Source organism: Capra hircus, chromosome 11 (genome assembly GCF_001704415.2).
Source record: "Capra hircus breed San Clemente chromosome 11, ASM170441v1, whole genome shotgun sequence".
Lineage (NCBI taxonomy): Eukaryota > Metazoa > Chordata > Mammalia > Artiodactyla > Bovidae > Capra > Capra hircus.
In genome coordinates, this window is record NC_030818.1 from 17,451,607 (window position 1) to 17,595,785 (window position 144,179).

Consider the following 144,179-nt stretch of genomic DNA (forward strand, 5'->3'; position numbering starts at 1 on the left):
ATTTAAGCCAACAAATCAGTCAGCAGTTTTCGGTCACCTCATAAAGCAGTTAAGTATTACATCCAGTCCATGTATTTGATATTTCACATGCCTTTGTAATAGAGCCATCAATTTTCTGATTTGCAAGCCAGCTGACAGAGTTAATACCCCAAAGGGCTATTGCAGTGTTAAGCTCCTAAAATTGTTTTAGACTCACCCGTAAATTAGACTATAGCCCAATCATGTATGATTTTATCCTTGTGCTCCTTGAAAAAGCATGAGCTCAATGTTTCAGAAACAACACTCTTTAGAAAAATAAACTATTGGATCCATTGTCTTTTATTAACTTTTGATACTGACTAAATATTCAGGTTCATCACAGCATGCTATAAGTTACATAAGCATCAATAAGATACTACTTGACCTATTATTTTTGAAGTTGATGCTTTAAGTTATTGGCAGAGCCTGACATAGTCCAAGACAAATATGACATATTCAAAATGTGAGTTGAAGGCTGAACAACTGATCTGTCTGTGATCGTTTGCACTGCTTGGCTAGAATAAGGCCTAACTTTACAAAGAGATAAAGCTAAATTTTCATACACTGTGATTAAATCACATAATGATTTTGACTGAAAATAATCCCTCCTAAAGAAAGGAAATCCCAGAAAAAAAAATATAAACTATGACAGAGTAAGTTTTTACGTTTTCATGACTCACTTACCAGCTCATGTTATACAATATATTTTTTGTGGTTTGTTAATAATCATCTCTGTGCCTGACAAGAAGTTTGTTCTTGAATCAGCACGTATGAGTAAAGTAAGGTTATGGATATTAGTGATACAAAAAACAAAGGAGCATACACACATTTTCTACCACTGTTTGTGCTCATTGTGGTCAGCTGCTAAGTCGTGTCCACTTCGTTGTGCCTCCATGGACTATAGCCCACCAGTCTTCTCTGTCCAAGGACTTCCTAGGCAAGAATGTTAGAGTGGGTTGCCATTTACTCCTCCAAGGGATTTTCTCAGCCCAGGAATCAACTCAGATCTCCTGAGTCTCCTGTATCTGTAGGTAGCTTCTTTACAACTGTGGTACCTGAGAAGCCCTTATATCACTGTTTCTAGATTAAATAAAAATCTGTCCCAGAATAATTTCAGTAGGTCTCCTAAGGAAACTTTTCTTTGACTTAAAAAATTTGAGTTGAAGAATATGAAAATATGTATGGAACTATCTGTCTATACTCGTGTGCACACAAAGTTATACTAGAAAGAATGGTACAGTGTAATCCAGCTCACTTCTCCCCTATCCTTCCTCCAGTTAACTGGAATAGCTATTCACCAACTGGAATAGCTTCTCTAAGCTATTTACCAGCTGCATCCTAGTTACCAATCTTAAAGATAGATTTTAGCCCTTTATCTACTTGATGAATCTTCAGTGCTTGATTTTATTGACTGGTCCCACTCTCACCCATACAACTCCTTTTTGAACAGAGCACAATTCATGTCTTCCTGTAACACTCTGGTTTTCCTACTCTTCTCTGTCTGTCCTACCAGGAGATTTTCTTCTCATGAGACTCTCACTTCACCTTAGTTCAGTCACTCAGTCATGTCTAACTGTTTGCAACTCTTTGGACCACAGTACGCCAGGCTCCCTGTCCATCACCAACTCGCAGAGTTTACTCAAACTCACCTCCTTGGAGTCAGTGATGCCATCCAACCACCTCATCATCTGTCATCCCCTTCTCTTCCTCCCTTCAATCTTTCCTAACTTCAGGGTCTTTTCAATGAGTCAGCTCTTCACATCAGGTGGCCAAGTATTAGAGTTTGGTCCAAAGTATGGTCATCTGAGTTAAATTCACCCATTCCAGTCCGTTTTAGTTCGCTGATTCCTAGAATGTTGATGTTCACTTTTGCCCTCTTCTGTTTGACCACTTTCAATTTACCTTGATTCATGGACCTAACATTTCAGGTTCCTATGCAATATTGCTCTTTACAACATAAGACCTTGCTTCTATCACCAGTCACATCCACAACTGGATGTTTTGTTTTGTTTTGTTTTTGCTTTGGCTCCATCTCTGAATTCTTTCTGGAGTTATTTCTCCACTGATCTCCAGTAGCATATTGGGCACCTACCGACCTGGGGGGTTCATCTTCCTGTGTCCTATCTTTTTTGCCTTTTCATACTGTTCATGGGGTTCTCAAGGCAAGAATACTGAAGTGATTTGCATTCTTTCTCCAGTGGACCACATTTTGTCAGAACTCTCCACCAAGACCCTTCCGTCTTGGGTTGCCCTACATGGCATGGCTTAGTTTCATTGAGTGAGACAAGGCTGTGGTCCATGTGATTAAACTGGTTAGTTTTCTGTGATTGCGGTTTCAGTCTGTCTGCTCTCTGATGCCCTCTCTTAGCACTTATGTTCTTACTGCAGTTTCTCTTAGTATGGACATGGGGTATCTCTTCACGGTTGCTCCAGCAAAGTGCAGCCACTGCTCCTTACTCTGGATGTGGGGTATCTCCTCATGGCCACCACTACTGACCTTGGACATAGGGTATCTCATCTTGTTTCCTCACTGCTCTGGAACCATGCAGCCATGGCTCGCGTGAGACTATAGTCCTGATTCTGTATTGATTTCTCATAGAAATAGATCTTCCCTTCTCTTTCTTCAAGTTAACTCACTTCTCATTTCCCCTGTTTTCCATCTCCTCTTTTAAGGTACATTTTCTAAAAACGTTGTCATCACTGATGTCAATAGTTTTGACTGGTGTAACTATATGCAGACTATAATCTTAGAGGGAGTCCAATAACCAGTGCCCTTCTTCTCTATCTGGATTCTGATCACATAGAGAAAGAAGATAGAGACTTAGGTGGGTAGAAATGAAAACATCATATTTACATTTTTGAAATGACCAGTGTCTTTGAAAGTGAGCTATATATTTGGGAATGTTGAATGTCAGAAAATAACATAATAAAAGGAGGAGTTACCCACTCATTCATTGGCAATAATGGATGATTGTGGTATGCTTTGTGGAAATATTATTTGTCTTCAAAGCACATCACATGACAAGGAATATTCAAGAGCACATGCTTTCTATAGATAGCATGACCCCCCAAGATAAAGGAGAATGAAAGATGCTGAGTTTCTCATATTTGGTTTGTCCTTTCAGATAATCAGATGTAAATAAGATAGATTGAGGAAAGATTATTCCAGAAGCTTTCTCCCAAAACTGAGAAAAAAACACTTTCTCTCACTAAATTTAATGATAACTCTCAAATTCATATTTCTGATGTTATTTTCATTTGAGTATATATATTCCACAAACTGAAGGATATATTTGACTCACGTCTCCTACAGAATCTTTAAATGCAACATGTTCAAAATTGAATTTACCATATTCTGCCATTAACATACTCATTTTGTATCTCATCTCAATGAATAAAATATTCAGTTTTCCAAATATAGAAATATGAGTCCTTTGCTTCATTTCCCATATCTACCTGGTCAATAAAATTTATCAGATCTACCTATCATCACTTGATTTGATCCAGTTTCTTCAATGCATTTTATCATTGACTTACTTTATCTTAATTTCTTATTTGTATATACTAAGGACATTTAAAAATTGTTTTCATCTCTGTCTGCATGCTAAGTTGCTTCACTTGTATCTAATTCTTTACAACCCTAAGGACTGTAGCCCACTAGGATCCTCTGCCCATGAGTTTCTCCAGGCACAAATACTGGAGTGGGTTGCCATGCCCTTCTCCAGGGTATCTTTTTGACCCAAGGATTGAACCCACATCTCTTATGTCTCCTACATTGGCAAGCCAGTTCTTTACCACTTGTGCCACCTGGGAAGCCTATCCCTGTCAAGCTATTCTAAAAAGCTTTCTCCAAACTGTACTCAAAGTGACATTTCCAAAATAAAACTATAATGCTTATTACTGGTATTGATAATGATAGCTTCCTTTCACTCTGTAATTACAATGTGTCTGACATAATCTAATATAGATTATCTTATTGATTACACACACACACATGCACACACACACACACATTCAGTGGTATAGGTAACAGTATTATCCCTACTTTAAAGGTGAAAAAGTTGCCATTTGCCCAAGGCTATATTCTATGTTGTAGAAATAGATGTCTTATTTAAGAAACTAGGCACTTAACCATTATGCTATGCTGCCTTATTTCAAAAGAACAAGTAATCACTCTCTTGAATAATTGCAAAGTGTTTCCCCTTTGCCTTTAAAATAACATCAAAACACTTGGCTCAAAAGACTTAGTGATCTTACTAATACTATCCATAAACATCTCACAGTTCACTTTCATTATGGAACTGTGTTAAATGGCCTTCCCAGGTGGCACTAGTGGTAAAGAACCCAGTAGGAGAAGACATAGAGGTATGGGTTTGATCCCTGGGTCAGGAAGATCCCCTGGAAGAGGGCATGGCAACCCACTCCAGTTTTCATAGAGAATCCCTTGGACAGAGGAGTGTGGTGGGCTACAGCCTACAGGGTCTCAAAGAGTCAGACACGACTAAAGCAACTTAGCACATATGCACCATGTTAAATATTGCTTCTACAGTTTTACTCATCCTATTCTCTCCACTTTGAAAATCCTTATGCGACCCTATATGACTTCTCTGATTGAATAATATAGAGGATTCTTGAAATTCTTTGTAGCTAACTCTAATTTCCTTCACCTCTAACCAGGGGAAATGATTTATTTCCCATTCTATGATGTGCATGCACCACATGTAGTAATGGATTGGATCACTATTGACTTTGAAACATATTGGAAGGTGATGCTTAGGTGCTACCACCCAACTCCCATCTCAAGCAGGCTCACATACTCAGTCACTCTCTGGTATTCTCTTTTGTATCCTCCCTATGCCTTGTGACTTGTATAATAAAGTTTTAGCAGCACTTCTCTGGTGGCTCAGACAGTAAAGGTTCTGTTTACAATGTGGGAGACCTGAGTTCTATCCCTGGATCTGGAAGATTCCCTGGAGAAGGAAATGGCAATCCACTCCAGTACTATTGCCTGGAAAACCCCATGGACAGAGGAGCCTGGTAGGTTACAGTCCATGGGGTCTCAAAGAGTCGGATAAAATGGAGCGGCTTCACTTTCACTTTCAACATACCTACCTGATTCCCCCTCTTATTCTCTAAATTCTTTGCTTAAGTTTGGGTTCATGTGTTTCTATCACCAGTCTTTAAAACTGATAAGAGAACTATTTTGAATGCAGAAGACCAAAATTTGAATCATGGCTTTGCAGTTTAGTCATCAAAAAGAGCCATGTTGCCGTCATGGGGTCTCAAAGGGTGAGTGTGTTCAGTCACACGACTGGGTGACTGAACAACAATCAAAGATTGGCATAGCTTGGCGATATCGCTGGTTTGGTTCCAGACCACCCCAATAAAGCAAATATCGCAATAAAAGCAAGTCACTCAATGTTTTTGGTTTCCCAGTGTATATAAAAATTATGTCTTTATTATACTGTATTCTGTAAAATGAACAATAGCATTATGTCTAAAAATGTATATACATAATTAAAAAATACTTTATTGTTAAAATACACTAACCATCACCTGAGCCTTCAGTGCATTATGGAAGTAACATACAAAGATCACTGATCACAGATCACCATAACAATTATAATAATCATGAGAACATTTGAAATATTGTGAGAATTATCAAAATATCAGGTACATAAAGTGAGCACATTTAAAAAAATTTTTTTTGTTCTTTCTTTTTTTCTTTTTTTAAGTCACTCAGTCATGCCCAACTCTTTGCAACCCCAAAGACTGTAGCCCACCAGGCACCTCTGTCCATGGGATTTTCCAGGCAACAATACTGGAGTGCATTGTCATTTCCTTCTCCAGGGGATCTTCCTGACCCAGGGATTGAACTCATGTCTCCCATATGGGCCGAAGGAGTCTTTACCAATGAGCCATCAGGGAAGCCCTGAAGAGAGCATATACCATTGGACAAATGATGCTGATGAACGTTGTTGACTCAGGGTTGCTATGAAATACCTGTGAACTGTAATAAAGTGAACTATGATAAAATGAGGTATGCCTGTAGAAGTACAAGTCATCTAGTTTCCATACCTTCAGTTTTCTCATTACAGAATGTTCACAGGAAATAATTCTACCCTCCATAGTTATTCTGAAAATTAACTCATGAAGTATATCCAAAAGGAAACAACATATACTAGACCTACAAAATGATGCAATATATGCAAATTACAAGTAAATATGTAAAATATAAACAAGAGTAGCAAATCACCCCAAAATAATTCAAACTGATTTAGTGAGTTACTGAAATAATTAAGAAATTCTCAGTCAAGTTCAGTTTGGCTACATATTCCATCATTTTTGTTCTCAAGATATTGGAAATCTAATTGTGATAATGCCCTTTATGTGATGGAGTAATACTCTAAATGACTTTGACAGGACAGTGATACTTCATAAATGGTGACATAATTCTTAACAATAATCTTTCTCAAAAACTGGTTTGCAGCCTTATCATTGGTTTCTGTAGACAGATATATTTGCAGAAGAGACAAAAAAAGGAAATAAGAATTTGTATTTAGGCCAGCCTTTCTAAAGCATGGGACTATTGAACTTTGGGTACAGATTTTTTTTTATGTTTTAGGGGTTAACCTATGAATTTTAGAATATTTACCAACTTCCCTCGACTCTACTAAGAGATCCCAGTAAGAGTCAACTCTTTTACTGTCAGTGTGACAAGCAAAAATGTCTCCAGATATTGCCAGATATTTGGCTGACAACCATTGATTTAGATTAGTAAAAAGTAACTAATAGGTGGCCCTCATAAAGGACTTTGTGGCACTCACAATAAATGCCAGAGTACTGCTGACTTTGAGGTCACGTTACGAGTGTCATAACTATGTCATCATTAATACTCTCCAGAATGACTTGCTGTTTTATATTTCTTTTTTTTTTAATCACGTAGCCTCACAATAGCTGTGTCCCTGATACTCCAATAAATGCATATAAGTTTTTCTGTGCTATGAGTAGCTTATTCTTAAGCTTAGCTTAAATGGATAATGTTGAAAGAGTAGAGATACCTTTTCTATTTGAAGTCACTCAGTTATTAGCTCTGGAAGGTCCATGAGTGGAACACCTCTATTCCAGTTGGTAGGATTTTCACAAGGCCACTCATGGCAAAACATCAATGAAAATAAGTAGGCTATATGCAACTGAAAGACAAAGACCTTTTCAAATAAGCACTTGACACTCCTTTTGTTTTCTCTGTCTCTTTTCCCCCATCTGAAAATTGTCACATGAATTCAGCATTGGGCATAGAACAGGACAAGTTTTAATAATTAACCATCTACACGGACACTGCACTGGCTAATTTTACTGACACATCAACCCAGGTTCTCATAGCCATTTGTGGAGGGGGGAACAAAAAAGCTGCTTTAGAATAGACCTATTCTCTATGTTTTCCCATGAAGGTAGTACAGTGTGTGCAAATCAACATAGGTGTTAAACATTGCCTTTCTCTTTCTCTGTTTTCTTCCTTCTTACCTGACCATGATTTCTCTTTAATTTCTTACTTGACTGATTTTTCTTGTAGCTGCTTGAAAAACGAATGCAATTGCAGGCTACATTGATAGATACATTGATATAAAGTTGGGTCTATGAGGAAGAGCATATCTACTACTTGGGGCCATTCAGCAAGCAGCTGTGTCGGGGCATTCTTAAACAGTAATGATTAATGCATTTCACAGTTACAACGAGCTCTTCTCTTAGTGCCAGGTTTTCTCTTTATAATGTCTGCCTTTATATTCTTCAGGATAAGTAATATTTCAGCTCTCTTTCTTATCATTTTAGGTAATGTTAAGGCTCTAATTTTAAGGATTCTCTACTAAATTGAATCATCCCGTGATAACCTTCATTCCATTATTTCTCAGATTTTTAAACATTTTAATTACTAGGTAGGATTTGTATGGACTTCCCTGGTGGCTCAGATGGTTAAGATCTGTCTACAATGCAGGAGACCCAGGTACAGAAAAGGGAATGGCACCCCACTCCAGTACTCTTGCCTGGAAATCTCATGGATAGAGGAGCCTGGTAGGCTGCAGTCCATGGGGTCGTGAGGAGTCGGATACGACTGAGTGACTTCACCTTCACTTTTCACTTTCATGCATTGGAGAAGGAAATGGCAACCCACTCCAGCGTTCTTGCCTGGAGAATCCCAGGGGTGGGGGAGCCTGGTGGGCTGACATCTATGGGGTTGCACAAAGTTGGACATGACTGGAGTGACTTAGCAGCAGCAGGATTTGTATACTTTTATTAATTTTCATCTACATACCTTGAAAATTTGTGAGAACTCAAGACAAATCCAGTTTTCATATTTCTAGCAAAGAAAAGAACAAATATTATTTGTCTCTTATGATGGGGATTCAGTACTACTTCTTGTCTTGTCAATATAATGTATGTGTGTTCAGTTGCTCAGTTGTGTCTGACTCCTTGCGACCTCATGGGCTGTAGACCAATAGGCTCCTTGGCCCATGGAATTTTCAAGGCAAGAATAATGGAGTCGATTGACATTTCAATGCAACTTACAGAATGACTTAAGAAGACTTGTAAGAATCTGACCTCTATCTGTGGCAATACTCAACAGTCAAATCTTCTTCTGATAGTAATATCATCTTCATCCCTGATTTCAAAACTGATTATCTTTCTATTTTCTATCAGAGTAGACTCCAAATAATCAGTATTAATAAATGAGTAGAGAAACAATGGTTAGGTGTTCATTTTATTAAAATTTAGGGTAAATCTTTTACAGTCTTTTCTTAGAAAATGTTATTTTTTGTATAAATTTATCATCTTTTTTATATCACATAGTATAACCTTCATTAAAGTTTGTCCATCTATGGAAAAGTCTTATGGAAATGTTGTCTGCAATACTTGGCAGCCTAGAGAGTTGTTCTTACCTTGATGTGTTGTGATTATAATAAGTGTGATAAGATATGACTTGTTATTGATATAATTTTATTATATTGAGTGTCTATTTTTAACTGTATTTTTTCCATTGAGATCTCCTTAGAAAAAGAAAACAAAAAAGTTGAGGTTGAAAGACAAAGGTTCAGTTCAGTTCAGTTAGTCACTCAGTCATATCTGACTCTTTGCAACCCCATGAATCACAGCATGCCAGGCCTCCCTGTCCATCACCAACTCCCGGAGTTCACTCAGACTCACATCCATCGAGTCAGTGATGCCATCAAGCCATCTTATCCTCTGTCGTCCCCTTCTCCTCCTGCCCCCAATCCCTCTCAGCATCAGAGTCTTTTCCAATGAATCAACTCTTCACATGAGGTGGCCAAAGTACTGGAGTTTCAGCTTTAGCATCAGTCCTTCCAAAGACCATCCAGGACTGATCTCCTTTAGAATGGACTGGTTGGATCTCCTTGCAGTCCAAGGGACTCTCAAGAGTCTTCCCCAACACCACAGTTCAAAAGCATCAATCCTTAAGTGCTCAGCTTTCTTCACAGTCCATCTCTCACATCCATACATGACCACTGGAAAAACCATAGCCTTGACTAGATGGACCATCTTTGGCAAAGTAATGTCTCTGCTTTTGAATATACTATCTAGGTTGGTCATGACTTTCCTTCCAAGGAATAAGCATCTTTTAATTTGTAGTCACCATCTGCAGTGATTTTGGAGCCCAAAAAAATAAAGTCTGACACTGTTTCCCCATCTAGCTCCCATGAAGTGATGACACCGCATGCCATGATCTTAGTTTTCTGGAATGTTGAGCTTTAAGCCAACGTTTTCACTCTCCTCTTTCATTTTTATCAAGAGGCTTTTTAGTTCCTCTTCACTTTCTGCCATAAGGGTGATGTCATCTGCATATCTGAAGTTATTGATATTTCTCCCAGCAATCTTGATTCCACCTTGTGCTTCTTCCAGCCCAGCTTTTCTCATGATGTACTCTGCATATACAGCCTTGACATACTCCTTTTCCTCTTTGGAACCAGTCTGTTCTTCCATGTCCAGTTCTAACTGCTGCTTCCTGACCTGCATACAGGTTTCTCAAGAGGCAGGTCAAGTGGTCTGGTATTCCCATCTTTTGAAGAATTTTCCACAGTTTATTGTCATCCACACAGTCAAAGGCTTTGGCATGGTCAATAAAGCAGAAATAGATGCTTTTCTGGAACTCTCTTGCTTTTTTGATGATCCAGCACACATTGGCAATTTGATCTTTGGCTCCTCTGCCTTTTCATCTTGAGCATCTGGAAATTCACAGTTCATATATTGGTGAAGCCTGGCTTGGAGAATTTTGAGCATTACTTTACTAACGTATGAGATGAGTGCATTTTGTAGTAGTTTGAACATTCTTTGGCATTGCCTTTCTTTGGGATTGGAATGAAAACTGCCTTTTTCCAGCCCTGTGGCCACTGCTGAGTTTTCCAATTTGCTGACATATTGAGTGCAGCACTTTTGCAGCATCATCTTTCAGGATTTGAAAGAGTTCAACTGGAATTCCATCTCCTCCACTAGCTTTCTTCATAGTGATGCTTTCTAAGGCCCACTTGACTTCACATTCCAGAATGTCTGGCTCTAGGTGAGTGATCACACCATCGACATTATCTGGTTTGTGAAGATTTTTATACAGTTCTGTGTATTCTTGCCACCTCTTCTTAATATCTTCTGCTTCTGTTAGGTCCAGACCATTTCTGTCCTCTATCGAGCTCATCTTTGCATGAAATGTTCCTTGGTATCTCTAATTTTCTTGAAGAGATCTCTAGTGTTTCCCATTCTGTTCTTTTCCTCTATTTTTTTGCATTGACCTCTGAGGAAAGCTTTCCTGTCTTTCCTTGCTATTCTTTGGAACTCTGTATTCAGATGCTTATATCTTTCCTTTTCTCCTTTGCTTTTCACTTCTCTTTTCACAGCTATTTGTAAGGTCTCCCCAGACAGCCATTTTGCTTTATTGCATTTGTTTTCCATGAGGATGGTCTTGATCCCTGTCTCCTGTACAATGTCACTAACCTCTTTCCATAGTTCATCAGGCACTCTGTCTGTCAGATCTAGTCACTTCAATCTATTTCTCACTTCCACTGTATAATCATAAAGAATTTGATTTAGGTCATACCTTAATGGTCTAGTGGTTTTCCCTACTTTCTTCAATTTAAGTCTGAATTTGGCAATAATAAGTTCATGATCTAGCATTAGAATGCAATTAATTATACTTCTGAACATATAATTTTGTGATTTAAAATTATAAATAAGTAATATAAAATTAAAGCATTGAATTTGGGAAACAATTTTAAATATTATTTATAATAAATGCTCTAATCAAAGTGTGCATTCCTTGTGGCTCATCTGGTAAAGAATCTGCCTGCAATGTGGGAGACCTGGGTTCAATCTCTGGGCTGGGAAGATCTCCTGGAGAAAGGAAAGGCTAACCACTCCAGTATTCTGGCCTGGAGAATTCCATGGACTCTATAGTCCATGGGGTCACAAACAGTCAGACACAAAAAGTCAGACACGACTGAGAGACTTTCCCTTTCACTAGTCAAAGCATTTGAAAATACATTAAATATATAAAATATTTATTTCAATGTTATTTAATATGGTAACACATATAAAGACTATATGTTTATACACAAAAGCACATATTAAAATATATATTTATTTCTCCATTTGTAGGGTATTTGATTCAAAGATATTTTAAAGATGGTGAAAAATCCTGCTCCCTTTAGTGATCTACTATATATCGCAACATACAGAACTCGGGGGATTTACTATGTCTCAAGGCAGATAGTTTCTTCATTCGATGAAGATGACAGTGACCAGTATCTTCCTTAAATGGGCTGGGAGCCATGTCTTTCTAAATCACATATTAATGGTGATTTTGCCCTCAACAGTGACAAAGAATAACTTTATGCTCTTTCTCTGTCCCTTGACAGCGCTTCAGATATTTGAAGACAGTTGTCATGTGTCTTCACTAAGACCTCTTTTCTCTGGGTAGAAACTTTCTAGGCTTCTTCCTCTTTTTATTTTCTTTTTTTTCTTCTCTCTCACTTTCTCTCTTTTTCTTTTATTTTTTCTCCCACTGTGCTTCATGCACTTCCACAGCTCACCATTCTAGATGCCCTTCACTGTATTCTGTCTTATTTTTCAATTCCTCTTTTAAAAAGTGACACTCAGAATTCAACACAATACTAATTCATGTGGTTTGAATGGTATGCAACACGAGTTTAATAGTTTTATGTTCTATTCTCTAAAATCTATTAATGCAATCTAGTAGGAGTACACAAGTGATTTTAATACTACATTACACCATAGGTTTATTTTAAGGTTGTGTTTAAGATATTAGAATGATAATGATAGCCAAAGGTTGAGAATACTGGACAAGATGAAGCAAGAAGGAGTCATTATCATTTAGGCCAGCACCAAGGTGAAAGCTGGACTAAATGGCCTATCACAAAAATCACAGGGGTAGAGAAGATTGTCAGTGGCAGGAGCTAGACAAGGGATACCAATAAAAAATGACAAATACTGAACAGGGCTATTCCACTGGAAACCAAACATTTTGGCAAAGAGTAATCAAGAAATCTTGAGGTACTAAAGAATCAGAGTACTTTTAAAACACCTGGGGAAAAGGAACCTTTTTTGTAGTAATCTGATAATCCCAGTATTATTAGCATTCAAGCTTTAATTTGTAGTGTGAATTTCAATACTTTTACTTGGATCCATATTATTAAGGAGATAATTTATTAATTTGAGATAAATTAACATAATAATTGATGATGGGTTTTTAATTTGTACAACCATTTTTGGCAGCAGCTTAGTGATTGCTACTAAAGTTGAAGATGTAAAATTTGAGACCAGTAGTTTTCAGTGTCTATCCAAAATTTCTCTCATATATGTAAACAAAGAGATGTATACAAGCACCCTCAATACTATCTATAATGACAAAAAGGTGAAATTTTTTCTAATAGGGGAATAAACAACAAATTATGAGGTTGAGGTGAAGGTGAAGTCGCTCAGTAGTGTCCTACTCTTTGTGACCCCATGGCCTGTAGCCTACAAGTCTCCTCTGTCCACGGAATTTTCCAGGCAAGAGTACTGGAGTGGGTTGCCATTTCCTTCTCCAGAGGATCTTCCCAACCCAGGGATCGAACCCAGGTCTCCCACATTGTAGGCAGACGCTTTACCGTCTGAGTCACCAGGGAAGCCTAAAATGACTATATTAGATCTTTATCATGGCATCAGTCCCATCACTTCAAGGCAAGTAGATGGGTAAAAGATGGAAACAGTGACAGATTCTATTTTATTGGGCTAGAAAATCACTGCGGACTGTGACTGGAACCATGAAATTAAAAGACACATGCTCCTTGGAAGAAAAGCTATGACCAACCTAGAAAGCATATTAAGAAGCAAAGACATCAGAATATTGGAGCTTTAGCATCAGTCCTTCCTGAATATTCAGGATAGATTTCCTTCAGAATAGACTGGTTTGATCACTTTGCTGTCCAAGGGACTCTCAAAAGTCTTCTACAGCACCACAGTTCAAAAGCATCAATTCTTCAGTGCTCAATTTTCTTTATAGTCCAGTTCTCACATCCATACGTGACTACTGGGAAAATCATAGCTTTGAATAAACGGACCTTTGTTGGCAAAGTAATGTCTCTGCTTTTCAATATGCTATCTAGGTTGATCATAACTTTCCTTTCCAGTAGTCAGGAAGGACTGATGCTAAAGCTCCAATACTCTGGCCACCTTATGAGAAGCACTGACTCATTTGGAAAGACCTTGATGGGAAAGATTGAAGGCAGGAGGAGAAGGGGACGACAGATGAGATGGTTGGATGGCATCACTGGCTCAATGGACATGAGTCTGAGCAAACTCCAGGATATTGTGAAGAAGAGGGAAGCCTGGCATGCTGCAGTCCTTGGGGTCATAAAGGGTTAGACGACACAACTTAGCAACTGAACAATGAACAACAATGCTAATTAGAAAATATTTATAACTGAACAATGTGCAGAACATATTAGGGTTAGTGGCTAGAAAGACTCAATATCATACAATGGTCCATTGTTAACCTCACTAACATTTAACTTCAGTGTAAATACTAAATACCTTTTCTTAAAGTTTTACAAATTCATGTAGAAAACAAAGGACAGAATTACCTATACAATTTTCCAGATATGTAAGGGTATACTTGCCCTCCACATATCAAAACCTGATATAAAGCTAAATTAATTAAGATGGTGGAGTGCTGGTAAAGAAATAATAAAGGTAAAAGGAAAAATGCTCAAAAACAGCTCATTGTGAAAACTGGAAATTTGCCTGTGATGGAGGAGTCATTGCTTTTCACCATTTACAGATGAAGAAACAGACACTGAGTTTTAGAAACTTAGTCTAGATTCTATAGCGAGCAAGTAGCTCAGTCTACTCTGTCCAAGATTTTTCAGTGTGAGGATTTGATATCTCAACCTCTATGCTGCTGGGAGAGAAACGGAAATGTGTGCTATAAAGAATCATGTGATAGTGATTGGTGTTGATCATCCAACATTTCTGGTGCTCTGTCATTCGGTGCACATGATAAGCTGCACTTCTCAATTTATTTTGGAGATAGGCATGATAATAAGAATTGCTTTGAACAACAAAATGGGAGATTGCATAGGGTATCTCACTGCCATGCAGAGGGTGAAAAGTCACTGTATGATTTAGATTCTGTTTCTCTCCCAATGCTGTTTTGATTGGATCTCTGACTGAATTTGCTAACTATGTTGTTTATGTAATTTGAGCAAAAATCACAACTTTGTTATTTGAATCCACTGATAATTGGCAGCATAATCTAGCCCTACCTAACAAAATACAATAATTATGAGGGGGAAAAAAAGGACAGTTAGACTGAAAGACATATCACTCAATCGTTGTACCTAAGTTAAATCATGAAATTAATTTTTACTTCTTTCAAGGCCACACTTTAACTCACACAGACTCTGACTCAAAGTTAATCCAGTCAAAGAATTGTTTAATTTAAAATGCAAAGAAGTAATAAATTAATCCCCTGGATTCAAAATGTCACAGAGATAGATTGGGCTAATGGCTAAAGCTCTATATGGTTAAACTTGTGTTTTAATCTCCTATAAGAGAGATCTTGATATTTAAGAGCCAAATCGAAAAGGAATCAAATAATGTTGGTACAATTCTTTTCAACTGGTCTAAAAAGCCATACAGTAGAGTAATGGTGACTTACCACATTCAGATGATCTCCTGGGAAGAGGATAAATGAAGTATTTAACTCCTGCATATGATTCAAAACCCGGAAGCCAAATCCCAACTGGTGTTTTGAGAGTCAACCATCAGGGTAATTTCTGGCAAGAGCCCTTCTATTCTGTTAAGACAGAAAAATGTATGAATGATTCAGATTAGCTTCCTGGCTTGATGCAAATCGCAGGAAGTTGCTTAAATTTCTACTATTCCTCTTCTACAGAGAAACTGCTTGTGAGCAATTTGCATTTTTTATTCATAGAACATAGAATATTAGGTTAGTAAATTTTATTATTATCAAACGCCATAGCTTTGTCAGATATGTGAAGTGTCAACTACCATTTATAAGTATCTAAGTGAAAGGAACGAAATATTTTAGGGCTGTACATGGAAACACATAAAACTACAAACCAATTTGAGCACTAAAAGAAAAATCTTATAAATAAAAGTTTTATTTTCTCAAGTTAAGAAATAGGAATCTTCCTATTTAATGATTAGAAAACTATTTATTCATTCATCCATTTTAAAAATAGTTTTTCAGTCTTGTTGAAGTTCAATTTCAAGAAGGAAACGGCAGCCCACTCCAGTATTCTTTCCTAGAGAATCCCATGGACAGAGGAGCCTGGTGGGCTGCTGTCCATAGGGTTGCACAGAGTCAGACACGACTGAGGCGACTTAGCATGCATGCATGCATGCATTGGAGAATGGAATGGCAACCCAACCAGTAGTCTTGCCTGAAGAATCCTAGGGACAGTGTATCCTGGTGGGCTGCTGTTCATAGTGTCGCACAGAGTCAGACATGAGTGAAGTGAATTAGCAGCAGCAGCAGAGGTTCAGTTGCTAAGTCATGTCCAACTCTTTGTGACCTCATGAACTGCAGCACTCCAGGCATCCTTGTCGTTCTCCATCTCCCAGAGTTCACCCAAACCCACGTCCATTGGTTGGATGATGCCACCCAACCATCTCGTCCTCTTTCATGCCCTTTTCCTTCTGCCCTCTTCCTTCTGCTCTCAATCTTTCCCTGCATCAGGATCTTTCCCAAGAGTCCCAACACAAAAAATCAAGAACAGCACTCTTAAATTTTCTGAAATCTTTATTTTCATTTTGCTACATTTACCATAATTTTAGCTATTAACTCATTTCCTATTTCAGTTTATTTTGACAGAAAGAGTATAGAATTTGAACTCAGAACTAGGTTTGAACGTTAAATCTAATAGCGATCCTCTTGGCTTAATTTCATAAACTCACAAAGTCTTAGTTTTCTGATCTAAAAACTAGAATAATATTTACTCCATAGGTTTTGTTCTAATTTTGGAAAATTTGTAGAAAACTTCTGAAGTGCCTAGAGTACTGTTGTTATAGCTCAGTTGCTCAATAGTGTCTGACTCCTTTCTACCCCACAGACTGTAGCATGCCAGGCCTTCCTGTCCTTCAACATCTTCTGGAGATTGCTCAAACTCAACTCCATTGAGTCAGTGATGCCATCCAACCATCTCACCCCCTGCCATCCCCTTCTCCTGCCTTTAAGCTTTCCCAGCATCAGGGTCTTTTCTAATGAGTAAGTTCTTCACATCAGTTGGTTAAAATATTGGGGAGCTTCAACTTCAGCAGCATTCCCTCCAATGAGTATTCAGGACTGATTTCCTTTAAGATTGACTGGTTGGATCTCCTTGCAGTCCAAGGGACTCTCAAAAGTATTCTCCAACACCACAGTTCAAAAGAATCAATTCTTCAGTGCTAAGCTTTCCTTATGGCCCAATGCTCACATCCATACATGGCTACTGGAAAAACCATAGCTTTGACTAGACAGACTTTTGTCGGCAAAGTGATGTCTCTGCTTTTTAATATGCTATCTATGTCAGTCATAGATTTTCTTTCAAGGAACAGCATCTTTTAATTTCATGGCTGAAGTCCCCATCTGTAGTGATTTGGGAGCCCCCCAAAATAAAGTCTCTCACTGTTTCCATTGTTTCCCCATCTATTTGCCATGAAGTGATGGGACCAGTTGCCATGATCTTAGTTTTTTGAATGTTGAGTTTTAAGCCAACTTTTTCACTCCCTTCTTTCACTTTCATCAAGAGGCTTTTCAGTTCTTCTTCACTTTCTCCCATAAGGGTGGTGTCATCTGCATATCTGAGGTTATTTATATTTTTACCAGCAGCCTTGATTCCAGCTTGTGCTTCATATAGCCTGGCATTTCATATGATGTAATCTGCATATAAGTTAAATTAGCAGGATGACAATATACAGCCTTGATGTACTCTTTCCCAATTTGGAACCAGTCTGTTGTTCCATGTACAGTTCTAACTGTTGCTTCTTGACCTGCACACAGATTTCTAGGAGCAGGCTCGTTGGTCTGGTATTTCCATCTCTTTAAAATTTTTCTCAGTTTGTTGTAATCCACATAGTCAAAGGCTTTAGCATAGTCAATAAAGCAGAAGTAGAGGTTTTTGGGAATTATCTTGCTTTTTCTATGATCCAACAGATGTTGGCAATTTGATCTTTTAATCTTCTGCCTTTTCTAAATCTATCTAAAACATTTAGAAGTTCTCAGTTCACATACTGTTGAAGCCTAACTTGGAGAATTTTGAGCGTTAATTTTCTTGCATGTGAAATTAGAGCAATGTAGTAGTTAAACATTCTTTGGCAATACCTTTCTTTGGGATTGGAATGAAAACTGACAGTTTCCAGTCCTGTGACCACTGCTGAGTTTTCCAAATTTGCTGGCTTATTGAGTGCAGTACTTTTATAGCATCGTCTTTTAGGATTCGAAATAGATCAGTTGGAATCCTATCACCTCCACTAGCTTTATTCATAGTGATGCTTCCTAAGGTTCCCTTGACTTCACACTCCAAGATGTCTGGCTCTAGGTGAGTGATCATACCCTTATGCCTACAGCATATGAAGTGCTCAGTGTATGTTGGTCCCCTTAGATAAGCCAATTTCTTTAAAATTGAGAAAATAAATGAAAAATAATGAGAAGTCAGTTTAATGCAGGAGTCTATAAAAACATAGTGACGAGATAGTAGTAAATATTAGACAAAAGATATTATTTGAGATTAATACAGATTCAGTTCAGTTCAGTTCAGTTCAGTTCACTCGCTCAGTGGTGTCTGATTCTTTGTGACCCCATGAATCGCAGCATGCCAGGCCTCCCTGTCCATTACCAACTCCCAGAGTTCACTTAGACTCACTTCCATCGAGTCAGTGATGCCATCCAGCCATCTCATCCTCCGTCATCCCCTTCTTCTCCTGCCCCCAATCCCTCCCAGCATCAAAGTCTTTTCCAATGACTCAACTCTTCGCATGAGGTGGCCAAAGTATTGGAGTGTCAGCATTAGCATCATTCCTTCCAAAGAAATCCCAGGGTTGATCTCCTTCAGAATGGACTGGTTGGATGTCCTGGCAGTCCAAGGGACTCTCAAGAGTCTTCCCCAACACCACAGTTCAAAAGCATCAATTCTTCAGTGCTCAGCCTTCTTCACAGTCCAACTCTCACATCTATACATGATCACAGGAAAGTGATAGCCTTGACTAGACGGACCTCAGTAGGCAAAGTAACATCTCTGCTTTTGAATATGTTCTCTAGGTTGGTCATACCTTTTCTTCCAAGGAGTAAGCGTCTTTTAATTTCATGGCTGCAGTCACCATCCGCAGTGATTTTGGAGCCCCCAAAAATAAAGTCTGACACTGTTTCCACTGTTTCCCCATCTATTTCCCATGAAGTGATCGGACCGGATGCCATGATCTTCGTTTTCTGAATGTTGAACTATAAGCCAACATTTTCACTCTCCTCTTTCACTTTCATCAAGAGGCTTTTTAGTTCCTCTGCCATAAGGGTATCATCTGCATATCTGAGGCTATTGATATTTCTCCCAGCAATCTTGATTCCAGCTTGTGTTTTTTCAGTCCAGCATTTCTCATGATGTACACTGCATAGAAGTTAAATAAGGAGGGTGACAATATACAGCCTTGATGTACTCCTTTTCCTATTTGGAACTAGTCTGTTGTTCCATGTCCAGTTCTAACTGTTGCTTCCTGACCTGCATACAGATTTCTCAAGAGGCAGGTCAGGTGGTCTGGTATTCCCATCTCTTGAAGAATTTTCCACAGTTTATTGTCATCCACACAGTCAAAGGCTTTGGCATAGTCAATAAAGCAGAAATACATGCTTTTCTGGAACTCTCTTGCTTTTTTGATGATCCAGCGCATGTTGGCAATTAGATCTCTGGTTCCTCTGCCTTTTCTGAAACCAGCTTGAACATCAGGAAGTTCACGGTTCATGTATTGCTGAAGCCTGGCTTGGAGAATTTTGAGCATTACTTTACTAGTATGTGAGATGAGTGCAATTGTGCAGTAGTTTGAGCATTCTTTGGCATTGCCTTTCTTTGGGATTGGAATGAAAACTGTCCTTTTCCAGTCCTCTGGCCACTGCTGAGTTTTCCAAATTTGCTGGCATATTGAGTACAGCACTTTCACAGAATTATGTTTCAGGATTTGAAATAGCTCAACTGGAATTCATCACCTCCACTAGGTTTTTCGTAGTGATGCTTTCTAAGGCCTAGTTGACTTCACATTCCAGAATGTCTGGCTCTGGGTGAGTGATCACACCATCGTGATTATCTGGGTTGTGAAGATCTTTTTTGTATAGTTCTTCTGTGTATTCTTGCCACCTCTTCTTAATATCTTCTGCTTCTGTTAGGTCCAAACCATTTCTGTCCTCTATCGAGCCCATCTTTGCATGAAATGTTCCCTTGGTATCTCTAATTTTCTTGAAGAGATCTCTAGTCTTTCCCATTCTGTTCTTTTCCTCTATTTCTTTGCATTGATCGCTGAAGAAGTCTTTCTTATCTCTTCTTGCTATTCTTTGGAACTCTGCACTCAGATGCTTATATCTTTCCTTTTCTCCTTTGCTTTTTGCTTCTCTTCTTTTCACAGCTATTTGTAAGGCCTCCCCTGACAGCCATTTTGCTTTTTTGCATTTCTTTTTCATGGGGATGATCTTGATACTTGTCTCCTGAGTAGAAGACAATAAAAGATTGAGAGTATCTTCTTTAAAGTGTTTATATCTATGCATCCCTCATAGTCTAACTGAGGTGAATTTGACTTCTTTCATCCTTTTGCCTGATTTTCTTTTCTTAAAAGGGCAAAGCATTATGACTGAAGAGGATGGAAATTTCAAGTTAGAGAGTGAAACATAAGGCAAAAAAGTTGAATGATTTGGGGCAGGCCTTGGCTACATAGTATTGAGAGTGTACATGGTGGAAAAATGGGTTTGAAGAGGTGAGGATGAAGTTCTTAAAAAAAAAAAAACAGAGTAAATTACCATGAATACAATTCTGTTTTCAAAATTTTATATTTGTTCATCATAGGCAGAGGTGATATCTCCATTTATATCATTCTCATATATTTTTATGTCACTGATCTCTGTATATAGAATTTGCATTAGTAAAATCTGACTGGCGAAGTATTATTTATTACATTGATTATATGGTAAAATTTACTCTAATTTCTAGACAATCAACTTATGAATGAATTTTTAAAACTGCCTTTATTGACTGTCCATATACTTGGTAGACAGAAACTAGAGTATGTAGATATAGTTATAAATCCATGCCATATTATGTAACAGAGACATTTCTTCAACAATAACAAAAAAAATAATTAAAGAAATGATGACATGTAACATGAGAGTGTGAAGAAGTTATATTTTTTATTGTCTCAACTATTTAACTTAGAAAGTATCACAAAATATGCTATATAACTGAGATCTCAAGTGACTATAGAATATGCCTATTTCAGAGGACTGTTAGTGACTGTGGAATACTTATACACCTTGATGACATCCAGTATTTAATTTTATTCAGAGAAAAAATGTTAGAATAAATAAGCTATAGAATTTAAGGAAAAATTCACTACATGCCTTCATGTAGAAACACATAGTTTCTAATTTCTCTTCTAGTAACTGGAAGTGTTTTGCAAGTCATCAGTTTGGAAGTATAAAGAAAGTCAGGAAAAGGAAAGAGTGGATCTCAGTTTTTCTCATCTACAAATTTCTTGTTCAAAAGGAATGCCTATTAAGACAGAAAATCACAAAGATAGATCAAAGTTATCTAACTGCCTTTACTCTTTTCCTTTTAGATAACTCAGCATTATTTCAAACTGGACTGCATCCTGTGCTCATCCTTTCAAAGAAAACCTAGAAAAGCTTAAGTCATGAGCCACCTTTAATGTGATTTAACACAAAAACTACCTATTTAATAGAATGTTTAAGACCTGTTCGAAACAATTGATTACGTCATTTGCCCTGGCAAGGCAGAAAACAATAGCTTGCTCTTTGGGACATAGGTTTAATAAGATGAGGGAAAATGATTAGGGGCCTTCAAAACGTCAAAATAGTTTAGGGAAGCTGGCCTGTGCATGTGCTATTTCAAAGACTAATGGTAATAATTATGGTATAAACTCACACTTAATAAAGTGCAGCAATAGACTTTATGATAAAGTAAAAGAGAAATCGATTATCTTCCTGCTGAATGGGACACTGTAAACTAGGAAATAGTTCAATCATTTCTTGAGGGTTGCTATTCACTGGGAACATATCCATTGTTTTCAGTCTCCTTGAGTTAGATTAATATGTGTGATATCTTACACCAGAAGGCTTTTTGATTGTCATGGGGAGAGAGTCATTAGAACACAACCTTAATTCAGTGGTGACTAGTGACATTATTTTAGTCATTGATACCAACTTTTATTGACAGAATAGCAACCTATTCTTATTCACAATCTGTCAACTTCTTCCGAAGTCATTAAACTTAAGCTCTGTATGACATAACTTAATATTAGAGGTATTGACCTTGAGCAATTTTGTGTGAACATAGTTGACAATTATAATGGTCACAGGAAGTTCAGACAATTAGATTGAAAAATGAGTTTCACTATATAACAGTATACTCCACCCCCAGGTTTTATTGTTGATGAGTTAGATACACATCATGTAAATTTTTAAAGGTATTTTGCCATCTTGAAATATTCTAGACATACTTATCCAAAATCCCTCAATGACTGGAGAATGACTTCCTATGTTTATTATACTTCTTAAAGACTATTAACAGCAGAGGACTCAAGGAAAAAAAAAAATGAAGTGACAATTGCATAAGTCTACAAACAGCTTTTTACTTCTCAGAGGTAAGTACTCTGTAAGTATACAGTTGTGAGAATTTTGCAATATCATTGTCATAGCTATAGAAATGAAAACACAACAACCCAAAACCTGTGGGATGCTATAAAAGCAGTGCTAAGGGGAAAGTTCATAGCAATACAGGCATACCTCAAGAAACAAGAAAAAAGTCAAATAAATAACCTAACTCTACACCTAAAGCAACTAGAAAAGGAAGAAATGGAGAACCCTAGGGTTAGTAGAACAAAATAAATCTTAAAAATTAGGGCAGAAATAAATGCAAAAGAAACAAAAGAGACCATAGCAAAAATCAACAAAGCCAAAAGCTGGTTTTTGGAAAGGATAAATAAAATTGACAAACCATTAGCCAGACTCATCAAGAAATGGAGAAAAATCAACTCAACAAAATTAGAAATGAAAATGGAGAGATCACAACAGACAACACAGAAATACAAAGGATCATAAGAGACTACTATCAGCAATTGTATGCCAATAAAATGGACAACGTGGAAGAAACAGACAAATTCTTAGAAAAGTACAACTTTCCAAAACTGAACCAGGAAGAAATAGAAAATCTTAACAGACCCATCACAAGCACGGAAATTGAAACTGTAATCAGAAATCTTCCAGCAAACAAAAGCCCAGGTCCAGACGGCTTCACATCTGAATTCTACCAAAATTTAAAGAAGAGCTAACACCTATCCTACTCAAACTCTTCCACAAAATTGCAGAGGAAAGTAGACTTCCAAACTCATTTTATGAGGCCACCATCACCCTAATACCAAAACCTGAAAAAGATGCCACAAAAAAAGAAAACTACAGCCAATATCACTGATGAACATAGATTCAAAAATCCTCAACAAAATTCTAGCAATCAGAATCCAACAACACAGTAAAAAGATCACACACCATGACCAAGTGGGCTTTATCCCAGGAATGCAAGGATTCTTCAATATTTGCAAATCAATCAGTGTAATTCACCACATTAACAAATTGAAACATAAAAGCCATATGATTATATCAATAGATGCAGAGAAGGCCTTTGACAAAATTCAACATCCATTTATGATAAAAACTCTCCAGAAAGCAGGAATAGAAGGAACATACCTCAACATAATAAAAGCTATATATGAGAAACCCACAGCAAACATTATCCTCAATGTGAGAGGGTAACAGGCAGGAAGGCCAGGGGTCTCCAACTGGAGGAAATAGCGTGCAAGTGTCAGACATTTTATCTCTCTTAAGCGGCAAGAGGAAACAAACTAGCAATATTTTTTCCTTCTCTATACAAATTTAAAAGGAGGTTTCTCTTAAAATTCTGTGTTGTCATTATGATACCTGGTTTCACCTGAAGTTAACCAATGCCTTTTTCTTATGGAAATGTTTATCTTAATCTATGCTAATGTACTATGCATTTACCCCAAACTCTGTCTTCAAGTCGGTTCTGCCTTTTGGGCTCAGAACCTACTTGATAAACTAGTATGTTATACTCCGATATCGTTCCTCTAATCTATGTAAATGAAATTATTTGTAGGGGTGATCTGCCCTTCTTCAAGATTCAAGTCAATCATTTTATGGCCCAAGATAAACGATTTGGAGCCAAGATTATCCCAAAATACATATTATAGGTGAGAGGCCTGGTGCCATTCTAAGTTTTGAGACATTCCTTTCTTTCATTAACAGACTGCTTGTGACTATATAACACCCAGATAAAGACTAGCATGGGTGTACTCTTTCTGCCCCCTTCTGATGCCTATGTCAGGAGCTTTCTCTATCTCCTTTATACTTTAATAAAACTTTATTACACAAAAGCTCTGAGCGATCAAGCCTCGTCTTTGGCCCCAGATTAAATTCTTCTCCAGGGGCCAAGAATACCAGCAACGTAATTCAACAACAACCTTTCAAATGGTGAAAAATTGAAAGCATTTCCCCTAAAGTGAGGAACAAGACAAGGGTGCCCACTTTCACCGCTACTATTCAACATAGTTCTGGAAGTTTTGGCCGCAGCAATCAGAGCAGGAAAAGAAATAAAAGGAATCCAGATTGGAAAAGAAGAAGTAAAACTCTCACTGTTTGCAGATGACATGATCCTCTACATAGAAAACCCTAAAGACTCCACCAGAAAAATTACTAGAGCTAATAAATGGATATAGTAAAGCTGCGGGATACAAAATCAACACTCAGAAATTCCTTGCATTCCTATACACTAATAATGAGAAAGTAGAAAAAGAAATTACGGAAACAATTCCGTTCACCATTGCAATGAAAAGAATAAAATACTTAGGGATATATCTATCTAAAAAACTAAAGACATATATATATATATATATATATGTGTATATGTATATATATATAAAACTATAAAACACTGGTGAAAGAAATCAAAGAGGACACTAATAGATGGAGAAATATACCATATTCATGGATCAGAAGAATCAATATAGTGAAAATGAGTATACTACCCAAAGCAATCTATAGATTCAATGCAATCCCTATCAAGCTACCAGCAATATTTTTCACAGAGCTAGAACAAATAATTTCACAATTTGTATGGAAATACAAAAACCTCGAATAGCCAAAGCAATCTTGAGAAAGAAAAATGGAACTAGAGGAATCAACCTGCCTGACTTCAGGCTCTACAAAGCCACAGTCATCAAGACAGTATGGTACTGGCACAAAGACAGAAACATAGATCAATGGAACAAAATAGAAAGCCCAGAGATAAATCCACACACCTATGGACACCTTATTTACGACAAAGGAGGCAAGAATATACAATGGATTAAAGACAATCTCTTTAACAAGTGGTGCTGGGAAAACTGGTCAACCACTTGTAAAAGAATGAAACTAGATCACTTTCTAACACCATACACAATAATAAACTCAAAATGCATTAAAGATCTAAATGTAAGACCAGAAACTATAAAACTCCTAGAGGAGAACATAGGCAAAACACTCTCCGACATAAATCACAGCAGGATCCTCTGTGATCCACCTCCCAGAATACTGGAAATAAAAGCAAAAATAAACAAATGGGATCTAAGTAAAGTTAAAAAGTCTGCACAACAAAGGAAACTATAAGCAATGTGAAAAGACAGCCTTTGGAATGGGAGAAAATAATAGCAAATGAAGCAACTGACAAAGAATTAATCTCAAAAATATACAAGCAACACCTGAAGCTCAAGTCCAGAAAAATAAACGACCCAATCAGAAAATGCGCCAAAGAACTAAATAGACATTTCTCCAAAGAAGACATACAGATGGCTAACAAACACATGAGAAGATGCTCAACATCACTCATTATCAGAGAAATGCACATCAAAACCACAATGAGGTACCATTTCACACCAGTCAGAATGGCTGCAATCCAAAAGTCTACAAGCAATAAATGCTGGAGAGGGTGTGGAGAAAAGGGAACCCTCTTTTACACAGTTGGTGGGAATGCAAACTAGTAGAGCCACTATGGAGAACAGTGTGGAGATTCCTTAAAAAACTGGAAATAGAACTGCCTTATGACCCAGCAATCCCACTGCTGGGCATACACACTGAGGAAACCAGAATTGAAAGAGACACGTGTACCCCAATGTTCACTGCATCACTGTTTATAATAGCCAGGACATGGAAGCAACCTAGATGTCCATCAGCAGATGAAGGATAAGAAAGCTGTGGTACATATACACAAGGGAGTATTACTCAGCCATTAAAAAGAATGCATTTGAATCAGGGTCTAATCAGAGGGTGCAGGCATACTAACTATGTATGGAATTTAGAAAGATGGTAATGATAACCTTGTATGTGAGACAGCAAAAGAGACACAGATGTATAGAACAGACCTTTGGACTCTGTGGGAGAGGGAGAGGGTGTGATGATTTGGGAGAATGGCATTGAAATATGTATACTATCATGTAAGAAACTAATCACCAGTCCAGGTTTGATGCACGATACAGGATGCTTGGGGCTGGTGCACTGGTTCGACACAGAGAGATGGTATACGGAGGGAGGTAGGAGGGGGTTCAGGATTGGGAACTCATGTACACTCGTGGCGAATTCATGTTGAGGTATGGCAAAACCAATACAGTATCCTAAAATAAAGTAAAATTTAAAAAAATAATAATAGAAATAATGGTAGAAAACCTCCCAAATTTGGTGACAAGTATAAGTTTGTAGATCCCAGTAGCACAGCAGAAATTTAGATGGATAAACTTAAAGAAAATCATAGGTAGACACATCACAATCAAACTGCTTAAAGCCAAAAGATTTAAAAAAAAAAAAAAAACTTAAAAGCAAACAGAAAATTACCAAACGAATCATATAGGTGAACAAAAATTCATATGATGGCATTCAGTTCAGAAAATAGTGGAACATTTTAAAATAACTAATTATTGGTTCAGATGGGTTCTAAAATATTTTCTGTGAATTGCAAATCAAATATGGTGTTTGGATATAACTGGATTAGCAACTGCACACACACAAAAAAGGAGATACTGAATAATCCACTTAAGATTACTAACTTCTCTGCCTGAAGATTAGAGAGAAAAAGGAAAGGCCTTGCTATTTATTCTCTAGAGCAATGATTCTCTAAATGTAGTCCAATGCCCCTGGGGGAGCCAAGACTTTCAAGGGAATTTCACAAGTTCAAAGCTTTTCACAATAAATTCTAAGACCTTATTTACCTAGGCTGACATTTATTTGATGGTGAAAAACCAACAGTAGGTAAAACTTTGCTCTCTTAACCTGAACCAAGGCAGTGGCACCAAACTGTACTAGAAAACACTATATTCTTTCCTGCTATACTCAGAGAAAAGAAGGAAAAGAAAGCAAGTTTTATTTCAAACATCTTTGATGAAATAATAAAAATTATTGGGTTTTAAAAATCTAAAAAAAAAAAAGGAATATTCCACCAGATTTTGCACTAGTTTATAATTTATGAGTATTAGTCACTGAGTAGTGAAGAAACAGTTATCATTACACCATCTAGAGTTCTCATACCACTTACACAGCTGGATTATCTTCTCTTCATCTCTCCACATATATGTATAACTAAATATTTCCATTTTTATTGCATATATCTTATGATATTTAATAAACTAATTATATGTATTCACATACTGAGCTTTTAACTAGATTAGCATAAACATTACTTTATAGTTGAGTGTGAACATTGTAGTTTGACAATATACATTCAGATGCCAGCTCCTGAACTTTCTAGCTGTGTGATCTTGGAAATGTTGATTAGCAAGTTTCAGCTTGTTTCCTCAACTACAATATAGGAATAATTTGCAAATATATTATTTGTAATAATAATAGTATATTTCATGGTATATTAAGTAAACTCATTGCCTGTCCCAGAGCAGCTATTCAATGTTTTACTTTGCCGCTGCTGATAGTGATGGTGATACTATCATATGTTGTATGTTTACCCTTTGGTATTTCAACATCAAGGCTAAGAAATCTACTATATTACATAGGTTGAGCTGAGCACATTGAGAAATTTAGATTTGCTTTCCAGAGTTTTGAGGAATGTAAGTTCTCTTTAGTTAAAATTAATCGTTCACAAATAAGTGAGCTACTTGTGTGTATCTGGATCGTTACAGGCTTTTGAGTCTCTCTCCTTCCAAAGTCTTCTGTATTTAAACATTCTGTTTCTTTTACACTGTGATGTTGAAGCATTTTATGTTACAGTTTCAGAGTGGAATGGCATAGTATGGAGTATCTAGATTTCAATTATAATTCTTCAAATGAAGAGCTGGATTTTTTTTTTCTATAAGTTATTGAGACTTGTTAATCTTCTTTTTCTTTCCAAATGTAGATAGTAAACTTTGAAGAATTATTTTTAAATGTTTTAATAGTCAGATCCTGGATTCTGAGATATTTGGCTTTGAACATACACTCCACTGTCTCTTGGCAGTATGATAATGGGTAAACTAATTGAGCTCTGCAATCATCAGTAAACTGAAGTGTAAATTGAACTCTGTAAATTGAAATGGTATATGTAGCTACTTGGGCTTCCCTGGTGGTTCAGTCGGTAAAGAATCCACTTGCAATGCAGGACACTTGGATTCAATTCCTACATTGGGAAGATCCCCTGGAGGACAGCATGGCAACCCACTCCATTATTCTTGCCTGGAGAATCCCATGGACAGAGGAGCCTGGCGGGCTACTGTCCATGGGATTGCAAAGACTCGGACAGGACTGAGTGACTAAGAACACCCAGGTAGCTACTTCATTACTTCATAAGAGTTTTTTGATAAATAAAACACTCAAAACAATTTACAAATTGGCCTGATAGAGATATATGCTCAATAAATGTGTATTACAAATAAGTAACAGAAAACTCTGCGGGAAGTATTAATCAATTTTCTTTTCTTTTCCCACTTGAAACATAAATATATTCTTTGAGAATGCTTAAATCTAGATTAATGAAATCAAATCCTCCAAGAGTCAAGGTATTCCTAGGAGACCTCTAAATTAGGTCCACAGACAGTTAATGACTGTGCTTGAATGTGAAGACAGCCCTCAATAGAAACACTGGTCAATACATGTATTAGAATTGATTTTCTTTGGATGTTGTGAGCTTTCCCTATGAAAAGACACTTTTTTCTATAGATATCATTTCTGCCAAATGAAATCCAATAGCGTTGTTTCTTCTTTTTAACTATTATACACATACTTATGACAAATGAATGGAGCATGTTTTTCCTTTCTTCTTTTTTGGAGAGGAAGTGTTGTTAATGAGGCATTTCACGGGTTGCCAAGTTGATTTCCTATCACTGGTATTAGTAAACTTTAGAGCAAAACATACAGGTTTAAATGTTTTCTCTATATACACGTATGGTCAGAAGAGTATTTTAATTGCACATATCAATTTGTCAATTAAAGGTGTGAAGGATATATTCAAACTAGTTTAATACATTAAAAACAGTCTCAATGTCACTCAGCACATCAGAGTTACCCATTACAGGAATCATCGACCTCTCTCTGCAATAAGCATCTCGAGGTCCCATGCTGTTGATATTGGCTCAGGAGAAATAAATTTGTCTTTTCCAGTTGTACCTGCAGCTTCTCTAAAACTGTCAGTAAGGCTTCTGAGATACCATAATAGGTTGCAAGCCTGACTTCTCAAAACAATTTCAATGAGTTTTAAATTGCTCAAATTAATATGTTCATTTTGGGGTAGGAAATAAAACTTATAATGCCAATTAATTTATTGCCTAATTTTAACTGTGTGATTTCAAATTGATATTGCTTGTCATTTCTCTCTACTGAGAGAAGAAACAAATTATGCAAGTACTTTAGATAATTCTATTATTACATTAAATGAAATGAATGCGCAATTAGTGCTTTAGCATCATAATTTCATATTATTAGAGGTATGATACATTTTCCTGGAATCTCAAACAAAGTAATAATTTGAAATAAAAGTTATAACTTTGCAATGATAGGTAAATTTCTAAATCCTTTGGACTGTGACACAGCTATTTTTCTGTAGATGTTTCTAAATTTCCCCTCCCATCAAACAAAACACAGTAGCCTTCATCTGCAGGGTTGTGGTCATCTTTCTATTTGCCTTGGAATCCATTCTGAATCCTTTCCTGTCTATCTCTGTATTGCAGAAAATTATATGATTATAAATCATAATCTCTTGCCTACTTGCTTTTAAGACTTTTCAGTCAATGAGAGTCTTCAGCAGAAGACAAAGTTGGGAGATGGGGCATGATGGTATATTTTTCATCTTTTTCTTGGAGCAGCTGAATCTTCACTAGACAGCTCTTAACTTCTGTGATCTCAGCTCTAACCAAAAGGAGCTAGTACTTTTCTAGTTTCCACATGTTTGACAGGAGCTCATGATACCTAGTTACATAATTTACTCTTTGTCCCTCTAGCCCTAGAGATGAATATTTCTTGATATTTCATCTTTTAGTTATTCATTGTCCTAAATCTAGAGTATGTATATTTTCTGACTGAATCCTAACTAATACATTTAAGTTAAAAAATAAAGTATCTGGTCTCTACCTACAGGAAGCTATATTCCTTCTTTCTGAAATCTTCTGGAATTTAGTCATAACAGATCAATTACATTAAGGAAGTTGCCAGAACATTTTCCAGAAGAAGAAAGGTCTAAAAGTATATTTTATTGGTTATATGAGTTCAGTTCAGTTCACTCACTCACTCCTGTCTGACTCTTTGCGACCCAATGAATCGCAGCACGCCAGGCCTCCCTGTCCATCACCAACTTCTGGAATTCACTCAGACTCACGTCCATTGAGTCAGGGAAGCCATCCAGCCATGTCATCCTCTGTCATCCCCTTCTCCTCCTGCCTCCAATCCCTCCCAGCATCAGAGTCTTTTCCAATGAGTCAACTCTTCGCATGAGGTGGCCAAAGTACTGGAGCTTCAGCTTTAGCATCTGTCCTTCCAAAGAAAGAAATACCAGGGCTGATCTCCTTCAGAATGGACTGGTTGGATCTCCTTGCAGTCCGAGGGACTCTCAAGAGTCTTCTCCAACACCACAGTTCAAAAGCATCAATTCTTTCAGTGCTCAGCTTTCTTCACAGTCCAACTCTCAAATATATACATGACCACAGGAAAAACCATAGCCTTGACTAGACGGACCTTAGTCAGCAAAGTAATGTCTCTGCTTTTGAATATGCTCTCTAGGTTGGTCATAACTTTTCTTCCAAGGAGTAAGCACCTCTTAATTTCATGGCTGCAGTCACCATCTGCAATGATTTTGGAGCCCCCCCAAATTAAGTCTGACACTGTTTCCCCATCTATTTCCCATGAAGTGATGGAACCGGATGCTGTGATCCTCGTTTTCTGAATGTTGAGCTTTAAGCCAACTTTTTCACTCTCCTATTTCACTTTCATCAAGAGGCTTTTTAGTTCCTCTTCACTTTCTGCCATAAGGGTGGTATCATCTGCATTTCTGAGGTCTTTGATATTTCTCTCAGCAATCTTGATTCCAGCTTGTGTTTCTTCCAGTTCAGTGTTCCAAAGAATAGCAAGAAAAGATAAGAAAGCCTTCTTCAGTGATCAGTGCAAAGAAATAGAGGAAAACAACAGAATGGGAAAGACTAGAGATCTCTTCAAGAAAATTAGACATGCCAAGGGAACATTTCATGCAAAGATGGGCTCGATTAAGGACAGAAATGTTCTGGACCTAACAGAAGCAGAAGATATTAAGAAGAGGTGGCAAGAATACACAGAAGAACTCTACAAAAAAGATCTTCATGACCCAGATAATCATGATGGTGTGATCACTCACCTAGAGCCAGATATCCTGGAATGTGAAGTGAAGTGGGCCTTAGAAAGCATCACTGTGAACAAAGCTAGTGGAGGAGATGGCATTCCAGTGGAGCTATTTCAAATCCTGAAAGATAATGCTGTGAAAGTGCTGCACTCAATATGCCAGCAAATTTGGAAAACTCAGCAGTGGTCACAGGACTGGAAAAGGGCAGTTTTCATTCCAATCCCAAAGAAAGGCAATGCCAAAGAATGCTCAAACTACTGCACAATTGCACTCATCTCACATGCTAGTAAAGTAATGCTCAAAATTCTCCAAGCCAGGCTTCAGCAATACATGAACCGTGAACTTCCTGGTGTTCATGTTGGTTTTAGAGAAGGCAGAGGAACCATAGATCCAAATGCCAACATCTGCTGGATCATGGGAAAAGCAGAAGAGTTCCAAAAAAGCATATATTTCTGCTTTATTGACTATGCCAAAACCTTTGATTGTGTGGATAATAACAAACGATGGAAAATTCTTCAAGAGTTGGGAATACCAGACCACCTGACCTGCCTCTTGAGAAATCTGTAGGCAGGTCAGGAAGCAGCAGTTAGAACTGTACATGGAACTACAGACTAGTTCCAAATAGGAAAAGGAGTACATCAAGGCTGTATATTGCCACCCTGCTTATTTAACTTATATGCAGAGTACATCATGAGAAATGCTGGACTGGAAGAAACACAAGCTGGAATCAAGATTGGTTATATCATTTACACCTAAACTATATGGAAATACTGCATATCATTAGGTTAACTAATGTACAAAGGAGGAAAAAAATCATATGATTATCATGATTCCAAACAAAGAACATTTTTTAATTCAAATTCAGCATGTGTATGTGTGTTAGTTGCTCAGTTGTGTCCACCTCTTTGCCACCCCATGGACTGTAGCCCACCAGGCTGCTTTCTCCATGGAATTCTCTAGGCAAAAATACTGGTGTGGGTTGCCATGTCCTTCTCCAGGGAATTTTCCCAATCCAGAGATTGAATCCAGGTCTCTTGCCTTGAAGGCAGATTCTTTACCATCTGAGTCACCAGGGAAGACCTCAAACTCAGTACCCATTCTTAACTGAAAACACACACACACACACATACATATACCCACACAGACACTTGTGAAAATCTTAAGACACTATAAATTTTTAAAGTATTAGGAAGATTAGGGCTCAAGTCATAGAAAAAAATACTTTTAATGGTAAAATAAAGTATTTCTACTGAAATCAAAAGAAACATAAAATCACCTGCTGCTATATGATCATGTAATTTTGTTTTTAATCAAACCAATATGACTTAAAACAGAAATAAGAGCTTTAGTAATGAATAGACTAAAGAGAAAAATTTGACCATCTGCTCTGAAAACCTAAAAAATACTAGGAAAAAATCAGCCAAAAGAATAGGAATAATCAGTTAATTAAAGTCAAGAAAAAATATATATAAAATTATGTAACAATGATTAATAACACATATTCTTATAATAAGCCGTCAGAAACATAAGAAGAATTAATTCATAAGGACACAGAATGTGAATTTTAGAGCCATTCTAACAAAACATATGCAAGATTGGTGTGTATGTATGTGTGATTAAATAAGAATATAGTATATTCTGAATGCATAATATTGCATGTTAATTATTCCTAAATGTGACCTAATAACTACTAAATATATTTGAATCATAATAACTAAAACAATATGATACATATAGATTGAATGGAATCTCAGTTAAAGAACTTAGAGTCCATGATTTTGACTTTTGTTAAATAAATTTTTCAGAATAACTTGGAGGAGGTAAATATTTAACAATATTACCTAATAGAAGCAGAAGATATTAAGAAGAGGTGGGAAGAATACACAGATGATCTATGCAGAAAAGATCTTCATGAGCCAGATAACCATGATAGTATGATCACTCACCTAGGGCCAGATATCCTGGAATGTGAAGTCAAGTGGGTCTTAGGAAGAATCATTATGAACAAAGCTAGTGGGGGTGATGGAATCCCAGTTGAGCTATTTCAAATCCTGGAAGATGATGCTATGAAAGTGTTGCACTCAATATGCCAGCAAATATGGAAAGCTCAGCAGTGGCCACAAGATTGGAAAATGTCAGTTTTCATATCAATCACAAAGAAAGGCAGTGCCAAAGAATGTTCAAACTACTGCACGATTGTACTCATCTCATTCAGTAGCAAAGTAATGCTCAAAATTCTCTAAGCCAGGCTTCAACAGTGTGTGAACCGTGAACTTACAGATGTTCAAGCTGGATTTAGAAAAGGCAGAGGAACCAGAGATCAAATTACCAACATCAGCTGGATCATTAAAAAAGCAAGAGAGTTCCAGAAAACATATCTACGTCTACTTTATTGACTACATCAAAGCCTTTGACTATGTGGATCACAACAAACTATGGAAAATTCTGAAACAGATGGGAATACCAGATCACCTGACCTACCTCCTGAGAAATCTGTATTCAGGTCAAGATGCAACAGTTAGAACTGGACATGGAACAATAGACTGCTACCAAATTGGAAAAGGAGCATGTCAGGGCTGTATATTGTCACCCTGTTAATTTAACTTATATGCAGAAAACATCATGTGACGTGCTGGGCTGTATGAAGCACAAGCTGGGATCAAGATTGCCTGGAGAAATATCAATAACCTCAGATATGCAGATGACACCACCCTTATGCACAAAGTGAAAAAGAACTTAAGAGCCTCTTAATGAAGGTGAAGAGGAAAGTGAAGAAGTTGGCTTAAAACTCAATATTCAGAAAACTAAGATCATGGAATCCGGTCCCATCACTTCATGCCAAATAGATGGGGAAATAATGAAAACAGTGAGAGAATTAATTTTTTTTTTTTGCTCCCAAATCACTGCAGATGGTGAATGCAGCCATGAAATTAAAAATGCTTGCTCCTTGGAAGAAAAGTTATGACCAACCTAGACAACATATTAAAAAACAGAGACATTACTTTGCCAACAAAGGTCAGTCTAGTCAAAGCTATGGTTTTTCTAGTAGTCATGTATGGATGTGAGAGTTGGACTATAAAGAAAGCTGAGCACCGAAGTATTTATGCTTTTGAACTGCAGTGTTGGAGAAGACACTTGAGAGTCCCTTGGACTACAAGGAGATCCCACAAGTCAATCCTAAAAGAAATCAGTCCTGAATATTCACTGGAAGGACTGATGCTGAGGCTGAAACTCCAGTACTTTGGTCACCTGATGCAAAGAACTGACTCATTGGAAAAAACGCTGATGCTTGGAAAGATTGAAGGTGGGAGGAGAAGGCAACGACATAGGATGAGATGGTAGGACGGTCATGAGTTTGGGGAAGCTCCAGGAGTCGATGGTGGACAGGGAAGCCTGGCGTGTTGCAGTCCATGGGGTCGCAAAGAGTCGGACACGACTGAGCGACTGAACTGAGTTGAACGATTATCTTATTTAATATAAAAGCTATGTTAAGTTTCTACCTTCAGAGTTTTCTTTTTAATGATTTTATTTCTTTTTGGGTAATCTCTTTAGTTTTAAAATTTCATCTAGAGCTTCCCTGATGGATCAGCTGGTAAAGAAATCCACCTACAATTCAGGAACTGTTTGAGACCTGGGTTCAATCCCTGGGTCAGGAAGATTCCCTGGAGTAGGAAACAGCAACCCACTCCAGTATGCCTTTCTGAGAAATTCCATGGACAGAGGAGCCTGGTGGGCTCAGTCCATGGGGTCACAAAGAGTCAGACACAACTGAGCACACACACATCATCTCTATGAATAAGGCCACCAAATCATTCTCTTTATTCCTTTCTTTTTCCTGATAATGAAATGCATATTTCTAAATAAAGCAAGTCCCCAACTACATGCAGTCTTTTTACCCACTTCATCAAATTGGAGTCTCATTTTTTTACTGAAGACCAGCTAGCTACCTGTTCCATTTCTGTCTCCTCCATAGTTTTGAAAAAAAATTGAGAAAACTTAAATAATCAGTTAACACTCACAAAAACGATATGGTGTGGAATATGAAGATGTCACTTTTTCTATATGATTCTACCTCCCAATGCTTGAGTGATAAAAAGATAAATAGCTCACTCTGCTCTGTTAGGAGGGACAGACTTCTCAGTAATAACACTGTAACCATGGATACTAAAATCACCTCTTAGTCTTCAGCTGCTAATTATGTTCAAGACTACTCTTTTTAAAAGACTTGTTAATTTATGCACTCTTCAAGGTAACTTATCTAAATAGTTTTTTTTAATGTAAATCTAAAAAGAGGCAAATTGTATATCTTCCCCAAAGCCAATGTGCAAGCATAAATGATCATTTTCATCCTATTGATGAATTTCATTATGAAACAGCTATTTTAGTAGTTATTTACATATAATTCATACACTGAAGTACTACATTAACATAAATTTCAATGTATAGAATATGGCTTGCTATCAGTATTTTAAAAATAGATAATGTAATTTCTTACAAGGTTTCAGAATGCATACTTCACTTACAAACTACATTCTGGTTTGGTTTGTTTTTTTTTTTTTTTTTACTTTATTTTACTTTACAATACTGTATTGGTTTTGCTATACATCAACATGAATCCGCCACAAGTGTACACGTGTTCCCAATCCTGAACCCCGCTCCCACCTCCCTCCCCATACCATCCCTCTGGGTCATCCCAGTGCACCAGCCTCAAGCATCCTGTATCCTGCATTGAACCTAGATTGGCAATTTGTTTCTTATATGATATTATCCATGTTTCAATGCCATTCTCCCAAATCATCCCACCCTCTCCCTCTCTCACAGAGTCCACAAGACTACATTCTTTAGAGACATATTATTTTTAGAATCCTTGCAAACTTCTAAATTTTGAAGAATGCTGCCTCATTTGGTAGGCACATTAGAACTTCTATTTAGAGGTAGGATGAGATAACAAGCAAAAGACTCAAACATAACAAGAGCAATAGATATATTTGTAAGAAATTTAGATCAGTTGTCTCAGGGGCAAAGTATTCAGCAGAGCTTTTGGTGGAGACAAGGAATTTCAAGTATATGGTTACTTTGGCACTCATGGCATTTACCTTATTTGGGAATTCCAAGGAGTCAGAATGAAAACAGAAGCATCCAATGTTGGAAAAACAGCATGGGGAATTAAGAAAAGGGATCTAAACCTGCCAGAGTAAGGGATCAGAAAATATCAAGATTTCAGTTGAAAACTCTGGAAGCCAACTGATAACCTAGAGAATTCCATGGACAAGGGAGCCTGGTGGGCTACAGTCCACGGGTTTGTGGAGTTGGACACGACTGAGGAACTAACATATAGCAGAAACCCAGGATTTCCCAAGCAAGAATACTGGAGTGTGTTGCCGTTTCCTTTTCCAGGGAATTTTCCTGACCTACGGATGGAACCTGTGTCTCTACAGGCAGATTTTTTACTGTCTGAGCTACCATGGAAGCCCAAGATGAAACCCAGTTTTAGCATATCATGTGCGTGAGCCACACAGAAAGCTCAGTGCAACACATCCCTAATTAAATTAAGGTGATCAGTCATCAATAAATCAGTTTAGTAACAGATGTGGCGAACATAGTTTTCCAAAAAGATAACATTAACTTGAGTACAAATAATATGTGTATGTGTGCTCAGTCATGTCCGACTCTTTGCAACCCCTCTTTGTAACCTGCCAGGCTCATGTGTTTACGGGATTGCCCAGGCAAGAATACTAGAGCAGGTTGCCATTTCCTCTAGAGAAGCTTCCTGACACACAAACCCACATCTTTTGTATCTCCTGCATTGGCAAGGGGATTCTTTAGCACTAGCACCACCTGGGAAGCCGATACACAAGCAATCAAATATTATTAGGTGTGCTCCAAAGGAGATAAGGAGATGGCAGCATCTTGAAATCTACTTTATATCTTTAGCGGGGACATCTTGGCTAAAGAAAGAACAAATGCAAACATGCTAACAGCAGACCTCCTAGCTATTTAAGTAAGAGAATTTTTAAATGTTGAGTACTATTAATAGAAAGTAGTTGGTCTATGTAGGTTCTCTACGGTAAATCATACTGAAATTTGTGAATGTATGGCTAAGCTTGTTTCAGAATGTCAGGTAAACTATATAATTTAAAAATGTAAATATATTTTATAAATTAATTGACTCACTTATTCAAGCAATACACAATCTGCACTGCTCATTTTCAGCTTTCTGGTTAAATCTCGAGCAGAATGAATTCTGTAGTGGGAAATGAAGGAATTTTCACTACTCTCTTTTATCCCAGAGATAATACCTGATAGATATATCAGTGAAGGAGTCTCAGAGACATTTCTAGCTATAATTTCTATGCAAAAGGATTAATTGCATTCATTGACCAAAAGACCAGGAGCTGCTATCATGCCACCATATTAAAAAGTATCCTAAATCATATGATCAGAGGTTAGTCTTTTTTAATCATAAGGTTGGGAATTCAGGACATGGGTTAAAATTAATTTAGTCAAATCATCTAATTTTATAAGTGCAAATGTGAGATTTGATCAGCATCTTGTAACTATTTTCAGATAAACCAGTATCTAAAAACATTTCTAAATTTTTATCCAAAATATTTTAAAACATCATGTTTTTCAGTGACACAATTTTTACAAGCCCATCTAATTAAAAGCAATAATGAACATATTTGTGGTCTATCTTACAATGGACTGTAAGAAATCAATAAGTTATACTTGTTCCCTACACACATTTTTTGAACCCTTGAAAGAAAACTACTGCAGATATCAAAATCAATTCCTGAAATGAAAGATACTTGACGTTTTTGTTGGTTTTTTTTTTTTTTTTTTTTTTGCAATTTGGTAAAACTTTGTAGTTGAGATTTTCCTGAACCTCTTCAAGGGTACCACATTTTGAAGTGAAATGCTTCAACATTTATTTGATATGCTCTGTACACAGGTAGAGACATGAAGATCCTCTCTACAAAATAATCTTTTAAAATGTTTGTTCTTTTTTTTAATGCTTGTTCTTTTAATATATACCATATATAGACAGTGACTATAAAATCTGGAGATATATAGAATATATTTTTGTCTTTCAAATAATATCAATAATATTAAATCTTTATATAAAGCTATACTTTGAAATGTTATAGCCAATATTTAACTTTCCACCCAGTATCACAAGCCCAAACCTAGGAGGGATTCTTGACTTCCTCCTTTTGTTTACTCCTATAATAAACAGCAGGATTTTCTCTTTATTTTACCTAATAAATATCTTCAGTTTTTCTATTTTTTAACCTCCTCTAACACCATATTAGTCCAAATTTTTAAAAACATTCTGTTTGGGCACAGGGGATGACTGAGGCCAAGCCTGGTGCCATCATCAGGGCTCCCCATTTGCCTTACATAGCGACCTTTTCTCTGCCTTTTGTCATATTTTATGGGGTGGTGGTCGTATTGCTATCAAACTTATAGGACTTTTTTATGGTTTATATTGACTCTGAAGAATGGGTCCAATAATAAAGTTAGGATATGCCTTTGCCTTTGGTGCAGCTAAAATAAAAATAATGTTTCTTTTCCATCCTCGAATAAAACCAAAAACACAAAGATATACGGTCTTCATTCTATCACAAAAATTAAATTCAGATTGATTTCATGTTTGCATGGATAAAAAATAAAAATGTCATCCTTGGACTCCATCAATTTATGGCTACATCTCTAAGCCTCACACATAACTAATATAATAGGTGCTCCTTCATGTGACTATTTGTTCAGAAAAAATTTACTAGGTCCTTACCAAAGTATATTCTATTTTCCCTGTAAGCATTTTCAGCTATTTATTCTTTTCTTCTATAAAGATATTTTAAGAACCATCCTTCTCCTATATAATCCTCTATAAATGCACACATTGATATGCATTATAAATTTAATGTCTAAAATGAAATACAATAGTCAAGATGTGGAATGGCCAGGTTGGAATATGCTTAGAGTTGACTTTATGCCAGAATAGCCATTAAAAATCTCTTCAGCAGTATTCTTATAGTTACTCTAAATCTCCTTATATTTTTCCCTTTGAGGTAAAATGTATATATACTGAAATACTCACAGATTAAATGAGTTTTGATACATTCATACATTCAAACATCCACTACTTTGTTCAAGACTGAGCATTTCCTTCACTTCAGAATGACCCCCTTCAGTTCCCTTCAAGCAAATTCCCACTCGGCATAGGGTAAAAAATTCATACTTCTATTCCCATTTATTAGTCTGTTTTCTCTGTTTAAAAAAAATTGTGCAAACCAAAAAATATAATATGTACTCTAATGTGTCTGGCTGGAAATACAGGAGACATGGGTTCCATCCCTGGATTGGGAAGATCCACTGAGGAAGGAACTAGCAACCCACTCCAGTATTCTTTCCTGGGAAATCCCATGGACTGAGGAGACTGTTGGGCCCCAGTAAATGGAGTCACATAGTCAGACACAACTGAGCACATGTACATATCTTTATACAACATAATCTTTCTGTGATTAATAGATATCATTGTATGTATTTATTTTTAAGTTTATATTGCTGTGGTATTATGCCATGGCTGAAGCACACCAACATTTCTTTTTGTTTATTATTCACTTGTTAGTGGATATTTGAGTTATTTCCATGTTTAGCTTATGAGTAAATCTGTTTTGAACATATCTACACAAGTGGCTTGCTGTTTATTTTATTTTATTTTTAGTTTATTTGTTTGCTTTTAGACATAACTAAGACAGGTTGAAAGCCAGTCTCAGAGTTAATGTTTACTTAGCTTTGAGGAAAACTGACAAATAGTTGTAAAAAGGAGTAACATCATTTCATTTGTCCACTAGCAATGTATAGGGGTTTTGATTGCTTCACATTTCACCAATGATTGATGTCAATCTGATTCATATTAACCATTCTTTTTGTGTGACTTGGTAACACATTGTGATTGTAAAATGCATTTTCTGATGACAAATAAACTGAGCATCTTTTGCCCATATTTATAGTATTTATTTTGGCTTCTGACTATGTATTGATGTTCTTGAAATATTTTGGATATGAATCTGTATTCTGAGTTGAATTGTGTGAATTATGTATTCATGTGTCATGGATATTTTTCTACTATAATTTTTTAACTCAGTTTGCCATTTCTGTAAAGTCAAAATGCACATATTTATTTGTTTAAAGTAACCGGTTCTAAGAAAACTTTCCTTACTGCAAAATCACTAAGATTGACTCCTTATTTTCTCTTAGACTTTGCATGTTTCTTGCTATATTTAGGACTATGATCCATCCATTTTGTATGTAAAGTGATATAGGTGAAATTTTATTTAGTTATATTTTTAGATATAAATATTTAATTTTTCCAATATCATTTGTTAAAAAATTTTTTTATTAAATTGACTCATAATTTCAAATCAATTGACAGTATAAGGAAAAGTATCATATATATGTATATGTATATATATATTTGAATTTTTCAGTAAGGATAACTAAAACATCTATATCAATTCTGAATCTGCTTCCACTTTCTTCTTTCTTGATCATAGGTCCTATTTTCATGCTTGATTAAATGTCTTATAATTTTTTTTATTTCATGTTTGATATTATGGGGAAAATCTATAGAAACTGAAATTGTATTCATCTATTTGTCTACATTTAAAACAATACTACATTGCTTATGATGATTATAGCTTTATATCTTACCAAAGCATTATAATTTCTATTGCTGTTTATTCACCTTTGTAGTTATTGACTTTTATCATGTCTTTACCTTGAAAAATTTCCCTTGGAATTACTTGTAGTGGAAATCTGTTGCACATAAATTCTCTAAACAATTGACTGAAAATGATTTGCATTGCCTTCATTTTTGAAGAATATTTTTTTCTGTATACAGAGTTTTAGATTGACTATTCTTTTTCTTTTAGCACATTAAATCTATCTTGCAATAATATTTGGCCTCCTCTCTCTCTCTCCTTCCCTCACACCCTTCCTCCTCTTTCTCTGCTTTTAATAAGGTTTGTTTTACTCTGTGGTTTCAGCAGGGTGACTATAATGTGCCAAGGTGTGCACCACCACCCTCTCCCCCTGCCCTTGGTCTTAATCTCTTTGAATATGTCCCCTGTACCACTTTTTTTTTCTTCTCTTTTTGAAGATCCAACTGTAAATGTTTTAGTGCATTCAGTATTGCTCCATAGGTATTGAAGGTTTTGCTCATTTTTCACTATTTTCTTCTGTTCTTATATTAGTTTGCATTCTGGCTTATCTATCTTTTCTCATGTTGGATTCAGTCTTTTATTGAGCCCTTCAAGTGAAATCTTCATTTTATATCATATTTTTTCTAGCATTTCAATTTTATTCTATTTTAAACTTCTATCTCTCAGCTAAACACTTTCATAAGTTCATTAAGATTTTCCATGTTTATAATAAATCCTTTAATATCTTTATCAATTACTTTTAAATCCCTCTCTGATACAGATGATATGGCATCTGTATCAGTTCTGGGACTGCCTTTACTAATTTCTTCTTTCTTGACCATGGATTCTCTTTTCATGCTTTATTAGATGCTGTGTAAATGCTCTATTGCTAGACAGACTGGAAAAATTATAGAGCTTTCAGTTAATAATGTTCATGCCTACTAGAGGCATGTCTTCTCTTTATGGCTGCATGTTTGTAGTACTAAGTCAATCTAGTCTCTAGTTGAGATGAATCAGCTTTTTGGCATATTTAGCTTGGATACATTTCATTATTAAGTTCAAATATTCTGAAGGCAAAATTGTAACTTTTTTTTTTATATCTCATGATGCAAATGTGAACAATATTCTGGAGATGTTTTCTTTTTCAATTAACGACTCAGCCTTCAACATTTTTAACTGTGGGATATTTCTCTCTGTTTTTTAGCTTGACTACCAGTTTTCTGAATTTCTGCAAATTTCGTTCTACTTTCCTGTTCCACCCATTACTTTCTTCATCTAAAAAAAATCACTTCCTTAACTTAGTTGCAAAAGGGCTTCCCTGATTACCAAAATGGAAAAGAATCTGCCTGCAAGGTAGGAGACTGTTTCAGTCCCTGGGTTGGGAAGATTCTCTAGAGAAGGGAATGGCAACCCACCCCAGTATTCTTGTCTGGAGAATTCCATGGACAGAGGAGCCTGGTGGGCTACAATTCACAGAGTCACGAAGAGTCAGACACGACTGAGTGTGCAGATATTTGATGAGTTTCAAAGGTGTGTGTGTGTGGCACGTGCATACTCAGTCGTGTCCAACTCTGTCCATGGAAATTTCAGGCAAAAATACTGGAGCGGGCTTGCCATTTCTTACTCCAGGGGATCTTCCAGACCCAGGGATCAAACCCAGTCTCTTTTGTCTCATGCATTGGCAGGTGGGTTCTTTACCACTAACGCCACCTGGGGTAATTCAGTGACTTGGTTCAGTGTCTCTCTGAGCATTTCTGTCCTGAATCCAACTTGAGAAGGAAAACTTTCCTTGAGAGTCAAACAAAAATTCATTTTGCCTGAGAGCAAACTCTGTCAGCTCTCTTGATCATACTGTGAGAAGGTTTTTGAGAGAAATGTGCCAGGTAGATAAAAATTTTCACTGGTGCTGCTCAGGGTACTAATCCATCACACTAAACAACACACAAGTATAGAAATTCATTAGATGCTGGCTTTATTTCTGTTTATGATAGATTTTTCTTCTTAACAGCTCTCCGACAAAAATGGAAGAAGACATGCTTCTGTTTTCTCCAAGATAGGGCTTGTCACTTTCTGTAATTTAGTTAATGTAGGTTTCTTTGTAACCTCTGCTCTCTGATTTTCTTAATCTCACATTTCATAATTTGTCTGGTAAGTTTCTGTGATTTGAGTAATGACCGTGTGCTCTTGTGACTTCCTTCAACTTGTAGTAGTGAAAGTTTAACCTCCAGATTTTTGCTTCCCCACTGATTTTTTATTTCAACTTGTTTTCAAATGACAAACATTTTTTTTTTTCTTCTGCTTCTTTTTGTACTATGGACTTGGTTTATCTGTATTGATTCTCAGCAGCACTTAGGTTTCTACTTTAGCTGTTTGTATTTTTGCCATACTAACACTGACCCCTTGAGTTCCTGTCCTGTTGGCTTATAGTTTTTCTTTCTGGGAACATTTTGAATGGTTTCTGAGATCCTTTTAGATTTTCGCTTAGACACATCATGGTTTTTATTCATGTGGTGTTTAGTATTATAAGTCTTCGTGAAGGTGAGCCCTAACACTACTCTGAGAAGCAAAATTAGTATTGGTCCATTAAATGTTCTTGAATTTTATTGCTTTGGCTGTTTGATCTTGTGCATTATATTTTCTTATCAAATCTAATCACATCTTTGATACTACATCTTCTCAGTGAGTAATTTTAGTTAAATTGAGCATCTCTTTTTACATTTCAAACATAGACCTCAAAATGAGATTTTTGCTTTTATCATTGTACTAACAAATAATCTATTTTTCTGCATGAGATCTAAAACAAAATTATAGTATTGTTTTTAAAGCACTAAAAATGTAATGACTATGTTACTTTGAAAATAAATCATGCAGAGAAATCACTAGTAAATCATGTTTAAAGACAATGTGTTAAAAATGAAAGTTACATATGCCATATTTTTCTATTTTACCTAAGCCTAAGCTAATCATTATATATCTAAAAAAATTTTTAGATTCATGTTTTCAAAGTAATCAGTACTTTCATGACATGAGGAAAATTACAAAGACACTCAACATGCACAATTTTATTAAATTATTAAACATTCCATTTTGTGTATTTTGTGATTCTATAGTATATACTTTTCTCTAAATTAAAAAAGATAAATGTAATATTTTCCTCAGTTTAACCCCTCTTCCTTAGATAATTCTCCAACCATACTGGATATTCATGGGCAGCAATGACAACCTTTTAAAATCTGTATTCTCAGACTTCCCTGGTGGTCCAGTGGTTAAGAATCCACCTGCCAATGAAGGGGACACGGGTTCCATCCCTGGTCTAGGAAGATCTTACATGCTGCTAGCAACTAAACCCATGTGCCGCAATCACTGAGCCCATGTGCTGCAACGACTAAAGCCCACACATCTAGAACCCATCCTCTGCAACAACAGAACCCACTGCAATGAATAGCACACACACCACAACAAAGAGTAGTGCCAGCTTGTTGTAACTACAGAAAGCTTGCATGCAGCAACAAAGACCCAGAGCAACCAAAAGCAAATAAGTAAAGTCTATTAATTAGAATGATATAAATATGACTAGTTGTATATGTTTTTTCTACTACTTGGGTATACCGGTGTAAAAGACAGAGATAACAGTCATCAAGAGGTAAGGTTTGACTGAATACTATACCCATGTATGGTTTTCCATGCATCTATCTGGAGTTTGGTTTTCCATGCATCTATCTGGTTTGGAGTTCACTGAACTTTGGTATGCTGATTTCTTAATCACATTTACCAAATTTTCAGTCAATATTTCTTTGGTTATGTTTTCTATGACATTCTCTTTCTCTCTTTTTCTGAAATTTCAATTAAAGTTCTTGTTAACCTCGTTGACACTCTGCCATGTTTTTAAAGATCTCTCCCATTATTTTGAAGGTGACCAGGCTAGGTTTATCACAGCTATGAGATGGCACTGGAAGGAGCAATATTGTGAGATTGAGATTATTCTTATGTCTGAGTTTGTACAAAGAGTTCTACAAACATTTAACTAAGTTATAGTGGTGTATGTGTGTCTGTATTCAATTTTATTGATGTAGAATCTTAAAATAATAGGAGACAAGTCCTTTGACAGATAAATATATGGCAAATATTTTCTCTCAATCTGCAGGTTATTTCCTTAACAGTATATTTTCAAAAAACCAGTGCATTTTTAAATTTTCATTAAGTCCTATATGTCAACTTTTTCATTTATATTCAGTACTCATTCTGTCCTAACAATGAAATTTTCATAGTTCAATTTTGTCACTTTGCTTTTAAAACTTGTCATTGCCAGGGCAGATGTTCAGTACTGAACTTTTCATCACCAATGTCTGTTTCTTTAAATCAGCATTGCAGATAGCAACAAGCCACATAAAATATTATGTAATTCTTTCCAGCTTCATCAGAAGCTCGGAAATGCCGTGTCTGACAGTATCGAGCATTGTGGCCTAAGGGAAGTGCTGAAATTGTTTGGCAAGTCTCATTTTCTATTTTGATGGTATTTTTATCTTGCTAAAATAAGCTGTACAAAGAGCAATTAGGCAGCAAGACTGGTTTTCTAATTGATGCCCTGGCCTTTAAATCTGCCTTCACATGAGCTGTGATATCCTAAAGAAACACTTTACTCAAGGGGCCATTAAGCAGAAATGCTCTTTCCTAATAAATGATGTCTTGCCCTTTCAATTTGTCTTTCTCAAGGTGGTTCTTTATTTAAGGGGTACCTTGAAGAAGGAGAAATGAGGAGTAGAAAAGACTAAAATGTATTCCTTACCATTATCTCATGCCTAATAACCCATGTTTTACATTTTTCTTCATCAAAGTAGGTACTTAAAGAGGAATCCATTTTATTATGAGAAATTTCAGACCTATAATGTCTGTAGTCAATGCATTCTCCTATGTATTTTCTCTTCTAAAGAAGGATAAGTTATATTATGCTTGATGAGACTAGCCTCACGGAGGTCACTCTGTGAACTCGACACACACCCACTGGAGGTTGTGGGCTACTGTTTGATAATGGGCTTGAGGACTCTAAAGGTATGAATGTATAAAAGTATGACAATGAATCTGAGCTGACAGGAGAGAGACAGAGAGAGAGAGAAGGAAACAGATTCTCATGCATCAGGAAATAGCTTCATTTCTCATGGCAGGGGACAAGGGCATGTTCCACAAAATACAAGTGGCACACACAAAAGAAAGAGCCTGCAAGGAGTCATTTATTATCTGCCCCAAAGGACCAACTGCAATGGTATTTGTGATCCTTAGAAAATTAAAGAAAAGAAGAAAATGAAATCAAGGCAGAGCCAAAGGAAGAGTAATATAGTGGTAAACACATTACTCATTATCACAAGGAATGAAGTTGAACACGACAGATCAAGTCTTCTGAAGCACCTATAAAAGTTTCCTTCAAGAGAAAGACTCAGTTCTAAATACCTGCCTGGTCCAGAGAGGACAAATTCACCTATAAAGTTTCCTTATCAGGTGTGAACCTCATATTCCCCTTATGGTTCTCTCTCCTACCATTTAGATAACACTGGTAGGGCCACAAACTTTGGTTAACTATGTGAAGGAAGAGAAGAAATAATAATAGCAGGAAAGAGATAAAGATCAACTATATCCTTATCCCTGAATGGATTACAAAGTACCTGACTACCTATAACCTACTCTAGCAGCCCTGTGTTATCTGTGAATGTAGATTAAAACTGATGTAGATTTTGGACAGGATTCTTGCAATTACTGACTTCTGACTTAGAAGGGTGGTATCATTTCCAACAAGCGACGGAAAAATCAAAGATCCATCTGATTTTTTACCTACTGGCAAAATGAGAACTGACACAACAGAATAAGTGTACAAGGGGGAGGGAGACAGAACTGAAATTGCAGTTTGCATATATCCCAAGAGTCCCACTGCGTCACCACAGAAAGTTAATACCTAATTTCCAAAGCCTCTGTCTCTAGCACAGTGTTGAAGAGAAGAGGTGATAGCAGGCATCTGTTAGTTCTTTCTGATAATTCCCAAAGTTCTTCTAAAGTTTTACCATTTGGCATACTTTTTATTGAATCTCCATATACTGTATACTCTTCATGAGGTTTCTTAATAAAGTTCTTGTCTATTTCCAGTTTGCTGGAGGATTCCTTTTCATTGCAAATAAGGATTGAACTTAAATGATTTTTCTGCATATACCAAGAAGCTTTTATTTTCTTCTTTTAATGTGGTAATGTGATGGATTTTTTAATTGCTGAGATAAACCCATTATGGTTTTAATATATGACTAGAATTTGTATTTACTGAAAAATTTATTAATTTTTATATTTTGTTCATGATTGTTTACTTTTGGTATGTTTGCTATTAAGATTTTGCTGGCATTAGAGAATATAGTTTAGTAAGATGCATAAATATTATTATATAATAAGTAGTATTTATGAATGTAACTTTAACATGTATATACAAACTGTATATAATTGTTTATATATACATAACTTGTATATGATTGTTTTGTGTATGTATATAAATGTACACACACTCACATATATATATATACACTTTTTAAATTTCAAGTTTTATGTACACCATTGATTTTTTGGCATACTTTCTCAGTGTCCTTTTTATAGAATTTTACGCTGACAGATAAGTTACATTAGCACTTGATGTTATTTCTCTGTTTTTAACTATCAGAAGTCTGTTTTCGATATAAATTTTATTACAGGCTCTTATTCCTGCCTGAAAATTTTCATATTTTTTCTTTATTCTTAATGTCATATATTTCATTATTATGAGTTTAGATATTGAGCTATTTTCTTTATCCTGATAAATATTTGATAGGCTTTTCAATTTCAAAATTCTAGTCTTCCCTTTTAGAAAATTCTCTTATAATGGTTCTCTACTTTTCATTGTCTTCTATTTTTCTGGATTTTTTTATTTGACCAATGGTGGGTCTTTCAATCTCAGAGGATCTCTGTTCTTCAGAGATCTAAAATCTTTCTTTTATATTTCCCATTTATTTTTTCCTTCTGTGCTAGCTTCTGGGTGATTTATTCAGTACATTTATCAATTCACTAAATGCCCTCTTAACGTGTTCAGTCTGAAATCAGTCATATCTACTGAGAATATTATTTTATGTAAATGAAAAAACTTTTTTTCACTTTGAGATGTTATATTTTGTTCTTTATTATAGCAACTTGTTCTTATGTTACCAATATCTAAAACATATTTATTTTTATTATTATTCTAAATTTAATCCCTTTGAAAATTACTTTTTAAAGTATTTAAAAGTATTTTATCTTCTGTGTTTTTATTCTAACCTTATGTATGGTGATTTGAATCTATGATTGTTAATATGCAGCTATATTTCTTAATACATTTATATTTATTAGTATGAGATTTTGTCATGTATTTCTTTAATTTTAATTGTAAGCTCAGGTTAGACAGAAGGTGCTTTTGTTTATTTGCTTGATTTTTCACTTTCTTAATTCATTCCATATATTCTAACAAGTTTATATTGCTCTCCACTAGTTTCTTGGCCAACATCCCAGAAATATGAATCTTAGATTGATTTTGGATTTCTGTCCACTGTTGAATCACTAATAATGCAATATTTACTCATAACTGGAGAAAAGTGTGTTCAATTTTATGGTCACTGGCTATGTATGTGTTATCCCACTTCTCTACACCTGAGAATTATTTTTATGCCATTGATCCCAATAATGGTTAATTGTAGCTCTTTAAAATATTGTTGTACTTCAATTACAGCAAGGAGTCATCTCTACCCCTCAAGCAAGGATGGAGCACTTTTGGTATGTTGAATATCTGGCCAACATTTTGTTTCTGTGGTTCTCCTCCTTGGTTTAAAATAGAAATATCTGGAGATCTTTTTTAAAAACTGATGCTCAGACCACACACACTGCTTTTTCAACTTCTTATTTAAACTGGTCTAGAGTAGGGAATTATCAAGGGTATTTGTTTTTTTTTTTTTTAATTTTATTTATTTATTTATTTTTTAAATTTTAAAATCTTTAATTCTTACATGCATTCCCAAACATGAACCCCTCCTCCCACCTCCCTCCCCATAACATCTCTCTGGGTCATCCCCATGCACCAGCTCCAAGCATGCTGTATCCTGCATCAGACGTAGACTGGCGATTCAATTCTTACATGATAGTATACATGTTAGAATGTCATTCTCCCAAATCATCCCACCCTCTCCCTCCCTCTGAGTCCAAAAGTCCATTATACACATCTGTGTCTCTTTCCCTGTCTTGCATACAGGGTCGTCATTGCCATCTTCCTAAATTCCATATATATGTGTTAGTATACTGTATTGGTGTTTTTCTTTCTGGCTTACTTCACTCTGTATAATCGGCTCCAGTTTCATCCATCTCATCAGAACTGATTCAAATGAATTCTTTTTTACGGCTGAGTAATACTCCATTGTGTATATGTACCACAGCTTTCTTATCCATTCATCTGCTGATGGACATCTAGGTTGTTTCCATGTCCTAGCTATTATAAACAGTGCTGCGATGAACATTGGGGTACATGTGTCTCTTTCAATTCTGGTTTCCTCGGTGTGTATGCCCAGCAGTGAATTTATTGGCAATTCCTAACATGCAGCCAGAATGGAAAACCCTGGCCAAACTGGCAACTGGAGCACAAGTCTTAACTCTAGCCTCATCCATTGTTTTGTATTTCACTTTGGTTTCTGCTCCATAGAGGTGTTTACAGTCACAAACTGTCCAATAAATTGTTCTTTAGTGAATGATGAAGACACAAATCTGTTCATTAAATACTTGATTGTCAGGGACTAAAGAAGGCTTGGCCATTCTCACATTCCCTTCCAAATATATTTCTACGTTTCTCATTAATGTGACATCACTTATTGACTGTCTAATGTATGCTAAGAGCTATATTAAGATTAACAAAACTGAATAAGCTTTAAAATTAGAAAGAAAGGCAAATAGGCAAACACAATAAAGTTGAACAAATACTTGAACACTAGAAGCTGTAACAAGACAGGTGTAAGTGCTTTGCTAATCACGACTTAAGAAAAACTGAAGGAGAAATGTTATTCAGTCACAAAATGAAGGAAATTGTGTCATATGCAACAATTTAGATGAACCTTGGAGACAAGGTGACAAGTGAAATGAACTAGTCACAGAAAGACAAGTACTGCATGATTCCACTTCTCTGAGGTATCTCAAGTAGTCAAACTCTTGCAAGTTAGAAGCAGAGAGTAGAACAGTGGTTGCCGGGGTCTAGGGATAAGAAGACATGGAGAGTTGCTGTTTAGTACATGCAGAGTTTTTCAATCATGCCAGAGGCGAATGGTCTAGAGCTCTGTATTACAACATCATGCTTGCAGTTAACAACACTCTACTGCATACTTAAACATCTGTGAAGAGGTCTTGTCTCAAATGATCTGTTTATTGTAAAAAAGGAAAAAAATTTAAGAGAAAGAGGTAGCCAGGGGAAAAGTCACAGACAAGGCAAGTCCAAGGAAAGAAAGTAATAACAACAAAGAATTGAATCTCAAGAGAGACTTTAGTTCAATTTGCTTGGAGCTTAGAATGAAGACACTGGATGACACAAGTGGGCTCCTTCCACCTCAATAAAGAATTCAGGTTGTACCCATAAATACACAACGTTTAGAGAAAATGTCAATATAGTTAATATTTGGATCACTGGTTTTCAACAATTTTGTTAGTAGAGACATTTATTTCCAGTAAAATCTAACATGAAATTACAATGTATAAAACAGATTAAATTAAAGGTGCTCTACTTTTAACTGAGAAGTACTGTCACTGATTCCTTCCAGCCCAAACCCTCTTCCAAGGCTACTCCAAGGAGATTCCATGTGCACAGGGAGAGAAGATTGAAAGTCTCTGACAAAGAGAAACCTTAAGCTGTTAATTTTATCTAACTTTTAACTAGAGCAAGTTTTGTTTGATTATCTGTAAATCCCCAAATTATCAGCCAACAATACCTTACACATCTCTACTATCTTCTGACCCAAGGCTGATGGCAACTGATGCATGATAAAGTAATTACTATAAAATGTTTTCTAAAATGTAGCATAACATTGATGTTGCTAGTGATTAATTACATTATTTAAAATGTCTTATCTGAATTATGAGGATAATTATTCCCTAGTTTATTTATAAATGTTTATATTTTTATAGATTGCATATTAGCTTCTTCCCCCCAAAAAAAGCCATCATAGTATTATTTACAATATTATCATAATTATTTTTCCTAAACACTTTATTTTTAGGAACATTTGATCTATATATATATAATATAAATATAATATGTATATATATGCAAATGTATGGTATATAGTTTTAAAAGCCATATATGTATATATAGTCTTTAATAATAGTAGTGTATATGTAAATACATATTATATATAGATATATCCATATATATCGTAGATATGGCATACAACTATAGGTGATTAATATAATTAGCTTCATTGCACTTTTGAAATTAATTGTACATCTATTTTAAATGTTTACAATATTTTATATGCCTTGTTGATACAGTTATAGGCATGTCAGAGGGCTGCATATAAAGCTAATAAGAAATTATTTTCTATATGGAAAGAAAAAGGATACACAGCATAAATATACTTTTAGGGGAATATGTTAATTGCATAAGTGTTTGCTATGGGTATGAATTTTAAAATCTCAGTTATTTTCTGAAAATTGTGTTAATTAAATTATTAAAACAAAATGTTATTGGGTCAAGTTGGCAATGGTTTTCTCTCAAAGTAAAACATTTTGTCTATAATGGATGTCAGATATTTGATTCTAGATAATTTGGAACAGCTACCACCTAAATTCATTCCCACAAAACATTCTGAAATTTCTGGAAGAGAGAGAGAGAGAGCCATTGGGAGAGACAGAGAAGGAAAAAGAAGAGGACGAGGAGAGGGAGGGAGAGAAGAAGAGAAGGAGGGAGGGAAGGAGAGAGGGAACAAGGAAGAGAGGAAAGAAGGATGAGATAACTGCTTAGCTTCTTAAACCAAAACAACAAAAATCTTCCGTGGTGTTGCTCCCATTGTGTAAGGCAATTTTAGTACATAAACTGAGCAATTAAGACACTTGTATGAATATCCCTTGGCTCCCTGGTGGCTCAGTAGTAACAAATCCACCTACCAAGCAGGAACATGGGTTCAAGCTCCTGAGATGGGAAGATTTCCTGGAAAAGGAAATGGCAACTCACTCCAGTATTCTTGCCTGGGAAATCCCATGGAGAGAGGAGCCTGGTGGGCTACAATGTATGGGGTCACAAGGAGTCAGACGTGACTTAGTGACTAAACAACAACAATGAATATACCCAGAGAAACAAAATCTCAAGCCTAATGTGTCAAAAATAATAAAAATAGAACTTTGTCGTTCAGTCAGCAAAAGCCCCAAAGGAAGTTAAAGCAACTGATGAATGCACTGTTCTTGGCTGAGAACATTTGTGATGGTGCTAATTACTGCCTTGAACACAGACAAGACTGGGTGGTAAAAGACTGGTAGAAAGGCTCCAAGACTGTGTCTATACAGGCTTCTGGAATCTGACATGGTTGAATGCTTTGCTTCTTCCAGTTTGCTACAGGCCACTGAGGTGACTAAATAGCAGTGAAGTCCCAGAATATACATTCTGACTCTTACTTGATCATAGGATCATATGGAGCACAAGGCTCTTCACTGTTTTCCTTACTCAAAAATTACACTGTGATTTAGATTTTTTTGCCGAGATAAATGTTCTGCTATGAATCTTCCACCTTAAGCATTCTTTTTGAATTTATTTTGAAAAGCAAACTCCACAAGGTAATATGTCCAAAATATGTGTATGCAGAGTTGTGGAGGGCTTAGTTCTTAAAGTATAAAAAAGCAAGAAAAGGCAAATGAAGTAAATTTGTCCTTTACTTGCATTTCAGTTCAGTTCAGTTCAGTTCAGTCACTCAATTGTGTCCGACTCTTTGAGACCCCATGAATTGCAGCACGCCAGAATCCCAGGAATGGGGGAGCTGGTGGGCTGCCGTCTATGGGGTTGCACAGTTGGACACGACTAAAGCAACTTAGCAGCAGCAGCAGCAGCAGCCCTCCCTGTACATCACCATCTCCCAGAGTTCACTCAGACTCACATCCATCAAGTCAGGGATGCCATCCAGCCATCTCATCCTCTGTTGTCCCCTTCTCCTCCTGCCCCCAATCCCTCCCAGCATCAGAGTCTTTTCCAATGAGTCAGCTCTTCACATGAGGTGGCCAAAGTACTGGAGCTTCAGCTTCAGAATCATTCCCTCCAAAGAAATCCCAGGGCTGATCTCCTTCAGAATGGACTGGTTGGATCTCCTTGCAGTCCGAGGGACTCTCAAGAGTCTTCTCCAACACCACAGTTCAAAAGCATCAATTCTTCTGTGCTCAGCTTTCTTCACAGTCCAACTCTCATATCCATACATGACCATATATGGGTAAATATTGATGTGGGTAAATAGACTTATTGTGTGTGTGTGTGGGGGGGTGTATGTTGCTTGTGTGTTGGTAATTTTTATTTGTCTAAAGGGAAAAATAATAAACAAACAAACAGGGACTTCCCTGGTGGCTCAGATGGTAAAGCGTTTGCCTACAATGCAGAAGACCCCGGTTCGATCCGTGCATCAGGAAGATCCCCTGGCAAAGGAAATGGCAACCCACTCTGGTACTCCTGCATGGAAAATCTCATGGACAGAAGATCCTGGTAGGCTACAGTCCATGGGGTCACAAAGAGTCGGACACGACTGAGCAACTTCACTTCATAGGAAAAATAAACATGAATGTTCATACATGATTAAAAATCATGTATATTGTAAAGACCCCTATGCTGGAGTCAAGAGGCTTGCCCTACACTCCTTATTCTATTAATAGTCAATTAGGATTTATCTGATAAGCTTGGACTGATAGTAGATCTTGGACCTGACCCAAGATCTTCTGATTACAGGCTATAAAGTAGACTTACACTAATTGCCCAACAATTTTGTAACTCTGAATGGAGAGCTAAAAGTAAAAAAAATAAGGTCCCACTGTGGGCCTCTGGATGGGAATAGCTCAGGTCCATAGCTACTTCTGAATATATAGGATCTCAGAAAATCATATAGCTCTGTTGAATTTATTTGCTATTCTATAAAATAATGTAAAATACATCTCAAAGATTGAGGTATATAGCTCATATAATTATGGCAATGGCTAGATATTGTAATATCAGCATCAAAATACCAAAAAGCATTTTGGCTACTATCTCTCCATCTGGAGTAAGCTTTGGGGTGGAATTTTACAAGGTATCTTGAAATTAGACCATAATACTACAATGTAGAAATCTTCTTTCTCTCCTTAACCACAAAGCTGGCTTTGATCACTTTAGTAATGTGAAAGACTAACAAAATAGAGTTAAATCACAATGTGCTCATTATTTCTCTTCCTATAGACCAGGAACCAAGCTAAGAGCTTTACCTGTACTAACTAACTTTATGCTCATGGCAGCCTTTACTATAGTTTCTATCATTTTATCCCCATTTTACAGATGGGTATACGGCAACAAAAAGATATATAACTTGCCCAAAGACCTAAGTTAACAAATAAGGGGATAGGAATTTATATTCAGGTACTCTAACTTGTAGTAATCAAGGTCTGATAGGGTGGAATAACATTCAGCTCTACCTCATGCATTGTTATTATGTTTGAACTTGTATATGCCTCTTACTTATAAGCCATTTACTCTTGGTAAGCACCTTGACATGCAACCTGTCACAAGATTTACTTCAGTAGCTGCCTATGTGATTTGTTCCCTCACCTTCATTGTCCCTCCTACGATCAATTTCACACAAAACAACCAAGTTGATATTTTAAGAATCCAGTCCGCTCTGCTCAAAAACCATGCAGATTTCCAGTCTTTCAAATCACTTTGAAGGTTTTTATTGGATACTCAGAGAGTACCCATATGTACTCATCCTATATTTTCCCTTCTATAAGTCTACCAAATTGTAGTTCTGAAATGTAAGTGCTTAGCAGCTCCTGAAAAAGCCTTGACCTTTCACATATTATGTCTCTGATCATACTATAGAGATACCTTCTTTTTTCATACCCTGTTTCTGCCCTTGGCCACCATTTCTGATTCAGGATAGAATTTAAATGTAATTTTGACCATCATTTTTCCCTGATTCCCCCAGCCTAGAAGTTGTTTCCTCTTCTCTGAGGAAATGTTGGCACAGAATGTGTCCTTTTATGGTGTGCTTAATAGTAAATCAATAAGATATGTGTGCGTGTGCATGTGTTCACGTTCCAATGAGTTGTTTCTATCCTACACATTTTTCTACCATTTTTGGTGCATATCAATGTGTTTGTATCAACTAATTATCAATAGATGTTTTATATGAGTAAATGAGTGAGTAACAGTATCAATTGTTGGCTATCTGATGACTTTCTGCTGAGAAAATTTGATTGTCCATTTTACTTATCTCATAAGGGTCTGTTAAGCACATTGTAAAGGTATTAAAAAGGTTTAAAAAAAAAGAGGAAAAGAGACCTTGGAAAGCAAAATAAATTGAAGTGACATCATTGACTGTTACTGCAGAAGCCACATATCTGCAGAGACATATCCTTACCTGAGTTCTACCAAAATGTGATCTATATATTAACAGACTTTAATAAAAACAGTTACCAACAGATAGCAATCAACTTTAACACTGAAAGCAAAAGTGTCAGGCATAATCCATAAAGTCATTGAGCTTTAGATTAATTCAGTCACTTGAAAAACACTTGTTCCATTTCTAGAGAGTATAATCCAGAATTCTGTGTCCTCTGAGAAAGTCAAGATCTGAGAGTAGTTAAGGATGTAGTAATTCATTGAGAAAGGTATATTGTAAGTGTCTGTTATGAAGCATGCATAAATGCATTTATCTTTGTGTCCACAAAACATTTGTAATCAATCAAAAGTTTTGTTCAAATACTATTATGTAAATAAACAGCCACTCCATTGCATGCAGACTAGATGTGAATACCTGAGATAGACAAAGGGAAACCCAAGAGGCAGTCCCTCACTGGCACCTGACTCCTTTGTTGGTTTGTTCTGAGCCCTTCACGACAGACACTTTGTCTAAGGATGACAGCATTTCATCACCTTCAAGAGATTAAAGCTCCCTTTCAAATACTGGTTCCAACACTGTTCAAATGTGTCAGCAGAGTAGAAAATTCAATAAAGATCCCTGAGGGTGAGATGCCAATTAGGTATAAAGATGCCAAGTATTGCCTGGGAACAATGGGGAGGCCATAGAGACTATTCAAATGACACAGGTTTCCAAGCACTCGTTTATTCTCTAGTCCTATTGACCTTGGGGCATTTTTCAATTTCTTTGTTGTTTTTTGAAGGGGTGAGGTGCTGGGGATGGGTTCACTGGGGAGGCATAACACATCTTGGGTCACAGACTGAAGTTATTCTGACAACTGATGGCTTTGCTTTTATTGAATAATGTGTCAAAATCACAATCAAGCTTAGAAAACCTATTTCTACTTATTTTACTTGGATGTTAAACTGAAGAATTTACAGTCAAAACTGTCTATGAACCTTTGTTTGAGAAACGGCGGGGGGTGGGGGGGGGATTTCAGTCTCTTACCACAGCTCAACAAAAGAAATATATAAGATGTATGTGTGTTTGTGTGTATCTTGGGGAAGTAATTTAAAAATAATTAGCTTTTAATTTTTAATTATCACTTAAATTTTGATTAATTATACAATAATAGCATCTATGCTTTGATCTAGTTTAATAGATATAGACAGCACTGTGGCAGATATACAAGGGAAAGGAACCAATGGCAGATGAGTTCTCATGGGAAGGAAAAAGGGAAATCTCTGCAGCAAAGCATATGGAAGAGCAGAGCAAAGCACCCAGAAAACCAGGTTATCCTCAGACGGTTTTAAGGAAAGTTGGGATACAGGAAGTGAAGCAAAGATGTAGAAGACCAGTATCATGTTTTCTCCAACTGAAAGTAATCAAGACACACACACACACACACACGTATCTTGTAGAATAAAATGAAGGACAATAGCCCTGAACAAGCCCTTCTTTTCAGGCTGACACTATGGACTGGGTCTTTACATGTATTATCCTAATACTATATGTAAAATAATTCATGTAAAGACTCCGGGACAGCAATGAGATCAAACCAGTCAATCCTAAAGGAAATCAACTCTGAATATTCAATGGAAGGACTGATGTGAAACTGAAGCTCCAATACTTTGTCCACCTGATTCAAAAAGCTGACTCACTGGAAAAGATCCTGATGCTAGGAAAGACTGAGGGAAGGAGGAGAAAGGGGTGACAGAGAATGAGATGGTTGGATGGCATCATGGACTCAATGGACATGAGCAAACTCTGAGAGATTGTGAAGGACAGGGAAGTCAGGTGTGCTGACACCCATGGGGCCTCAAAGAGTTGGACATGACTGAACAACTGGACAATAACAACAACAAATCTTACTTAACACACAAACACAGTGAGAGATAGTATTCTAATTCCCATTTTACAAACACTCTGGAACATTAAAACAAAATTCTGAAATTCATATAGTTTTTCACATAGCAAGACAGTAAACTAAAATTCTAAATGGAAAGGTCTCACACACACAAACACACACACACACACAACTTGTAGAATGGGACAAATATTACTTGACAGACTCAAAATTTAGCTAATTTATATCAGATTGATACCAGTGTTTTATAATTTAAAATGGAGTTTAATCAATATTAATTAAATATCAATACATTATATTCCAGCAAATTTCATAAGAATCGGAGGAGAAAGTCGTCATTAGTAGTACACCACATAAAAGGATAAAAATGGTTTTAATTATCAGGTGCACAAAAGGATTCAACTGTGTAGTATGACTACTGACACATTGAAATTGTGGCTGCATGAAGTGAACTACAACATCTGAAATGAAGAATTAATCTGTTCTAAATTTAATAAATTAATTGTAACATAATATGCTCTGTAAAGTTCTATTTGGGATATTCATGAACAGAGAAAGAAAAACAACACTGCAGAATAAATACATGTAATCCAAATAACTGAAATATATATATGAATATCTGCATGATTCTGGAGGAAAATAGTTTCTTAAAACATACATAAAAGCACTACACATAAATGAATAATGTATTTGATGGCATAAAATTAAAATTACTTAATACTAAAATTTCTTTAGTCAATTTCAAAACAAGTGACAGATGGTGAGACTTCATTTATATTTCTTATCACCAAGGAAGGATAAGTATCCAAATGCAGAAACTGCCCTCCTTGAATCAATAAGAAACTATTCCACCACTTAATATGAGCAATGTATATGAAATAGTGTTTTACATAAAAGGAGAGTCATTTAGAAAATAAACAATAAAAAGATGCTAACTTCACTATTAATCAGGCAAGCAATAGAGAGATGTTTTACCACATCCATAAGAATGAAAAATTTGCAAATTACCAGTTATTGTTGACAATGTGAGATAAGAGGAATTCAAATGCTGTTGAGAGAAATACAATTTACTTCAGAAATTTTATAGGGCCCTCATAATTTCAAATAAATTGAGAATACTTCTCTCAGCCCAGCAATTCCACATGTATAAGATTTGAAAGCTTATATTCATAGTATCATTGTTAGTTTGAGATAGAATGGTAAATACCTAAGTGCACATGGATTATGCAATGATATGTTATAAACACATAGCACACTACTAGGTCAGAGATAAACTGAATAAACAAACTAGACCAACATCAGGTCAGCATTGATGAATACCAAAACACAAACAGCCTAGAGTTGCAAAAATATACTTATGACGTGGGAGGATTCACATTATAAAACAAAGTAAAACTATGTTGTGGATTTGTATGTGTTAAAGTATACAAACATGGGCCAAAATAATACACAACACATTTATAGTAATCGTTTCCTCTGAAACATAAGTGAAGGAAATAGGCTGGGGAGGACTGTAAGGAAAATTTCACTTTTTCTATTCTCTTGTTTGTGTTAAAATTAATTTGAGGTGACTACAGCACTTTAACATTAGCTGATTCTGAGTGATGAATACAAGGATGTTTACTATATTATTTTCTTGACTCACTTTTGTTATTTAATTGTGTTCTATAATAAAAAAATATATATATATATAGTTTAGACATGGTCTGTCTATTCTTGAAGAAATGATGGCATTTAATAGCTTTCAGGCCAAAATTTTTCAACTATTAAAAGAATGGCCAAAAAAGATCATGAATCTTTTTTTATTTTTTCAATGCAAGTCTCAGTAAGAACTTTTCATAAAAAGTAGTGGAATTGGATGGCAGGTTAGACTAGATAAATATTGAGGTCCCTACTAACTCTAAAAAAATGGGTTCTAAAACATCTTCTTAAATGAACTTTTTATTGCTTATTTTTATCATCCAGGATTAATATAGTTAACATTCAACTAAAATTTTCATTTTTTAAACTAAATTTGTATTTCAATATAAAAGAAACATGAGACTTCAAATACTGAACAACTACAAACTTTTTATGTTCAGCCACACTATGACTTAGATTCAGCTTCATCAACTGCCTCTGAATTTATGGGTCTCAAGGAGGGAACAGTATTGTGGTAAAATTGAGAAATTTGTATTTCAACACTTAAATATGGGCAAGCAATCAGACTCAGGATTACTTGTCTGTCACTCTTCACTGATTTTATTTGCCTTTTCCTACTCTGAGCCCTTTCAATTCCCCTCTGAACATCTTTGGGAAACATTACTGTGGCATTCAGTCAACCAGGAGAGCTTAACTAAAAAAGAGTTGGCCAGCTTTATTCACAGAGATGAAAAGCAGGGAGCTGCAACAATGCTCATGATGTGAACAGTCTGGAGTGAGGCACTCCCCTGGACTCATGTCTCAGATGGCCCACGGAGAGCGGTGGGATTTTGTATGCCCGGAGAAGGGAGCGAATGTCAGTTTAGCTGCCAGGCGAAATGCAACAAAAGGGAGAAAAGGCCAGTTGAGGTGTTCTTTAAAATCTTTGAGTTTCTTTTACCCTTTTCATTCAAACTGCTGCTTGTACAAGCTTTGTCAACCCATGCCTACGTGGGAGGAAAGGAACAAAGAGCAAATGAGAGAATATGCTTGCTAAAGAGCTGCATTCAAGCCCCTGGCCATGGAAAGCAGGGCAAAAGGGTCAGATGTCTGATGCTGTATCAGCACTCAGCTGGAGGGAAAGCACAGAAGAGGTGGAGGGAACGACCCCTTTCCTTCTGAGGGGCACTGGCACATGTCCTTGGAAAGACTCACTCTAGGGTGTTTTACCTCCTCAATGAGGCAGATTCAGGATACATGCTACCTGCTCATCTTTAACTCATTTGATGTGAAAACAGTCTGGCTATAAAATAGAGTGAGGGAACAAAACCCTAGAATCAACAAAGTAAGTCTCTTTAGAGAGAAAAAAAAAAAAAGTAGTGGATGCATTTTCTGTTTTTATATATCTTTGCCTTGGTCACCAAATATCAGACTGAGTATTTGTTCAGTAAGGATTCATCATGTTTGCATTTTATTATATAGAAATATTCCTAGAGCTTATGAAAATACAATGGTACCCATGGTTTGTGTAGGGCTTTATCATCACATTTCCAATAATCTGGATATATTGGAAAATGTAGGTAGTATTTGCATTTTTCAGAAGAAATTGAGATACTTGCATAAGAAGTATTATTCTCATTCCCATTGACTAAATGTTTGTGTCTCAACTAGATTCATATATTGAAGCCTTAATTCCTAATGTGATGGTGCTTTAAAGTAGAGTCTTTGAGAGGTAATTAGGTCATTAGTCTGGAAGCCTAATGATGGAATCAGCGCTTGCTATGGTCTGAATGTTTGTGTTCCCCCAAAGTTTGTATGTTGAAATTGTAAATCCCAAAGTATTATTACTAAGTGGGGCCTACGCAGAAGTGCTTAAACCATGAAGGAGGGGCTCTCATGAAGGTGATTAGTGCCTTAGAAAAGACTCCAGAGAGATACATAACACCTTCTACCATGTGAGGACACAGGGAGAAGGTGTGTGTGCTTAGTGGGGTCCTGCTCTTTGAGACCCCATGGACTGCAGCCCACCAGGCTCCTCTGCCCATCGAATTTTTCCAGGTGAGAATACTGGAGTTGGTTGTCATTTCCTCCTCCAGGGGATCTTCCTGACCCAGGGATCAAACTTGCATCCCCTGCATCTTCTGCGTTGCAGGAGGATTCTTTACTGCTGATCCATGGAGGCCTCTCCAAATCAGTAAGAAGATTCTCACCAGGAACCTAACTTGCCAGCACCTTAATCTTGGACTTTCCAAACTCCAGAACTGTGAGAAATGAATGACTGTTGTTTTAGCCACCCAGTTGTCAGTATTCTTTCATACCAGCCTGAACTAACTAGAATATCCAAGTTCAACAAGCAAATTAGTAGCAAAGTCTGATCTAGAATTTAGACTCTAGTCAAAGATGTTTTTGTTTCTTTAATTATACTGAAATATTATTACTAATTTAAACATTAAGCATTTATAATTTGTCACAAAGAAATATTTATAAGGACTGGATAGATAATATAAATATCTTCATTGATTATGCATAGAGGAATGAGGACTACATTACATATGAACATCTAGAGACTGTGGGCATCATATAACTCATTCAAAATATTGTTTAAAAATGCATGAGTTAAACAAATCATATTCATATATATATACATATATTCATATATATGATGCTTCTTATATAGTAAGCTGAATAATGTATGATTGTCATTATGGTTTATATTTACTCTCTCTATATTGTGAGAAATTAGACCTGAATCTGCAATGGGCATAAACAAAGAAACATTATCATTAACAACAGCAAAAATATATCATGAACTTATATATACCAAAACTAATTTTTGTTGAAAAGATCTGAAGTCTCTTCATATTAGAATAACTTAAATATTTTCAACTGAATGAACATTTTTGAAACAAATCCTTGTATGCAGCTCTTGTGGGCAAGATGATCTAGGTAGGTATACACAGAACAATAAACAGAATGGAAACAAACTAGGAAAAAAGTGAGTGTGGTTAGTGTTTAGAAATGCCAGCCTCAGGGTTCTTAAATATGTAATGATCTTATTTTCCAAATTGGAACATATTTGAAAGTGAAGGGAGAGCTCTTAATAAGTATTTTGGAATCATGGGTGTGACCTGAGGAGTATGATTCATGTCAAAATAGACCATTAATACTGTCTTGAGATGGAAACAACTTTCCATTTAAACCCAGGGGCTGGCAATGTGAAAATAGTCCTTTCTGACTTAATACTAGACTAATAGGTCAAACAAAATCTCTGTAGCAAGAATTAAAGCATTGAATGACACCTTTATTTTTATTGTAATGATTTCACTCATTAGTAGACAAAAAAGAAATACATGCTTAATTTTTTTCAAGCTGCATCAAAATCAGTTCTTGAACGCAATAGGAAACATACGAAGATTTCTCCCAGTTTATTTCTTTGCTGCTGCTGCTGCTGCTGCTCCTGCTGCTGCTAAGTCGCTTCAGTCATGTCCGACTCTGTGCTTCCCCATGGACGGCAGCCCACCAGGCACCCCTGTCCCCAGGATTCTCCAGGCAAGAACACTGAAGTGGGTTGCCATTTCCTTCTCCAATGCATGAAAGTGAAAAGTGAAAGTGAAGTCGCTCAGTCATATCCGACTCTCAGCGACCCCATGGACTGCAGCGTTCCAGGCTCCTCCGTCCGTGGGATTTTCCAGGCAAGAGTACTGGAGTGTGGGGTGCCATTGCCTTCTCCGAGTTTATTTCTTAGATACCTGAAATTCTTTATTATTATCTTTATCAAGTGTCCATTGTCACTTTGACAACCTATAAAAGTTCTACATTAGTCCTTCCTAGTGACTTGTTTGTTACATTCCTGTTTAGCCCCAAATCATTTCTGTCTCCATTTCATGCAATTTTTGATTCAGTGAGAGAAGCATTACCTACTTTAGGAGAACTTGAGCTACTATGTTTTCCAGATGCCTTATTACATTGTTTGAGAATGAGTTTCAATTTATCACCTGAAGACAGTCTACCAACACAAAGCAAGGTCAAAAAGTTTCTAATTTTCCATGTTCAGCCTACATATAATTTCACTAAAAATATACAAAACACCAACATTCTGTCATCCTAATGAAATTGATGGCTATCTCTTAGAATGAAAGTTGGATTATGTTTTCTACAATAGTAATTCATATTTTTGAAGAGTGCATCATTTCACAGTGAAAAAACCTATTCTGACTAAAAAAAAAAAAATTATTTTAAATTGCTATTTTCCAAGACAACACATTGTTGAGACATACTGAGATAGAATATGCTCTTCAGTTTATATTGATAAATTTGACTTAAACGATCATTTTATTTCTGTTTTCATAAGCTATGACATCACATGTAGTGTTCATATTCATAACAGCCTAAATATCTTATAGTTTTTATAAAGACATCATTCATACTATTTAGGTGCATGTTTAGAATGAAACTCCTTAATCTATGTCTGTTTTATGGCCATTTTGTCAGTATGGGGAAAAAACAAGTTGAAGGCAACAATTTTCATTTTCCTTTCTTTGATTTCACTTTTTTTCCAACAGGAAATTATCCGAGTTATTCCCCCTTGTTAACATATTTCTTCATCAACTCTAATTGCAAACCATCAAATTAGATTGCCTTCTTTTAATCTTTGCTGTCTTCAATTCTCTTATGAGTAGGAATATTATAAAATTTCAGATTTGAAGTATATATATATATATATATATATATAATTCTTAACACTGAGGGGAAAAAATCACATTTAATTGAATGGCTTTTCATCATAATGCACCTTAACATGTGCAATTATGATAAGTTGAAGACTACACACTTGCATAGAAATGGAAAACGTTTTCATTAAGGAAGAAAAGCTATCATATTAAATCAGATGGCATTTTCAAATGCAAACCTCTTAGGTCTTTATAGAGACTTTAGATTTAGAGACGGCTTCAGGCAAAAATGCTACAAAACAAATAGTATCACTTAAAAGGCCAATGTATATCCAATATAAAGTTTATAGAGATAGATTTCAAAAGTAGATAGTAGAATCATTGTGAATAGATTGTATCATCCGTAAAATAATGTACATTATGACAATTCTAGTCTAAATTTTAAAAAGAGGGAAGAGTAAGCAGTATTAAAAAATCTTGTAACCAGGGTAGATCCTGTGTCTATCTTGATTTATTGCATGACAAGAAATTGGCAATGGCTACTGAATAGAAAAAATATGTATTCTGTTATTTTAATCTGTAGTATGTTCCCCCGATAGAACTAACACCTCAGCATTTAGTATAAAAGAAAAGAAAGAAAGTGAAGTTGCTCAGCATAGTCCGACTCTGCAACCCCAGGGACCGTAGCCCACCAGGCTCCTCTGTCAATGGGATTTTCCAGGCAAGAGTACTGGAGTGGGTTACCATTTCCTCCTCCAGGGGATCTTCCCGACCCAGGGATTGAACCTGGGTCTCCTGCATTGCAGGCAAACACTTTATCATCTGAACCACCAAAACAGCTAGAAATAGTACCTAATTTTTTTTTCATTCATTTTGGCGTTCTGCTTTCATATGGAGTCGGGATAAGAAACACATTCATAAATTCTTATTGCCCCTACAGAAAAACCCCAGTTATTGATACGCTACATATGTGTATATCTTTTAAACAAGTCTAGTTTCCACTTTACATGGAATAACAGGAAAAGCATAAAAGCTCAAAAGTGAAATAATAAATTATCAATTAAAAAAATTAAAATAAGGTTAATAGGAAGGCTTGTACTAAAGGTTATGTTCTCACTGTAGTTTTGTAGCTAAATATAATCATACAGCCACCATGGAATTTTTCCCAACCAGAACACTTCTACACGTCTTCTCATTTATCTTTGGCATCTAGGACTACTGCCTTGTAGAGTTTTCAATTATATGTGTTTGCAACTCTAGCACCAGCATGCTTCCTTTACACCTCCACCACCTTTAGTCTGGCCAGGGTTGTGTCTTGTCAGTGCATCTAGGAAAGAACATTTTCTCACATCCTTTACTGAGCCCTGACCCAGTATTTGCACTTCCCTACTGCTCCCAGTTCAGCTCTGGGCCACTTTTCACTTTGATGATTAAACTTACTGCAACTACTGGGCTTCAGTCCCTGTATTGGTTCTTGATCCTTACACACTATTATCAAGAAATGGGAGTAAACTAAGGGAACCCATGCAGTATGGACAAAATAGAGAACGATATGATTCACAGGACAGTTTCCATAGACTAGATAAAAAGTATATGTACACAAATGGGCTTGCTACAGGGAATCTGTTTGTACTCACTTTTTATTGGCCTCAGAGTTTTTATTCCTTTCAGAGAGTGCCTCTTTCAAACATCTACCAGACAAGCATAATCATCTTTTAGAAAATCTCACGTCCCACATTAAATGCTGATTATGCAAATTATCTATTATCTATCTGACTTTCTTCTGCCATATTGCTATCTTATGAGAGAAGAAAAACATTATGGCCATCTTAAATATTTAAAAAGAAAGAAAACAAAAAGACTGTGAACACTGTGATTTGATGGTAGTTGCAAAAAACATGTCTAAAGAAAAAATATCTCATTCCATTACGGCAGGTAAATTGATTTGATCAGCAGTAGCCATCTGTCCTTAAACACGTGCATGCACACACATGCAACACCACTCTTCCTCTTCCCACACACACGCATTAGCACTGATTTAAACTTAGAACATAAATTATTAGTCATTACTAGAACTGAAAATTCTATGAAACTCTGTATGTGTAAGATAAAAATTGACCTGTTTTAAAAATAGTGATCGTATTAAGATGTAACTTTAACTGTTTTATTTCATTGATTCAGTTGCATCTTAAAAAAAAATCTATGATCATCAAAACGTTGCTTCCATTTGCTCGATATTCCTGTAGATCATCTCTAATCTGGAGGAACACATCAAAGAAATATGGAAAAGGTACAATTTAGAGAAAAAGGTACATGAATCCACTGTGCACAATTCCAAGTGGTTTTTTGATGATACTTTATTAAATGAGATATCAGACTTTATATTTGTATTTATTTATAACTCATTGGATACATAGTCCCATATTTTTTTATGATTTCTGCTCCTCACACAGTGTTCATAAACTAGTAAAAGTTAGAGAAGATTAAAGTCACTACCTGGATATGTGAAGTGCAGAAACTACAGAAGGCAAATTATCATTTTACAGGATTATATTAAGGCTTCTTTGTGACAAAAGAATGGGTTCAAGGCCGCAAGTCAAAAATGTCACAATCTGAGTGGTTTGCACCACTTCGATAAGTAGAAAATGAAAATTTTGTCCCAGAGAAATGGATTTTCTCACTCTCAGTTTTTCTTTAGGGCAGTGTTACAGCAGCTAGAGTAGTCTAAGGTAATGTGTGATGTGTACAGATAGTTTTAGTGACACAGAATTATGTCCTAATTTCTAAAACATCTAAATTAGTGCATACTGCAATTAATTATACCCTGTGGCCATCTGGCTACAAAATATATCATTTGATTGTGGGTGAAATGAAAATTTTGAGACAGGCTTTCATGCAGAAACTAGCGACCTCAGTGGGAGTGTGGTGACAAGTGGAGAAGATGCTCAAGCCTTTACCTGCAACTTGACTCTGGGCAAATCATTTCTCACATCTAATCTCCAATTTTGTTAGCTTCCCAGGTCTTCTCAAAGATGTGTAAAATGGTTGAAATCTTCTTCAGAGATTAAAGACAGCAGTATATAGCTCTCTCATGACAGAACTGGAGGAAAGGCGTGTAGTCTGCCTCCTGAACAGCTACTGTACTTTCAAAAAAATCACCTGACTCTCCTCTTTCCCCATTTGCAAAATGAGTATGTTTGAACAGATGTTTCTTAATATCTAACCTGTCTCTAAAAGTATGATTTTTAAATGCAAGCTTGTAATCTATTATTTTAAATACTGAGACATCTAATGATCTCTTTGGTCCTGACATTTTTCAGGTATCAGAAACATGCCATGTGCAAAGCTAAGAAAACATGGCCATGTGATTGAAATAATTGCATTACTCTGATCATCAAATGAAGACATAAATTCCCCTATTTGTGAATAAACTAGCATGGGGATGTGCTGCCAGAATTTAAAGATAGGCTGACTTTAATCTCACAGATTGAAGGTTCTGGGTGTGACTGAAAATGTCATGATGCTGAACTCCCATCTGCATTATATGCAAAGCTGAATATTAACATTAAAATGTTCCAAAACATGCTGGCTTTACTTTGATCTCTTAACAGAAAATGTTTGCATTTTTAATTTTTTTTAATATAAATTTATTTATTTTAACTGGAAGTTAATTACTTTACAATATTTTATTGGTTTTGCCATACATCAACATGAATCCGCCACAGGTATACACGTGTTCCCCATCCTGAAGCCCCTCCCTCCTCTCTCCCCGTACCATCCCTCTAGGTCGTCTCAGTGCATTTAATAATCATTCGCTTACAACTGAGAAAATGACTTGAGTGGCCATAGAGTCTAAAGTGTACCCCAAGGTGCTTTTAATGATAAAGCTAAACTGCATTGTGCATTAGGGGACTATCCTTATATTAGGTAGTATGGGTGAGTGAACTGTGTCACTATGATTTATGGTACCTCAGCTCTGCCTGGGGAGAACGTAGCTCTTCTGAGGAGCTGCAGTCTTATTTGGAGACTCAGCTTGGGGTTGCTAATTAGAAATTCTCAAAATGTGTTGCCTCAGACCCATGAGAATTTACTAGGCTAACTTTACCTAAACTAATAGTAAATACAGTAACACCTCTGATTCATGTATACCTGCTCATGATTTTCAAATTGGGTTTTAACTTGACTGACGATAGTTTGACTGTGAGTGTTGTTCTTAGTCTAAGTGTCTGTAAGGGTAATTAAAGGTGGTTGAATAAATTCACTATAAAAATATCAGGTAATATTAAACCTGACACAATTCATTCATCAAGTATTTTAAAAACTTAATAAATCTCTGAATAACTAACATTTTAGCATCAGTTCAGTTCAGTCATTCAGTCATGTCCAACTCTTTGCAACCCCATGAACTGCAGCACACCAGGCCTCCCTGCCCATCACTAAATCCCGGAGTTCACTCAAACTCATGTCCATCGAGCCAGTGATGCCATCCAGCTGTCTCATCCTCTGTCATCCCCTTCTCTTCCTGCACCCAATTCCTCCCAGCATCAGAGTCTTTTCCAATGAGTCAACACTTCGCAAAAGGTGGCCAAAGTACTGGAGTTTCAGCTTTAACATCATTCTTTCCAAAGAACACCCAGGAATGATCTCATTTAGAATGGACTGGTTGGATCTCCTTGCAGTCCAAGGGACTCTCAAGGGTCTTCTCCAACACCACAGTTAAAAAGCATCAATTCTTCGGCACTCAGCTTTCTTCACAGTCCAACTCTCACATCCATACATGACTACCGGAAAAACCATAGCCTTGACTAGATGGATCTTTGAAGAGGTGGCAAGAATACACAGAAGAACTGTACAAAAAAAGATCTTCACAACCAAGATAATCACGATGGTGTGATCAGTCAACTAGAGTCAGACATCGTGGAATGTGAAGTCAAATGAGCCTTAGGAAGCATCACTACAAACAAAGCTAGTGGAGGTGATGGAATTCCAGTTGAGCTGTTTCAAATCCTGAAAGATGATTCTGTGAAAGTGTTGCACTCAATACGTCAGCAAATTTGGAAAACTCATCAGTGGCCACAGGACTGGAAAAGGGCAGTTTTCATTCCAATGCCAAAGAAAATCATTGCCAAAGAGTGCTCAAACTACTGCACAATTGCACTCATCTCACATGCTAGTAAAGAAATGCTCAAAATTTTCCAAGCCAGGCTTCAGCAATATGTGAACCATGAACTTCCAGATGTTCAAGCTGGTTTTAGAAAAGGCAGAGAAACCAGAGATCAAATTGCCAACATCTGCTGGATCATGGATAAAGCAAGAGAATTCCAGAAAAACATCTATTTCTGCTTTATTGACTATGCCAAAGCCTTTGACTGTGTGAATCAAAATAAACTGTGGAAAATTCTGAAAGAGGTGGGAATACCAGACTACCTGACCTGCCTCTTGAGAAACCTATATGCAGGTCAGGAAGCAACAGTTAGAACTGGACATGGAACAACAGACTGGTTCCAAATATGAAAAGGAGTACATCAAGGCTATATATTGTCACCCTGTTCAGTTAACTTCTATGCAGAGTACATCATGAGAAACGCTGGGCTAGATGAAACACAAGCTGGAATCAAGACTGCTGGGAGAAATATCAATAACCTCAGATATGCAGATGACACCACCCTTAAGGCAGAAAGTGAAGAGGAACTAAAAAGCCTCTTGATGAAAGTGAAAGAGGAGAGTGAAAAAGTTGGCTTAAAACTCAACATTCAGAAAACGAAGATCATGGCATCTGGTCCCATCACTTCATGGGAAGTAGATGGGGAAGCAGTGGAAACAGTGTCAGAATTTATTTTTCTGGGCTCCAAAATCACTGCAGATGGTGATTGAAGCCATGAAATGAAAAGACGCTTACTCCTTGGAAGGAAAGTTATGACCAACCTAGATAGCATTTTAAAAAGCAGAGACATTACTTTGCCAACATTTTAGCATAAGGGTCTGTAAAGGGCTAGAATTAAAAGAAATATTTTGGGTTTCTTGAACTGTATGGTTTGTGTCACAAGTATTCAGTTCTGTTATTATTGATCTGAAATAAGCATAGATAATATGTGATAAGTTGGGTGTGGTTTTATAACAATAAAACATTATTTTGAAAAACAGGCAATAGGCCTTGTGTTACTGGGCTCATGGGCTATAATTTGCTCTAGTAGTCTGCCTTTCGATAAATATAGAGAGTCACATATGACATGCATACAAATCAAATAAAAAAGAAAACACAAGACAAGAACAGAAAATAAGACAATGATATAAATGACAAATGTTACATAAATTCAGAAAACAAGATTTCTGTGGATGGAAGTGATTCCTCAGGTTATATACAAGTGATACAAATTGTACATACAATTTTTATTTCTATAAATTGCCTTTACCCAACTTCATGATTAGTACCTTGACCATGATCCTGTTAGTTTCTTTTATAATTCTTTATTTTTTGCTACATTATAATGTGGTGTAATTTACATGTGGTCTGGAATGGTAATAACTGTTTGATGGCTACATTAGATGGCCCTCTGTGTTAGGATCAATCATGAAATCATAAAAAAAATGACTCTCTTACATAAAATTCTTTTCATGAATCCATCATAAACTAAATTGACAAGCCTATTATACTCAAAAACTGGCAAGTTAAAGTGGTTCAACTTGGAAGATAGGGATGAATAGATTCCTAATCCATTTATTTATTGCTTTCAGGTCTATAAATGATTTTATCACAAAGCTGTGATTCACAGTCAAATGAAGACAAGTATCAAGTTTTGAAAAGAATACTTTTCTCAGCAATTGAGTCACTTGCACCAAATATTTGTCTGCCTACTAAGCCCAGCTAGTTTTATCTACCAAGTTGAAATCATATTTTAGTTTCAAAATAATGGGTTAAAGCTCTTCAAGAAATCAATTATATGACTGAAATACTCAATTGGAAGAATGCATTAGGAATTATATAAACACTCTTTACTGGCATTATTTATGCCTTCAGGAAAATTTTATCCCATACATCATTTACAATGTATTTGAGTGGCTTGTCAGCTTGTTGCTGGCTTGCTTTGCTTTGGAAAAGAAAAATCTTTTGCTTCCTGCCAATTTCTCCAAATAACAGTGAAAATGATGGCTACTCTGTGGCTGTGATTCAATGGTACTTACGATTTGCACTATTTTCTTTAATATGGAGCCAAGATGAGACAACATATTTTTATCTTCCAACTGTTTTCTGTGATTAAAGCAGTGGGTGCCCAGGCACTCAGGTGCAAACCTTTATTCATGTCACAGCATTCTTCTTTGCATCACTGTTCCATCAGCCTTTATTCCAATAAAACTGTGTACAACCACACAAAACCTTCAAATAATAAATATATACTCACCATATATGTGCCAAGAAAAGATTCATACATTGAAGTTTTAGAAAAATGTAAATTTAAAATCTGCAGTTTTGCACACAAGATACTACTTGCATTTCCTATTTAAAGTACTTAATATTGGATGGTCAAAAAGGTCATTTGATTAAGGATTGTGACAATAGTTCATTTTGTTTCTCTGCAAGACAAGTTTGTTGGTTATTTCTTAAACTACTGTGCAGGCAACTGACTAATTATTTTTTGTCATGAGGAAAGCAATTTCAAATAATATCTTCATAGATTTGTTATCTTCTCTACTTTTAGTGACTGTATCTATCAAAATCATCCTAGACAATGTTATTCTGCACTTGTCTTGGAAAAAATCTATTGACACAACAGAGAGGCTACTATGCTTCATTTGAAAATGTCAGGAAAATAATCTGTGGCTTCAAGACTCTTTGGCCGAAATTTTAACACACAGGACAGTAGTGACTAGGAGCACAATGGTTGCCTTTACCAACAAAAATCTAATTTTCACACATCTATATTGTACTTCTTATTCACTTTCTGTTTTGAACACCTGTATAAAGCCACCCCACTTGCAGATTTAGTGCTCTGAGCACAAAAAGATTCATGTTCTATTCTCCGATTAATAGAATTTGCAAGCTCTTATTATGCTTTGGCTAATTGTGTGCTTTAAAGCATTATTTTTGAGCTACTAGAATTCTTATTACAATCCAGGATATAAAATACCCAGAGAGATGATATGGGGAGGGGGGTGGGAAGGGGGTTCAGGGTTGGGAACTCATGTACACCTGTAGCGGATTCATGTCAATGTATGGCAAAACCAATACAATATTGTAAAGTAAAAATAAATAAATAAATAAACCAATGCAATTGTCAACTTAGGAAATGAAAACAATAGCACTGAAAAGATGGGAAAATACTGTGCTTGAGGTGAGGATCAATATGTAAACTGAGTTCTGTAAAAGAAACTGCCCAAGTTTCTTGTGGTGGTATTTTTGGTGAAAGTCTGACTCTTACATATAATAAAATTTGTGAAATAATTGTGAACAAGTCATTTTATAATTTTTTTCATCCAAAACAACCAAGGTACTTAGAGATTTCTAATAAAACCTTATGTGTTTATTATTCATCTTGTTATTATTTATTATATACTTATTTTAATGTATATTTTATTATATGTGAAACATACTTTAATATTTTATAATATATAAAATATTATAGATAAAAAAGTTAAATATTGAAAGTCTCCCTGTAGCCCACAAAACACATGGTGGAAATCCTTGCCTTATGGCTTTCATCAAATCCCCAAATCTAAAAGATTTCAGCAGCTCAAACTGCTCATCTATCTCTTGCCTGCAGCAAAAATTCCACTCTCTTGACTAAGGCAAGTGGAAGGAAGGTAAAAGTCCTTAATAACCCCTCTTATAGTCTCCCAAAGGAGAAAAAGGAAAGAAAAAGAAAACCAGTGTATTGATTAAAAGCACAACAAGAGCCAGATGGAAATGTACAAGGCCTAGAGGTACAAGATTATACTGTGAGGAAGTGAAAGTCTGTCTTTCTACCTTACATCTGGTCTCCTTGCAACTTCCTACTGCCCTCTGAGGACACTTTCATTTTAGCTAGGCAGGCCTTTGGGAAAGGAAGGAAGGTTGAAATAGTAAATAGCAATACTTATATTTCTCCCTGGGTAGCACTGTTTTCCCTTATAATTTGGACAAGTCTACAGTAAGTGTTAACCACAGAACTTCTAATGAAATATTTAGCAAATTTGTAATGAAATTGTTGCAGAAAGGGGGACCCCTTCTAGGGCTTGAGAGTGGGCTCTTGTCTAACAGTAGAAAGAGAATTGTTCTAGAAGACACATGTGCTGACAGAGCAAGAGACTGTATTGGGAAGGGCCCAGGTGGAGAACAGCAGGGTAAGAACCCAGGAGAATTGCTCTGCCATATGGCTTCTTGTTGTCTAGAGTTTCATGGTCATTGGGTTAGTTCTGGGTTGTCTCTAGTCAATCACTCTGACTCAGGGCCCTTCTTGTTGGCCTGCTCAAACTCAACCAAGACGGATTCCAGTGGGAAGGATTCTGGGAGGTTGATAGGACATATGAACTGGAGTCTTCTCTCTCCTTTAGAAAGAAAGAAGGTGAAGTCGCTCAGTTGTGTCCAACTCTTTGCAACCCTGCGGACTGTAGCCCACTAGGCTCCTCTGTCCATGGGATTCTCCAGGCAAGAATACTGGAGTGGGTTGCCATTTCCTTCTCCAGGAGATCTTCCCGACCCAGGGATAAAACCCATGTCTCCCACATTGCGGGAAGATACTTTAACCTCTGAGCCTTCCCCAGTTCTTCCAGTTGGTGATAGCTTGTTAGTTCTGTGTTTCTTACCAGGACCTCCTGTTTAAGATAACTTATGCAAGTGTTACTATGGAGCCTGGCCAAGGTGGGCAGTTTCAGTGGTTCCCCTAACAAAATAATATGTGGGAAGGATAAATCCTGGCCTCATCAGCTGAAATTAGACACTTTCTCTGTCTTGGTCCATGGTGTGAGAGAGTTGGTAGTTCTTGCCAATGCATCCTGAGAAGGCATGCTGGCTTTGATAATCAAAGTAAGTTTGACGAAATGATTTTACTCAGTTACAGTTTCTTCAATCAACCAAGACATAATACGTACAAGACTCTATTTTGCCAAGAAAAATCCTTCAGTTGTCAAATTGCCATGAATTCTAAGGTGTATGATTTGTATTTGTCCATTCATTGTTAATATCCTTGATTGAATTTCAATATTTTTATAAAGTGTCACCATGCTTCCAACAGTAAAAAGACCAAGTCATTTAATTTTAATTCTAAACTGAGTAACTAAACTATAAGAGGCAGTTTGTTTATTTTGAAAAGGATTTTGTTTTAAAGGTACTTTGAAACAATAAATTTAGTAATGTATCTGAACAACCTATCTAGTTTAAGCTATATTATTGAGTTTGCAGATGGACAATTGGTCGAAATTGACAATTAGATCTAAATTGCATGATGGATGATCTGTTGTAACATATAAAGTCCTTGACTCTCAGGTGCTATCTGTTTTTGTAAGAAATATAGCTTCCCTTAGTTGAAAATCATGATTAGAATGCTGAGCATCTCCTTCCTTGTGCATTCTTCAAAGTGAAAAGTGAAAGTCACTCAGTCTCTTAATTCCCTACATTAAAATTCTATCAGTAAGAGATATAAAATGTTATCTTACCATGAAGATATATCTACAACATCATGTCTACCTGCAAAATGTGAACTTTGAAATTTCCATAATATTCATCATTATTTATTCTGCTGCAGATACCATGCTAGGGATTTACATGGGCCATTCTAAATTCTTAAGTAGCCTAGTAAACTAGTCACCATTAATACTCCACAGGTAAAGATACTGAGTCAGAGAAAGAAAAAATAACCTGTCCAAAGTTCACACAGCAAATAAGCATCTAAGATTATTCCTTAAATCAGTATTTCTCTAACTTCAAGGAGTTTAGGTTGTGTCACACATATTGACATTGTGCCACTTGGGTACTGGTACTGTGGTATACTTGTTCCTTCATGTATTGTATCTCCCTTTTTCGACTAAACTCTAGAAAGCTCTAGGCAAGCTTTCTTTTTTTCCCTCACATCTATCCATGTGAATTATCTGGAAATCTCTTTTAAATACAGATTCTGATTAAAGAAGTCTGAGGCTGGCCCTGATAATGCGCATTTCTAATAAGCTCCTGGGTGATGCAGATGCTTCTTATTCCTGGGAAACATGTTGAGATGCAAACCTTACAGACTTAGTAACATAGGTTTTCACATAAATAAATATTTATTCAATAAATGTATTTAAATGCAAAAATGTATGGTTTCATGAATGAACAAATAGCTTTCTCCTGGCTAACTAGGCAAATTCCCAACATGCTAGTAACTAAGAAAATTTCCATGGAAAACTGACTACAAGTACTTCTCCTCATCTTGGTAAAGGTGAGAAGTAACCAGAACACTCCCTCTGCACACTTGCAAAATGAGTAGGCATCCTCTAGTGTAGAATTCCTGCCAAATGTAAATACACTTCAACAGTGTACCTTTCTTGATCTCTGGTCAAACATTTGTGCCTGTAATGTTATCCTCCTCTGTGCTTACCATTGGTTAACTCCTGCATTTTTTTCTAGACAAACTTCCTCTTATAATAATTGCTAAACCTTCCTCAGAACACAGAACTGTCATTCAATTTTCCAGGCACATACTTGCATCAATTCTACTATTTGTTTTTAAATAAATATTTATTAAGCAGGTATTACTTGCCAGAATTTATAGCAGACATTTGCCTCCATATTGATAGAAAATTTCATTGCACTTATTTGATTATTGACATTCTTATTTGAATTTAAATCCTATTGAAAACAAAGATTTTGACTTAAGTATCTTATACTATAACCCTTACACTGTAACTCATGTACTATTAGAGTGCCTTGGACACAAAGTTTATATTTGCTAAACAAAACATGATGCAGTTATTTTAGCTATCACCTACTAAACATTTCAAGAAGAGTTAACACTTAACATTCTCAAATTACTCCAAAATGTTGCAGAGGAAGGAACGCTAATGAACTCATTCTATAACGCCTGATACCAAAACCAGACAGATATATCAAAAAGAAAATAAAATTACAGTCCAATATCACTGATTAACATAGATGCAACAATTTTCAAAAACATGTTAGTAAACCAAATTCAACAATATATTAAGAGGCTCATATACCAGGGGGTTGGCGGGGGGAACAAGATGGTGGAGGAGTAAGTGTATGTGGAGTACATCTCTCTCAGACACAGAAGTGCATGCAGAACACCAGGTGAAAGCGGACAGAAGTACCTGACCAGCCAAAAAGAATATATAGAACCACACACAACTTGGTAGGATGAAGGAAATAGGGGGAAAAACAGTACTGTAGTATGATTGGACTACAGTTCCCGCCAGGTGAGGGAACTGTAACAGGGGTCTGATCTCCATATTGGGGCAATTGTCTGAGTCTGAGGAGAAACATTTAAGGCTTAGAGTGAAACAGGTGATCTGTGGCAGCCTAAATGGAATGAGAATCAGACAGTCCTTGCCGCAGCCATACATACCCCGGACAGGGACACAGGTCCCCTAGAAGGTGCAGCAGCTGGGAGTTTAGGGATTGTGGAGCAATCCCAGGGTGAGCGCTGCTGTTGACTGCAGAGAGACAGATCAAGAGGATGTGAGGGAGGAGATAGTGGTGGGAAAGGAAATAGTGGTGGCTTTCCTGTGGAGGAAAGCCAGGCAACCATGGAAGAAAGGTGATACTGCTCAGTCATGCAGAGGGGGTGAAGCCATCACCATAGCCTCTTTTTCCCCAGATGCCAGTATCAGCAGCTGAACAATAGAGAGGTTGGCCCATCAAATGCACTGAACTACAGAGTAGGACCCCACCTAGGGTGCCCTTTAAGTGCCTGTTGTGCCAAACAACAGAGAAGGACCCCAGGCAAGGGAGTCCTCTAAGTGCCTGAGCGGGCAGAGCCACAGAGAAAGACTGGCCAAAGAGGCCTTCTGATTGCCAGCTACAAGAGGCTTGAAAAAAGATTGATCATGGCCATAACTCCTGGGGCAAAGGCAGTTTGTGTCCCTGCACAGTTGGTGCCGCCAGGGTCCCTGCAATCCAAACAGCTGCACCACCTTCATGCACAACTCTCACTGGGGCAGAGCTGCCACAGGCAAAAAACAAAAACAACAACAACAACAAAAAAAAAAACCTTGCATCTGTGCATTCAGGGTTTCTTCGGTAGTGTCCAACTCTTTATGGCCCTGTAGACTATGGCCTGTCAGGCTTCTCTGTCAGGGGGTTCTCCAGGCAAGAATACCGGAGCATATTGGCCAATATAGGTTACCATACCCTTCTAGAGCACTTTATTTCCTGCTGCACTAGCCACCAACTCTTCTGAGTACCTCATACTGTCAGAACCCCTGTGACCCAAGCAGCTGCAACCACCTCCATACCTGCCTTTCACAGGGGCAAACCTAAGTCCTCCAGGCAAGACTCAGGAGCAAATCCCAATGGACTACACACATGCAGAGGTGGAAATAAAGCAACACTTGAAACCCAGGGGCAATATGGCTAAGGAAGAAGACCCAAAACCTTCCCACCAGATATACAAGCTGCAGATTAAATCCACATGATCAACTAGGCAGACTGTGTCTATGAAATATATTAAAGGATATTGAGAGCTCCCACAAAGGAAAACACACTACTTCTGATAGCTGTGGACATTGGAGGCAAAAACACAGAGGGCAGTAGGACCAGATTAGAATCGGAGTTGCCTGCACAGCAGATCCAGAGATCAGCACCATGATGGAGAGCATGCTAGGGAAGTGAGGTGTACTGCAACTCCCAGTGAGGGAAAGGACTATAACAGCAGTGAATCAAGAAAAGCCTTTATTATTCTTATGTTTTGACTTGTTCTGTAGATTCTTTTGGATTTTTTTTTTCTTTTTTCCTTTTTCCTTTTTTTTCCCTCTGTTGTAGCTATTGATTTTATTGGCACAATGACATCTAATTAAGCTTTGGAGCTTTTTTTTTTTTTTTCCTTCAGTCACATTTTTTGTTGTTATAAACCTCTGCCTCTATGTTGGGCTTTTGCAGTTCTTTGGAGTTTTCCTTTTTTCTTTTCTCTTTTTAAAATTTTTTATACCTACTATTATTTTTTTTAGCGTGTATTCCTTTGTCTGCTTTTCCTACTGTTCTTTTCCCCTTACAGTTAATCTTCAATGTAAATCTTCTTTATCTACCTCTATTTAATTTTGCATGTCTATTCTTCCTTTCTTTCCTTTCCTCTCAACATATTTGTTCATTTTATTTTCATTGCTTTATTCAACAACTGGCACCTTGCTTTAGTTTTGTATTCCAGTTTGTGCTTTAGTTGGAGAAGGAAATGGCAACCCACTCCAGTGTTTGTGCTTTAGTTAGTTTTGTTCTTAACTGGTAGGTATAATCTTTGGTTTCCTTTGTTTGCTAGGTCAATCTTTTATACTTTATTTTTGTTGAACTCTTTTGATTTTGCCTACGGGTATATATCAGAGAAGGCAATGGCACCCCACTCTAGTACTCTTGCCTGGAAAATCCCATGGACGGAGGAGCCTGGAAGGCTGCAGTCCATGGGGTCGCTGAGAGTCAGACATGACTGAGCGACTTCACTTTCACTTTTCACTTTCATGCATTGGAGAAGGAAATGGCAACCCACTCCAGTGTTCTTGCCTGGAGAATCCCAGGGACGGGGGAGCCTGGTGGGCTGATCTATGGGATCCAACAGAGTCGGACATGACTGAAGCAACTTAGCAGCAATAGCAGCATGAGTGTACATGTATATGTGTATATTTAGTCATGCTTTTTATTGTTGTTATAAACCTCTGTCTCTATGTTGGGTTTTTGGAGTTCTGTGGAATTTTCCTTTTTTGTTTCTTCTTGGTTAATTTCTTCTCTTTTTATAATTTTAATTTAAATTTTTAATCTATTTTCAGTTTTTTTCCTTTCTATAGCGGACTTTTGGACTCAGAGGGAGAGGGAGAGAGTGGGATGATTTGGGAGAATGGCATTGAAACATGTATTTTTTACTTTAAAATATTGTATTTGTTTTGCCATACATTGACATGAGTCTGCCGTGGGAGTACATGTGTTCCCCATCCTGAACACCCCTTCTCACCTCCCTCCCCATCCCATCCCTCTGGGTCATCCCAGTGCACTAGCCCCAAGCACCCTGTATCATGCATTGAACCTGGACTGGTGATTCGTTTCACATATGATAATTTACATGTTTGAATGCCATTCTTCCATATCATCCCACCCTCGCCCTCTCCCAGAGTCCAAAAGACTCTTCTATACATCTGTGTCTATTTTGCTGCCTCGCATATAGGGTTATCATTACCACCTTTCTAAATTCCATATATATGTGTTAGTATACTGTATTGCTGTTTTTCTTTCTGGCTTACTTCACTTTGTATAATAGGCTCCAGTTTCATCCACCTCATTAGAACTGATTCAAATGTATTCTTTTTAATGGCTGCGTAATATTCCATTGTGTATATGTACCATGGCTTTCACATCCATTCATCCACTGATGAACATCTAGGTTGCTTCCATGTCCTGGCTATTATAAACAGTGTTGTGATGAACAATGGGGTATATGTGTCTCTTTTAATTCTGGTTTCCTCGGTGTGTATGCCCAGCAGTGGGATTGCTGGGTCATATGTCAGTTCTATTTCAAGTTTTTTAAGGAATCTCCACACTGTTCATAGTGGCTGAACTAGTTTGCATTCCCACCGACAGTGTATTGGGTTCCCTTTTCTCCACACCCTCTCCAGTATTTATTGTTTGTAGACTTTTGGATTGCAGCCATTCTGACTGGTGTGAAATGGTACCTCATGGTGGTTTTGATTTGCATTTCTCTGATAATGAGTGATGTTGAGCATCTTTTAATGTGTTTGTTACCATCTGTATGTCTTCTTTGGAGAAATGTCTGTTTAGTCCTTTGGCCCATTTTTTGACTGGGTCGTTTATTTTTCTGGAATTGAGCTTCAGGAGTTGCTTGTATATTTTGAGATTAGTTTGTCAGTTGCTTCATTTGCTATTATTTTCTCCCATTCTGAAGGCTGTCTTTTCACCTTGCTTATAGTTTCCTTTGTTGTGCAGAAGCTTTTAATCTTACTTAGGTCACATTTGTTTATTTTTGCTTTCATTTCCAATATTCTGGGAGGTGGGTCATAGAGGATCGTGCTGTGGTTTATGTCAGAGAGTGTTTTTTGCCTGTTTTCCTCTAGGAGTTGTATGGTTTCTGGTCTTACATTTAGATCTTTAATCCATTTTGAGTTTATTTTTATGTGTGGTGTTAGAAAGTGTTCTAATTTCCTTCTTTTACAAGTGGTTGACCAGTTTTCCCAACATTACATTTTTTTTTTTTTTAGTTTTTCATTTCCTTTATTGTTTTATCACAATGACCTGCTTTGTACATGATTTACTCATTGATGTTTTAAAGAATCCTGCTCTGTCATGGTTCTGTATTTTTATTTTTTTAATTTAATTTAATTTTTTTAAATTTTTATTTCTACTTCATTTTACTTTACAATACTGTATTGGTTTTGCCATATATTAACATGAATCTGCCATGGGTATACATGAGATCCCAGTGCTGAATCCCTCTACCACTTCCCACCCCATATCCAGTCTCTGGATCATCCCCATGCACCAGCCCCAAGCATCCTGTATCCCGTATTGAGCATAGACAGGCGATTCATTTCTTACATGATAGTATACATGTTTCAGTGCCAATCTCCCAAATCATCACACCCTCTACCTCTCCCACAGAGTCCAAAATTCCGTTATATACATCTGTGTCTCTTTTGCTGTCTTGCATACAGGGTTATCATTAACATCTTTCTAAATTTCATATATATGTGTTAGTATACTGTATTGGTGTTTTTCTTTCTGGCTTATTTCACTCTGTATAATCGGCTCCAGTTTCATCCATCTCATTAGAACTGATTTAAATGTATTATTTTTAATGGCTGAGTAATACTCCACTGTGTATATGTACCATGGCTTTCTTATCCATTCATCTTCTGATGGACATCTAGGTTGTTTCCATGTCCTGGCTATTATAAACAGTGCTGCGATGAACATTGGGGTACATGTGTCTCTTTCAATTCTGGTTTCCTCGGTGTGTATGCCCAGCAGTGGGATTGCTCAGTCATATGTCAGTACTATTTCCAGTTTTTTAAGGAATCTCCACACTGTTCTCCATAGTGGCTCTACTAGTTTGCATTCCCACCAACAGTGTAAGAGGGTTCCCTTTTCTCCACACCCTCTCCAGCATTTATTGCTTGAAGACTTTTGGATCGAAGCCATTCTGACTGGCGTGAAATGGTACCTCATGGTGGTCTTGATTTGCATTTCTCTGATAATGAGTGATGTTGAACATCTTTTCATGTGTTTGTTAGCCATCCATATGTCTTCTTTGGAGAAATGTCTATTTAGTTCTTTGGCCCATTTTTTGCTTGGGTCTTTTATTTTTCTGGAATTGAGCTGCATAAGTTGCTTGTATATTATTGAGATTAGTTGTTTGTCATTTGCTTCATTTGCTATTATTTTCTTCCATTCCGAAGGCTGTCTTTTCACCTTTCTTATAGTTTCGTTTGTTGTGCAGATGCTTTTACATTTAATTAGACCCCATTTGTTTATTTTTGCTTTTATTTCCAGTATTCTGGGAGGTGGGTCATAGAGGATCCTGCTGTGATTTATGTCAGAGAGTGTTTTGCTTATGTTCTCCTCTCAGAGTTTTTTAGTTTCTGGTCTTGCGTTTAGATCTTTAATCCATTTTGAGTTTATTTTTGTGTGTGGTGTTAGAAAGTGATCTTGTTTCATTCTTTTACACGTGGTTGACCAGTTTCCCCAGCACCACTTGTTAAAAGGATTGTCTTTACTCCATTGTATATTCTTGCCTCCTTTGTCGAAGATAAGATGTCCATGGGTGTGTGGATTTATCTCTGGGCTTTCTATTTTGTTCCATTGATCTATATTTCTGTCTTTGTGCCAGTACCACACTGTCTTGATAACTGTGGCTTTGTAGTAGAGCCTGAAGTCAGGCAGGTTGATTCCTCCAGTTCCATTCTTCTTTCTCAAGATTGCTTTGGCTATCGAGGTTTTTTGCATTTCCATACAAATTCTGAAATCATTTGTTCTAGTTCTCTGACAAATACCATTTGTAGCTTGATAGGGATTGCACTGAATCTGTAGATTACTTTGGGTTGTATACTCATTTTTACTATATTGATTCTTCCGATTCATGAACATGGTATATTTCTCCATCTATTTGTGTCCTTTTTGATTTCTTTCACACCAATGTTTTATAGTTTTCTATATGTAAGTCTTTTGTTTCTTTAAGTAGATATATTCCTAAATATTTTTTCTTCTCATTGCAATGGTGAATGGAATTGTTTCCTTAATTTATCTTTCTGGTCTCTCATTGTTAGTGTATAGGAATGCAAGGGATTTCTGAATGTTAATTTTATACCCTGCCACTTTCCTATATTCATTGATTAGCTCTAGTAATTTTCTGGTGGAGTCTTTAAGGTTTTCTATGTAGAGGATCATCTCATCTGCAAACAGTGAGAGTTTTACTTCTTCTTTTCCAATTTGGATTCCTTTTATTTCCTTTTCTGCTCTGACTCTGTGGCCAAAACTTTCAAAACTATGTTGAATAGTAGGGGTGAAAGTGGGCACCCTTGTCTTGTTCCTGACTTTAGGGGAGATGCTGTCGATTTTTCACCATTGAGGATGTTTGCTCTGGGTTTGTCATATATATGTTGAGGTATGTTCCTTCTATTCCTGCTTTCTGGAGAGTTTTTATCATAAATGGATGTTGAATTTTGTCAAAGGCCTTCTCTGCATCTATTAAGGTAATCATATGGTTTTTATTCTTCAGTTTGCTAATAAGGTGTATTACCTTGATTGTTTTGCGGATATTGAAGAATCCTTGCATTCCTGGTTTCTGTTTGCTAGAATTTTGTTAAAGATTTTTGCATCTATGTTCATCTGTTATATTTGGCCTGTAGTTTACTTTTTTTTTGTGGCATCTTTGTCAGGTTTTGGTATTAGGGTGAGGGTGGCTTCATAGAATGTTTTTGGATGTTTATCTTCCTCTACAATTTTCTAGAAGAGTTTGCTTCGGATAGGTGTTAGCTCTTCTCTAAATTTTTGGTAGAATTCACCTGTGAAGCCGTCTGTTCCTGGACTTTTGTTTGCTGGAAGATTTCTGATTACAGTTTCAATTTCTGTGCTTGTGATGGGTCTGTTAAAATTTTCTATTTCTTCCTGGTTCAGTTTTGGAAAGTTGTACTTTTCTAAGAATATGTCCATTTCTTCCACGTTGTCCATTTTATTAGCATATAGTTGCTGATAATAATCTCTTATGATCCTTTGTATTTCTGTGTTGTCTGTTGTGATCTCTCCATTTTCATTTCTAAATTTATTGATTTGATTTTTCTCCCTTTGTTTCTTGATGAGTCTGGCTAATAGTTTGTCTATTTTATTTATCTTCTCAAAGAACCAGCTTTTGGCTTTGTTGACTTTTGCTATGGTCTCTTTTGTTTCTTTTGTATTTATTTCTGCCCTAAATTTTACGATTTCTTTCCTTCTACTAACCCTGGGGTTCTCCATTTCTTCCTTTTCTAGTTGCTTTAGCGGTAGAGTTAAGTAATTTATTTGACGTTTTTCCTATTTCTTGAGATAATCTGGTATTGCAATGAACCTTCCCCTTAGCACTGCTTTTACAGTGTCCCATAGGTTTTGGGTTGTTGTGTTTTCATTTTCATTCGTTTGTATGCATATTTTTATTTCTTTTTTAATTTTTTTTCTGTGATTTGTTGGTTATTCAGCAGTGTGTTGTTCAGCCTCCATATGTTGGGATTTTTAATAGTTTTTCTCCTGTAATTGTCATTTAATCTTACTGCATTGTGGTCAGAAAAGATGCTGGGAATGATTTCAATTTTTTTGAACTTATCAAGGCTAGATTGATGGCCCAGGATGTGATCTATCCTGGAGAAGGTTCCGTGAGCACTTGAGAAAAAGGTGAAATTCATTGTTTTGGGGTGAAATGTCCTAAGATATCAATTAGGTCTAACTGATCTGTTGTAATCTTTAAAGTGTGTGTTTCTTTGTTAATTTTCTGTTTAGTTGATCTGTCCATAGATGTGAGTGGGGTATTAAAGTGTCCCACTATTAGCATGTTATTATTAATTTCCCCTTTCATATTTGTTAGCATTTGTCTTACATATTGCAGTTCTCCTATGTAGGGTGCATATATATTTATAATTGCTATATCTTCTTCTTGGATTGATCCTTTGATTATTATGTAATGACCTTCTTTGTCACTTTTCACAGCCTTTGTTTTAAAGTCTATTTTATCTGATATAAGTACTGCTACTCCTGCTTTCTTTTGGTCTCTATTTGCATGGAATGTCTTTTTCTGCCCTTCACTTTCAGTCTGTATTTGTCCCCTGTTTTGAGATGGGTCTCTTATAGACAACATATATAGGGGTCTGGTTTCTGTATCCATTCAGCCATTCTTTGTCTTTCGATTGGGGCATTCAACCCATTTACATTTAATGTAATTATTGATAAGTATGATCCCATTGCTATTTACTTTATTGTTTTGTGTTCCAGTTTATACACCCTTTTTGTATTTCCTGAACCAGGAAGAAATAGATAATCTTAACAGACCCAGCACAAGCACAGAAATTGAAACTGTAATCAGACATTTTCCAGCAAACAAAAGCCCAGGTCCAGACGGCTTCACAGCTGAATTCTACCCAAAATTCAGAAAATAGCTAACACCTATCCTACTCAAACTCTTCTAGAAAATTGCAGAGGAAGGCAAACTTCCAAACTCATTCTATGAGGCCACCATCACCCTAATACCAAAACCTGACAGAGATGCCACAGAAAAAGAAAACTACAGGCCAAATATCACTGAGGAACATAGATGCAAAAATCCTTAACAAAATTCTATCAGTCAGAATCCAACAGCACATTAAGAAGATCATACACCATGACCAAGTGGGCTTTATCCCAGGGATGCAAGGATTCTTCAATATCTGCAAAACAATCAATGTAATTCACCACATTAAGAAACTGAAAAATAAAAACCGTATGACTATCTCAATAGATGCAGAGAAAGCCTTTGACAGAATTCAACACCCATTTATGATAAAAAACTCTCCAGAAGGCAGGAATAGAAGGAACATACCTCAACATAATAAGAGCTATATATGACAAACCCACAGCAAACATTATCCTCAATGGTGAAAATTCGAAAGCTTTTCCCCTAAAGTCAGGAACAAGACAAGGGAGCCCACTTTCACCACTACTATTCAACATAGTTCTGGAAGTTTTGGCCACAGCAATCAGAGCAGAAAAAGAAATAAAATGAATCCAAATTGGAAAAGAAGAAGTAAAACTCTCATTGTTTGCAGATGACATGATCCTCTACATAGAAAACCCTGAAGACCCCACCAGAAAATTACTAGAACTAATCAATGAATAGAGTAATGTTGCAGGATATAAAATCAACACACAGAAATGCCCTGCATTCCTATACACTAATAATGAGAAAGTAGATGAAAGAAAATAAGGAAACAATTCCATTCACCATTGCAACAAAAAGAATAAAATACTTCAGAATATATCTAACTAAAGAAACTAAAGACCTATATATAGAAAACTATAAAACACTGATGAAAGAAATCAAAGAAGACACTAATAGATGGAGAAATATAACATGTTCATAGATCAGAAGAATCAATATAGTGAAAATGAGTATACTACCCAAATCAATCTACAGATTTAATGCAATCCTTATCAAGATACCAATGGTATTTTTCACAGAGCTAGAACAAATAATTTCAGAATTTGTATGGAAATACAAAAAACCTCGAATAGCCAAACAATCTTGAGAAAGAAGACTGGAACTGGAGGAATCAACCTGCCTGACTTCAGGCTCTTCTACAAACTCACAGTCATCAAGAGAGTATGGTACTGGTACAAAGACAGAAATACAGATCAATGGAACAAAATAGAAAGCCCAGAGATAAATCCACATACCTTTGGACAACCTATCTTCGACAACAGAAGCAAGAATATACAATGTAGTAAAGACAATCTCTTTAACAAGTGGTGCTGGGAAAACTGGTCAATCACTTGTAAAAGAATGAAACAAGATCACTTTCTAACACCACACACAAAAATAAACTCAAAATGGATTAAAGATCTAAATGTAAGACCAGAAACTATAAAACTCTGAGAGGAGAACATAAGCAAAACACTCTCTGATATAAATCACAGCAGGATCCTCTATGATCCACCTACCAGAATACTGGAAATAAAAGCAAAAATAAACAAATGGAGTCTAATTAAACATAAAAGCTTCTGCACAACAAAGGAAACTATAAGCAAGGTGAAAAGACAACCTTCAGAATGGAAGAAAATAATAGCAAATGAAGCAACTGACAAACAACTGATCTCAATAATATACAAGCAACTTATGCAGCTCAATTCCAGAAAAATAAACAACCCAAGCAAAAAATGGGCCAAAGAACTAAACAGACATTTCTCCAAAGAAGACATACAGATGGCTAACAAGCACATGAAAAGATGTTCAACATCACTCATTATCAGAGAAATGCAAATCAAGACCACCATGAGGTACCATTTCACACCAGTCAGAATGGCAGCAAACCAAAATCTGCAAGCAATAAATGCTGGAGAGGGTGTGGAGAAAAGGAAAACATCTTACACAGTCCGTGAGAATGCAAACTAGTAGAGCCACTATGGAGAACAGTGTGGAGATTCCTTAAAAAACTGGAAAATGAACTGCCTTATGACCGAGCAATCCCACTGCTGGGCATACACACCGAGAAAGCCAGAATTGAAAGAGACACATGTACCCCAATGTTCATCACAGCACTGCTTATAATAGCCAGGATATGGAAGAAACCTAGATGTCCATCACAGATGAATGGATAACAAAGCTGTGGTACATATACACAGTGCAGTATTACTCAGCCATTAAAAAGAATACATTTGAATCAGTTCTAATGAGATGGATGAAACTGGAGCCGATTATACAGAGTGAAGTAAGCCAGAAAGGAAAACACCAATACAGTATACTAACACATATATATGGAATTTAGAAAGATGGTAATGATAACCCTGCATGCGAGACAGCAAAAGAGACACAGATGAAGAGAACAGTCTTTTGGACTCTGTGGGAGAAGGAGAGGGTGTGATGATTTGGGAGAATGGCATTGAAACGTGTATACTATTATGTAAGAAAAGAATCACTAGTCTATGTTCGATACAGGATACAGAATGCTTGCAGCTGGTGCCCTGGGATGACCCAGAGAGATGATATGGGGAGGGTGGTGGGAGGCGGGTCCAGGATTGGGAACTCACGTACACCCGTTACAGATTCATGTCAATTTGTCCAAAACCAATACAGTATTGTAAAGTAAATAAATAAATAAATAAAATAAAATAAACTTAAGTGTAAAAAATAAAATAAAATTTATATGCAACAACAAATTTGTTTGCATATCTATTACAATTGAAAAAAATGTAAAGTTTGAGAAAAATCACATTGTTCAATTATAAGCCTTACTATAAAGCTACAATAATCAAGAAGGCAGTATTGACAGAGAACAATACACACGGTCACTGGAAGAGAACAGACAGTGTGGGCAGAGACTCAAAAATAGTTCATGGATAGGAAGAATCAATATAGTGAACATGAGTATACTATCCAAAGCGATCTATAGATTCAATGCAATCCCTATCAAGCTAACAACAGTATTTTTCACAGAGCTAAAACAAATAATTTCAGAATTTGTATGGAAATACAAAAAACCTCGAATAGCCAAAACACTCTTGAGAAAGAAGAATGGAACTGGAGGAATCAACCTGCCTGCCTTCAGGCTCTACTACAAAGCCGCAGTTATCAAGAGAGTATGGTACTGGCAGAAAGACAGAAATATAGATCAATGGAACAAAATAGAAAGCCCAGAAATAAATCCATGCACCTATGGACAACTTATCTTTGAAAAAGGAGGCAAGAATATACAATGTAGAAAAGACAATCTCTTTAAAAAGTGGTTCTGGGAAAACTAGTCAACCACTTGTAAAGGAAAGAAATTAGAACACTTTCTAACACCATACACAAAAATAAACTCAAAATGCATTAAAGATCTAAACGTAAGACCAGAAACTATAAAACTCCTAGAGGAGAACATAGGCAAAACACTCTCCGACATAAATCACAGCAGGATCCTCTATGATCCGCCTCCCAGAATACTGGAAATAAAGGCAAAAATAAACAAATGTGACCTAAGTAAAATTAAAAGCTTCTGCACAACAAAGGAAACTATAAGTAAGGTGAAAAGACAGCCTTCAGAATGGGAGAAAATAATAGCAAATGAAGCAACTGACAAAGAATTAATCTCAAAAATATACAAGCAACACATGAAGCTCAATTCCAGAAAAATAAACGACCCAAGCAAAAAATGGGCCAAAGAACTAAATAGACATTTCTTCAAAGAAGACATACAGATGGCTAACAAACACATCCTATGGATGGAGAAGCCTGGTAGGCTGCAGTCTATGGGGTTGCTAGGAATCCGACATGACTTAGCAACTTTCTTTTCACTTTTCACTTTCACGCATTGGAGAAGGAAATGGCAACCCACTCCAGTGTTCTTGCCTGGAGAATCCCGGGGACAGGGGAGCCTGGTGGGCTTCTGTCTATGGGTTTGCACAGAGTCAGACACGACTGAAGCGACTTAGCAGCAGCAGCAGCAGCAACAAACACATGAAAAGACGCTCAACATCACTCATTTTCAGAGAAATGCAAATCAAGACCACCATAGGTACCATTTCACACCAGTCAGAATGGCTGCGATCCAAAATCTATAAGCAATAAATGCTGGAGAGAGAGTGGAGAAAAGGGAACCCCATTTTACACAGTTGGTGGGAATGCAAACTAGTACACCCACTATGGAGAACAGTGTGGAGATTCCTTAAAAAACTGGAAATAGAACTGCCATATGACCCAGCAATCCCACTGCTGGGCATACACACCAAGGAAACTAGAACTGAAAGAGACACATGTACCCCAATGTTCACTGCAGCACTGTTTATAATAGCCAGGACATGGAAGAAACCTAGATGTCCATCACATATGAATGGGTAAGAAAGCTGTGGTACATATACACAGTGGAGTATTACTCAGCCATTAAAAAGAATACATTTGAATCAGTTCTATAAAGTGTACGAAACTCCAGTTTCCTATTATACAGAGTGAAGTAAGCCAGAAAGGAAAACAGCAATACAGTATACTAACACATATATGTGGAATTTAGAAAGATGGTAATGATAACCTTGTATGCGAGACAGCAAAAGAGACACAGATGAATAGAACAGTCTTTTGGACTCTGTGGGAGAGGGAGAAGGTGTGATGATTTGGGAGAATGGTATTGAAACGTGTATACTATCAAGTAAGAAACGAATCACCAGTCCAGGTTCGATGCACAACACTGGATGCTTGGGGCTGATGCACTGGGACAACCCAGAAGGATGGTACAGGGAGGGAGGAGGGACGGGGGTTCAGGATGGGGAACACGTGTATACCCGTGGCAGATTCATGTTGATGTTTGGCAAAACCAATACAATATTGTAATTCATCTCCAATTAAAATAAATAAAGTTATATTAAAAATTTTTAATAGTTATTTGATATTTAGCAGAGATGTAAGAATAGCTACATGGAGAATAGAAAGCTTTTTACACAAATGGTATCATAATAATTGGCCATTCATAGGCAAAAGCAATAGATATGGATTGACTTAAGTCACACACCTCATACAAAGATCAACTTCAAATAAACTATAAATCTAAGTGCAAGTCTACAGGTACAAAACTTTCAGAAGAAACTCAGGCAATATTTATCATGACCTAGATTTAGAACAAAAGTTCTTAGAAATGCACCAAATGCTAATTTGATGATAAAAATGATAGGACTTCATCAAAACTGAGTGAGCATGTTGCTTATTTTTGCTCCCTTGTGCTGTAGGATGAATCCCATCAAAACCTTCCCTTAATTCCTTCTCTATAATCAGTATATCTGATTAAAGAGTTTATCCCTGGTCTCTATCATACTTCATGGTGACACTGGAAATGCTTGTGGGGCCTTTTTCCCCTCCCTGGGAGAGGGTGCTATCACCTCCAGGACACAAAACAATTCCTCTGGGTGACAAGGGTCTGCCTGAATCTCTTATTTTCAGTGTCATAACATTTGTTAAGTCTGCCTTCTGGGTCCCTGAGGGCCTCAGTATCTCATTCCAGGGAAACTTCCCCCTCCCATTTGTCCTCTTCCCTCTCCTGATACCCCTCTCTCTCTCTGCCTCTCCTTTCTCTGTCCTTATCTATTTCACTGTCATATCCTTCCCAGAAAGAGTGAATGTCCAGTGGTTACAGCACCACTCCCCTCAGTGTATGAAACCTGCTCCTTCTAGCCAACAATATATCATCTTGGCCAATGGCAAACAGATGGGAGAGGTTTGCCTCACACCCTGCAGATGTTGGTACAGGGAGATTTCTGAGAGTGATAGATGTTCAACCTTCATATCATGTAGTGGATAAAAGTTCAATCATCACAATATTCTCACCACCCCCCCCCTTTTTTTTTCTTATCCCCAAGAGAAGTCCCATTAGGAACAGGATGAAAAAGCAGATTTCTATGTACACCTGTGTTGGGAGCCAGCGTGGAGAATCTCACCCATGGCAAAGGTCATGAGGAAAAGGCCTGATGGGCAAAGGCGAGATCAGGACTCAAGGGACCCCCTGAACTTGCTCCAGCATCTACCCCTGAACCAAAATCTGTTTGTCTTATTATTTTATGTGTTTCACCAGCTCTTCTGACATTAGCAGGGGTCTGTCTCTGACCAAAAGAGTTAACTTAGGGCTCTAGTTGATAAATCTCTTGGGCATGAAAAGAGTGTTTTAAACCCCCTGTTAGCATTTTAGCTTATTTGGCAGCTTTATCTAGACTCTTGTAACATTGTTGAGCCTATGTAATGTTTATTGCCAAGTTTTTACATCTTTTATTTATTGTGTTTTTGGGAGTGTATATAGTCAAGATGTAAAAAAAAAACAACAACAACAAGTTATAGCCTTAGCATTAGCAACATTAGACTTTGAGTTAATAAGTTCTTTCTTTGCTGTAACCCGCTGAATCTTTGCTCCATAAAAATGTAACTCTAAGGGTGATGCAGGCTAAGAATTTAAGAAGAAACACTTTAAAGAAAAATCATTGTTCTGGTGTTCTGGCTGACCAACCTTTATCAAAAGGAGGTCATGAAATATCAACAGGCCTCTGGAATAGAAGATGAATTACAAAAAATAAGACTTTTGCAGGAAGGAACCTGATATTGATAAAAGTTATTACTGATGGAATGTTGACTTGACTCTGCATTTTTCACCTTGCTGTATGTATAACTCAGGGTATAAAAGCCCCGAGAAGAATAAAATAATGAGCCTCGCTAGAAAAAGCTTGGTCACCCCATGTCTCTTTATCTCTTTATCTATCTTTCTTCATTCACCGACGTCGTCCATCCTGAGGATATCCCTGGACTATGCTGAGGCTGGACCTTGGCAAGTGGCGCCTGAACAGGGACCCAAAGGTAAGCTCCATTTTCGAGATGACTAGGACCCCACTCAGGGTGCTGCAGGCTGCCCTACAAATGATAGGTTAAAAAAAGACTGGTGGGAAGTGACGGGTCATGAGGGACTCCCCTTGTCAAGGGTAAAAACCTTGGCAAGGCAGACTTTCTTATGGTTGGAAAAAAAAAAAAAAAAACCTTGTCAGGGGTAAAACCCTTGACAAGGCAGACTTTTATTCCCGATCTATACAAATCTTAATTTTCTGACATGGGTAACAACAAATATAAAAAATGACAACTCTTTATAAAAGTAATTTTACAACTGTTAAACAAAAGAGGAATTAAAGTTAAGAAAGCTAGTGTTCAATCCTTTTTTGCATTCATACAAGAGCAACGTCCTTGGTTCCCAGAAGAAGGCACTGTTAACTTAAAAACTTGGGAAAAGGTAGGGAAACAGTTAAAAACTTATTACACTCGGCATGGTCCGAAAAGGGCGCCCACTGATACTTTCTCTTTATGGAATATGATTAGAGATGCTTTAGATCCTGCCCATGAATCTGAAAGAGTATCTGAAAAGGAGGAACAGCTTTCACCCCAAGATAAAGAAGATTTATAGGAGGCAGCAGCTCAATACCATTCTGAGGAAGATTGGTCTATTTTAGCTAAAAATGCTCCTAAGAGCTTAAGAGGAACATCCCCAATCAGATCATTCATAAGATCCAGACATCAGACAGTTAAATATTCAGAACAAGAAAAGAGAAACATGGGACACTTCCATCCCGCCATGTCTCCCCCTCAACATGGGGGTAAGGGGCCTCTGTTAGGAGTTGCTCAAAAAAGGGTCTTTTCAAGCCCCAAAGATAAATTTGATCCCCATCTTGAGGCTTGTTTTCCCGTGTTATATGAGGGTGAAGACCTGAACCCCACGTGGGAACCTCTCCCAATAAAAATTATTAAAAAACTTAAACAAGCCTGCTCTTCATATTGGGCTACAGCTCCATATACCTTGACATTGTTAAAAACATTGTCAGCAAGGTGGATGATGCCCCATGACTGGAGAACAGTCACAAAGGTTTGTCTGTCCAGAGGACAATATTTACTTTAGAAAACTAAATTTGAGGACCTTGCTCAAAAGCAAGCTGATACTAACCACAGACATGGTCCGAGACAAATTGTACAAGATATGCTGGCAAAAATGAACAAATCTGCATCAGTTAGAGACCAAATAAATCTAGATAGTAGAGCCTTAAAGCAGGTAACAGCTTGTGCTCTTGAAGCTTGGCGATCATTACCTCAGGGAAGAGAATCAACCGCCTCTCTATCAAATATTAAACAAAAACCAAAAGAGCCCTATGAAGATTTTGTGTCACGACTCATTGAGGGAGTCCACAGAATCATTCCTAGTAAAGGAGCAGCTGAGACCTTAACAAAACAGCTAGCATTTGAAAAATCAAACTCTACCTGCCAGGCCATACTTCGCCCTGTAAGAACCTCAGGGGAGATAGGAGATTATATCAAACAGTGTGCAGATGTAGGGCCAGCAATGATAAAGGGAGTTGCCATAGCTGCAGCCATAAAAAAAAGTTCTTATCAACAGCGAGTACAATCCTTTTTTGCAGGCCAAAATTGGCCCCTGGTCAAATAAAAAGACCTCCTTGCCACAGAGTAAAAAGGTCCAGACATGTTGCTAACTTGTGGGAGAGGGAATGCTTGTGTGTTTCCACAGGATTGCACTTCTCCTGTTTGGATCCTAGACAAACTGACTCACCATGTCACAGTCCCCCGGAAACCCAGTTCCCCCGTCACCTCAACCACACACACACACACAAAAAGAGCACTCCTCTGCCCCTGCCTCCACTGCCCACCTGGAGAGTTCAGCAGACTAAGACAACCAACAGCAGAGATCCCAAAAGAACCACCCACTAAGCAGATATCATGGCTTTACATAAAAGACTGTGGTCCTCCCTAATCTTAGAAAATTCAGCTTTAATAACAACAATTACTTCTGTTACTTCAATCATTACTGTTACTATTACTATTACTGTTGCTATGGCAGCGATATTGTTGGCTCAACAAGTGCATACTGCTGAGTATGTTGATACTATGTCCGGGGATGTTTCTTTGGTGTTGACAACACAAGAAGTTGTAGATGGAAAGCGAGAGGTGGGGGTAGATGCCCTGGAAGAGGTGATGATGCATGTTGGGACTAAATTGTAGGCTTTAAAAGTGGAGTTGGCATTGTCTTGTCATGCTGACTGCCAGAGGATTTGTGTGGCATCCCTGAAGGTAAATGAGATGGATTGTGGCTAGGAGGGAATTGGAAATCACATTTCGGGGTTATAGAATGGTTCCAACATTGGTTTAGATTTGGGAAAACTTCATGGTCAGAGAAAGACCATGGAGCACTCACAATTAGATTTTATTGCCACAAAAATAACAAGTGATTTCTTCCATACACTTTCTAACTTTATTTCACACACACACACACACACACACACACACAAAAACATTCTGTCTACTATTCTTAGCTATGCTTCTATGGCCACTCTAATTCTGTTTCTCATAATTATTCTTCCTTATATTGTTAAAACTCTTCAACAGAGCACTCAGAAGCTCGCGACTAAATTACATCTGGCTGTCTTAAAAAAAATAAAAAAGGGGGACATGCTGGGAGCCAGCATGGAGAATCCCACCCATGGCAAAGTCATGAGGAAGAGGCCTGACGGGCAAAGGTGAGATCGGGACTCAAGGGACCCCCTGAACTTGCTCCAGCATCTGCCCCTGAACCAAAATCTGTCTTATTATTTTATGTCTTTCACCAGCTCTTCTGACATTAGCAGGGGTCTGCCCCTGACCAAAAGAGTTAACTTAGAGCTCTAGTTGATAAATCTTCTGGACATGAAAAGAGTGTTTTAAACCTCCTGTTAGCATTTTAGCTTATTTGGCAGCTTTATCTAGACTCTTGTAAAATTGTTGAGCCTATGTAATGTTTATTGCCAAGTTTTTACATCTTTTATTTATTGTGATTTTGGGAGTGCATATAGTCAAGATGTAAAAAAAAAAAAAAACAAGTTATAGCCTTAGCATTAGCAACATTAGACTTTGAGTTAATAAGTTCTTTTGTTGCTGTAACCCGCTGAATCTTTGCTCCATAAAAATGTAACTCTAAGCGTGATGCAGGCTAAGAATTTAAGAAGAAACTCTTTAAGGAAAATCATTGTTCTGGTGTTCTGGCTGACCAACCTTTATCAAAAGGAGGTCATGAAATATCAACAGGCCTCTGGAATAGAAGATAATGTACAAAAAATAAGACTTTTGCAGGAAGGAACCTGATATCGATAAAAGTTATTACTGATGGAATGTTGACTTGACTCTGCATTTTTCACCTTGCTGTATGTATAACTCAGGGTATAAAAGCCCCGAGAAGAATAAAATAATGGGCCTCGCTCAAAAAAGCTTGGTCACCCCGTGTCTCTTTCTTTATCTCTTTATCTATCTTTCTTCATTCTCCAACTTTGTCCATCCTGAGGATATCCCTGGACTCTGCTGAGGCTGGACCTCAGCACACCTGTGGGTACAAAGCCCACCTGTGAATCAGAGTCCCTCAGACAATGTACAAAGGGCTGGTTCCTGGGACTGATTGCCCCAGTGGGCAGTGGACAGGGTGCCCCCTCCTTCACTGGCCCCTTTTTGAAGTCCTGGAACTGGTGTCTGAATAGACCCCAGCAGAGGGCTGGTTTGAAAGGGCAATCTCTCTCCATCTGAATCACTTTTTATGTCTTTCCTATTTTTTTCTTCTTACATGTGCAGGCCTTTATGGAACTTTACTAACATTCCAGTCTGAGGGATTCCTGCTGTGTGTGTGAGTTGCCTGTATTTCTGTGTCACCCCCAAAAGATTCACAGCCAGACAATTTCACAGACCCTCTTTTGACCACCAACAGCTAGCCATCAGCACATCAAGCCTCCTTCTCAGGCCCCCATTTCCTCCCCTTCACCATCACCTTTAGCCTCTGGACCTCCCCTTACCCATTCACACCAGAAACCCCAAAATTAGATCCCTCATAACATCCCCAATGGGTTTCCAATCAAGTTTGAAGTTAGCCTACACTTTTGCCCCACAAAAGTACTGGGAAGTAGCTTATGGGAATGGAGGGATTACTAGAGTGCATGTCCTCTTCTCAAATCTGTAAGGAGAGGTTTGCAGGTTCTCCTGACAAGTTTAGGGATGAATCTAGGGCTGGAGTTAATGTTTTCCCTGACCTGAAAGGACATCAGAGTTGTTCTGGTCCATTGTTGCACCCTGGATGGAAAGGAGTATAGATTGAAAAAGAGAACACACAAACAGCCTACTGGTCACCAACCCCACCACCAAATTATCAACGTGTGGAACGCAACCTCAGATCATGGTAATGCTACCTCAGATGACCCATGCTGCAACAACAAAGATCCCATAGTCCAGGCTAGGATGAGATTATATTATTTATCTATCAGAAGGAATAAAATGATGCATAAAGAAACCTGTAAATTATGATAACATCTAAAAGTTTACACTGGAAAAAAAATGACATCCTGAGTCAAATGACAGAGGCAGTTAGGAAGTATTTGAATATACACTCTCAGTCCACAGAAGGGAAGTCACTATCAGCCATGCATTTTATCATCAGTCCACTCCTGATAACAAGGGGGAATTACTAAAGCTTGAGGCTGAGCTGTAAGCCGCATTGTCAACCTTGGTATAGGAGGCATTCAAAGTCTATAACAACCAACATTTAACAAGAGAGGGTCAATAAGGATAGAAGAATAATAAAGAAAAAACAGCTTTCAGCTGCTCTGATTCAACCTTCCATCTCAAGGGGACACTGGAGGGCCAGGAAAACCTGACACAGCCAAGAAGGCACCTGGGCCAAAACCAGCCTTCCTTTTGTGGGAAGGAGGGACAACAGAAGAGGGAATGTTCTGAGTACCCTCCTGTGAGATGTGCAAGAGACAACCTCAACTGGCCCCAATTCCTTGGCAAACTCTACAGTGAGAGATTCCTTAACAACTGACGGGACCTGAGTGCCTGCCAGCTCCAGACCTTACATGATCCATTTTCATCACTCTAAGGGAACTTCAGGACACCCTCAACATGACAGGTAGGAGAATTGAATTCCTTATAGACATTAGGACTGCCTACTCTGTCCTAATTTGGCCAGCTGGCTCCCTCTCCAACTATGACTATACTGTGATCAGAGTTATGGGCCACCAAAGGTAAGGCAATATATATATCCCCATGCCTGAAAAGTCGAGTCCATTATTATTACTTACTCCTTTTTGTTTATGCCAGAAGAATGCCCTATCCTCAGTCTTGGAAGAGGTTTGCTAAATAATTTAGGAGCTAGCATATTCTTAGGATGTGGTGAAGTCCAAGAAAGTAGATAATTAAGCAGAGAATGCATCTATTGGCAGCACCAGCTGATCTGTTTTTGTCATCAAAATATTCCCCCAAGACATCCCCCAAACAATTAGAGAACAGCTGGATCCTGTATTTGGGGATACCTCAGTGTCAAAAAGGGCAAAACTGCATCCCCCCAAGAGAAATAAGATTAAAGCCCTAAGAAAAATACTCCTGGAAGAGGCAATATCCTTTAAAGTCTGAGACACTGAGGGGGATCCAACCGCTGCTCACCAATTTCTGAAAGAGGGACTCCTTGGGTCCTACAAATCCCCTTGCAGTACCACAATTCTCCTGGTTCTGAAGGTTAACAAGGAATATTAATTTGTGCAAGACTTAAGAGCAGTGTATAAGGCAGTCATCCCCATACACCCAATGGCACCAAACTCACACACCCTCCTCATCCATGTGTCAAAGACCACTCAGTACTCCTCTCTTTTGAACCTCCCCTGTTTTGGACCTCCCAGATGCATGTCACTGCATTCCTCACATCTGGACTCTCAATAGCTTTTTACTCTGAATGGAGGGGCCCTGACACCTGAAGGCTACCCAAGATACTGTATGTTGCTTCCACAGGGTCTTAGGGACAGGCTCCATAATTTTGAAAATATATTAACAAGGAAGCTGAGGGAAATGAGCCTTGAAAAGGGAATATATTAATATATTCTGCTACAATATATTGATAATTTTGATAAGTAGTGAGACAAAGCAAGATTCAGATAAGAATACAGTTAAGGTCCTAAATATTTTCTAATGGAATGTGTATAAAGACTCTCCAACCATGGCTTATATCTCGCAGTAATATAATGCCATTGGTTGACTGGGGAAAGTTAAGAAGCTATCAGGCTCTACTAATGGACACCACAGACATGGCATTAAAGGTTTGCCATGCCCTAAACCCAGCATCTCTGTTTCCAGTTGTTGAGACGGGAGCCTTATAGCATCAGTGTATAAATAAATACTATATAACAAACTTATTCCAGCAGGTTTGATCTTCTTGATGAACCTCTTGAAATCCCTAAGGTTGAATGGTTTCTGATGGGAGCAGTTTTACAGAGATAGGAACCAAAAAGTTGGGGTGTGTCTTAGTTAGTTTAGATGAAGTCATAGATGCCAAGGCCCTGCCATCCTGACTTTGGAAAGAATAAGAAATTAAATATTTTTACTGACCCAATGTGTGTTCCATGTGTTACATGCTCACTCTGCCATTTGGAAAGAAAAGAAGAATGTTAACTGCTAGAAATTCTCTCAGAAAACATAAAGATTGAATTCTGTCTCTTTTACAAGCACTGATGTTCCCAACCCAGGCAGCAATAATTTACCCTAGGAACCTAGAGAGGGAGGCATCCTTTGTGAGCCAAGGATTTGAGAGCAATGACTGAACTGCAAAACAGGATGCTCAACTGTGAGAGCCTGAGAAAGTTATGACCCTAGTGATTTCCCCCCCTGAACTGTCTAGCTTTCCCCAATATTCTCCAGAGAAACAAGAACATTCTGAGAAACAGGCTATAAGAAAGGAAATACAGGCCAGTATAAAATGGATGACAAGGTTCTAGTCTTTGGAACCTAACAATGAAAACTCCCTAAGAGCTTGCATGATGCCACCCACTATGGGAGGAATGCACTATGGGACTTGATGCCAAAGGTTTTTTTCACAGAAGGGGCTCAAAAGGACAGTGAAACAACTAATGGTTGCTGGTGATTTATGTGACCATGATAACCTGCAGGCCCACCCAACCCTGACCCCCCCTTCATTACTCAAGCTAATTCAATGCCAAGGGACCGATTTAGGCGAAAATGGCAGCTGATTTCACACAAATCACAAGAAGATATAAGTAAATTTTTGTGTTTGTTGATACTTTCATGGGATGGGTTAAAGTCCTCCTCACCTGATCTACTGAAGTCTCTGAGCCCCTTTTAAAAGAAATAATTTCTATATTTGGACTTCCAAAGTCCTCTCAGGACCATAAGAGCCCCCCCCCCACACACACACACCCTGCCTCCTTTAATAGCCAAAATCACACAGGGGCTCACAACAGTCCTAGGGATAGACTACAAGCTACACACTTCTTGGCACCCCTCATCTTCAGGGAAGGTGGAGAAAAATGACCATATATTACAGAAAACCTTAGCAAAGTTTTGCCAAGAGACTCATGAACTTTAAACCAATGCATTTCCTATGGCAATCCTCAGAGCCCATGGAGCCCCCAGGAGTATTCTGGGGCTTAGTCCAGTTGAAATGACTGATGGGAAACCTTTGCTTGATATTGACATTCTTTTAGATGAGGAAGAGAGCCAGACCCTGTGATACGTTATTAATCTAGGACAAGTTCAGAGGGCAATGGAGGGCTATGCCAGCAAGGTGCTGCCAGCTCCCAGTAAAAATACAGAAGAAGGGGCATTTTCTTCACAAATTAACTCCAGGGACAAAGTTCTTCTCAAAACTTGGAAAGCGGGGTCTGTTGACAACCAACTGTTGCCAAAAATAGAAGGGCTCCTATAGAGTAATTTTAGCCACACTCACCTCCGTTGAACTGCAAGGGATATCTAGTTGGGTACATTTGTTTAGACTAAAGCTTTTATCTCCAAAATCCCTGTAGGTAAAAACAGGGGAACAATACACCTGTGAGGTGGTAGAAAACTGGAAACCTATTAGAAAGATGGACATCAACAGATAAATAAAAACATGTGATAGGTTAGATTCCTGGTTTTGCCTGTTTTGCTATTTTACAGATTGCTTGCATTTTACAGATTAGCTGAGCCACCCCTACAGGGGAAGCAGCTCCTTTGTCAGTGCTGGTTCAAAAGGGAACATTTAAAAGAATGCTGAAAATCCCGTCAATACTCCGACTAGCTACTGACCTCCTTCTTGGATTTCTGAATCTGCTGGTTCCAATGGTGAATAATGATCTAAACTAGGGACAGTTGCCACCCCCTGACATCTGCTAGTCACACTTGGTCCTTCCAGTGGGCTGCTCAAATACTTTAACCTGACTCCCCCTTACAAATGGACCCAAAAATTGGGGTATGCTATGTTAAACTGCACAAACACCTTTTGTTTCACAAGCCCTGTGAACTCCTAGAGGTATAAGTACACCAGAGATCCTTCCTGCCTCTTCTATGCATAGGGGTATTCTGTTCTCACAATCTTACCCACTGGTGCCCTGTTTCAAACTATGCCTCCATCCCCCTAAACAACACGGAATGTGAACAGTAGGAAGGAAACATCCCATTAACCTGGTCAATGCAATTCAGACCACCTGTGGGATACCAAACAGCTGACCTGCCCTCCATCCTCTAACAAAACCAACCAGGTCATACCCATGCATTTTATTAAGACTTTTATAACATTGTATCATCTAAAGTACCAATATACCCCTAGTGATGAATCAGATGGTAAAGAACCTCCCTGCAATGCAGGAGACCTGGGTTAGATCCCTGGGTTAGGAAGATCCCCTGGAGGAGAGCATCACAACCCACTCCAGTATTCTTGCCTGGAGAATCGCTATGGACTGAGTAGCCTGGCAGGCTATAGTCCATGGGGTTGCAAAGAGTCATACAGTCAGACATGACTAAGTGACTAAGCACAGCACAGTTGCATGGGTACTAAAAACTGTTATGTACTTCAAGGACTAAAATCTCTTAACAACCACTAGACAGACATTCAGGACTTTGCTCATGAAGGGTTTGTTTTCCTCTGCAGACACCCAAACCATCATGTTACAGAATTATGACCAGGCACTATATTTTCCCAGCCAAGTTATGGCCCATAAATGAATTGATAATGTCCACTTGGTAGGGGCTTCCCAGGTGGCTCAGTGGTAATGTTTCTGCCTGCAATGCAGGAGACCTGGGTTGGGAACATACCCTGGAGAAAGAAAAGGCAACCCACTCTAGTATCCTTGCCTGGAGAATCCCATGGACAGAGATACCAGGAGGCTACAGTCCATGGGGTTGCAAAAGAATAGGACATGCCTGAGCAATTGTAGACAACAATACATCTTCATAGGAGAATGCACTATAGAGACTACAGGGATAAGAAAGATATTTATCTAAAATAAGACCGCTCTGGGTCCACCAAATCCAGAGAGTACTGGGAATGATCTTAGCAGGAGCAAGTGTGGCCATAGAGGATGCTTTACCAATCATGAAGCAACGCTGAGAAGTCCTACCAGACAGCTTGGTTATATAATGAAACAGAAGGGAGAAGCCTTAATGGAACTTAAGACTGCTCTTATTTCTTTACATTAATGTAGTTCTTGACAATCGTCTATCTCTTGATTACCTCTGGCTGAACAAGGCAGAGTTTATATAACAATTAGTATTTCCTGCTGCAACTGGATCAATGTGACAGGACAGGTAGAAGTTAATATTAAGGAAATATACACCCAAGCAGAATGGCTACACAATTTTGGCAGGGGAGATTCTTCCTCCACTGTCTGATCAATAGTTATGTAAGTCCTCCAAAAGTTAACCTAGTTGCTTTCCTTTCTAGGCTCTTTAGTAGCTATTATGATTATTCTCCTTTTTGGTGCTTGTCTGTTTAGCCTTTTGATGAAGTTGTGTCTGTTAGGCTTCAACAGTTTCAAATAAGACTCACGATGATTTGAAGATTTCAACCCATTCCAGAAGAGGATAGCTCAGGTCCCTACAGGTCCTTGAAACAGTCAGTGAGGGACTTCTACAATTCTAGAGTAGGCTAGAGTTGGTGGTCTTTGTACAGTAGGAAGAAGTTTCAGAAGAGACATTTGGCCCTTTAGCCCCTGAGAATAAAGGGTGTAGAATTCCTTGAGGGCAATGAGACAGGCTGGAACCTGGGACCCTCTACTCAAGTTCTGCATCTGAATAAACATTTCCTTGAGCAACAGAACACAAAGAAATAGGGACTAAAATATACCACATGCATGGGCAGTCATGGAAAAATATGAAAAATAAAAGGCCAAAGCCCAACTGCCACTTCTGAGTGCCCAGAGCAAAGCAGGGTACTATACATGATACCCCACACAGTGCCACCAATGGGGTGGGCAGACCACCTAAGTCACCCTTCCTGCCCAACTCACAGATCCAATCTCACCTTTACCCCATTTAAGGATTCAGCCAGCCCCCTACCACCTCAGGAAGGAAGCATGGGAATCTTAAATTGTTTTCATTCCCTCATGCTGAAGCTTGAGTCCCAATAAAACTTTTCCTGATTTCCTTGTCTAGCCTTTTATCAATTTCTATTTGTCAAAGAGCTCAAGAATCCAGTTGGTATCAATAGGAACCAGGGCATCAAGAAGGGAGATTAGAACTTGTGGCCTGAATCTAACCAGGACAGTTGCCCATGAAAACAAAAACAATCAAAATAAAAACTTACTGGATGAGCCTCAGGAAACTGTGAGATAATAAAAGGTATAGTATTTCTTTGACCTGAGTTTCAGAAGGTGAAGAGAAAGAATGATACTGAAAATATGACTTATATCACTTGAAGAAGCAGCTGTAAAGTTCTTCAGGAAGCAGGGAAATGATGGCAAAGGAAAACATGAAACATGAGAAATAAAGGGAGAGCAACAGATATGATAAATTTTTGGGTAAATATGAGTAGGCAATATTTTTCTCCTTGAGTTTTGTAAAACATGCTTGGTAGTTAAACACAAACTTTGTGACATTATATTTTTAAGTTTCAGATGTGGAGATAATGTTTTAAAATTCATCTACTCTGGAAAATAATTTGGCATTTTATTATAAAACTAAATATATACTAACTTTATGACCTAGCCAACCCTATGCCTAAAGTGTTTATCCTTGAAATATGAAAATCTATATTCACAAAAAACCTTGAATACGTATATTGATAGCAGCTGAATATATAATTGCCAAAACTAGAAAGAATCCAAAAATCCTTCAGTGGTTAAGTGGTTAAACAAACTATGGTACAACCACATGATGAAATACCATTTATTAATAAAAACAACAAATTACCAACACATACAACAATTTGTATGGATCTTACAGGCACAATATTGAGTGAAAGAATCCAGTCTCAAAAGGTTACTACCTCAAAGGTTGCATGCTATGAGAATCTATTTATATATACTGAATAGAAAACCAAAATTTAGTGATAGAGAACAGGTTGGTTCTCAGGTTTAGGGTAGGGCAAACATGTTACTATATATGGAGAGCATGCAGAATTATTCTGTTGACAGTGATTATTGTATGAATCTGTATATATATGAAAAATCACAGAACTAAAAGTAAGAATTAAAACCTGTACATAAAATGAGTAAAAAAAAAATTTTTGAATTGTTTAATACTTTAAATACAAACACACATAGTTTATAGGTTGTTTTGAGAAATATATTTTCTAAAGACATGTAATTCTATAGAAAGTATGCACATATGAAGCATTAATAACCTCTTTGTCATGATGTTAGAGACTCAAACATTTGTCAATGCATATAAATTTTATGGACTTCTCTGATGGCTCAGCAGTAAAGAATCCACCAGCAGCACAGTAATGCAGGAGATGCAGATTTAATCCCTGAGTTGGGAAGATCCCCTGGAGGAGGCATGGCAACCCACTCCAGTATTCTTGCTTGGAGAACCCCATGAACAGAGAAGTCTGCTGGGCTACAATCTATAGGGTTGCAAAGAGTTGGACACGACTGAAGCGACTGAGCACACAGAGCATAAATTTCATATGTCAGTTGGACAAAAAGGAGAGGCAATTGCATGTCATCTGCATTTCTTTCCATATGCAACAAAAGTAATAAGGCAGAAGAGAAATATGAAAAAGCTTAGCCTTGGTTCTCATTACCAAACCCAGATGCATCTTTGTCATTACATAGCAGTAGGAACCAGGCATTGTATAGCCTTCCTTTTATCTCACCTTCTGCTTTAGATTTTAGTTGCGATTCTTGCTGCTGGTCCTAATTCAATTCCTCATGAGATATTTAAACCAGCGTCATGTGATATATTGTTTCTCTATATGCAGATGATTTGCTACCACTGTTTGCATACTCAGAATTTTCCTCTGCTCATTTTTCAGATCACAAAAAGCTATCTTTAAAACAGGATTTATCTGTCAGTAGGAATAAAATTGAACTCCCATTGCACATATCTCTTTAATGACTTAAACTTGTCAGTGACTATTATATATTTCATTGAATTTTTTGCTGCTATCAGTTTCTTACCAGCTTGGATTTCTTTGTATCTTCTCTCTCAAAATAAGGTTTTAAGAGCATCTTTCATTTCATCTCTAAGTAAGGATATAAAACATACATGAAGAATGGTTTTGGTCATAATTTTTATTAATAAGTTTTAAGAAAACTTCATTTGTTAATTTTTATATACTGCCTAGGTTTACTTTCTTTCCTGTTACTTTAAAAGAAAATTCTTTGGCATTTGTCCTCCACTAGAATACTGAGTGATCTATTGCAACTTTAATATTATTGTATCAAAACATATTTTAATACTATTGTACCAAATAGTATTGTAATATTTTGATTATTATAGTTTTATTATATCAAAACTAGAAATTTCTGGTATCAAATCCCTAAATCAAATCCCTTATGATTTATACAGTGAAAGTGACAAACAGATACAAGGGATTATATCTGATAGATAGAGTGCCTGATGAACTATGCATAGAGGTTCGTGACACTGTGCAGGAGGTAGTGATCAAGACCATCCACAAGAAAAAGAAATGAAAACAGGCAAAATGGTTGTCTGAGAAGGCCTTACAAATAGCTAAGAAAAGAAGAGAAACAAAAGGCAAAGGAGAAAAGGAAAGAAATACCTATTTGAATGCAGAGTTTCAAAGAATAGCAAGGAGAAACAAGAAAATCTGTCTCAGTGATCAATGCAAAGTAATAGAGGAAAACAATAGAACTAGAAAAACTAGAAATTTCTTCAAGAATATTAGTGATACCAAGGGAACATTTCATGCAAAGATGGGCACAATAAAGTACAGAAATGGCATGGACTTAACAGAGGCAGAAGATATTCAGAAGAGGTGGCAAGAATACACAGAAGAACTATACAAAAAAGTCTTTCATGATCCAGATAACCATGATGATGTGATTACTCACCTAGAATCAGACATCCTGGAATGCGAAGTCTTAGAAAGCCTTAGAAAGTATCACTATGAATAAAGCTAGTGGAGGTGATGGAATTCCAGTTGAGCTGTTTCAAATCCTAAAAGATGATGCCGTGAAAGTGCTGTACTCGATAAGACAGCAAATTTGGAAACCTCAGGGATGGCCACAGGACTGGAAAAGGTCAGTTTCAATGCCAGTACCAAACAATGGCAATGCCAAAGAATATTCAAAGTACCACACAATTGCACTCATCTCACATGCTAAAAAAGTAATGCTCAAAATTCTCCAAGCCAGGCTTCAAAAGTACATGAACTATGAACTTCTAGATGTTCAAGCTGGATTTTGAAAAGTCAGAGGAACCAGAGATCAAATTGCCAACATCCATTGGATCATAGAAAAAGCAAGAGAATTCCGGAAAAATGTCTACTTCTGCTTTATCGATTATGCCAAAGCCTTTGACAGTGTAGATCACAGCAAATTACAGAAAATTCTTAAAAAGATGGGAATACCAGACCATCTTACCTGCCACCTGAGATATCTGTGTGCAGGTCTAGAAGCAAAAGTTAGAACTGGACATGGAACAACAGACTGGTTCCAAATCAGGAAAAGAGCATGTCAAGGCTATATATTGTCACCCTGCTTATTTAACTTATATGCAGAGTACATCATGAGAAACACTGGGCTGGATGAACCACAAGATGGAATCAAGATTGCCAGGAGAAATATCAATAACCTCAAACACACAGATGATACCACCCTTATGGCAGAAAGTGAAGAGGAACTGAAGAGCCTCTTGATGAAAGTGAAAGAAGAAAGTGAAAAAGTTGGCTTAAAACTCAACATTCAAAAAACTAAGATCATGGAATCTGGTCCCATCATTTCATGCAAATAGATAGGGAGACAACGGAAACAGTGAGAGACTTCATTTTGGGGGGTTCCAAATTCACTGCAGATGATGACTGCAATTAAATTAAAAGACGCTTGCTCCTTGGAAGAAAAGCTATGGCCAACCTAGACAGCCTATTAAAAAACAGAGACATAGCTTTGCCAATGGAGAAGGCAATGGCACCCCACTCCAGTACTCTTGCCTGGAAAATCCCATGATGGAGGAGCCTGGAAGGCTGCAGTCCATGGGGTCGCTGAGGGTCAGACATGACTGAACAACTTCACTTTCACTTTTCACTTTCATGCATTGGAGAAGGGAATGGCAACCCACTTCAGTGTTCTTGCCTGGAGAATCCCAGGGACGGTGGAGCCTGGTGGGCTGCTGTCTATGGGGTCGCACAGAGTCAGACACGACTGAAGCAACTTAGCAGCAGCAGCAGCAGCAGCAGCAGCAGCAGCTTTGCCAACAATGGATTGTCTAGTCAAAGCTATGGTTTTTCCATTAGTCATGAATGGATGTGAGAGTTGGACTATAAAGAAAGCTGAGCACCAAAGAATTGCTGCTTTTGAATTGTGGTGTTGGACAAGACTCTCAAGAGTCCCTTGGACTGCAAGGAGATCAAACTATTCAACCCTAAATATTCAGAAATCAGTCCTGAATATTCTTTGGAAGGACTGATGGTGAATCTGAAACTTCAATACTTTGGCCACCTGATGCGAAGAACTGATTCAGTGGAAAAGGCCCTGATGCTGGGAAAGATTGAGGCAGGAGGAGAAGAAGTGACAGAGGATGAGATAGTTGGATGACATCACTGACTCCATGGACATGAGTTTGAGTAAGCTGTAGGAGGTGGTGATGGACTCCAGGAATGCCTGGAGTACCGCAGTCCAAGGGGTCTCAAAGAGTTGTACATGACTGAGTGATTGAACTGAACTGAACTGATCAAAACTTTCTCCACCCACAGTCATGGCTTTGTATTGTTGCTTGTCTTAAGTCTTAAACCCTAACCTCAGAATTTTCAGTTACAGATTTGTACATTATACCCAGTACCTTTGTTTCACTTGCATAGTAATCATTAAATTCAATGCTTACATCATCTCCAACTGTAGAAAATTTTCTTGTATGCAGAATCCAAGATTTTCTATTTGTATGACTAAGCAAACTAAAGTTCTGGTGAATAACAGATATTTAGTAATGTGGCTTAATTGGAAAGCAGATAGATATTAAGGTATTTATATTTATTTTCCTTTTCTTCTCTTATTACCATCATATTGGATTTGGATGTCTTGGGAAGTATTATTGTTCTCTTTCCCTTATTACATCTTATATCTAATAAGATTATTTATGAGTATAAATTTCTAAAATGTATGTGTACAGAAAAGAGCTACATGGACTGACCAAATTAATCGGATTCTTGGTCAAGTAGATCTTCAGTGGTAGCACAAATTAATTATGAAGCGATTATAATTTTATCGAGAAACTTCTTAACACTCTAATTATGCTCCCAAGCTTTTCCAGAATCTGAACATGGGCAATATTCCATGTCTATTCTGAATGTGGCCTAGTTCTTGAACACAGTCCTGCAATCTTCCTTTGAACATATAAATAATAAAGAATGTTCCCCATTTTTGGTCCTGAGAAATACGTTCTGGTATTCAGAACATCATGTGTTCACTAAGGTATTTCTTCTGATGCTCTTAGAGATTCCAGTTGTTCCTCCACGCATTGTGAAAAACTACAGAAGGTCCACTCTTCTCGTGCAGAGATATAGTAAATGGTCCCCTACCAATAAGCCTCAGCAGACTCAACTGCTTTGAACAATATGGTAGAAGTGATTCTCTGCCAAGTGTTTGGCTGAGAAATTAAGGCTATCAGTTTCCACTTCTTGCCTATTTGAACACTCCCAGATTTCAGGTTATTTGCAAACAAAGAAGACTGAACAAAGTTTAAGCTAAAGTAGTTACTGAATCAGGTAGTTAGCTCTATTTTGTTTCTGAGGCTTTTTTTCCTTACATGGGTGATTTCACTTTTTGTTAAAACTTTGGAAAAAATCGCAGATAAGGGATTTCTCCGGCTACCAAGGAAGAAAGTTGCCTCCTCAAGAGTTTGATCATTTGACTCATCTCTTATACATTGATTTTTTTAGTAGGTGTTAAGCTATCTTTTATTTTTTTTTAAATTCTGCTAAAAGCCATATAATATAAAACATACTATTTGAACCATATTTAAATGTACAGTTCAAAGACACAAAGTGTATTCGCATTGTTGTCCAACTCTCACCAGCATCCATCTCGAAATTTTCACCTTCCTAAACAGAAACTCTGTCCCCATTAAACACTAACTCCATTTCCCCACAGTTCACCCCCTGGCATTTTCCATTGTTCTTTATCACTGTATGAATTTGTCTGTTTTAGGAATCTCATATAACTGGAATCAAATAGTAATTGTCCGCTGCTGCTGCTGCTGCTAAGTCACTTCAGTCGTGTCCGACTCTGTGCTGCCCCATAGACTGCCCACCAGGCTCCCCCGTCCCTGGGATTCTCCAGGCAAGAACACTGGAGTGGGTTGCCATTTCCTCCTCCAATGCATGAAAGTGAAAAGTGAAAGTGAAGTCAGTAATTGTCTGCACCTAACATATATTGAAATGCATTTTTAAAGTTTACTTAATATATGACTTACAGATTGTACCTTTTTTTCCCCTGTGCTATACAGTAGGTTCTCATCAGTTATCTCTTTTGTACATGGTAGTGTGTATATATCAATCTTGATCTCCCAGTTTATCCCACCTCCCTTCGCTCCTTCATGTCCATATGCTTGTTCTCTATATCTGTATCTCTACTTTTGCTTTTTAAATAGGTTTATTGTACTATTTTTCTAGATCCCACATGATTTTTGATTATGTATTCCTTACAATCCTCCTAAAGAGTACCTTCCTGATCTTCTTTTCCCAAATTTTTATCTTTAGAGAAGTCCATCTAAAACCTCAACATTTTAAAAAACATTTTCTTTCAGTGTCAGTTTAACAGCTATACTTTTATGTAAATCTACTCAACTGTGTTTCTTATATAGTAAAAGAAAAATAGCAGTTTTCAACAATTTCACTACAGAAAACGTTGCTTCCAAAACTTCCTACAAGTCAAAGAATAGAAAATATGCCCATTCTATCTTCCACATTGTTGTCCTGATTAAGCTTCTGAATCAATATAATCAAAGTATTTATACTAAGTAAAACTTTCTAAAAATGACTACTAATGTTTTTGCATGGTTCTACTTTATATGATTTAACCCCATCTCCATCTAACTATCTCTGAAAATGTACTTTAGGTATGTTAAACTTCATCATGTGCTAAATATTAGAAGGTAAAACATACATGAGATTGAAGCTTAAAGGAAAGGAGGCATACATCAAAATATATGACTGACTGGAGCTACTTTTCTTGGATGGAACTGGCCTTTGTTTTACTATGTACTTTTTCTCTCTGATAATTTCAAAGAAATTAAAATTGTAAGTGTGCTCTCACAAAATAAAATTCATTGCACAGTTTATTCTTTACACAGCATCTGATATATATTTCTGGTACTCCTTTATAAGTCATGTCATATTTCATGTCATAAATGAAAAATACATAGAATATCTGGCTACTGCTCACTTCTTTCTTTATGTACACAATTCTTTCTCATACGCATGTCCAATCTTCAGTTAGACCATATCTTCTAATGGGACACCTAATATATTATATTCAACAAGATTCTGGGCAGAGTTGAGGGTTAAATACTCTGGGTGAATGGAACTGGGTATAATTTCTCTTGCCAGATTGGAGTACCTTTTGTCTTGAGAGTCAGGTGCTGTTAGTCAAAGCTAGATTGTACCTATCCCCACAAAGACCTCTTTTCATCACTATAATTATACGAGAAAGGCAGGGGGAATTCCCTGACCATCAAGTGATTAAGACTCAGGGCTTTCACTACCACGGGCCTGGGTATGATCCCTGGTAAAGGAACTAAGATCCTGCAAGCTATGTGTCACGGCCAAAAAGAGAGAGAGAAAGAGAAAGGCAGGGCTGGACACTGGTATTGGTATGGGATACCATAGGCATGCTAATTATTTGGAGTCTCTTTAAAGTCATTTACAGGCTTCCCTGGTGGCTCAGGAGCAAAGAATCTGTCTGCATGCAGGAGGCCCAGGAGAAGTGGGTTCCATCCTTGTGCTGGGAAGATCCTTTGGAAGAGTGCATGCAACCCACTCCACTATTCTTGCCTGGAGTATTTCATGGCTAGAGGAGCCCAGCAGGCTATAGTCCATGGGGTCACGAAGAGTTGGACACAACTACAGCAATTTAGTGTACACACACACACACAAAGTCATATACACTCAGCTTTAGAAAATAACCTGGGTGTTATATGAATGATTGGTACCTGTATTCAAGTTTGTGAACTTTGTACCAACTAATTTATCTTTGGCTCTAGCATGTTTTTCTAACTCAGGGGGAAAAAAAAGAAACAAAACAAAACAAAACAAAACCTCTGCAGAGAATTAGATCCACTTACCTATCTTTACAGGAAATAGACACTCACTATATCCTCAGTCAAACCCAGCACTCAATTCCCTAGGTTGAGACTGTTCTGTTTCTGGCCTTGTTTCTCTGCACAATACTCTGAGAATTCTGTGATCACACCATTCATTAACACCTCCTCTTCTCCCCAGGTGGTCTGCCTTGCCTCTCCCTACCATCCTCACCCTTAGTTATGACCCTGCTGATTGCTTTGCAAAAAGTATGGCCCCATCACAAAAGGAATGGGTTCCAGAGTCTAAAGACAGGTAATTGATTTTCTTAAACCAATAGAAATCACTTCCTAAAACTAGACTAATTTCTCAAGACTCTAGGGTACTTGAAATACTCTCCCTCCAAAATAGTCAGTTAGCCCTATGTTTAATATATATATATATAAATATATAAAATCCTTCCAGCTGAAATTTTTTTTCATTTTCTTCTTTTGTTTAGGTACTGTAGCCTAGAAGAAGCAAACTTGTTCTTTGATCCATATGCATTGTCAAACATCAATTATATTATGATTATCTGGTGGGATGTAAGTGTGTGTTAAGGAAAAGTTGTTGTAGCAAAACATTAGATAAAATTCCAAACGTGAAACTGATTATATCTTCGTCTCTACTTATAGTTCAGAGCTCCATTTTTTTTTTTCCCCCACAGAAGATGAAGATTTGTTTCTGGAGGAGTGATGGCTGAAATAAATCTGGAAAAGGATGGCAAGATGAGGTGTTTCTCTTGAGAATAATTTGGAACAGAGACAAAAGGGAAATGTTCTTCATATACCTGTGATGAGGAGAGCTGAGCTCATTTATTCATAGACAAAATTATCAAGTATATATTGTTCACCTTATAGTCCTAATGGTTCCCACCAACACCTTCCAAGTTCCCCTACACTTGGGTGTAAATTATAGGGGTGTAAATTATCAGGGTGTAAATTATATTGGATGATAGTTGAAAATGCATGTATGAGGAGAGGATTAGACAAGCCAATGGCTGTCCTAATTTGTCATCCTTGGCCACAGACTGCTCATCCTATGGATACGTTTCTTGGAGTGAAATCTAGGAAATGAGAGTGTGAACAAAATTCTCTGCTCTACCTTCATTCACTACCTTCCTCTCACTGTCCTACAAACACAGCTTATGCAGTTTCAGGTCCCTTGCCTTCATCCTTCTCCCACTAAAGTGAAGTCCCTAGTGCCTTTTATTTTTCTGTGTCCTTGATGAGCATTTCAGGGATTTGCTTAAGCCTTGCCTCTTCCAGCAAGCATTTTCTGATACACTTTTAATAAGATTCTTTCTACCCCTTTATTCTTTTAAGCCCTGGGTTGGTGGTGTACTGTTGATCTCTCTTTATTACTAGGGAGCCATCAGATTGAGAGCAACTATATATCAAAAACAAATTTCTCTCAGTCTTGACACACTCTCTTGAGGCTTCAATTTCTCTCTTTCAGGTTGTTTTCTTTTTCTTCCCTCACATTCAACCTTGCAGAAAAAATGTTTACATTTACCACCTACAGTTCCCACCACTTACTTCTGATCTGTTAGAAATCACCTGTTAGAAAGATTACTTTGTAAGATCTAGAATGTGGTCAAATACAACAGAAAAATAGATATGAACTTCTGTATAAGAGATTAGGGTTTGCCTATTGCCTCTGGTGGTAGTGATTTAGTCATTAAGTCATGTCCAACTCTTGAGACCCCATGGACTGTAGCCTGCCAGGCTCTTCTGTCCATGGGATTCTCTAGGCAAGACTTCTGGAGCGGGTTGCGATTTCCTTCTACCTGTACTAAATATGTGATTTTTAAAGTAAATTTGGCTATAGCTACTTGCTATGAGGCTTCTGGTCAATATGGAGTAACAGGATTAAATACACCTTCTTAAACAACTAAAACAGTTGAACACAATGTAAATGGCAATGCTTTCAGCACAAGGCATTGATGTCTGAGATAAGGGAAACAAACCAAATGAAATTATTGCCCCAACTTTTCCAGGCCACACAGAACAAGGGGGAACCTAGGCAGAGGCCAACAGACTTCCTAAATTGAGATACAGTGAGAATGCAGGAGGATAAGTTGGCAAGAATTTGTAGAATAAAATCCAAAGAGATTTCTTGATAGAGAGGGGAAGAATCATATAAAAAGAAAAGTGCTACGAACAGAGACAGCTGCCTGGAAAGATCTCAAGCTCTGGAGACTTTCAGAAGGTTCCCCTTGAGTTTTCAGTTGAGTACAGGTCAGTGCAGCCTGGGAAAGAACCACCAAACAGGACTAGGTGACACAGTCTTCAGAGCTCACAAGGAGCTGAGAATAGTTAGGATACTATCACACAGAGTGGAAAAACTTATAATATATAGGCCATCAGGTAGAGTATTCAGAAGGTGAATATTTTGTCTCAACAATGGAGCTAAATTAACGCTAGACTTAAAAGTGCTCTGGTCCCACATAACAAATCTCAAAAGTAAGCCTTTAAGGGATTAAGCTGCTTCTAACAAAGTTAATTGTATCCCAGCTCAAAATTAGAGGAATACATAATTAATCATCTCTCAAAAGGGTAAAATCATAATCTCTAGCATCCAATAGAAAATTGCTAGGCAGTAAAAGAAGCAAGGATATATAGCCCATGATAAGGAGAAAAATCAACCAATTAGAAACAAACAGAGATATTATACAGCTGATAAAATGGTAGACATGAAGCAGTTTTTATAACTATATGCCATATATTCAGGAAAGTACAATGAAAAATGAGCATATGAAAGCACAGAAGATGTGTAAAATGTCCCCTACTGAACTTGTGATGATAAATACCATATATGAAATCTCCTAGGTTAGTTGTCTATAATTCTCATTCATCTCAACTTCTTGATAGCTTAGGACATACTGGTTTTCTTTGAAATAATTTTCTTCTTCAACTCCCACTAAACCTCCCTGACCAGTACTGCAAGTTCCCTGGGCACAGGAGGAAAGCAAGTTTAATTGGTATCTGTTTGGAAATAACAAGTCCGATCAGCTTCTAAGTTATCCAATACTTTATCTCGAGTATTTAGAGTAGTATTGGGTATACTGCTGCTGCTACTGCTAAGTCACTTTTGTGTCCGACCCTGTGCGACCCCATAGATGGCAGCCCACCAGGCTCCCCCGTGCCTGGGATTCTCCAGGCAAGAACACTGGAGTGGGTTGCCATTTCCTTCTCCAATGCATGAAAGTGAAAAGTGAAACTGAAGTCGCTCAGTCGTGCCCAACTCTTATCAACGCCATGGACTGCAGCCTACCAGGCTCCTCCATCCATGGGATTTTCCAGGTAAGAGTACTGCAGTGGGTCGCCAGTGTCTCCTCCGATTGAGTACACTATAAGCATGAAATAGGGGAAGGAAAAAACAGGTAGATATGGGGCCAGGGAGAAAGAGGTAAGAAAAGAGGTAAAAAGAGGGAGAAGATTGAGGAAAGGAGAAAGGGAGGGAGGAAAGACTGTGACTGAACCATAGAACTGACAACATTTTCCAAATGGTATAAAAAACTCAAGGGAATTAACTCATCTCATAGAGACCTAATGTAAATGTATAGGTTCATTTGCAAGACCCGATCAAACAAACATGTTTAATTATATCATCTTCCTTAAGTGAAGGCATATTGAAAGTAATCATTATACAGTAATTTAAATTCATTGATTTAAATACCAAAGTGATATATAATTTAAGTGTGGAGCACTCTAAAAGCCTACAAAGCGTATGCTGAAGAAGCAGCCAATAAGAACTTACTGAGAAAAGTAAAATCTTCTGTGATGGATGGGGCACTTCAATCAACTGAAGTGCTCTCAAGCTAAAATTCATACACAAGAGAAATACACCTTAATAAAGCTACTTATAAATATTAGGACTCATGGAGAAAGACCACCTAAATATGGCAAAGGCTGCTCCACTGAATGGAAGCAATCCATATATTTGGAGTAACCAAAGAACAATCCTGCTGGCAAATAGAAGCAACGATTTGCACTACTCTCTTCGGGCTTAAAAACTCTTCTGGCCAGAATCAGAATAGCATTTGGTCCAGTTCTCTCTTTTGGGAAGAAAGAAGCAAGTTACCATAAATCAGTTGAGTGTGTTTGCCTCATCAAGGGGGCTTTCCAAGCGGTGCTAGTGATAAAGAAGAACCCTGCCAATGCAGGAGACATAAAAGACATGGGTTCAATCCCTGGGCTGGGAAGATCCCTTAGAGGAGGGCATGGCAACCTGCTCCAGTATTCACACCTAGAGAATCCCATGGACAGAGGAACCTAGTGGTCCATAGGGTCACAAAGAGTCAGACATGTCTGAAGCGACTTTGCACGCACCCACGCATGCCTCATAAAGACAGGAGGCATCACCAGCTCAGAAAGGGAAAAATGCTCCATCACAGGGGCTTCAGTGGGAAATGACAAGGAAACAAAGCACACAACACAATTCTCTAAGCTTCTGCAGATTCTGTGCTGACTCCCCAGAACCACACAGAAGGACTTCTCTGTGAACCCTGCATAGTTATTAACTCTTCTTAAATTTCTAAATGACTGGTTAACCTTGCTGCTAATATGTGGAAATATCCACACCCTGATGTCACCTTCTCCATAATTTTCTTATTAGTTTGACATACATTATTGTTGCAAAAAAATAAATCAACTTTTAATTTGTAAAATAAAGGGGTTTACAAAATTTATACAGACCCTGGGAATTTAACAATCATGCATTATCAAAGCAGAGCTCTGTCCTTGAAACCTGTACACTTTCCTTAAGAAAGTGGATTTAATGGATTCTAAACATGTTTTCACTTCTTACAAAATGGTTGTCATGCATTTTTCTTTTTCCTGATTTAATCCCCATACAACGGTGTTGTCTTTTTGCTTAATATCAGTAAGTCTGGGCTGCTTTCCACTTCTGTGCCTTTCACATTTGTCTTTAGCAGTCTGATAGCTGGAAAAACTGTAAACTGTATAGAGTTTGGCTGTAATATCAGTACTTATGCTATACTTTTAGGGTTTTGTTCTTTTTTTCCTCCAGACTGTGACACTGTGTACAAATCCTCTTATACTTTATTAAAAAAAAAAAAGGTGGATTTCAAGTCATAGAAGGGAAAATTTTCCTTCCAAAAACATTTTCAAGGCAAATAATAGCAGGTAGGCTCTTGTTTCAGAAATGTTTGCTAGCTTTTACAGAAAATGTTTTCCTTCTTTCCTTTTCTCCCTCCCTCCCTTCTTTCTTCCTTCACTCCCTTCCTTCCTTCCTTGTTCCATTCCTTCCTTCCTTCCTCCCTCTCTTGCCTTATTTCTCTGTTGAAATATTTTAAAATAAATCCCAAGAATATTATTATCTGTATATCAGGATATCTTAAAAAAAATAAAGACCTTTAAAGCCATGGCAGATCTAATATAATTATTTATAATTCTTTTGTATTTAATACCTAGATTATAATCAAATTACTGTAATTATCAAAACCATCTTACTTTTCTGTTGTTCAAAAAATTAGAACATCCTGTAATATTATATACATATTACATTTAGTTACTATATCTCTTAATTACAAAAAATTTTCCTTCCACAAGACTTTTTAAAATGATGTCTATACATTAATGAAACTGGGACAGAATTTTCCACTTTCTGGTAATTAGATCATCATGTTTTTTAAACATATACATGCTTTTTAAATATATAAACATGTTTTGTCCCCTTATTTCCTCCTATGAACTAGTTAGAATTTTATTACTATCAGCAATTAGAAGATTGCTAATATTCTGGTTCAATCATTTTTGCAAGAATCCAATAGAGGTGTTGCTTCATATTTCCAATTGCATCACACCAGTAGGTAAATGATGTCTGCATATTTCATATTCAGCTATTTTAAGTTTGGTCAATGAACTTAGGTTTGTCAGCCTAATCCATTAATTATAAGTTTCTCATCAACCATCGCCTTAATCATTTTCAATATCCACTGATAATCCACTGATAAGATAAATTATTTTATTAGAAGTTGCAAAATGGTGATTTCCTAATTTCATTTTTCTTCTTTGTTGATTTTTGGGAGTCAGTACTCCATGAGTCTCTTTCTTTGCTCCACATATTGAGGGTAGTGACACTGATGACTTTTGCTCTAGAGTATCCCTAAGGATATATGTTTAATGAACAAGTTCAGGAGACAGAGATGGCAAGTCACCCTTGAGCAGAAGCCAGATTTGTTACTGTCCAGGTTAACAAAGATGGAGAAGACAATGTCACCCCACTCCAGTACTCTTGCCTGGAAAATCCCATGGGCGGAGGAGCCTGGTAGGCTGCAGTCCATGGCGTCGATGAGTTGGGCACGACTGAGCGACTTCACTTTCACTTTTCACTTTCATGCATTGGAGAAGGAAATGGCAATCCACTCCAGTGTTCTTGCCTGGAGAATCCCAGGGACAGGGGAGTCTGGTGGGCTGCCGTCTATGGGGTCGCACAGAGTCGGACACGACTGAAGCGACTTAGAAGCAGCACCAGATTAACAAAGAAAACGAGTTCCTCGGGAGCAAAATTGAAGAAGTTTGTTTGAAATCCATTATAAAAGATCATTGTTTCTAGAGCTTAGTGTTCCTTTCCCTTAACACAATTCACTAAATAGCTGACATTATCTGACTTCATCACACAACCCTGTGAGAGCTGAGGTTTGGGGAATCAGTGGAAGAAAATGGCTACTATAATACTATTGATATGACTAATGAACTGTCCTTTTGCTATTACTCAGAAGTTTCATGTCTTCTGCCAGCATCCATAAAACTGTGGCAAGCTAAATTCTAAGCCTGAAAATAGAGTAAAATCTCAGACCCTTTATAGTTCTTGGCATTTGTTAACTGGAGTTCTCCAAGGAAGAACTTCACTTCATTACACTATATCATAGATTTGGTTACCCTGGGAGGAAATTCATATAGAAAAAGAAGGAATGAAGTTTGTCTTTCCACAAATACTCTAACTTTCAGAATAAGCTGTTGTACAATAGCCAAATTTGTCAGTAAGTCCCTCTTTATGTCTTAATTTTTATTTTTTAAGTAACATAATGACTCATGAACTTACATATATAAAGCAACCACTGAGCACCATGAATTTGATGCTCATGTTGTCCCATCTTTGGCCAGCGTGGCCATTCAAGTTGACTCTGGTGTCCTAACATAATCCCATACATTTCTGATAGATTATTTGCTTTCTGGTTCAAATTTTATGGACTTCTTTTATCTCTTTTCTGTCATAGACCTGAAATCAGCTGTTTCTTCAGGGACCCTGGTTTGTTTTTATATGAAATTCTATGTGGAGATTGCAATCTAATTGCTGTATGTTTTATTGCTAATTAGGTTTCATAGCTTCTAGACAATAAGGTACAGATTTTTAGAAAAAAATTGAGTGCATAATGACATTTCCTGTTCAAAATTAATATTTCTGAGATTTTATTTAACTTGGATGATTTTACATTTGTATCTATTACTTTTATGCTAAAAAAACATTGGTTCCCAATGACAGTAAGTTAATTATTAATTTGCTATATCTTTTGTAGGGCTTTGCAGGTGGTGCAGTGGTAAAGAATCCACCTGCCAGTGCAGGAGACACAGAGACACAGGTTCTATCCCTGGGTCAGGAAGATCCCCTGGAGTAGGGAATGGCAACCCACTCCAATAATCTTGCCTGGGAAATTCCATGGACAGAGGAGCCTGGTGGGCTACAAAGATTCCATGGGGTTGCAAAGAATTGGACATGACTGTGCACAGACACATACCTGTTGTAGACTGATAATGATTTGTTTGTTTCTATTCATTTATTTTTTCTTTTCAAAATTTATATACAGCAAAATTCACAATTTTGGATGCACAGTTACATTAACCTCTTCACAGACATAGATTCTTTTAACCACCAACACTGAGAGGATACCAAATGATCCCAACACCCACCAAAATTTCATCTTTTGTATTCAAATTCTTTCTATGCTGCTTGTTTCTTTCTTTTTTCTTCTTTTTTAAACTTGGCTGTGCCAGGATTCAGTTGCAGCACTGAGGATCTTTAGTTACAGCGTATGGCTCTTTTTAGTTACATGTGCCCCCTCCAATTCTTATTTTTAGGAAAAAGACTTCAGCCCCAAGACCTTCCCTGAGTACCAAAGGGCCAGCTCAAACAGTTGCTAATTGGAGAAAATAAGGGAATGCAAAACCAAAGGAGTAATGAAAAAACAAGATATAGCAGGGATGAAAGCAGAATCTTCATTTTTCCTCATAGGATATCTTGGAGTTCTGCAGAAACTAAGGCCCTCCAACCAGGTGGAAGATGATAACTATATGCTGAGATCCCAGACTCACTTAAACCAGGAGGCCAATAATTGAGGGTCCTGGAACACTGTGTCTTACCTCACCACCAACCAATCAGAAAAAAAACACACACCCTGCATAATTTACCCCAAATTTTGCCTATATAAACTTCTCCCCAAAAGCATTGGGGTGTTTGGTTTTGTCAGCACAAACCTCCTATTCTCCTTGCTTTACCCTGCAATAAAACTTTTTTGTTCCAAACTCTGATGTTTCAGTTTGTTAGCCTCACTGTGCATCAGGCCGGCTGAACTTGCATTCACTGAACAGTAAACAGTGAAGTGTTCTAATTAATATATGTGTATATTAAGAACAATTTTAAAGTAAAGAAAAAAATTTAGAGATATCATTCACAAATTATCTAATATGAGTTATATAGTAATTAGATTCACTGGGAACATTTTCTAAAAATTAATAAAATTTAAGTTTCAGCACTATATTTGGAGGAGAAAAAACCTTATTCAGATATTTTTTAAAAAAGAAGAAAACTTTTAAAAAGTAGATTTAAAAAAACTCGATAGAAATTAGCATGTCTGCTATCACTGAGGTAATTACCTGCAATTTTTGATATAATTTACTTTGCCATCTCTAAAATTACTGTTATGTTGATTGTATTCCTTTTCATTTAAAATAATGAAGAGAGTAAGTATCAAATAGACCTTTTGGTGTCTAAAATAGTTGAATCTTTGCTAAATCTTTCCTTTTTTATGACATTTGTTAGGAAGGATAACCAAACTGTTGGACTATTATACTTGCTTCGTTGACAAGGAGCAGATTTGAGTATATTCAAGTTATATTTTGTAATACTATTGCTAAACCATAAAACTTATGCTTTACTTTTTTGTTTTTAAACATTTCTTATTCACATCACATTTATTAATCATTTTTTTTTCTAATTTAACATAATTATGCTTTAATCTATATAGCCATCACTACACATATGAACTGGACATGGAACAACAGACTGGTTCTAAATAGGAAAAATAGTACATCAATGTTGTATATGGTCACCCTGCTTATTTAACTTATATGCAGAGTACATCATGAGAAACGCTGGGTTGGAAGAAGCACAAGTTGGAATCAAGATTGCGGGGAGAAATATCAATAACCTCAAATACGCAGGAGATCCAACCAGTCCATTCTGAAGGAGATCAGCCTTGGGATTTCTTTGGAAGGAATGAGGCTAAAGCTGAAACTCGAGTACTTTGGCCACCTCATGCGAAGAGTTGACTCATTGAAAAAGACTTTGATGCTGGGAGGGATTGGGGGCAGGAGGAGAAGGGGACAACCGAGGATGAGATGGCTGAATGGCATCACTGACTCGACAAACATGAGTCTGAGTGAACTCCGGGAGTTGGTGATGGACAGGGAGGCCTGGCGTGCTGCGATTCATGGGGTCGCAAAGAGTTGGACACGACTGAGTGACTGAACTGAACTGAACTGAACTCATGCAGATGACAGCACCCTTATGGCAGAAAGTGAAGAGGACCTCAAAAGCCTCTTGATGAAAGTGAAAGTGGAGAGTGAAAAAGTTGGCTTAAAGCTCAACATTCAGAAAACGAAGATCATGGCATCTGGTCCCATTACTTCATGGGAAATAGATGGGGAAATAGTGGAAACAGTATCAGACTTTATTTTTTGGGCTCCAAAATCACTGCAGATGGTGATTGCAGCCATGAAATTAAAAGACGCTTACTCCTTGGAAGAAAGGTTATGACCAACCTAGATAGCATACTCAAAAGCAGAGACATTCCTTTGCCAACAAAGGTCTGTCTAGTCAAGGCTGTGGTTTTCCCAGTGGTCATATATGGATGTGAGAGTTGGACTGTGAAGAAAGCTGAGCACCCAAGAATTGATGCTTTTGAACTGTGGTGTTGGAGAAGACTCTTGAGAGTCCCTTGGACTGCAAGGAGATCTAACCAGTCCATTCTGAAGGAGATCAACCCTGGGTGTTCTTTGGAAGGAATGATGCTAAAGCTGAAACTCCAGTACTTTGGCCACCTCATGCAAAGAGTTGACTCATTGGAAAAGACTCTGATGCTGGGAGGGATTGGGGGCAGGAGGAGAAGGGGACGACAGAGGATGAGATGTCTGGTTGTCATCACCGACTCAATGGACATGAGTTTGAGTGAACTCTGGGAGTTGGTGATGGACAGGGAGGCCTGGCGTGCTGTGATTCATGGGGTCGTAAAGATTCAGATGTGACTGAGTGACTGAACTGAACTGAACTGAACACATATGAAAGCACAGAAAAACAGTGTCAACTAAAAAGATGCACAATGTGAGTTGCAAGTTAAGTTTTATTTGGGGCAAAATGATGACTTCAGCCCAGGAAACAGCACCTCATATAGCTCTGAGAGACTGCCCCAAAGAGGTAGTGAAAGTGAAAGTTGCTCAGTCATGTCCTACTCTTTGTGACCACACAGTCCATGGAATTCTCCAGGCCAGAATACTGGAGTGGGTAGCTGTTCCCTTCTCCAGCGGATCTTCCTGACCCAGGAATTGAACCAGGGTCTTCTGCATTGCAGGCAGATTCTTTACCAGCTGAGCTACCAAAGTTGCTCTAGATGAGGCTTAAGCTCACAAAATCTTCATTGTTCATAAGCATACTGTTTTATAAGTACCATGCACTAACCAGTTGTACCACTGAAGCTCCAGTAAAGAAGTAGTGGGGGAATGTCAATATATAAGTTTTTGGTGAAGGGGGAGTTCAATGCAATCAAGTGTTTACTTTACGAAAGGTTTTGTGCTAGTCACGAGGAGCTGATGCTACCATGAAGGGATTTAGTGATTTTCTACATATGAAGTGATGCAAAGATTGGAATGATGAAATCAGTTCCCAGAAATAACTACCTAAAGACCTGCTCCAGTAGTTCCCCTGGAGCACAGAGTACCTAACTCTTTGCCCTGAATTCCCCTCAGGGTGTCCTGAAGGTTGGCAGTTGCGATAGCACAGAGTTCTATCTCCGCAGCAGCAGATGGCAAATGCTCTTGCTGTTGTGGTTCAGTTGTTGGCAGATGCTCTTGGCAAGTGCCAATCTGTAGTTGACAACAGGAAAATAAATGTGCTACTTCGTGGTTCAACTTTATGCGCAGTTGCTGGTTGAATGTAAAGAAAGTTTGCATGAAATAAGAAGCAGTAAAGTGGTTCAAGGGCTTCCCTGGTGGCTCAGATAGTAACAAAATACACAGAAATGCAAGAGACCTGGGTTCAATCCTCGATTAGAGAACATCTCCTGGAGAAGAGAATGGCTGCCTGCTGCAGTATTCTTGCCTAGAGAATTCCATGACAGAGGAGCCTGGCAGGCTACAGTTCAAAGAGTCGGACACAACTGAGTGAACAACACTTTTCTTTTTTTTTTTCGCTTTCAAAGTAGTTGAAAGCTGTTCTGCTTCTATTAGTGAGATCAGAGTTTGAATTCTGCCTCTGCCACTTATGAACTGTGTGCTCTCAACAAATTTAATGTATTGATCAACCTCTTCATCATTCATAAAATGTGAATAATATTAGTATTTACCTTATCCATTGTCATGGAACTCTAAAGGCAAATAGCTTCAACACACACACATACATCTCAAAAATGTGATTACTATAATGGAAATTTTAGGTTGCTGCAAAACGTAAAATAAACATATCTGATTTAGATTGACCGGTCAAGAAATTTTCTTTGAGGAAGTGACATTTATATTTTATTCACTCTATGATTACTATTATTGATGAAAGTTAGATTTAATTATTTGACTGCCACAGTTGTTGATCTTAAACAAATAGATTTCCAGTTATTTCTCCAGCAAATACGGTCTTATTTGAGATTGGCAAAGAATTGCAGTTTGGGGTCTGCAACCATGGCAAGCCTTGTGTAAGTCTTATGCAACAAGGAGAGAACTCCTTTAGTGAAAGGTAAAGGAAATTGGGACGGCTATAGTAAAAAGGGTCCATTAGAGGAACTGAGTGTTGGAAATATAGTGGCTTTTCATTGGCTGAGTTGTCAGTCTTTCATTGGCTGAGCTCTTGCTAGGCAAGAAGAAGAAATCTTGTACCTTCCTGTTGGATTCTACTCTTGGTGTAGGATTGAAGGCTCTTCTTTTGGGCCTCTCTATTTTAGTTGAGATTTCTGTTTATTACTTTTTATACAGTATACATCTTAAAAGACTCAAAGTAGTTGAAAGAATTTTGGTCAGTTTCTTAAAATAAAAAATGACTCACAATGAGCTGCTTGGGATATGAAATGAACTTCATTTCTTCATGGTTTCTTATACACAGTTCATGAGTCACTTCAAAATGGTATGGGGAAGGAGGTAGGAGGGGGGTTCAGAATGGGGAACACTTGTACACCTGTGGTGGATTCATGTTGATGTATGACAAAACCAATACAATATTGTAAAGCAATTAGCCTCCAATTATAATAAATAAATTCATATTAAAAAAACTCCCAAATAACATTGCTATTTTTGTTGCTAACAATATTAAGATATTAACATGTAATGCATGTGCATCTAAATGACACAACCACAGGTGCCCTGACAGTTTGAAGGCAGATAATAAAAAGCCTAAAGTGGGTGGTGGCCCAATTTCTGTAAATCTGTGCCCCTTTCCCAAAATATCTGGAATATCCTCCAACTGGTTAGCCTATAACATTACTCAGCCCATAGAAACTAACCACCTCCACACATTAGGGCCACTTTCACCTTCTTAGCTGGTCTGTATTCTACCTATGGAATGTTCATTTCTTGAAATACATATTTCAGTCTCTCTTTCACTTTGCTATGGTTCACTCTTGAATTCTGTCCTGTGCAAGGCCAAGGACCCTATTTTGTCAGCCCATCCCAGGAACTCACTGGAGACAGAACATTACCATTCTCTCTTGCCCTTTCCCCTGCCACAAAATCACCAAGTTTCAAACTTGACTGGAAGCCAGTTTTAGTCTCCATGTTTCTGAAACCAAATCATGAAGTGAAGTTAATCTTATTGATCAAATTTTCTCCCACCTTCCCAACTATCTAGCCTCAGAAACTAATAGTTTAGCTAAAGAATGAGCATAGAAGATAGAAGCAAAAGATTAGCTTTTCACTCATAGGAAAAATAGTATTTAATTGGAAGAGCTAAGGTTTGTTAGGTAATAACACCATATGGATGTTATAGAGAATGACCTTCAGGGCAGACACTGGGAGATTGAAGTATTCTTTGGATAAACCTGTGGTAAAGTATCTGCTGGAAAATTCATAAGAGAATCTAAATTCAAATTAAGAGAATCAGAAAATTTGCTTAGAAGTTATAAAAGTACAAGGAAAGGAGCAATCAGCAGCAAAGAGTGCTGATCTAATTTATCACATTGTCCAATTTTGGTAAATTTTTTATCATACAGGTAATTATATGAACTAACTTATACACGTACTATTTTTATATTTTAAATATGTAATTAAAACATTTGCTATAGCATTGAACTGGTTTGAGGTTGCTCTCTGCCCACATATCTTTCAGTGATCTGGAGTGCAAAAGCTACCATGTCTGTTGTATAGTCTCCCTTCAGCCAGATCCTTTCTCTCATGTGCCATGAGATTGAGGGAAACTGATTGCCTCTTACAGCCTGCCTTCCAGAGCCTCATATTGCTCAAGTTCTCAGAAAATTTCCCATGGGTTTAAACAGGCAAGGTCTTAGGTATACTCTTGATTTCAAACTATCGTAATAGCCTGCTCATGAATAGTTCTCTTTTATAAAACTTCGCAAGCTGTTACATTGGGGTAAACTGGGTAAAGGGTGCATGGAGTCACTTTGCATTACTTGTAACAACTACATATAAACTTACAATTACCTCATAGTAAAATGTTTAATTTCAAAAAAGGTACGAATAATATATAGAGAAGACATTTTTAAATAAATAGTAAACTTCATTTTATATGTGTTATATATATATCACATATAAATAATTATTGTTGTTTATTTGTTAAGTCATGTTGGACTCCTTTGCGACCCTGTGGAATGTAGCCGGCCAGGCTCCTCTGTCCGTGGGATTTCTCAGGCAAGAATACTGGAGTGCGTTGCCATTTCCTTCTCCAAGAAGCTTATATATGCATATTTAAGTCATTTAAGTCCCTTGCTCAGTTGTGTCCGACTCTTTGTGACCCCGTGAACTGTAGCTCAACAGACTCCTCCATCCATGGGATTCTCCAGGCAAGAATACTAGAGTGGGCTGCCATTTCCTTCTCCAGGGGATCTTCCCAAATCAGGGATCAAACCCAGGTCTCCCGCATTGCAGGCAGATGCTTTAATCTCTGAGCCACCAGGGAAGCCATAGACATATTTACCAATAGGTAAATATTTTGTAAAAATTCAATAAATCATCTTTGTATTATTTACTGTTTGAATTTAGCAAATCTTTAAAATTACAATGACTGTAATCAATTTGCATTGAGATATCATAATAAAGATATGTAAATTCACACTACTTGAGGATTAGAAACTCAAATTGCCAACACAAATACCATCTATATGCTTACTAGCAATATATTACCAGTTGTGCCTATAGTGTGAATACAGCCATCACAGTAATCCAGGCAAGACATTTTTAAAACTTACATCTAACTCTAGGCCCAGATTGAAGGGACATATTAACCATTTTTCTTCCATAGTCCCCCCACTTAATTGTCATTGTGACTATAAGCCTATTAAGTTCTTCCCAGTGAAACTTGAGAGTATTCTGCTTGATAACTAGAATCCATGTCATCCCCTGGTGACCCAAAGCACTCCAGGGTCTTCTGCCTAAGTCATTTCATCTATTAACTTCATTTATTTGATGGTTTTCAGTTCAGTTCAGTCGCTCAGTCGTGTCCGACTGCAACCCCATGAATCGTAGCACGCCGGGCCTCCCTGTCCAACACCAACTCCCAGAGATCACTCAAACTCACGTCCATTGAGTCAGTGATGCCATCCAGCCATCTCATCCTCTGTCATTCCCTTCTCCTCCTGCCCCCAATCCCTCCCAGCATCAGAGTCTTTTCCAATGAGTCAACACTTCGCATGAGGTGGCCAAAGTACTGGAATTTCAGCTTTAGCATCATTCCTTCCAAAGAAATCCCAGGGTTGATCTCCTTCAGAATGGACTGGTTAGATCTCCTTGCAGTCCAAGGGACTCTCAACAGCCTTCTCCAACCACAGTTCAAAAGCATCAGTTCTTGGGTGCTCAGCTTTCTTCACAGTCCAACTCTCACATCCATGCGTGACTACTGGAAAAACCATAGCCTTGACTAGACAGACCTTAGTCAGCAAAATAATGTCTCTGCTTTTGAATATGCTATCTAGGTTGGTTATAACTTTTCTTTCAAGGAGTAAGCGTCTTTTAATTTCACGGCTGCAATCACCATCTGCAGTGATTTTGGAGCCCAAAAAAATAAAGTCTGACTCTGTTTCCACTGTTTCCCCATCTATTTCCCATGAAGTGATGGGACCGGATTCCGTGATCTTTGTTTGAATGTCCTCTAGTTTGCTTTAGGGTGCTTCAAATGTGTATGTGCTTAGTCACTTAGTCATTTCTGACTCTTTGCAGCCCCATTGGCTGTTACCTGCCAGGCTTCTCTGTCCATGGAATTATCCCAGCAAGATTACTGGAGTAGGTTGTCATTTCCTCCTCCAGGGAATCTTCCTGACCCAGGAATGAAACCTACATCTTTTGCATTTCTTGCATCAGCAGGCAGATTCTTTACCATTGAGCCCTGTGGAAACCCTGTGCTTCAAAATACGGTGTTCAAATTTGAATAAAATGATCCAACTGATGTGACAAGTACAGTGTTCTATTAAGCTATAATTATTTGAAATCTGATACCAATCTTGTATTTGTATTTTCAAAGCTCTAACACTGAGATCTAATTCTCTATGGCTCTCACATTACTGCACGGCTTGCAAGCAAAGGAGCTAACTGCCCTTTTGTCTAGATTACTTTTTCAAAGATGTTTGTATAATAAATAGCTTTGGGAGATATTATATCTGTTCCACAGCTAGGAAAAGTTTGTTTGCTGTTCAGTATAATAAAAATAATGTTTCTTTCTGGGGCAAAGGGCAAGTTTGTTTACTATTTTCTTACTGTTCATTACAAACTTGGTTTCGGTCCCAAACTGCAGCCCATTTCTTAAGCAAGTGTCACCTACCTCCCTTTACCTCACACTGTGGCAACTGGACCCTAAGGAACTTGCGAAAAACGATGCTCCTTTCATGGTTTCTTAACAAACTCTCCATTGTCTCTGATCCAGGAATCTCTTGCCTTCTATCAGAGTTCATGAAGCTATGGGTTCATGAATGGCAAGTTAACTTGTTGCTTGCAAATAGTATAGTATATAATATTAGAAAGTTCTTTTGGTATAATTTCTGACACTCTGTTAACTCTACATAGTCCTATTCTATGTTTGTTAGTTATTTTTGATGAAGAACTATCTGTTGAAGTGTCTTTCCATCCTAAGTGTTGCTCACTGATTGTTTTAATACCTGTTTACCTGATTCTATAGAATCTCATCTAGCTTTCTTCTGTGGTTTCATTCTACACATTCAAAAATGTATTTTTTGTTTGTTTGTTTTTCATGTATGTATATTGGATTGACAAGAAAGTTCACTTGGGTTTTTCCTTAACATCTCATGGAAAAACACATGAACAAATATTTTGGTCAACTTAATACTTATTACCATTCAAATTTCTGGCTGACAACTATGAAATTTATATTTATATCATTGGCTAAAAAGATTGAGACATGACTTGGAGAGGTTGCTCTAAGGCATGTTAATCAAGAGCTTTATCAGGGATAACAAATAAATAAATTGAAAATATTCAGATGTGGCTGTGAAAACAGCAACAAATCACTCACACAGTATCACCATTAACTTTTTGTCATCTTTTCTGTAAATATGTCATGTGAAACATTTTTACTTGAAGTTTATGTGTATCTAAACTAAAGATATAATATTTCTAACTTATTCCCTTCACTTAAGAATTCAATAACCTTATTTTTAAAGAAAAATGAGGTTACTTTGAAATGGTTTGCCCTTATTGAACTTTTTTTGGCCTCAGTGTTTACATTATTTAATGATAAATGAAAACAAAATATTTGTTAGTACACTTTTGTACAATTGTTAGAAACCATGATTTTCTCTTTAAGGAAAAGAAAGTAAGTGTACATGTATATTATTCTGGTTTCTTTCTTTTTCTCTATGATTTCATAGATAGAAAAATGATAATTTTCTCTAGAAACATTGAGTGACAATCATTGGTCCTACTGAGATTAAAAGTTTCTAAATTAAATAATTGCCTCTGTCACTAGATACCCCATATTTGGGTCGATAATTTCTTCTTTTTCAGCTTTATTGAGATAAAATTGATATGACATGGGTAAATTTAAGATGTACAAGGTGATAATTTGATACATATATATATGTTATGAAATGACTACCACAATAGGGTTAGTTAACACATCTATAAACTCACAAAATTGCCATTTTTTTCTGCTTTTTTTTTTTAAGAAACTCCACACTGTTTTCTACAGTGACTGAACAAATTTACATTCCTGCCAACAGTCACAATGGTTTACTTTTCTCCACATCTTTGCCAACACTTATCTGTTTGATAAAAGCCATTCTAACAGAGATGAGATGATATCTCTTTGTAGCTTTGATTTGAATTTCCTTAATGATTCATGATGTTGAGATCTTTTCATATATCTGTCAGCCATTTGTGTGTCTTCTTTGGAAAAATGTCTATTTAAATTCTCTACCCATTTATAAATCGGACTTTTTTTTTTGCATTTAGATATATGAGTTCAATATATATATTTAGGTATTAACCCATTATCAGACATCTGGCTTGCAAACATATTTTTCCCTTCTGTTTGTTGCCTTTCCATTTTGTTGATTTTCTTTTGTTGTGCAGAAGCTATCCAGTTTGATGTAGTCTGCTAGTTTATTTTTGCTTCTGTTACTTATGTTTTTGATGAAAGTCATTCCCAAAACCAATTTCAAGGAGCTTTGACTCTGTTTTCTTCCCATTTCACATCTTATGTTTATGTCTTTACTTCATTTTGAGTTATTTTTTGTGAGTGATATGAGATAGGAGTCCAATTTCATTCTTTTGCATGTGAATATTCAAGTCTCATGGGGCTTCCCCAGTGGCTCAGCAGTAAAGAATTCACCTGCAGTGCTGGAGACACAGGTTCGATCTCTGGATTGGAAAGATCCTCTGGAGGAGGGCATGGAAACCCACTCTGGTATTCTTGCCTGAAAAATCTCATGGCCAGAGGAGCCTGGAATGCTACAGTCCATGGGGTCACAAAGAGTAGGACATGACTGAGCTATTGAGTGTACATCCAAGTATCTCAGCACATCTCAGAATTCCTTTTTATTCATCTGATCTTGGATATATTTTGCTCCAATGGTGAGCTGGAATTTCTCTGCTGCACTCCTTGACTTCCGCAAAGACTTTCTTGTCTACATCAGTGTTCTTTGAAGAGAAGACAGACAATACTTATTTTAACATGTTGACGATGATGTCCTGCAAATCCTCCTTTAAATTATTTTTATCTTTAAAAATCCAAAGATCATTCTTATTGAAGTAAATGAAAGCCCGGTAGGATTTGGTACCTTTTGGCATTCATTAAAAATATGCCATCCTTTCCTGGTAATGAGGTTTTTTGCTCTCCTTTTACTTTGGATATAAGTTTAAAATACTGAATGCAAATTTTTTTACAATGTTTATTTTATTATTTTCTTTATCCTTATTAATATTCTCTTATACATCTTTGTGACTGTTGAAAATATTTCCATCTTTAAATCACTTGCACTCTTATTTGAAAGTTGACTGTTCTTTGAGTTCTTTGAAAATCCATTCTGTTTTCATCACATACTTATTTTTCCTACTCTTTAGCTTTATTTAAAATTATATTCTAAGAATTTCTCTTTGAGGCCCCCATATTCTTGAATTACAGTTTATTGTAATGTTCATTTTCATGACAACATATCTAGTGTTTTACAAACTCTTGTCATTGCATAATTGAAAAATTGTATATATAATGAAAATACCACATTTCCTTTTCTTCACTTTTTGAACATACAGTGGTGTGCTATTTATAACTAAGTGAACATGTTTACTGGTCAGAATGACAGATAGTGTTATTGAAAGACACTAGACTTAGATTCCAGAAATTCTGTTAAAAATCACTGTGTAGCGAGTAAATATAAGGCCCCCAGTTCCTTTTACAGTACATAGTAAATGCCCAACATATATTTATTTTCTAAATCTCAGAGTCTTAGTTTCCTTATTTATAAAATAATGATGGTCTTATATGTTTTTATAAAATAATAATGTATCTGAAAAGCTATAAAATGTAAAGAACAGTAAGATATGTTAGATTAAGAGTTTTTCATGCCATGGAGAAAGAAAGTGTACATGACTGAAGTAATAATTTGTCAAATATATTGATTTTTATAGACTGAGACTTCTAGAAATGAACTGCAGAATTCAAGTCTCCTATCAGCAACAGTAATGGCAATGACGATTAATCTAATGAGAATAGCTCTTACTTATTAACCATCATATGCCAGATATCTTGCCTAACAATTGGATAGTAGCGACACATTAAAACCTCAAAACAACTCAGCGAAACAAGTACAGTTGATTTTTTTTTTTAAATTTTTCAGATGAACAAACTATGTTATGGTCTTCCCAGGTGGTATAGTGGTAAAGAATCTGCCTGCCAATGCAAGAGATGCAAGAGATGTGAATTCAGTCTCTGGGTTGGGAAGATTCCCTGGAGAAGGAAATGACAAGCCACTCCAGAATTCTTCCCTGGAAAATTTCATGGACAGAGGATGCTGGTGGGCTACAGTCCATGGGATCACAAAGAGTTAGATGCGGCTGAGCAACTGAGCATGCACAGTGCTTTAGGACAGTGGAATACATTTGTCCTGGTCATACAACTAGCAAGTGGTTAATCTGTATAATATAATAGATAGATATTGGTCAGGATGTTATATTAAGAAGAAATATTTGTCAGGATGAAATATTTGAAGAAAATTGGATGTATCTGCCAAAACATTATCCATTTTTCCTCTTTTCCCCTATTACTTCATCCTCCCCTCTTCATTCTTCTGTAGATTTCAACATCCAATATGCAGTATTAGTGGTAAAATGTTTCTAATAGTAAATCAATGACTTTTCTGGATTAGAATATTTAGTGAAGCAGCAGACTGACTTAATTCAACTCTAATATACCATGATTACCAATGTAAAAATATACTTTCATTTTTAAAAAGCATGCCCATAGTCATTTAAAATCTGCACTTTAATAAGTGGGGTTTTTGCCATTGCTAATAAACTAAAAATTGAAAATCTCTATGCTCACTTAGAGCATTAGAAATTCTTTCTTTATTATAAAGCTTTAATTTCACTGTATGGTATTCTAATTTCTTTGACTAGAAAACTTAAAATCCATGTATGACATATTTATTTTGTATTTTTAGCATCCATACTGTGACTAAATCAAGTAGATGCTTTAAAATACTTAAAGAATGAAAAATAATAAAATCATTAGTATAAATTTTAGCACATACTTCAATAGGAAGCTCTCTCATTTAAGAATAAAAAATTTTGGAAATTATTTTGACAAAAATAAAAACAAACATTTGAAGTTCTGATGGGAAATAGAAAGTTGAAGCTGAAATTTTCAGTTCATCATCCAGCTGACTTTTGTGGGTCTTTAGCACCAACTGATAACATACAAAGAACAAGAGATACTTGGGTTCCAGGGTCATTGTCATTACTCTACTACAATGAAGAAGCATTACTTACATTGGTCCACAACAGAGCCATGCAGTCTGCCAGCATCAATCTCAGTCCCAGTGACTTTTAGTATTGTGACCTTTGCCAAGTCATATTACCTCTCCAATCCTTATTCATCTCACCTATAATAAGAACTTACTGATAATACAATATGAGATAATACTGCAAAGTTTTTGCAAAGCATCTAGGAAGATAATGCTTAGCATATATTAGCTTCTATAATTAGCCATTAACAAGGTTTCCTTGTCTATCTGCTAACACATGGCTTTTCTCATCCCAGGTTCTTGCTTATTTCCAAAAAGAATATATCAACTTGAAGAGAATAAAAGGTATAGTTGTAATTGTAACCATTGCCTTATAAATATTATATTATTAATGGAAACAGTATGTTTAGTTTAGCTACTGTTATACGAGGTATAACTCTTACATTTCCAATCTTTTATGGATATAAATGTGTGTAATATCATGGGTGTGATAACTCTTTCCATGATATAAAGATATGCAGGCAGTGTGCCTGCAAGTATAGAATCATTAAGTGGTATTTAATTAATGGAGGACTCAATTCACAATTTCTTTTACAACTCTGATTTCATTCTTCAGGTGGTTGGACTTATGGGTAATATATCATACATTTATTCATCCCTACAATTGCTGAATGTCTTGGGTTAGGGATTCTCAGGTGGCTCAGTAGTGAAGATTCCACCTGCCAATACAGGAGACACAGGAGACATAGTTTTGATCCCTGGGTCTGGAAGATTGCCAGGAGGATGAAATGGCAACCCACTTCAGTATTCTTGCCTAGAAATCCCCTTGGACAGAGGAGCCTGGCAGGCTGTAGTCCATGGGGTTGCAAAGAGTCAGACACAACTGAGCAACTGATCACACACACACACAGTGGTTCACCAACAATTCAAATTAAGATAATGCAGTCTAAGAGTTAAGAAAATGAATTGATAGTACTCTATTATATGAATTTGGGGTACCATAAAAGAATTTGTAAAAGAATTTTCAGTAATTTATGATTGGTAGAATTCTATGACCAGTATCTCTTGAGAAAACTGCAGTTTCTTCTTGATCAGTACAAAGATCTGTGTGGTATTCCACATTCTGTTTCTTCCACTCTCGACTTAGAGGCTATAGGCTTTCCTTCAGCAAAAATCCAATAGAATAGAATGCCTTCCCTATTCAGGTTTCTGAAGGAATGCACCCTCTGGAGAACTGAGACATTTTGTTCAATCTATTTTGTTTTCACAGGTGTTCAATAAAACGTTTCTGTATTATTCTATTTACATTCCTATCCACAAATGACTGTATTAAACTATAGATTTAGCTGAGATTATATCTCATTAATGTAACCTGCGAATACAAATGCTAGGTCCAAGCAGGTAATATCCATGATGAAAATGCTCTCTCTTTGTAATCTAGATGATTTGGAGAATTTTTATTTTTGCTTTATTTAAATGGTGATAAGTGAAAGTGAAGTCACTCAGTCCTGTCTGACTCTTCGTGATCCAAGGGACTGTAGCCTGCCAGGCTCCTCCATCCTTGGGATTTTCCAGGCGAGAATACTGGAGTGGGTTGCCATTTCCTTCTCCAGGGAATCTTCTTGACCAAGGAATCAAACCCAGGTATCCCACACTGCAGGCAGACTCTTTACCATCTTAGCCACTTGGGAATCCCTAAAATGGTGACAATTGTTCTTCAATTTATTTCAAGTGTTATCAGTCAGAAATATGAGTCATTTTTTTTAAAATGTGACGTCTTAAGATATGTTATATGTCCAAATTTTTATGAAAAATACCTTAAATGTAACAAAGTTATGACAAATCTAGACAGCATATTACAAATCAGAGATATCACTTTGCAGGCCAAGGTTGCTAAGCCAAAGCTATGGTTATTCCAATAGTCATATATGGATGTGAGAGTTGGACCATAAAGAAGGCTGAGCACTGAAGAACTGATGCTTTTGAACTATGATGCTGAAGAAGACTCTTGAGAGTAACTTTGACTGCAAGGAGATCAAATCAGTCAATCTACAAGAAAATCAACCGTGAATATTCACTGGAAGGAATAATACTGAAGCTGAAGCTCCAATAATTTGGCCACCTGATGTGAAGAACCCACTCATTGGAAAAGGCCCTGATACTGGGAAAGACTGAGGCAAAGGAAAGGAGGCAGCAGAGGATGAGATGGTTAGATAGCATCACCAGTACAATAGACATGAACTTGAGCAGGTTGAGAGTGGAGGACAAAGGAGCATGGGGTGCTGCAGTCCGTGGGTTAGCAAAGATTCAGACATGACAGTGACTGAACAATGACAGAATGCAACAGAACAAAAGAATCCCCATATGAGTGGCAGATTGCTAGAGCAAATCAGCCCTCAAGCTTGGATAATAAAACTTCACCGAGTGAACTGTTGTTCTTCAGAATTTCATGACTGATATACTAGATACTGTTTCCCCTCAATCTCCCACACATTTATCCCCTTGCTTGATATCTTGTTCAACACAACCAACAAACCTCAACCTCAAAGTATAATTATATACTTACTATATATTAAGGATAAATTAATAACCTTATGTAAATAGATCATCAGTTCAGTTCAGTTCAGCCGCTCAGTCGTGTCTGACTATTTGCGACCCCGTGAATTGCAACACACCAGGCCTCCCTGTCCGTCACCAACTCCCACAGTTCACCCAAACCCATGTCCATCGAGGCGGTGATGCCATACAGCCATCTCATCCTCAGTCGTCCCATTCTCCTCCTGCACCCAATCCCTCCCAGCATCAGAGTCTTTTCCAATGAGTCAACTCTTCCCATGAGGTGGCCAAAGTATTGGAGTTTGAGCTTTAGCATCACTCCTTCCAAAGAACACCCAGAGCTGATCTCCTTTAGAATGGAATGGTTTGATCTCCTTGCAGTCCAAGGGACTCTCAAGAGTCTTCTCCAACACCACAGTTCAAAAGCATCAATTGTTAGGCACTCAGCTTTCTTCACAGTCCAACTCTCACATCCATACATGACTACTGGAAAAACCATAGCCTTGACTAGATGGGCTTTTGTTGGCAAAGGAATGTCTCTGCTTTTGAATATGCTCTCTAGGTTGGTCATAACTTTTTTTCCAAGGAGTAAGTGTCTTTTAATTTCATGGCTGCAGTCACCATCTGCAGTGATTTTGGAGCCCCTAAAAATAAAGTCTGACACTGTTTCCAATGTTTCCCCATCTATTTCCCATGAAGTGATGGGACCAGATGCCATGATATTCGTTTTCTGAATGTTGAGCTTTAAGCCAATTATTTCACTCTCCTCTTTCACTTTCATCAGGAGAGTTTTAGTTCCTCTTCACTTTCTGCCATAAGGGTGGTGTCATCTGCATATCTGAGATTATTGATATTTCTCCTGGCAATCTTGATTCCAGCTTGTGCTTCTTCCAGCCCAGCATTTCTCGTGATGTACTCTAAATGTAAGTTAAATAAGCAGGGTGACAATATACAGCCTTGATGTACTTCTTTTCTAATTTGGAACCAGTCTGTTGTTCCATTCTAATTCTAACTGTTGTTCCAGTCTAATTCTAACTGTTGCTTCCTGACCTGCATATAGGTTTCTAAGAGGCAGGTCAGGTGGTCTGGTATTCCCTTCTCTTTCAGAATTGTCCACAGTGTATTGTGATCAACACAGTCAAAGGCTTTGGCATAGCAATAAAGGAGAAATAGATGTTTTTCTGGAACTCTCTTGTATTATCGATGATCCAGCGGATGTTGGCAATTTGATCTCAGGCTCCTCTGCCTTTTCTAAAACCAGCTTGAACATCTAGAGGTTCACGGTTTATGTATTGCTGAAGCCTGGCTTGGAGAATTTTAAGCATTACTTTACTAGCGTGTGAGATGAGTGCAATTGACTGGTAGTTTGAGCATTCTTTGGCATTGCCCTTCTTTGGGATGGAATGAAAACTGACCTTTTTCAGTCTTGTGGCCACTGCTGAGTTTTCCAAATGTACTGGCATATTGAGTGCAGCACTTTCACAGCATCATCTTTCAGGATTTGAAACAGCTCAACTGGAATTCCATCACCTCCACTAGCTTTGTTCATACTGATCCTTTCTAAGGCCCACTTGTCTTCACATTCCAGGATGTCTGGTCCTAGGTGAGTGATCACACCATCATGATTATCTTGATTGTGAAGCTCTCTTTTGTACAGTTCTTCTGTGTATTCTTGCCACCTCTTCTTAATTTCTTCTGCTTCTGTTAGGTCTAAGCCATTTTTGTCCTTTATTGAGCCCATCTTTGCATTAAATATTCCTTTGGTATCTCTAATTTTCTTGAAGAGATCTCTAGTCTTTCCCATTCTGTTGTTTTCCTCTATTTCTTTGCATTGATCGCTGAGGAAGGCTTTCTTACCGCTTCTTTCTGTTCTTTGGAACTCTGCATTCATATGCTTATATCTTTCCTTTTCTCCTTTGGTTTTCACTTCTCTTCTTTTCACAGTTATTTGTAAGGTCTCCTCAGACAGCCATTTTGCTTTTTTGCTTTTCTTTTCCATGGGGATGGTCTTGATCCCTGTCTCCTGTACAATGTCATGAACCTCAGTCCATAGTTCATCAGGCACTCTATCTATCAGATCTAGTCCCTTAAATCTATTTCTCAGTTCCACTGTATAATCATAAGGGATTTGATTTAGGTCATACCTGAATGGTCTAGTGGTTTTCCCTACTTTCTTCATTTAAGTTTGAATTTGGCAATAAGGAGTTCATGATACGAGCCACAGTCAGCCCCTGGTCTTGTTTTTGCTGACTGCATAGAGCTTCTCCATCTTTGGCTGCAAAGAATATAATAAATCTGATTTTGGTGTTGACCATCTAGTGATGTCCATGTGTAGAGTCTTCTCTTGTGTTGTTGGAAGAGGGTGTTTGCTATGACCAGTGCTTTCTCTGGCAAAACTCTATTAGCCTTTGTCCTGCTTCATTCCATATTCCAAGGCCAAATTTACCTGTTACTCCAGGTGTTTTTTGACTTCCTACTTTTGCATTCCAGTCCCCTATAATGAAAAAGACATCTTTTTTTATGTTAATTCTAAAAGGTCTTGTAGGTCATCATAGAACCATTCAACTTCAGCTTCTTCAGTGTTACTGGTTGGGGCATACACTTGGATTACTGTGATATTGAGTGGTTTGCTTTGGAAATGGACAGAAATCATTGTGTCATTTTTGAGATTGCATCCAAGTACTGCATTTTGGACTCTTTTTTTGGCCATGATGTCTACTCCATTTCTTCTAAGGGATTCCTGCCCACATATATTTGTAGTAAATATAATGATCATCTGACTTAAATTCACCCTTTCCAGTCCATTTTAGTTTGCTGATTCCTAGAATGTTGACATTCACTCTTGCAATCTCCTGTTTGAAAACTTCCAGTTTGATTCATGGACCTGACATTCCAAGTTCTCATGCAATATTGCTCTTTATAGCATTGGACCTTGCTTCTATTACCAGTCACATCCACAACTGGGTATTGTTTTTGCTTTGGCTCCATCCGTTCATTCTTTCTGGAGTTATTTCTCCACTGATCTCCAGTAGTAATTTGTGCACCTACCGACTTGGGGAGTTCCTCTTTCATTATCCTATCCTTTTGCCTTTTCATACTGTCCATGGGGTTCTCAAGGCAAGAATACTGAAGTGGTTTGCCATTCCCTTCTCCAGTGGACCACATTGTGTCAGACCTATCCACCATGACCCGCCCGTTTGGGTTGCCCCGCGGGCATGGCTTAGTTTCATTGAGCTAGACAAGGCTGTGGTCCTAGTGTGATTAGATTGATTAGTTTTCTGTGAGTATGGTTTGTGTGTCTGCCCTCTGATGCCTTGCAACACCTACCATCATACTTGGGTTTCTCTTACCTTGGACGTGGAGTATCTCTTAATGGCTGCTCCAGCAAAGTGCAGCTGCTGCTCCTTACTTTGGATGAGGGGTATCTCCTCACAGCCGCCCCTCCTGACCTTGAACATGGACCAAGTGGCAGAAGCGCGCCGGCTGCCATAGACGATGCAGAAGCGTGGCTGAGAGGAGCTACCCCTCACCCAAGGTCAGGGGCAGCGGCCGAGAAGAGCTATCCCACGCCCGAGGTCAGGGGCAGCAGTGGAGAGGAGCAACCCCATATCCAAGGAGCAGTGGCTGCACAGGTGCAGGAGGCCTGAGAGGAGCTACTCCACATTCAAATGGATCATATAATGTCATAAATGGAAGGAATAATAGTTCATAAATAAATGATTTTCAAGAACTATCTAAATTTCAAAACCTTATTGGAAAACAAATATGGCAATAAAGAATGCCAGAGTGTGAACATGACAAACAATGTCATAGCCTTCAAAAGTCAATTCTAGGTCAGGATGGAGGTTAATCCTTAAATGGGGATAACTATAAAATGTAGCAAGGAAACCAAAGGAAGTTTTTCAGCATTGCATATAAGAAACATGGGGATTCAGTTTCTTGGCAATATCTAATTAGGAAAGCAACTTGCCTCTCAGCTCTTCCTTGAATGTGTTCTGATGATAAACCATCAGGGTAAACAAACAGATGGGTCTCATTCACTCATTAATAAACATACATTTCTGGACCAGACATTAGAGTCGGTGCTGAAAATGTATCAGCGAATCCTCCCCGCAGCCCCAGAAAGGTTCTCTATTCTTGAAACAACAGATTCTGACAAAAATATACATGTGGGTGATATGAAAGCTTGTCTTTATGTCTTCTTTCTAAGGGCTCAGTTGGGAAATGACTTTTTTTTTTTTTTGGCATCAGAATAATTTTACCTGAGAGATGGTCAACATCATACATGCCTATAACCAAATACAACAGTGTATTTCTTCTAAAGTTACATGCGAAGTTGGTTAAATTTAGAAATTTGTTAGTGACTTTGACAAGGCATTTTGTTTTCAGAAAGTACCCATCAAGATTAAGAGTAGAAATGAGAGAAAATAGAAATGAGTTTAATGACTGACAGGCTGCTTCCAAAACCATAGCTCCTCTAGAGGTCTGGAAATTCTAGAAATGCAAATGGCTAGATAGGTTCATTCTATGCCTAATAAAATTCCTAATTTAAATTTAAATTCCTAATATAAATACATATTAATATAAAAAGCAACATAAATATGTGACCAAAAAATGGTGCAAGATACATCACACTAATTCCTATAATCAGTTAAAATTTAAATCTAAGTTCCATTCTTTACAAGCATATTAGTGGAAAAGGAACTCAGTCACTATTTCTTACATCAACACCCCTTGGGGAAGCAAAGGCATTTTTAAGTCTTGGACAGAGAATAATGTTCCAGGTTTTTGAGTCAATTAGGCTACCAGCCTCCAAGTGATGCTTTCCTTGTCAACGTCTGTTTCATTCCTTTGAGGCCAAAGGCAATCATACTTCCATATCAAGTGAGGAAAAGGAAACCTGTATTTGATTGGCCAAAAAGTTCATTCAGATATTTTCATAATAGAAAAATCCAGATGAACATTTTGGCCAAATTAAAATTAAAATATTTTTGAAAATATTTCTTTAGATTTTCAGTGTTTTCCTCCTGAATTAACAGATTTTTAGTAGGATATGATCCTTTTGAGCTGTGGTGTTGAAGAAGACTCTTGACAGTCCCTTGGACTGCAAGGAGATCAAACCAGCAACCCTAAAGAGAAATCAGTCCTGAATATTAATTGGAAGAACTGATGCTGAAGCTGAAGCTCCAGTACTTTAGCCACTTAATGCAATGAGCCGATTCGTTAGAAAAGACCCTGATGCTGGGAAAATTCGAAGGCAGGAGGAGAAGGGGATGACAGAGGACAAGATGGCATCACAGATTCACTGGACATGAGTTCTATCTAGCAAGCTCTGGGAAATTGTGAAGACCAGGGAAGGAAGCCTGGTGTCCCATAGTCCATGTGGTTGCAAACAGTAAGACATGACTGAAAAACAAAAATGATGCCTTACAATATAAAAATAGATGCTGTAATTAACCCACTATTTTACTTGGTGCATGACACATTTATTCACTAGCCAGCAATTGCACAGCTTTCCAGGTGGGGCAGTGGTAAAGAATCTGACTGCCAAGCAGAAGACACAGGAAACAGGAGACATGGGTTCAATCCCTGGGTCAGGAACGTCACTTAGAGAAGGAAATGGCAACTCCAGTATTCTTGTCTGGAAAATTCCATGGACAGAGAAGTCTGGAGGGATACAGTCCATGGGGTCACAAAGAGTCGAACATTACTGAGCACCCATGTCAATAATTGCACACCTGTTTTGTCTCAGGCCAAAATATATATATCTCCTTGCACAACTAGATTCCTCTGTTTAGAAGCAAAAAAAAAAAAAAAAAAAAAAAAAAAAAAAACCAAGAAAAAGTAAGAAAAGAAAACACATACACAAAAAAAACAATTATTATGCAATTCCATAATATATGGATATGAAAAAGCATATAAATTATGAAAAAAATAAAGAAGAGTAAGGAGAGCTGGAAGTGTCTGCAATTATATATAGGGTGAAAAAGAAAGATCTTAAAGAAAACATGATATTTTAGCAGATACTTAAAGTTGTGAAGGTACAAGTCTTATGGATGTCATGAAGAGAATCCTGGCTAGAAGGAAAGTGAGAATAAGAGGCCCTAAGGCAGGTCTGACACATCAGAGGGCAGACACACTGAAACCATGATGAGAAAATTAGTCACTCCAATCATACTAGGACCACAGCCTTGTCTAGCTAAATGAAACTAAGCCATGCCTGTGGGGCCACCCAAGATGGGCGGGCCATGGTGGAGAGGTCTGACACAATGTGGTCCACTGGAGAAGGGAATGGCAAACCACTTCAGTATTCTTGCCTTGAGAACCCCATGGACAGTATGAAAAGGCAAAATGATACGATAATGAAAGAGGAACTCCCCAGGTCAGTAGGTGCCCAAATTGCTACTGGAGATCAGTGGAGAAATAACTCCAGAAAGAATGAACGGATGGAGCCAAAGCAAAAACAATACCCAGTTGTGGATGTGACTGGTAATAGAAGCAAGGTCCAATGCTGTAAAGAGCAATATTGCATAGGAACTTGGAATATCAGGTCCATGAACCAAGGCAAATTGGAAGTGGTCAACCAAGAGATGGCAAGAGTGAAAGTTGACATTCTAGGAATCAGCAAACTAAAATGGACGGGAAAGGGTGAATTTAATACAGATGATCATTATATCTACTACTGTGGGCAGGAATCCCTTAGAAGAAATGGAGTAGCCATCATGATCAACAAAAGAGTCCAGAATGCAGTACTTGGATGCAATCTCAAAAATGACACAATGATCTCTGTTCATTTCCAAAGGGAGCTACTCAATATCACAGTAATCCAAGTCATGCCCCAACCAGTAATGCTGAAGAAGCTGAAGTTGAATGGTTCTATGAAGATCTACAAGACCTTTTAGAACTAACATCAAAAAAAGATGTATTTTTCATTATAGGGGACAGAAATGCAAAAGTAGGAAGTCAAGAAACACCAGGAGTAACAGGCAAATTTGGCCTTGGAATATGGAATGAAGCAGGGCAAAGACTAATAGAGTTTTGCCAAGAAAATGCACTGGTCATAGCAAACACCCTCTTCCAACAACACAAGAGAAGGCTCTACACATGGACATCAGAGATAGTCAACACCATAATCAGGTTGACTATATTCTTTGCAGTCAAAGATGGAGAAACTCTATACAGTCAACAGAAACAAGACCAGGAGCTGACTGTGGACTCCTTATTACCAAATTCAGACTTAAATTGAAGAAAGTAGGGAAAACCACTAGACCATTCAGGTAAGACTTAAATTATATTGCTTATGATTATACACTGGATGTGAGAAATAGATTTAAGGGACTAAATCTGATAGAGAGAGTACCTGATGAACTATGGACTGAGGTTCACGACATTGTACAGGAGACAGAGATCAAGACCATCCCCATGGAAAAGAAAAGCAAACAAGTAAAATGGCTGTCTGAGGAGACCTTACAAATAACTGTGAAAAGAAGAGAAGACAAAGCAAAGGAGAAAAGGAAAGGTATAAGCATCTGAATGCAGAGTTCCAAAGAATGAAAGAAGCGATAAGAAAGCCTTCCTCAGTGATCAATGCAAAGAAATAGAGGAAAACAACAGAATGGGAAAGACTAGAGATCTCTTCAAGAAAATTAGAGATACCAAGGGAACATTTCATGCAAAGATGGGCTTGATAAAGGACAGAAAAGGTATGGACCTAACAGAAGCAGAAGAAATTAAGAAGAGATGGCAAGAATACACAGAAGAACTGTACAAAATATATCTTCACAACCAAGATAATCACAATGGTATGATCACTCACCTAGAGCTAGACATCTTGGAATGCATAGTCAAGTGGGTCTTAGAAAGCATCACTACGAACAAATCTAGTGGAGGTGATGAAATTCCAGTTGAGCTGTTTCAAATCCTGAAAGATGATGCTGTGAAAGTGCTGCACTCAATATACCAGCAAATTTGGAAAACTCAGCGGTGACCAGAGGACTGGAAAAGGTTAATTTTCATTCCAGTCCCAAAGAAAGGCAATGTCAAAGAATGATCAAACTACTACACAATTGCACTCATTTCACACACTAGTAAAGAAATGCTCAAAATTCTCCAAGCCAGACTTCAGCAATAAGTGAACCATGAACTTCCAGATGTTCAAACTGGTTTTAGACAAGGCAGAGAACCAGAGATCAAATTGTCAACATCCGCTAGATCATAGATAATGCAAAAGAGTTCCAGAAAAACATCTATTTCTCCTTTATTGACTGTGCCAAAGCCTTTGACTGTGTTGATCACAATACACTGTGGAAAATTCTGAAAGAGATCGGAATACCAGACCACCTGACCTGCCTCTTGAGAAACCTATATACAGGTCAGGAAGCAACAGTTAAAACTGGACATGGAACAACAGACTGGTTCCATATAGGAAAAGGAGCACATCAAGGCTGTACATTTTCACCTTGCTTGTTTAACTTATATGCAGAGTACATCATGAGAAATGCTGGGCTGGAAGAAGCACAAGCTGGAATCAAGATTGCCAGGAGGAATATCAATAACCTCATATATGCAGATGACACCACCCTTATGGCAGAAAGTGAAGAGGAACTAAAAGCCTCCTGATCAAAGTGAAAGTGGAGAGTGAAAAAGTTGGCTTAAAGCTCAACATTCGAAAATGAAAATCATGGCATCTGGTCCCATCACTTCATGGGAAATAGATGGGGAAACAGTGGAAATAGTGTCAGACTTTATTTGGGAGGGTTCCAAAATCACTGTAGTTGGTGACTGCAGCCATGAAATTAAAAGACACTTACTCCTTGGAAGAAAAATTATGACCAACCTAGGTAGCATATTCAAAAGCAGAGACATTCTTTTGTCAACAAAATTCCATCTAGTCAAGGCTATGGTTTTCCCAGTGGTCATGTATGTATGTGAGAGTTGGACTGTGAAGAAAGTTGAGTGCCGAAGAATTGATGCTTTTGAACTGTGGTGTTGGAAAAGACTCTTGAGATTCCCTTGGACTGCAGGGAGATCCAACCAGTCCATTCTGAAGGAGATCAACCCTGGGATTTCTTTGGAAGGAATGCAGCTAAAGCTGAAACTCCAGTACTTTGGTCACCTCATGGGAAGAGTTGATTCATTGGAGAAGACTCTGATGCTGGGAGGGATTGGGGGCAGAAGGAGAAAGGGATGACAGAGGATGAGATGGCTGGATTGCATCACTGACTCAATGGACGTGAGTCTGAGTGAGCTCTGGGAGTCATTGATGGACAGGGAGGCCTGCTGTGCTGTCATTCATGAGGTCGCAAAGAGTTAGACATGACTGAACGACTGAAGTGAACTGAACTGAACTGAAATCTTGTCCGTGTCTGATATAGTCAAAGAAGCAAGTGTAGCTTTGAACATAATAAACACAGGGGAGCATTTTTGAAGAAAGGGCCGAACTGGCGTTGAGCCAGTCACATGGAACTCATACCTCTGAAAGCAGAGTGACTTGTATGCTAGGTGGCTGGGGAGCTATTTGAAGGGTTTTGATAGAGAAAGCAACCTCTCCTGATTTGTTTTATAACTCTCACTCTGAGGACTAAGCTGAAAATAAAATACAGGAGTCAACCATGCATATAGAAGTTCAGTTTGGCTTTTGTACTAATCCAAGTAAGATATACTGGGAGCTTCAAAATGTCTG